The following is a 139535-nucleotide window of genomic DNA, read 5'->3' as shown; positions in this document are numbered from 1 at the left end:
CATTTCTGAGATACCATGTCCATTCTCATCATCTCAAACCCAGCTGTGGTCTGAGTCACTGAGTAAGGTCCAGGGGGCTGGGGGTTGTAACAAAGTATGGATACTGGACACCTACTTCAGCCGCACTTCAAACTCGACAGGGATGGGGCTCCAGAATTTGTGTTTTAACAAGCCTTGCCCTCTGAGTGCACATGGCCAGGGCGAGTCAGGGGTTTTCTTCCTTCCTTCCTTCCTTCCTTCCTTCCTTCCTTTCCTTCCTTCCTTCCTTCCTTCCTTCCTTCCTTCCTTTCCTTCCTTCCTTCCTTCCTTCCTTCCTTCCTTCCTTCCTTCCTTCCTTCCTTCCTTCCATTTTTCCGAAGTTAGAAGCGGGGAGGCAGACAGACAGACTCCCACATGTGCCCAACTGGGATCCACCCAGCATGCCCACCAGCGGATGATGCTCTGCCCATCTGGGGCGTTGCTCATGGCAACTGGAATCATTCTAGCGCCTGAGGCAGAGGCCATGGAGCCATCCTCAGCGCCCGGGCCAACTTTGCTCCAATGGAGCCTTGGCTGGGGGAGGGGAAGAGAGAGACAGAGAGGAAGGAGAGGGGGAAGGGTGGAGAAGCAGATGGGTGCTTCTCCTGTGTGCCCTAGCTGGGAATTGAACCCAGGACACCCACATACTGGGCCGACGCTCTACCACTGAGCCAACTGGCCAGGGCCAGGTCAGGGGTTTTCAAACTGGGTTCAGAGCACCCTAGGATCCACAGGGCACTGGGAGGGGGAGGTGCAGGCTCCCTCCTGCTTTTAGTCTGGCATCTAGTTTCCAACCTGTTCTATATATCAGGCCTCATGGGCAAGTGTCCCCCCCCCCCCCCATGTCAATGGGCTTGTCAACTTTCATATTCCGCACGTAAGAGTAAAATTAAGACAACCATTTTGGAAAGGAGTCTGGTAGCATTTACTGCCCAAGACATAGAGCCTGTGACTGAGCACGTTCACCCCCAGGTGTGAACCCAAAGGAAATGCAGACTCGTCCGTCAGAAGATGCACAGAGGGTTCTTGCAGCGTAATTCAAAGTAGCCCTACATTAAAGCAGACCCTCCAGAGGAGAAAGGATAAGCACCTCGTGTATGCTTCTCGTGTGTATTTGTGCAGTGGCTTCTCGTGTGTATTTGTGCAGTGGCTTCTCGTGTATATTTGTGCAGTGGCTTCTCGTGTGTATTTGTGCAGTGGCTTCTCGTGTGTATTTGTGCAGTGGCTTCTCGTGTGTATTTGTGCAGTGGCTTCTCGTGTACATTTGTGCAGTGGCTTCTCGTGTGTATTTGTGCAGTGGCTTCTCGTGTTTATTTGTGCAGTGGCTTCTCGTGTGTATTTGTGCAGTGGCTTCTCGTGTGTATTTGTGCAGTGGCTTCTCGTGTGTATTTGTGCAGTGGCTTCTCGTGTGTATTTGTGCGGTGGCTTCTCGTGTGTATTTGTGCGGTGGCTTCTCGTGTGTATTTGTGCAGTGGCTTCTCGTGTACATTTGTGCAGTGGCTTCTCGTGTGTATTTGTGCAGTGGCTTCTCGTGTTTATTTGTGCAGTGGCTTCTCGTGTGTATTTGTGCAGTGGCTTCTCGTGTGTATTTGTGCAGTGGCTTCTCGTGTGTATTTGTGCAGTGGCTTCTCGTGTGTATTTGTGCGGTGGCTTCTCGTGTGTATTTGTGCGGTGGCTTCTCGTGTTTATTTGTGCAGTGGCTTCTCGTGTGTATTTGTGCAGTGGCTTCTCGTGTGTATTTGTGCGGTGGCTTCTCATGTGTGGCTTCTCGTGTGTATTTGTGCAGTGGCTTCTCGTGTGTATTTGTGCGGTGGCTTCTCGTGTGTATTTGTGCGGTGGCTTCTTGTGTGTGGCTTCTCGTGTGTATTTGTGCAGTGGCTTCTCGTGTGTATTTGTGCAGTGGCTTCTCGTGTGTATTTGTGCAGTGGCTTCTCGTGTGTATTTGTGCGGTGGCTTCTCGTGTACATTTGTGCAGTGGCTTCTCGTGTACATTTGTGCAGTGGCTTCTCGTGTGTATTTGTGCAGTGGCTTCTCGTGTACATTTGTGCAGTGGCTTCTCGTGTGTATTTGTGCAGTGGCTTCTCGTGTGTATTTGTGCAGTGGCTTCTCGTGTACATTTGTGCGATGGCTTCTCGTGTGTATTTGTGCAGTGGCTTCTCGTGTTTATTTGTGCAGTGGCTTCTCGTGTACATTTGTGCGATGGCTTCTCGTGTGTATTTGTGCAGTGGCTTCTCGTGTGTATTTGTGCAGTGGCTTCTCGTGTACATTTGTGCAGTGGCTTCTCGTGTGTATTTGTGCAGTGGCTTCTCGTGTACATTTGTGCAGTGGCTTCTCGTGTGTATTTGTGCAGTGGCTTCTCGTGTGTATTTGTGCAGTGGCTTCTCGTGTACATTTGTGCAATGGATTCTCGTGTGTATTTGTGCACTGACTTCTCGTGTACATTTGTGCAATGGCTACAACACAGAGAACAAGAGGAAGAACAAGCTGCAGACACAGCCGCAGCGTGGGTGAACATGCCAGTACTGTCCTCAGCGAGGGAAGGCCTGGGCGAGAGGACAGACACCTACAGGACGAATCCACTGACGCAGAGCTCAAGGACAGGCCAAGTGATGCTCGGTGCTATTGGTTCAGGGATGCTGCCCGTGGAGGTGCAGGGCGGGCAGCGCTCCCTGGGTGAGCAGGGTGGTAGCCACATGGGTGCACACAGGTAAACAGGAATCGAGCTGTATTTAGGTTGCATTCAGGTTTATGCACTTTTTATAAGCTAAATCTTGGGGCAAGAGGTTGACAAAATGAATTCATTTAACAACCACCAGCGTCAAGGAAGATACCGCTAACCTCAGAGATTTTCAGATCTGGACTCAATCTTGACTTTGCCTTCCCCCGCATGTGGCTTTGGGCAAGTTCTGTCACCACTCTGCGCTCACACGATGACTCTGAACCACAGGAGGGGGTGGGAAGAAGACTTCCCCATTCTAAGGGCTACTGAGAGCAAGCTGTGACAGTCCAGCTGGGTGTTTGTAAAGGCCTGGATCTCCTTCTGACCCCACAAACACTGCAGGGCCAGGGCCAAATCAGCAGTTGGAAAGGAAGCATCAGGGTGGCCTCTGGCAGGCACACAGCCCCTGCTGCTACTCACGCAGTCTGCAACCATGCCGGGCCGCCCTGTCAGCCTGGACGTCCCAGTGGCCTGCTCTCTCCAGCCATCCTGGTCCCTCGCCATTCCTACAATAGCTTTGTACCTCACCACAGGTCCTTTGCATCTGCTCCTCTCCCAGCTCCCTCCATGGCTGGCTCCTTCTCACGATTCAAGTTGCGACTTTATGTCACCTCCTCTGAGAGGCTTCCTGTCCACTCAGCCGCAGGCTAGAGAAGCATCCCCTGCCCTCATTCCTCTGCATAAATGCATCTTAGCAGATCATGTGAAGTAGACAGTCTGCTCACAGTGGGGCCAGTGGATATGTATTGGATAAGTGAATAAATGAATGAATAGCCAAACTTAACTCACAGCCAGCGAGGTTAAAAATATACTCAGATGATGTTTCCATTGACTTTCCCTGAGTTATGGCTGCAGCTGCTGCCAGCTCTGCCTCCAGAGGCCTCAGAGGAGACTGTGCTGCTCTTCTGCATAGCCAGACCAGGTGCACCTCTCACTGTCCAGCCCGGTTTATTTGTTTGCTTTTTAGTGACAGAGAGAGAGACACACACACATTGACTTCCTGTTCCACTTATTCACACATTCATTGTTTAATTCTTGTATGTGCCCTGCCCAGGGATCAAACCTGTAACCTTCGCTTGTGGGATGATGTTCCAACCAACTGAGCTACCCAGCCAGGGCTATTTAAATTTAAATTAATTAAAATTGGCCCTGGCTGGTTGGTTCAGCGGTAGGGCATCATCGGCCCAGCGTGTGGAAGTCCCAGGCCCGATTCCTACCCGGCATGCCCACCAGGGCACACAGGAGAAGCGCCCATCTGCTTCTCCACCCCTCCCCCTCTCCTTCCTCTCTATCTCTCTCTTCTCCTCCCGCAGCCAAGGCTCCATTGGAGCAAAGTTGGCTGGGGCGCTGAGGACGGATCCATGGCCTCCACCTCAGGTGCTAAAATGACTCCAATTGCAATGCAGCAACGCCCCAGATGGACAGAGCATCATCCCCTGGTGGGCATGCCAGGTAGATCCCAGTCGGGCGCATGTGGGAGTCTGTCTGCCCCCTACCCCCGCTTCTCACTTCAGAAAAATACAGCCTGACCTGTGTTGGTGCAGTGGATAAAGTGTCGACCTGCAAATAATGAGGTTGCCGGTTCGAAACCCTGGGCTTGCCTGGTCAAGGCACATATGGGAGTTGATGCTTCCAGCTCCTCCCCCCCCCCCTCTGTCTCTCTCTCTCCCTCTCTCTCCTCTCTAAAATGAATTTAAAAAAAAAATTAAAAGGCCCTGGCCGGTTGGCTCAGTGGTAGAGTGTCGGCCTGGCGTGCAGAAGTCCCGGGTTCGATTCCCGGCCAGGGCACACAGGAGAGGCGCCCATTTGCTTCTCCACCCCTCCCCCTCTCCTTCCTCTCTGTTTCTCTCTTCCCCTCCCGCAGCCGAGGCTCCATTGGAGCAAAGATGGCCCGGGCGCTGGGGATGGCTCCTTGGCCTCTGCCCCAGGCACTAGAGTGGCTCTGGTTGCAACAGAGCGACGCCCCGGAGGGGCAGAGCATCGCCCCCTGGTGGGCGTGCCGGGTAGATCCTGGTTGGGCGCATGCGGGAATCTGTCTGACTGTCTCTCCCCGTTTCCAGCTTCAGAAAAATACAAAAAAAAAAAAAAAGAAAGAAAAGAAAAGAAAAATACAAAAAAAATTTAAATTAATAAATTAAAATTAAATTTAAAAAATCTAGTTCCTCAGTCTCATTAGCTACATAAAGCTCAAGTGTTCAACATCCACATGTGGCTAGCGGGTACCATATTGGACAGCACAGATGTAAACATTTCCATCATCACAAAAAGTTCTCTTAGCTCTAGAAGATGAATCCTGATTGATCTAAACTGGTCATGGAATTCCATTCTCCACTGCCCTTCTTCTGAATAGTGAGACATGAGGGAAGACTTGGAGAGGCGATGGCACCGTGGATAGTGCATCTGCCTGGGACACTGAAGACCCACGTTCGAAACCCCGAGGTCGCCAGCTTGAGCACGGGCTCTCTTCTGCTTGAGCCCACGGTTGCTGGCTTGATCTAGGGGTCACTGGCTGGGCTGGAGCCACCCCTCCCTCGAGGCACATATGAGAAAGCAATCAATGAACAACTAAGGTGACTCAACAAAGCATTGATACTTCTCATCTCTCTCCTTCCTGTCTCGCTCTCGCTCTCGCTCTCGCTAAAAAAAGAAAAAAGAATAAAAAAAAAGTGGATCAGGCCCTGGCCAGTGGCTCAGTGGATAGAGGGTTGGCCAGCGTCCCAGGTTTGATTCCAGATCAGGGCACACAGAGGAAGCAACCGTCTGCTTCTAACCCTTCCTCTCCTTCTTCCATGGATCCCCGTCCGGGGTATGAGGGAGTCTCCCTTAGTATCTCCCCTCCTCTCACTTAAAAAAAAAAAAAAAAAGAGCGGTGGATGGGACCTGCGGGGGCACAGCGGATACAGTGTGGACCTGGAGTGCTGTGATCCCCTGATCCAAATCCCAGGCTTGCCGGTCATGGCACATACGAGTCAATGTTTCCCGCTCCGCTCCCCTTTCTCTTCCTCTTTCTCCTCTCTCTAGAATCAATAAATAAAGTCTTAAATAAAGTGGCGGGTGGGGCCTGACCTGTGGTAGCACAGTAGATAAAGCGTCAACCTGGAAACGCTGAGGTTGCCGGTTCAAAATCCTGGGCTTGCCTGGTCAAGGCACATATGGGAGTTGATGCTTCCTGCTCCTCCCCCTTCTCTCTCTCTCTCTCTCTCTCTCCCCTCTCTATAATGAATAAAATAAAATCTAAAAATAAAAAATAAAATAAAGTGGCGGGTGGGGCGCACCAGGCAAGGCTGGGCAGGGATCTGGGACCACGGGGTCACAATCGGGGTTCTGCTGCCGCCTGGTGGCCACCGGGGGTACGACTGGGGCCCGCCTCTGCGACTCGGGTCGGGCCTGTCCGGAGCGCGGATGGGGAGGGACGTGCGCGCGCAACACCTGCACGCAGCCAATTCGCGCACGCGCACACATCAGCATGCACACTCCCACACAGGGCGTGGGGATTCATTCACTGCCTCCTGCTTTAGTTCATGTATTCATTCACTCGTGTTTTCATTCAGTAAAGGCTGACCGACTACATAGCGGCTGGTCACAGCTGCCTAGATGAAGCAGATAAAAATGAGCTAGACTGGCTTGACCAGGTTGGGACTGGCCTCACCGAGAGAGGGACATGGGAGACCAGGGTTGGGGGTAAGAGGGTTCCAGGCAGGGGGCACAGTCGGTGCAAATAAGCCTTAATCATGGAGGGAGTGTGGGCACAAAAGCGCTTGAAATTGTTAAATGCTGTGCCAGATAAGGGTAGACAGACAGAGGCCTGTCCCAGACTGAAGGCTATTTAGGGACAGACTGACCTAAGCATGGGAAAAGGTGGACTGAGGCAGAGAAGACACGAGCCCTGGGAAGATGTCCCCATTTCCCTTGGAGGACTAGGGAGGCCCTGCTCTCAGACCTTAAGATGTGGGCGGCCCGACTCGTGTTGGCTCCTCCTGTCTTGTGATTGGCTTGGGGAAGCGCACGCGACCCCTTCCCACCCAATCAGCCAGCCCTGGGGCTTCAGCCGGAGCTCCGGGCCCCTTTGCTAAACTGGTACGAGCCCTGGGGTTCTGTCTTGTCCCCACGAGGGGATTGCGGAACAGCGGAAACAGAGCTAAGGCGGACACAGAATATTAACCATGCTCCTGGATCCAACTGTGCCTGAAGACACATACAGTTCTGCTTACACAAGCAAAGATATTCCCTTCTGAAGACTGATGGAGGACAGTTTCTGCCCCAGCCCGGGGCTCCAGGCTCACAGAGCCAGACTGGACTCTGACAAAGAGGCCTTCCTTGAGCTGCCCCCACTTCCCTGAAAGCCCTCTCCAGGGGCCCACTACCAGTTTCCAACCTGTTTCTCCAGCTTACAACATGCGTGGCTTTGGGCAACTTACTTCGTTCTCTGGGCCTGTTGTCTGCAAACTACATAATAACCTCAGACAATAACGCTACACCCTCAATAAGGTGATAGTGTCAAGGGCTGGGCCCAGCCCCTGCCCATCACTCTGTGTATCGAGCAAAGCACTCTTCAATGACAGTGGCCCCACCTGTGTCTGTTTCTCTGCCCCGCATCCAACACAGGGCCTGGTACCTCATCACAGCCCTCTGAGAGCCTCGGAGTCCTCACGTGAAAATGCAGGACCCTGAGCCCTGGCCGATTGGCTCAGTGGTAGAGCGTCGGCCTGGCGTGCAAGGGGTCCCGGGTTCGATTCCCGGCCAGGGCACACAGGAGAAGCGCCCATCTGCTTCTCCACCCCTCCCCCTCTCCTTCCTCTGTCTCTCTCTTCCCCTCCAGCAGCCAAGGCTCCATTAGAGCAAAGATGGCCCGGGCGCTGGGGATGGCTCCTTGGCCTCTGTCCCAGGCGCTAGAGTGGCTCTGGTCGCGGCAGAGCAACACCTCGGAGGGGCAGAGCATCGCTCCCTGGTGGGCAGAGCGTCGCCCCCTGGTGGGCGTGCCGGGTGGATCCCGGTCGGGCGCATGCGGGAGTCTGTCTGACTGTCTCTCCCCGTTTCCAGCTTCAGAGAAAATACAAAAAACAACAACAAAACAACGCAGGACCCTGGCAGGTCAGGAGGCCCCCACACCCCGACACTGCCTCGGCCCTGTCCCAGGGGCAAGAGGTCCTAGGGGCCACAAGCCTTCACTGAGGACTGGACTTCACACTGTGACAGTCACACAACCTTCTGATCCTTTTTTTTTTTTTTTATTAAAACAGCAATCAGGTAACTTCCCCCAATTCATCAGGGGTAGGACTCAGGACAGGGAGTCCTTTTTTCAAAACAGAGAGAGAGAGAGAGAAGGTGAAAGAAAAGAGAAAAATATATACAATAAACAAACTAAAATAAAATCCACAACCTGTCAAGCCAGTCCCCAAGGCCAGAATCTCTAAGCAGAGACCCTGAGCCCGTCCTCTTGGACCCCAGCCTGAGCAGAGAGGGTGGTCTTGGCCTGCTGGTCCCCTGGGGGGGCGGCAGGAGATTTATCTGGCTCCAAACCATGCAAAAAACAATAAAAACAAACAAAAAACCCAGCCAAACCCACAAAGCAAAAAGAAAACCATAAAAAACCAAAGAGGATACATTTTTTAGAAAGTGAAGACACCGCAGAGGTGACAGGTGAGGCCACCTGGGTGCCCCTTTAGAGGCCCTGAGCCCTGTCTGCCAGTGCTGGGCGAAGGCCTCAGGGCGCTGGCATCTCCCTTGTGAGGGGCACAGAGAGAGTGTGGCTCATCCTCGTGTCCCCACTACAGATGCCAGGACAGAAATGTGGCCACCCTGTGTCAAAGTGCGCAAAGTCCATTCAGTCGAGAGATAAAAAAATATACAACTTGGGTGGCATCCAGGGTTGGGCCAAGGCAGCGGCTCCCTTCTCTGTGAGGGGCAGCAGTGTCCAGCAGGGGCATCCAGGCCCCCCAAGTGCAGCGTCTCGGGGGCTGAAGACTTGGGGTCCTCGGAGCAGCAGAACAGAGGCACTGGTGGGGCCCATGTGGGCCAGAGAGAAGCCCTGACAGTCTGGCTCTTTGGCACTTGGGACCAGCCCCCTTGATTCCTCCCAGAATGCCCGAGGCCAGGGTGACAGTAGCTTATGGGTGGTGGGCAAAGGGCTCTGGGCAGCTGGAGGGCCCTGCCCTCTATGAGTCCTCTCCCAGGATCTCCTTCACAAAAGCAGCGATGTCTGTCTTCTTGGTTTTGTGCAAGGTGAAGAAAGGGTGCTCCTGTGGGGGACAGAAGACATAAGGTAGAAGTGCCCCCCGTCTCCCCACACCAGCCCAGGCCTTGTGTACTCCTTCTGCCTGACAAACTCCTACTCACCCTCCTAGGACCTCTGCCCCTGTTAGAGACGCATCGATGGCTTCCTCCTCGGCCCTCACGTAGCCGTCCACCAGCCACACTAAACTCACTTTTCCCCACATCTGCTAGGCCTCTGCCCGCGATGGACATTTAGCTTGGAATGCCCTCCCATCAGCGGGTAAATCCGTATTTATCCTTCCAGGCTCAGTTCAAAAGTCACCTCCTCTATGAAGCCTTCCCTGATGCCTTCAGCTAAAACAGTCCACCTGCCTCCCCCACCCTCACCCCGTCCGCACCATCTGTCACAGCACTGCCTGTGTGCCCCTCCACAGCACCTGCTGTGGAGAAAGGAGGGAGCCAGGAAGTGACTAAGCACCTGAATGAAATCACGCAGGCGAGCAGAGCAGCTGCCCACCTCTGTGCATGCAGCCCCTCCCCGGGGAGCCAGCCCAGGGCTGCGCCCTCCTGCTTACCATCAGCTCCAGGTAGCTCATGCGCTCTGCGGGGTTCTTCCTCAGGCTAGGAGAGAAGAGGGCAGCTGGGGCCAGGCTGGCACGGAGAAGGCAAGTCCAGCCACTCCAGACCAGCCAAAGCAGCTGGGCTCACCCCTGACTGGGCAGTGAGGACACAGGTGCTCCTGGGGCTCAGGAAAGAAGTGGGACTACTCTGGGGGGCTCCCGTGGGTGAAGTAGGGGGTGTGGGTGCAAATTACAGAGACTTGGACCAAGTTCTTTGCTCTAGGGCAGGGGTCTCCAAACTTTTTACACAGGGGGCCAGTTCACTGTCTCTCAGACCATTGGAGGGCTGCCAAATACAGTGGTCCTCTCACTGACCACCAATGAAAGAGGTGCCCCTTGCAGAAGTGCAGTGGGGGCTGGATAAATGGCCTCAGGGGGCCGCATTGCGGCCCGCGGGGCCGTAGTTTGGGGACGCCTGCTAGGGTGTTAGTACTTTATCTCCATAGCAATCTAGGAAATTTCCAATGAACCTAATACTGAAACGCTAACCGTAACAATTGTATCCTTGGTATCCTTAATCATGTGGGGGAAATCCCTTATCACAGGGGCTGGGAGAGGGGGTTCTTAATGAAAAAAGAGTCAAGGTGACTGATGACTCTTTGCAAGGCTCTTTGTTTTCCATCTTTTTTATTTTCTAATAAAATAAACAAAGGTTACAAGTTTTCCTCTGAAAATCTCTTTACCTACAACACATAGATGTTGACATGTTATATTCTCACTCCTTTCTTTCCCTTCTGAATAGCTTGTAATTTTATTTTATCAAACCTCTTTCAAAACCCAAGAGTGAGTCGGAAGAATTCCATTTGAACATCCCTGTAACTTTTTCCTCTTTAGTTACGGACTTCTTGTTTTACTTAATTATGGGCCAAGAACCTGGCCCGTGTGACTCTGCCTGTTTTACTTTTTCCCTGTTTCCTTTGTAACCTCAAAAACAAAATTTTTTTTAAGTGAGCGGAGGGGAGATAGAGAGACAGACTCCCACATGTGCCCTGACCGGGATCCACCCAGCAACCCCCATCTTGGGCCGATGCTTGACTCAACTGAGCTAGCCTCAGTGCCCAGGGCCAATGCTCAAACCAATCAAGCCACTGGCTGCAGGAGGAGAAGAGGGAGAGAAGGGGGAGAGGGAGGGGGAAAAAAGCAGATGGTCACTTCTCTTGTGTGCCCTGACCAGGGATCGTACCCCGGACATCCGTATACTGGGTCGATACTCTATCCACTGAGCCAACCGGCCAGGGCCTCAAACACAATTTTTATAAGGTCACCACAGGCATTCTTTACCTTGGTACAAAGTTCCAAACATCAATAAAAGTCAATGTCTTTATGCCCTTCAAATCCTCTAAAAGCCTTGCTTTCTTTTTCGGTCTGCCTGGGTCTGTCCACTTTCAAAAGGATGGTATTAACATCTTCCCAAGAACCAGTCTGTCAGATTTTCCTTGTGCTCTACTTCTGCCTTACACGTTGTGATGCCAGGTTGTTTAAGGGGTTCTCTGCTAAAGCAGAAGACGGCCGGGCCCAGCGAGAAGCTGTGCTCTGGCCAGCAAAGGGCTGCAGACTCACCACTGCGCAGTGAAGTCCACAAACTCAGGAGAGAAACGGTCAGCCGGGAGCTGGGGGGACGGCTCCTCTACCACCTGCTTCAGCTGCTGGAAGGGGGTCCCCCAGGACTCGTACGGAAACCGGAGAATAGCCATCTCGATCTGTGGTGAGGACAGTGGCTCTGGGTGCAGGGCCCCCACACTCTGCACCCAGAACCCCCAGAAGCAGGGATGGATCGGAACCTGCCTGTCTGGGACCAGAGGCAGGTCGAGGGGCCAACACATGACATCAGACCAAAGATGAAAACCAAGGGGGACCAAGTACTTGGCTCTCCTGACCAATCAGCAAATCTTACACCTCATGGAGCAGATCCTGCCCTGGTTGTGCTGTTTGAACATCCTCTGACTTTCAAACAATCTGAATTCAGATCTTACATAGAAACCCAGGTTCCAGCTAACACGGACCCGTCGGAGGAGCTGGCGGCCCCGAGTCACCTCTCCACAGGGCAGCAGCTTCCTGTTCCTGCAGGCCGCCCCTGCCCCGCCCACCTCCACAGCCTCTGCTGACCCTGACCTGACCTGGGCAGCCCTTGTTACTCCAGAGGAGCCGAGTGGAAATGCAACGAGGCTCAGACGCCTTTCTCTCCCCGAGGTAGGAGGAGGGATGTCCGAGTGTGAGGCCCATCTTATCAGCACCCTCCCACTGCAGCTCCAGCCCCGTCAGGGACTGAAGTTTGCAGGGCCTCCTACTCCACAGTCCCCCACCACCTACCCAGTAACATCCTGTAAGGCCCACTTCCAATGCCTCCTCCAGGAAGCCTTCTCCTCCCTGTTCCTACCACTGACCTGCGGCTATGTCAGTGATAGGAACCGGGACCTGGACCTCCCTGCAGGCCCTGCAGCCACGCCAGGTAAGTGGGCCGTGCCTGGCCTGCTGTTAGCAGAAGTCATTTGTGGAAAGGACTGGCTAGCTTGTGATAAACCCTGAACTCCGGTTTGACCGCTGAAATGAAAAACACAAACCAGGTCAAGCCGAGACTTCTGACGACAGGTATAAGGACCGCAACGAACAGAAAAGACCTCAACTCAAACAAGTGCTTTGTGTCGGCAACTGGCCTGAACAGATCACTAACTACCGTGCTGAGAGCCTTCCCAGGAGACGCAGGCCCCTCCCCGGCCAGGACGTACACACACCGAGGCAGCGTGTACAGCGCCTGGGCGGGTGTGCGCGTCCACGCGGTTCCCCCGAGGCCAACAAGCAGAAGTGGGGGCCTTCCTTGTACAGGCTGCTGGAGAAGGACCCAGAGGCCTACCCGAGTTTGTCATCAGAAAAATGAAAACATGTCCAAACTCTTGACCTGGTAATCCTTCTCCCGGTCATTTTTCCTAAAAAGCTAAAAAAAAGGAAAACAAAACAAAAAATGCCTCGGGGCACAGTGCCCGCCCAGGACGGGGTCACCTACAACGGTGAATGGGGAGAACCCTACACGTCCAGCGCCAAAGACCAGCCTACCAGAGGGCAGCTGAGTCCCCATAGCAACTGGGAGGCGGGACACCCCAGACCAGCGCCCACTGACCAGCCTACCAGAGGGCAGCTGAGTCCCCATAGCAACTGGGAGGCGGGACACCCCAGACCAGCGCCCACTGACCAGCCTACCAGAGGGCAGCTGAGTCCCCATAGCAACTGGGAGGCGGGGCACCCCAGACCAGCGCCAAAGACCAGTCTACCAGAGGGCAGCTGAGTCCCCATAGCAACTGGGAGGCGGGACACCCCAGACCAGCGCCCACTGACCAGCCTACCAGAGGGCAGCTGAGTCCCCATAGCAACTGGGAGGCGGGACACCCCAGACCAGCGCCCACTGACCAGCACCTGGTTGACACCCACACAGCGAGGCCTACCCAGACCTCAGAGGCAGCCACGCCAGCTCAGCTAGGGGCTGGGTGCCTGTCCTCACCCCCCCCACGCCCCCACAGCCCCAGGCCTGAGTCCCCCTGCCCCATCCTACCACACCCAGGGAAATACACCTGGACCTACAGGCAACATACTTCTTGCTGTGAAAAAAATTCAAGATTTTACCATTTTGCTTTTAAAATTATTTGTGTACCAGGAGCTCACTTAATTTGGGATTGGTGGTGATTTCCTGACCAGCATCATGAACTCTGGAGAAAGCTGAACAGACAAGGCAGGGAGCCCAGCTGTCCAGAACTTTGGAAGGCACTAGGGAAGTGCATGTCACCTGGAGACATTACCTCCACCACACCGTAATTTGGGATGGCACATTTTCTTCTCAGATTGTGAAGCCATCACTTTTTTCAGGGGTCTAAACTATTTGATGGGTCCTTCAAAAGGCCCCAGACTGGGCATGCCCCCTGCCTGGCCCCACCAGACCAGCAGGGCTGAGCCCACCAGACCAGCCAGGGCTGAGCCCACCAGACCAGCCAGGGCTGAGCCCACCAGAGCAGCAGGGCTGAGCCCACCAGAGCAGCAGGGCTGAGCCCACCAGACCAGCAGGGCTGAGCCCACCAGACCAGCCAGGGCTGAGTCCACCAGAGCAGCAGGGCTGAGCCCACCAGACCAGCCAGGGCTGAGTCCACCAGACCAGCAGGGCTGAGCCCACCAGACCAGCCAGGGCTGAGCCCACCAGACCAGCCAGGGCTGAGCCCACCAGACCAGCCAGGGCTGAGCCCACCAGAGCAGCAGGGCTGAGCCCACCAGACCAGCAGGGCTGAGCCCACCAGACCAGCCAGGGCTGAGTCCACCAGAGCAGCAGGGCTGAGCCCACCAGACCAGCCAGGGCTGAGTCCACCAGACCAGCAGGGCTGAGCCCACCAGACCAGCCAGGGCTGAGCCCACCAGACCAGCCAGGGCTGAGCCCACCAGAGCAGCAGGGCTGAGCCCACCAGACCAGCAGGGCTGAGCCCACCAGACCAGCCAGGGCTGAGTCCACCAGAGCAGCAGGGCTGAGCCCACCAGACCAGCAGGGCTGAGCCCACCAGACCAGCCAGGGCTGAGTCCACCAGACCAGCCAGGGCTGAGTCCACCAGAGCAGCAGGGCTGAGCCCACCAGACCAGCAGGGCTGAGTCCACCAGACCAGCAGGGCTGAGCCCACCAGACCAGCCAGGGCTGAGTCCACCTGACCAGCAGGGCTGAGCCCACCAGACCAGCCAGGGCTGAGTCCACCAGAGCAGCAGGGCTGAGCCCACCAGACCAGCAGGGCTGAGCCCACCAGACCAGCCAGGGCTGAGTCCACCAGACCAGCCAGGGCTGAGTCCACCAGAGCAGCAGGGCTGAGCCCACCAGACCAGCAGGGCTGAGTCCACCAGACCAGCAGGGCTGAGCCCACCAGACCAGCCAGGGCTGAGTCCACCTGACCAGCAGGGCTGAGCCCACCAGACCAGCCAGGGCTGAGTCCACCAGAGCAGCAGGGCTGAGCCCACCAGACCAGCAGGGCTGAGTCCACCAGAGCAGCAGGGCTGAGCCCACCAGACCAGCAGGGCTGAGCCCACCAGACCAGCAGGGCTGAGCCCACCAGACCAGCCAGGGCTGAGCCCACCAGACCAGCCAGGGCTGAGCCCACCAGAGCAGCAGGGCTGAGCCCACCAGAGCAGCAGGGCTGAGCCCACCAGAGCAGCAGGGCTGAGTCCACCAGAGCAGCAGGGCTGAGCCCACCAGAGCAGCAGGGCTGAGCCCACCAGACCAGCAGGGCTGAGCCCACCAGACCAGCAGGGCTGAGCCCACCAGACCAGCCAGGGCTGAGTCCACCAGACCAGCCAGGGCTGAGCCCACCAGACCAGCCAGGGCTGAGCCCACCAGACCAGCCGGGCTGAGCCCACCAGAGCAGCCAGGGCTGAGCCCACCAGACCAGCAGGGCTGAGCCCACCAGACCAGCAGGGCTGAGCCCACCAGACCAGCCAGGGCTGAGCCCACCAGACCAGCAGGGCTGAGTCCACCAGACCAGCCAGGGCTGAGTCCACCAGAGCAGCAGGGCTGAGCCCACCAGAGCAGCAGGGCTGAGCCCACCAGACCAGCAGGGCTGAGCCCACCAGACCAGCAGGGCTGAGCCCACCAGACCAGCCAGGGCTGAGCCCACCAGACCAGCAGGGCTGAGCCCACCAGACCAGCCAGGGCTGAGTCCACCAGAGCAGCAGGGCTGAGCCCACCCCACCAGCCAGGGCTGAGCCCACCAGACCAGCCAGGGCTGAGCCCACCAGACCAGCCGGGCTGAGCCCACCAGACCAGCCGGGCTGAGCCCACCAGAGCAGCAGGGCTGAGCCCACCAGACCAGCCAGGGCTGAGCCCACCAGACCAGCCAGGGCTGAGCCCACCAGAGCAGCCAGGGCTGAGCCCACCAGACCAGCCAGGGCTGAGCCCACCAGACCAGCAGGGCTGAGCCCACCCCACCAGCAGGGCTGAGCCCAGCCCCAGGGGTTACCATGGTGATGCCGAGGCTCCAGACATCGGACTTAACGTTGTAGCCCTTCTGGTTCAGCTCCGGGTTGATTCTCTCGGGCTGTAAGAGGGACCGATGAGATATAAACACCCACTCCACAGAGAAGGGCTAGAACAGGGGCAACCCAAACCCCCCAGCTAGGTCTTGCCTCCCCCACCCCAAACTGAGGGGTCAGTGCTCATCCCTGCCCACCTCCCCGTGTGACAGATAAGGAAACTGAGGCAGGCAAGGGCCGGGGTCTCGTGGAAAAGCCCCAAACCTTGCCTCAAAGGTGCCCTTGACTAGGGTTGAGAAGGGCACCTTCAGAACACTGGGCGGGGGCGGGGGGGCCTGCACAGATCCCACAAGTTGCCTCCACCTGGGTGTCCATAAAACTTGTTATCCAATACAAATGGCCAACAGATATATGAAAAAATGCTCAGCTTCATTAGTTATTAGGGAAATGCAAATCAAAACTACAATGAGATACCACCTCACACCTGTTAGATTAGCTATGATCAACAAGACGGGTAATAGCAAATGTTGGAGAGGCTGTGGAGAAAAAGGAACCCTCATTCACTGTTGGTGGGACTGTAAGGTAGTACAACCATTATGGAGGAAAGTATGGTGGTTCCTCAAAAAACTGCAAATAGAAATACCTTATGACCCAGCAATCCCTCTACTGGGTATATACTCCCAAAACTCAGAAACATTGATACGTGAAGACACATGTAGCCCCATGTTCATTGCAGCACTGTTCACAGTGGCCAAGACATGGAAACAACCAAAAAGCCCTTCAATAGAAGACTGGATAAAGAAGATGTGGCACATATACACTATGGAATACTACTCAGCCATAAGAAACGATGACATCAGATCATTTACAGCAAAATGGTGGGATCTTGATAACATTATAAGGAGTGAAATAAGTAAATCAGAAAAAAACAAGAACTACATGATTCCATACATTGGTGGAACATAAAAATGAGACTAAGAGACATGGACAAGAGTGTGGTGGTTACCAGGGGTGGGGGGAGGGAGGAAAGGGGGAGAGTTAGGGGGAGGGGGAGGGGCACAGAGAACTAGATAGAGGGTGGCGAAGGACAATCTGACTTTGGGCGAGGGGTATGCAACATAATTTAATGACAAAATAACCTAGACATGTTTTCTTTGAATATATGTACCCTGATTTATTAATGTCATCCCATTACCATTAATAAAAATTTATTTAAAAAAAAAAAAAAAAAAAAAAAAACTTGTTATCCAAGTGGGCAATTCAGGGCATAATTAGCAATGGGTAAGAGGGCCGCCCAGGCAGGCTGGGCGGCAGAGGTCTGGGGGCGGCCCTGACCACGAGAGACAGGACACCTCATCTTCCAGGGACATCCTCGCCGGACCCATAGTCCAGAACTTGGGGGGCGGGGGGACGACTACTCACGGCCATGTACGGCTTGCAGCCGGCATCCATCGTCTTGGCCACGGAATCCACCAAGTAGCCGCTGATCCCAAAGTCACACATCTTCACATGTCCCTCCTTGTTGATGAGGACATTCGATGGTTTCACATCTGCCAAGGACAGAACAGGCCTTTCCAGTGGCTGGAGCCCTGGCTGGAGGGCAGCAGGCCACCCCCACGCCCCAACCAGCGGGGCAGATGCTGCCAGGGCCCAGGGAGTGGGTGAGGGACTGAGGCCCCAACAGGCACTGCCCGAGCCAGGGCCACATGCTGGTGATGACACAGTGAGGACGTGCTCTAGCCGCCAGCCCCACGTGGGGAGGGAAGTCAGGGCTTCACTGCTTCACCCAGGGTGGTGTCCCGGTGCCAACATTAGCACGCTGGCCACCAGGCCCAGAGGAGCAAGCCTGTCCTGGCTGTGCAGCCTCCTGGCTGGGCCTCGACTCCCACTTCCCCGCACAACCTCTAGCTCTGGGGTCTCCCCAGGCTGGGGTGCGGGGCTCATCACTGAGGGGCAAGACCCAGAAACCCCCTCGTGCCCATGCCGAGAGGTCAGCAGGTTCGAAGGGGAAGCAGAGGGCAGCAGCTAAAACACAGGAGGCAGGTCTGCATGAGGACACATGCCGTGACGTGAGACTGACACGGAGCAGGCTGCACCTCAGGGAACCTTCCAGCAAATGTGCACACACAACACACACCTCCATGTGCTTTCTAAGGGGACGTGCGCACAGCACAGAGAAGAACAGAAAAAGGTCTGGAAGTTTCCACACTGAACTGCCAACACTGGTCAGCTGGGTGTGGGGGCTGGGATGGCCACTGAGGGGTTCAGTCTCATTAGCTTCGTGAAAAGCAGTGTGTCAGGGTGAAAGGGCCACTAGGAATCACAGGAAGGAAGGCGCTGTGACTTCACAACCTGGGTGGGTCTCAGGGGCTGCAGGTAAGTCAAAGAGGCTGGGCAGGGCACGTGCAGGGGAGTCCCTCTATATGGAGTTCAAGAAGAAGAAGAACCAATCTGCCGTGGGGAACACCAGACGGGCAGTGTGGGGACGAGGGGTGCAGGCACCAGCCAGGATGGGCCGAGAGAACTTTCCAGGGCGGGGTGCAGGGTAGAAACACACTGCATCTTACTAGGGGCGGGGTTCCACGGGTGTGAACTCCGGACAGAGTCATCAAACAGTAACTACAGATCTGTGCAAACAACACAGAATCCGTCAGCCTTCCTGGGGAAAGGCCCAGACAGGCCTCTGAGTACCAAGGGGAGGTGGCCAGCGGGAGGGGTCTGGTTCTGGGCTAGCGGTCAAGGGAAATGGCTAGAAGTGGAGAGTGGCCTAGACTGGGAAGTAGGATCCACCCCTGACCCCACCAAGCACATCCCTGCCTATCACCTATCTGAGCCTCAGCTGGCTCATCCTGAAGAGGGACTGGGTGAGACCGTGCGCGTGAGCAGCCCGCAGGCCCCTCTCTGACGGCGGCAGCAGGCACTGACCTCTGTGGATCACAGACAGCTTGCTGTGCAGGTGCTCCAGCGCCCTCACGATCTGGCATGCAGGACAGAGAAACAGAACGGATGTCACTTCTGGCTGCATCAACAATGACAGAGCGGCAAGACCCGCCTCCACCTGTGTCCATCCGCCTTCTCGCCCACGTACATCCCGGACCCCTCATTAACCCCGCCCGGCTCCCGCCCACATCCCAGCCTCTGCGTCAGAGACCTGGCAACCTTGGTACAGACGTACCTGGCTTCTGCTTCTCTCCCACCCAGCCAAGTGGGCCAGGGTCTTGGGCTCACGTATTTACCAGGGAAACGATGTCCGGGAAGCCCCTGTAGAACCCTGGGCTGGGGACCCCTCGGGGGGCCGTCACCACCCCTACCAGGCTCTTGGGGAAAACCCAGCCCTCCTAGTCTCCCTGGCTCCTCGCTCCTCCCTCAGCAGAGATGGTGGACGGCGTGCTTGGACTATTCGCCTCAGGAAGACACGGCGGCAGCCTGGGCAATCAGCCCAATGGTTCTGACCCAATACCTAGGCGTGGGTATGTTTTAAATGGTCCCAGGTGCAGCCAGAATGAAAAATCGAGGGTTTACCCATCTTCTTCTTCCTCTGGCTGCTGGGATGTTGGAGCCCAGTGCTGCTGCCCTCCCAGAGCACATTCAACCTCAAAAAGCAAACTCTGGGGTGCTAACCTTTCCCCCAACTTAACTCACACCCCTCTGAGCTGCCTGCCTCGGGGCCTTCCAGCACGAGGAGTTGTATATACTAAGTCCTTTTCAAAACGGTCTGGGAAGCCCAGGAGTTGTGCACAAAGGCCTGGGGCCCCAGGAGCTGCCAGATCTGTGTGGCTCTGGAGGCCTGGGCCACAGGGTCTCTCAGCAAAAAGGCTCTGGTCCAGGGCTGAGGAGTTGGGCCCCTGGTGGGAAGTTGCCCCGGTTAAGGGCCACACTGGGGCCCAGCTCTGCCCACGATACCACCATCAGACTGGGCTTTGCGCCTGCGGGGGTCAGCTGGGGCCTCTGCTGTGCACCTAGAACTCCCAACCCCACCAGGCTTGAGACCACTTACAGACACAGCAATCTCCCCAAGAATGTCCTCTGGAATCGTCATGTTTTTATCAAGCACCTTCCGGTAGAACTTGTCCAGGGATGTGTCCATGAGCTCCATGCAGATCCACACATCTCCCTGTGGGCGGTGCCTGGAGGTCAGCTCGGGCCGCCTGGTGCTGCGGCCGTGCCAACAGCGTGCCCAGGGCCTGTCCCAGCCGGGCCTCTGGCAGACACACGCGCCTGCCCAGGGCCTGTCCCAGCCGGGCCTCTGGCAGACACACGTGCCTGCCCCTCCGCTCAGAGCTCTACTGAGCCCCCAGCTCCACCCCTCCTGCCTCCCAGTCCCAACCCACCTTCTCGACCTTCCAGGCTCACCTCCACTGCCAAGGCCCACGCCAGCCGCCCCCAGCCCTCACCTCGGTCTCCCCTACCTGACCCTTGCTTCCATGGTCATTTCCAGGGAGGAGTGACTCAAACACACACCTGACTGTCCCTAGAACAGGAACTTCTGGGATCTGACTACAGCTCAGCTCCACGACCCAGCTGGGCAGGGCTATCCTGCGTCAGCCCAACGGCCCCGAGGCCCCCACACAAGGCTCATCCCAACTCTGACCGTGGCAGACGGTGCTGGCCTCCCCCACCTGTCCCCCCAGCAACTCCTGTGTCCTTCAGGACAGCCTCATGAGAAGGCTGGGTGAGCATCTCCTTGGGGTACCCACAGGCCCCTGGGCCTCCCTGCCAGCTCTGACCCAGCATCCGAGGAGGCCTGGGTGTGTGTCTGTCCCTCCAGCAAGAAGAGGACAGACAACCTAAACCCGGCACACAGTGGGTGCTTAGCCGATCAGACGAGTAGACGTGAGATACGGACCCACCACTGGGTCTGGCACAACCAGCAAGCTCAGGGACCCACAGGTGCTCAGAGAGAGAAGCCAGGCAAGGAGAGGCCTGACCTCGCCCCTGGACTCCAGGTGGTGAATCACCTTCGCCAACCACCGGGGTCCTGGCCCCACTCACACCCCTCACCAGCCCTTCACACCGTCCAGCAGGGCCCCTCCTTCCAGCCTCACGGGCCCCACGCCCTTGGCTTCACCGATTCCTCTCCTCCATCCGATCCTTCCCATTGGCCCAGAACCACACCTCCACACACCTCCACACTGCCCCTGCCCGGAGCCCCACGCTACTGGCCAGGATGCAGTAAGGCAGGTGGTCACACAGCCTTGTGGCATCCTCACTGAGTGCCAGGCCCTGAGCCACATCATTCCATCTTCATGACAACCGTGGGAGGTGGGTACAATTACTGTTCCCATTTCATTGACAAGGAAACGGAGGCAGGAAGCAAATTAGCCAGGAAGCCTGGCTCCTGGGCCTGAGCTCTCCAGAGGCCCCTCTCACAAGTAGGCTGGGTCTGTGTCCTTCCTGTGCCCAGCACCTGGCACACAAGGGCACTCAATGAGTGTCTTCTGGGGGCCTGGAATGATCAAAAGTAGGCTGCAGGCTAGGTGGAGGGGCAGGTGTGCCGATGAAAGGTGAGGGCAGAGTGGTCTGAGCTCCCAGCCCCTCGTCCAGCACCCCCGCCCACCCTCCTGCCAAGGCCGCACCTCCCTGAAGAGGGCCCCGTAGAAGGTGACGGTGTAGAAGCAATCCACAGTGCGCATGTTGACATCCAAGTCCATGAGCAGACGCTTCTGCTCCTGTGAGTTCACGGTGGCCCGGATCCGCTGCAGGTGAGAGGGCGCAGTCAAGGGCCACGTGGCAGGCGGCGAGCACCCACCACCCCTCCCGCGAGGGCGAGGCAGGCTCAGCCCCTGGGCGTCCCGCCACCCCTCCCGCGAGGGTGAGGCAGGCTCAGCCCCTGGGTGTCCCGTGGCCCCGTGCTCCCCGACGGGGCAGGACCCGCGGCCCCGTGCTCCCCGGCGGGGCAGGACGCGTGGCCCCGTGCTCCCCGGCGGGGCAGGACCCGCTCACCTTAACAGCCATGATGGTGCCGCTCTGGGCGTGCCGCACCTTCTCCACCACCCCGTAGGCTCCACGCCCCAGCTCTGAGATGGTCACCAGGTCATCAGCCTCCACCTCAAAGTTCTCGAGGGACAGAAAAGAGAGAAGGTTGGTGGCCAGAAGTTAGGACAGCCCCTCACGTCATTCAGGGGAGACAGCAGGGGACAGCCAGCCAGTCGGACCTGAGCTCAAATCCTGCCCCACCGCTGCTCTGTGTGACCTGGCACGAGTCATGGACTTCTCTGAGCTTCACATCACCCCCCATAAAGCGGGCCCAGCACCAATACCCACAGCTGCTGCCAGGTGGACACCAGACAGTCAGTGAAATGCCCCAATGGGCACAGGGAGCTCAAGAGATGCCCTCTCCCTCCTGCCCCCCACTCAGGTGGGTAGACTGAGTCATCCGTTCAGTCAGTATCGACTGAGCCCGACTGGGTGAGTCCGTCTGGGGCACCACAGACAGAACAGAGCAAAGGCCTTGCCCTTGCAGTGAGAAGTGTGGCCCAGGGCCACCTGGTCTCCCTCGCCCGCTACTGTGAGAGGCAGACAGAAAAGGAATAAGCAAGTAGATGAACGGGACATCAAACAGTAACAGGTGTCGGGAAGGAAAAATAGGCCTGAGAGAGGCTGTCAGCCAAGGAGAGGCCTCCGGACTGAGCTCTGCCCGGAGCACTCAGCAGGTCTGGTGGATTCAGTGTGGTCCCTGAGACAGGTCTTCCGTCCCTGCTGCCCAGGCCACGGGGGGTGCATGTGGACTGCAGGCTCCCAGGCACGGCCCCGAGGGCAGGGCCAGGAGTCAGCATGCTCCACACTATTTCCACAGGTGAAGTGGAGACTGGCTCTGAGGTCAGGAAACTCCCCAGGGTCTGTGAAGCAGGCCACTGTCCCCGTTCCAGATGGAAAGATCAGACCAGGGGGCCCAGAGCCAAACAGCCAGCTCAGGGAGGGGAGCGAGGCTCATCTGCAAAGCCCAGGTCTGTCTGGCACCTACAGCCACCTCCTAGTGGCCCTACAGGGTGGGCTCAGGCCTAATGTCAGACGAAAGATGTGCAGCCAGCACCTACCCTGTCTCCAATGGTGATGAAGGTCCGAGAGTCGAGGTTCCTGGGGGGGCTGCCAGGGGGAAAACAGACCCTGTGAGCCCCTGAGAACCCCGCCCTGCCCGGGAGAGGGGCACACCAGCCTGGCTCCGGGCCAGAGGGACGTCCTGTCCCGGAAGGCGGCCCTCCTCACCGCAGTTGCCGAGCCTCTGCTGGGCCGTATGCAGGCGGCCTTGCCTTCCCACCCGAGACGGGGGTGGAAGAGGGGGACAGCCAGACACAAGGAGCCTGCGAGGCCCACGGCCACCGCCTGGCCCGCGCACAGGAAGCTCCGCCTGCAGCACAACGCCCCCACCCCACCCCACCCCACCCTGCCTGCTCCCATCCACGGGGCCCTCCAGGAAGCTCCGCCTGCAGCACAACGCCCCCACCCCACCCGGCCTGCTCCCATCCACGGGGCCCTCCAGGGAGCCCCTCCAGGCCAGGCCAGGGGAAAGACGAGGAGACTCACGTGGGGTTGGGCACGGGCGGCTTGGACACACAGGATATCCGTAAATCCTTCTTCCTCTTGGATTTTCCTAGAAGGGGGAGGTGGTAAGTTGCTATGAAAACCTCAGTCTGCAGGGCTTTGTTCTGACGACCCCGATACAGGCACCTCCCCACTGTGGAGCTAACCCTGGTGGGGGCGGACCTGCTCTCAGGGCCCAGCCCTGCTGCTCACCCTTTCTCTGAGCCTCAGTTTCCCCGTCGGTCACCTTAGATCATTAACGCCACCTCAGGGGTGGCCGGGGAACCTGCAGCAGACGCAGGCTGGGAGCAAGTTCAGTGCCTGCTTCTCTCCCACCCTCGCAGTTCTTGCCTTTGCTGCCCCCTCCCCTCATCAGGGGGCCGGGTGGGCCTGAGCCCCCAGGCAGCACCTCTCTCACCCTCACCCCTAAGGACGGGTGAGGGCTTGGCCCTCCTGAGCCCCAGCATGGCTGAGCTCCACGCCTCTCAAACTAGCTGAGTGTGGCTGGGTCCCCGGCCATTCTGGAGCCCTGGGCAGGGCTGGTCTGGCACGGCAGAGGGAGCTTTAATTAGAGCCATCCTTTGAAGGTGCAATGTCATATTACAGGCAGGAAAACAAGGTTCGGCAGGAGACATCAGGGAGCCCACTGGTGAGGAGCAAGGCTGACCTGAGTCCCCACCTCCTGCTCCCAGGCACCCAGATCTCAGGCTCCATTTTCCAGAGAGGGGCAGTGACTTGCCCAGGTCACTAAACTCGTGGGTGGCAGAGCTGGGACTCGACCATGGCTCTCTAAGACCACCTGGAGCAGAAGCAGAAGCCCCCGTGCCTGCTCCTGCAGGACAGTCCTTCCTGCTTCCCTGCCCGGCCCTGCCCCACTCTGCCCTCCATGCCCCCCCAGGACAGCACCCGGGCTGACGCTCCAGCCCCCGGGGACTGAGCAGCACAGGAGGCTCGGCCACCCCTCCCAGGGCTGTGCATGGGGTAGAGGGAGACCCCCCGAGGCCACCTCTCAGCCAGGTTCAAGTTCAGCCTCGGCCACGTCCGCTGTGCAGCCTCAGAGCCTCCCCTGTGGGCCTGGCACGGGGCCCCTGTGCTCAGGCCGCCTGGCACCACTGCTGAGTGGCGGGACGGGGTTGTCACTGCCACTGGGAAGACGAGGCCTGGGCCCAGCTGTCCTCAGAGCTTCTGAGCAGCCCCGGGAGGGATGGGGCCCAGTGTCTGCACTGGGGTAGGTGGGCAGAGCACAGCAGTCTCTCCAAAGGAGCCACCTCACGGGCCTCTGGGTGCCAGGCCAAAAGCATGTGCTCTCTCTACTCCAAGTTCAAATCCCACCTTTGCCCCTGGCAGGCTGGTGACCTCAGGAGCTCCCCAGCCTCTCTGAGACCCAGTGTCCTCCTCTGTGCAGTGTGGGGAGGAACCTTCTTTGCAGAGTGGCCGAGTAAAGCACTAGAGCAGCACTCACCATCAGCCCGCATCAGAGCTACTGCGCCCACCTGCCCGCGCCTGACCCCGCGGCCTCAGGAAACAACAGTTTCAACAAACAGTAACACCAACAGCAGCAGCTCCACTCACTGGGCACCACCATCCAGTCCCCTGGCTCTGGGGGCGCCTCAGTCCCCTAATCACGATCCTGCATGTGAGACGCCTTCACCCCGTTTTACAGAAGAGGCGATGTGGAGAGCTGGCAGGGGCTGGGGAGGTCTCACTCCGAAGTTTCTATCCATCCAAGCAGCAGCCTGCTGGTCACACATGTGCCCCACCACAGCCCTCAGGGAGGGGATCTTAGCCTCACTTGATTTGGGGAAACTGAGGCTCACAGGTGAAGTCACTGCACAGTGAGTCAGGTGTCTGGCTGGGAAGCACTCCTGGATTTGTTAACTCTGAGACCCCAACGGGCCAGGCCAGCGGCTCACCCTGTAGTATTCCGTCCTACAGGGTGCTTGCCAGAGGCCAGACCTGTCATGTCCCCAGCAGGAGGCACTGTGGCCCCCCATGCTGATCAGGAGCCCCGAGGCCCCCCACCCAGGTTTCCCTGCTCCACACAGCAGGAGGAACACAGAAAAGTGGAGGCACGCAGTACCATCAATTCCAGAGGCCACTGCCGTGCTGCCCCTGGACCCGAATGTCCCCACTGACTCCTGGGATAGGGACAAGGGCCCTGGGTTGCAAGCTTGTGGAGGCCGCTGCCAGGCCGGTGCTGCCAGTACTGCATTTGGCATGTGCGGCCGGAGGAAGTCAGCTCTGCACCCTGGCTGAGACCCAGCTGCACGCCCTCTCTCTGCACCACAGGCTCCGAATCTGCACAAGACCTCAGAGAAATGCCGAACCACCTGGTGGGCAAGGTCTCATCTGCAAGGCACTGGGCACAGGGCCTGGCACACAGTAGGTGGCCCTGTAATGGACCAGAAACGGTCACCATGGTCATTATCAGCCTTTGCACAGAGGTAGAAAATTTCATCCTAAGTAATGAGAATTATGGGTAACTTTTATTTTTGACTTGATACTTCTTGGAACTATAAAACGAAACCTTTTATGTTAAAAGTTAATAACCTGGCTGCTCCGCCCTTCTCCACTCTCGGCCGCATCCCGCCTTCGCCTTCCTCTGGCCCCAGCCTGCACACCCGTCTCCCGCTCTGGGACTGGAGGATGTGGTGAGGTGTCCTCCCCTCACCGAGCCTCATTCTCCCCGCCTGTCCAGGGAGCTGCCTCGCCTGCGGCCAGCTCAGGTGAGTGAGAACCACGGGAGGCACAGGCACTCAGGGACGGGGAGCTCCCCTCTGCTTGCCTCCTCGGCCTTGGCGGGGGGCAGAATGGTCCTGGCCTTCTCGCCCTCCTGCCCATCAGGGTCACCAGCCCAACATCTGGAGTGACAAGGTCTCCCACAGCCATGCCAGCTGTGGGAGGGAGTGGGTGAGGCTGCCATGGAGACAGCCCAGAAATAGGCCACAGGCCACCAGCTGCTGCCACTGTTTGCCACAGACGTCAGCATTGGGTCCGGAGAGCCAGGCAGCCCAGGCCGTCCAGGTGCGAGGCTCCTGTGACGACCGTCACCACAACAAACAAGAGTTCCACAGGCCACCACCACAAACCACAACAGGACTTCCAGTCTCAGCTTGCAGGGTCCCCAGCTCAGGCGGGCACGGTGCCAGGTGTCTACGTGTCCTTGGCCCACACTGGCCTCCCAGCAGTCCCACAGGCAGGGAACAGGAATCCAGCCACTGGCCTGCAATACACAGACAGTGAACACAGGCACCCTGGACTAAGACACAACTCACACCAGTTTGTCCACCCTGCCTTCATCTCTTCCCACTCGCCATTTCTGGAATAAGCCACCTTCTTTCTCACTGAGGGCCTTTGCATGTTCTGTTCCCTCTGCCTAGAATGCTCTTCCCTGCAGCTCTGTCCTAGCTGGTGTATGATCCTCACCTTTCACCTACAGGAGGGGCTTTCCTGATTGCTCCAGCTGCTGAGCCCTTGTTACTGGCTCTCCTTGCGTTTCAATGGCTTCTCTCCTGTCACTTCTCACAGGTCGCCATTCTGCACTGACTGAGGGGCACTAGCAAAATGAACTGATGCTGGAGCCGGGCAGCCTGTGTTCAAACTGTGTCTCAGCCACTTCCGAGCTGTGTGCCTGCGGGACAGTGACTCAGCCTCTCTGGGCAGCACGGCCTCCACTGTGACTGGGGATAACGGACCAAACTCCCAGGATCGTCAGGTGCGTCCCATGAAGTTATCAGTGCCACGCCTCAGCAGTGCCTGACACGCAGGCGATCAGAGCGAGCCATCTGGAAACCCACAGCACCCTGGGTGAGGCCGGGCCCTCGGCCCCAGGAGGGGACAGTACTCTCGGCAGCCCCAGGAGGGGAGTGTTCTCCGAGTCTGTTGTACCATGGGGCTCAGAGAGGAGGTGTGACTTGACCAGCGTCACACAGCGAGTGCCTGGTCGGAAGCAGAGGTGGAGACAGGTCGGTTGTCTCCAATGACCAAACATCAACAGGGGGCCTGAGAGGGCCCTTCCTGCCACCTGTAGCCACCCCGTCCCAGGACCTGGGGGAGACTCTAGACAAACTCGTCTGTGCCGCTCTCTCTCAGGGTTAATCACGAGGGTCGGCGGTGGGACCACTTCTCACCACGCACCCGGCCTGCTGGGCCTCCATCACAAGGGAGCCCCTACACCACGTCCCGTTCAGCCCCATCCCACGGTTTCCCATGACAAAAGCAACACTCCCTATTTATTCTTCTCACCCTCTTCTCTGGAATATTTAGAGAGCTTCTCACGGTTTCTGATTCCGTGGGAGAAGTCGCAGGCCTCAAATATTCAATCCCATCATGTAAGGACCTCAAGCTGTCTTTACAGACCTGGGAGACCAGATGTCCGGAGGCTCCCCACGCCTGCTCCCAGCCCCTACCCCGTCCAGCCAGTCACTTCTGTCCTAAGGAAGGGATCGACCAGGCCAACCCCACTCCCAGGACACTGCTGGGTGAAACGACACCCCCAGAAGAGGAGGGGCAGGCTTTTAGATCAGCAGCAGACCCCGCTTTACCTCCACTCTGCAGCCACCCCGCCAGGCCCACAGGGTGGGGTGCTCAGAGCCCCAGTGAGCCCCAGCAAACGAAGACCCCTGAAGCCAGAGCCCTGACGGGCAGCAGCACGGACAGGCACGCAGGCCCACGTCTGTCTGAGGCCGGAGTCCCTGCCCCGTGGCTTCTCTCCCTCCGAGAGGCCCCTCTGGAGCTACAGGGGCTGCTGCAGGCAGCAAGGACACACCTGTCTCCCCCAGGCAGAGGCCAGCTGGGCCCCCAGTGCTGCAGCCCCCTTCCCCTGAGGTCCTGGGAGAAGACAAGGACTCCCTCACTGACTGAGCACCTGCACACGCCAGGCCTCGCAGGCTGGGTGGTGGGGAGCGCTCAGCGCGCTGTGGCCCTGCCCGCTCACCTCCCAGCGGTGCGCTGACCAGGCGTGGGACTCCGAGGCCCTTGGAAGCCCCTTAGCCTACCGCCTCTCAGAGCCTCTCTCCTCTGCCAAGTCCACGGGGAGGGTTCCTGGTGCCTGCCCCCCTCAAGGGACTCATTCCCTCCGCAATGAGCAGACGGGCCCGGGACTCCCAGACGCTGCCCTAACCATGGACACGTGCCAGCCTCTGAGGACACTCTGACTGTCACAACCCGGCGATGCTCCTGGGCATCTGTGGGTACAGAGGCCAGAGATGCTGCTTCACACCCACAATGACCATCCAGGCTCCACAACCAAGAATAAATCCAGCCAAAAAAGAACAGCTGACCACAAGAGAATGAACTCACAAAGCCAGTGTACACAGTGTTTACGCAGAATTCCAAGCATGCTAAGTGCTCTGAAGAGAAAGGAAGTGGTGCCGGGGACCTCTGGGACCTCTGGGGACCTCGGGGACCTCTGGGGACCTCGGGGACCTCTGGGACCTCTGGGGACCTCTGGGGACCTCTGGGGACCTCAGGGACCTCTGGGGACCTCTGGGGAGCTCTCAGAGGTGAGGTCTGGTCTGAGGCTGGCGTGGGGAGGGGGGGACAAGTGTGCAGGGGTGTGGGCGGGGAGACGGGAAGGAAGGAGAAGCTGCACCCAGCCTGTGAGGCTCAGGGCAGCCTCCTTAGCACTAGTGGGTATGTGGGCCACCAGGGCCGCCGCTCTGCAGGGTGCCCCAGAAATCCCACCTCAAGGACCCCATCCCACCAGACAGAGAGAATAGAGAGCCACCGACATCGGGGAGCGCCCACTGTGCAGGGGGCCTGTGCTGCGCCCCGAATAACATTCCACTCGACGCCTTCAGCAGCCTCAAGTGGCAGGGACGACAGGGGTCCCCATGTTACAGATGAGGACACTGAGGCCCAGAGTTTTATAAAATCAAGACACTGGCACCGGGAATGGCAAGGGTCTGGTGGGGCCCCGAGCAGGACGGCGAGGCAAACTCTCTCTGTGCAGTGACGGGAGTCAAGTCCCAGGTCCAGGGGCACCGGAGGCCGGAGGAGACCAGCGGGTCTTGTGAGGGAGAGGACGCTGGTCTCTGCACAGAGCTGCCCAGGTCCAGGGGCGCTGGAGGCTGGAGGAGACCAGCGGGCCTCGTGAGGGAGAGGACGCTGGTCTCTGCACAGAGCTGCCCAGGTCCAGGGGCGCCGGAGGCTGGAGGAGACCAGCGGGCCTCATGAGGGAGAGGACGCTGGTCTCTGCACAGAGCTGCCCAGGTCCAGGGGCGCTGGAGGCTGGAGGAGACCAGCGGGCCTCGTGAGGGAGAGGACGCTGGTCTCTGCACAGAGCAGCCCAGGTCCAGGGGCGCTGGAGGCTGGAGGAGACCAGCGGGCCTCGTGAGGGAGAGGACGCTGGTCTCTGCACAGAGCTGCCCAGGTCCAGGGGCGCTGGAGGCTGGGGGAGACCAGCGGACCTCGTGAGGGAGAGGACGCTGGTCTCTGCACAGAGCTGCCCAGGTCCAGGGGCGCTGGAGGCTGGGGGAGACCAGCGGGCCTCGTGAGGGAGAGGACGCTGGTCTCTGCACAGAGCTGCCCAGGTCCAGGGGCGCTGGAGGCTGGAGGAGACCAGCGGGCCTCGTGAGGGAGAGGACGCTGGTCTCTGCACAGAGCTGCCCAGGTCCAGGGGCGCCGGAGGCCGGAGGAGACCAGCGGGCCTTGTGAGGGAGAGGACGCTGGTCTCTGCACAGAGCTGCCCAGGTCCAGGGGCGCCGGAGGCCGGAGGAGACCAGCGGGCCTTGTGAGGGAGAGGACGCTGGTCTCTGCACAGAGCAGTCCAGGGAAAGCAACAGGCCGCCTTTCAGTAGCCTTGAGATTCCTGACCACACGCAGTACCAGCTGCTGAACCGTAAGTAATTTAAGTAAAATGACAAAAAAGAAAGAAACTCCACGTAAACCCCCCGTCCTGGGGCTCAGCGTCCTCCCCCACCTAAAGGCAGCGGTGGGCTTACTGGAGTCCCTCTGCTCAGGACTGGACGGTGCCTCAGAGACTGGCCAGTGCAGATCCTGGACCAGAGGCCCGGGGCCTCACCCCTGTCACACACCAGGGCGGCAGCACAGTCAGGACTCGAACACAGGTCCCAGACTCCTGGACGAGTGGGTCTCCAGGGAGGCCCCAGATCCTAGCTCCCTACCCCTCAGCAGTGGGCGTGACAGCCTGCCCCAGGCCACGTGGCAGAGGCCCCAGAGCCTAGCTCCCTACCCCTCAGCGGTGGGCGCGACAGCCTGCCCCAAGCCACGTGGCAGAGGCCAGCAGAACGTGATTGAGGAAGAAGGGGCTTTGGCATCAGGAGACCTGAGCTGCTGTGTGACCATGGGCAAGCCTAACCCCTCTCTGAGCCTTGGTTTCCTCCCCACTCTGGAAAGAGCAACGGCCTTGATCTCCAAAAGAGAATGAGCCATGTTAGGGCTGTTAAGACAAAGCCAAGCTCCCGAGAGAGACCCATGTGACCTCAGGTAAGTCACTCTCCCACTCAAGGCCTATGTACTCATACAACTCAGTGATATCTGAAGAGGAAAAATACACCTGTTTCTGGGTAACCAGGAGGGTTGTATAAGATACTACATATAAAATGCTTGGCACTCCCTGCCCAGGCAGTGGTGCAGTGGATAGAGCATTGACCTGGGATGCCGAGGTCCCAGGTTCAAAACCCCAAGGTCACCAGCTTGAGCATAGGATTTTCATAAAGATCCCATGGTTGCTGGCTTGAGCCTAAAGGTAGCTGGCTTGAAGTCCAATGTTACTGGCGTGAGGCCAAAGGTTGTTGGCTTGAGCAATGGGGTCACTGGCTTGACCTGAACCCCCTGGTCAAGGCACATATGAGAAGCAATCAATGAACAACTAAAGAGTCACAACTACAAGTTGATGCTTCTTATTTCTCTCCCTTCCTACCTCTCTCTTTATCTCTATCTCACACAAAAAAAGGAAGCCCTGGCCGGTTTGCTCAGTGGTAGAGCGTCGGCCTGGCATGCAGGAGTCCCGGGTTCGATTCCCGGCCAGGGCACACAGGAGAAGCACCCATCTGCTTCTCCACCCCTCCCCCTTCTCCTTCCTCTCTGTCTCTCTCTTCCCCTCCCGCAGCCAAGGCTCCACTGGAGCAGAGAAGGCCCGGGCGCTGAGGATGGCTCTGTGGCCTCTGCCTCAGGCTCTAGAATGGCTCTGGTTGCGGCAGAGCGACGCCCCAGATGGGCAGAGCATCGCCCCCTGGTGGGCATGCCGGGTGGATCCCGGTCGGGCACACAGGGCAGTCTGTCTGTTTCCCCGCTTCTCACTTTGGAAAAATACAAAAAAAGAAAAAAGAAAAAAAAGAGAAGGAGGGAGGGAGGAAAAAGGAAGGAAGGGAGGGAGGGAGGGAGGGAGGAAAGACCAAATAGATAACCACCTCTTTTCAGAGCAAGCTCACAGGACACAAAGACTTTAAAAATCACTGACTGCCATGGGTTGATTTTGGTTTTTGGAAAAGACATCAAATAAAAGACATTCTCCAATCTCAGCGGAAGGGACCTTGTCAAGCACCCAACCACAAGTGGACATCTACCCCACCTCTGTCACTTGCCTTCGCCTACAACAGACATCAAAGGCCCCTGTAGGACAAGAAGCTGCTGACATCACAGATAGAGAATTATCCCAAGATAACAAGGTCGGTATACCTCTCTGGGTTGATACTGAACTCAGAGTTCATTTTGTTGGACTGTCTTGACCTGCCTGCTAATGATACCAGTCACAACAGTTACCCTTGTCCTTTCGGTTTGTACATACAGGGGGTCCTCGGGTTATGACAGTCCCGACATACAACGTTTCGCGCTTACGACGCTCACTCCCATAAAGACTTTTTAAAAAATGGAACATGAGTGCTTCCGCTTACTCAGTTCGCGCTGTGCGTACAAACCCCGTGGGTGCACTAGCTCGGCCGTGCACAGCAGAACACGCAGTCATGTGGAGGGTGAGGGAGGGAGGCGGCAGCCCTTGGTGAGCTCACCTGCACCATGACAGACGGTTAAACGCACAAGTGTTCTATTTGTGTTGCTTTGTTTGGTGACTTTTTGGTCCTTATCATGGCTCCTAAACAAAAGCCAGAACTCAAGAGGTTGACGACCAAGGGTTTGGCAGAAGGTTTTCCTACGGTGGAGGATGGGTTGGCAGAATTTCAGGCTGAGGACCCCAGCGATGACAGATCAGTCAGGTCAGCAGAGCTGTTGTGGATGCCTTACCCTGGAACAACTCTTTAAGAAGGCAGAGAGGTCTGCAGCAGATCCTGTACTCCTCGAGAGGAAACACCCGCCGTGCAGGTAGAATCATCCCCAGCCTCTCCTGCATGTTCCTTAGGCAACCCTGATTCACCTGACCCGGTAATTCCAGCACCTTCTGCAGGTTCTCCTGCCTCTCCAGCTTCCTCCTCCCAGTGGGTCCCTCTCTCCCCTCTTCCAGGGTGCAAGCCAACCACAGGAATGAAGGTAAGGAACTTTTTTTACACTCATTTTTTTTGGTCATTTTTTTTCTGTTACTACAGTGCAGTGTACAGTACAGTACATTTATGTCCTTTTCCTTCTTCTGGGCCTTAGTTGTGTTTTTATGTTCTAGATTATGATTTTACAACTGCGTTAGGAGAGGCAAGTGACTTAGGCTAGGGTGTGTTTCGATTTACACCAAAATTTGGGTTAGACCACTGTTACAGGGAAGGGACTATGTTGTAACCCGAGGACCCCCTGTAGCCAAACTGCTGATGATTATTAACTGTGTGTAAATGTGACACTGGATACCAGATAGATAGAGAAGGATGAGACCGAAGGCCACACTCAGATCAGGATGGTTCACAGGATAGAATGAGCCAGAGTTTCGGTGTTTTTGTTTTCTTTTGTCTTGTTTTTGTTTTTGCAGTGAAGGCCAGCAGACCCAGCTGCCTTCCATGTATCTGTCCTTCCCTTTTTGGGAAAGTTCAGTCTCAGCTCAGATCCCACGGTTACAGTAGCGCCCCATCCCCAGCGGGCAACAAGATGAGGTGGATACGGAGGCTCCCCAGGAATGAGCCGCCCTAGTGTGGGAGACCACAGACAGTACCCAACCAAAGGACTGGTCCTCAGTGCATCCTTCAGACTGATTTATGACCAAAGGAGGGATCTGTGGACCAAAATAAGGGGTTCTGCAGAAAGTAACCTCACAGGGTGATCTGAGCATGAATACACCTCAGACATACAACCTCTTCACTAAAAGGCTTATCTTTCCTTGAGCAAGCCCTGCCCACTGTTTGTGGGTATCTAGATGAACACACTTTTGAAATGCCCCCTTTCAGACTCCTCCTTCTAAAGCAGATCACCTTCAAGGGAGCACAAAATCTTCATTAGCCGGTGATGCAATCCCCACCTTGCTGTCTCCCACCCTCATGGATCTTCCTTACACACCCCCCCCCCCCACTTAATTTCAACTGCATACAAGAAGCTGCAAAATGCCATTCTTCAGAGCATCAGAGATCTTGTTCCCGGGCACATGTCATCAGTTTGGCTCAAATAAACTCTTATAAAATTTTCAAAAATAGGCCCTGGCCAGTTGGCTCAGCGATAGAGCGTCGGCCTGGGGTGCAGGAGTCCCAGGTTCGATTCCCGGCCAGGGCACACAAGAGAAGCGCCCACCTGCTTCTCCACCCCTCCCCCTCTCCTTCCTCTCTGTCTCTCTCTTCCCCTCCCGCAGCCGAGGCTCCACTGGAGCAAAGATGACCAGGGCGCTGAGGATGGCTCTGTGGCCTCTGCCTCAGGCGCTAGAATGGCTCTGGATGCAACAGAGCGATGCCCCAGATGGGCAGAGCGTCGCCCCCTGGTGGACATGCCGGGTGGATCCCGGTCAGGTGCATGCGGGAGTCTGTCTGACTGCCTCCCTGTTTCCAGCTTCGGAAAAATGAAAAAAAAATTTTTTTTTTCAAAAATACGTATAAATGATAAAAAATAATAGTAATAAAAAAGAAATGACTTGCCTCACCAGGCGGTGGCACAGTAGATATAGCATCAATCTGGAATGATGAGGACCCAGGTTCGAAACCCTGAGGTCGCCAGTGCCAGCCTGAGTGTGGAATCACAGACATGACCCCATGGTCACTGGCTTGAAGCCCAAGGTCGCTGGCTTGAGCAAGCGGTTGCTGGCTCAGCTGGAGCCCCCCGGGTCAAGGCACATATGAGAAGCAATCAATGAACAACTAAAGTGCTGCAACTATGAGTTGATGCTTCTCATCTCTCTCTCTTCTTGTCTGTCCCTGTTTGTCTCTCTCGTATGCGTTAAAATAAGGGAAAAAAATCATTAATACAAAAGGAGGACAGTTGTTAGGGACAGACTCTTCTGGGGAATCTTCAAGGGCATAGTGATGTTCAATTTCTTTGAGTACTGGACACACAGAATCAATTTTCCTTTTATTGTTTATAATATAGAGATACATTCTATATATTCTTTTGGTGTCTAAGATATAATTACAATTAAAAAGTTAAGAAGGAACAGTAGAAGGCCCCGCCTGCCAGGGTGTGTTAGCACAGCAAGGTGCAGGCCCCGCCCAGACACAGCGGGAGGATGGGTACAGGGCCACTGGGCACAGAGCAGCGCCCAGACACAGCAGGAGGATGGGTACAGGGCCACTGGGCGCAGAGCAGCGCCCAGACACAGCGGGAGGATGGGTACAGGGCCACTGGGCGCAGAGCAGCACCCAGACACAGCAGGAGGATGGGCACAGGGCCACTGGGCACAGAGCAGCGTCCAGACACAGCGGGAGGATGGGCACAGGCCCCGCCCAGACACAGCGGGAGGATAGGGTACAGGGCCACTGGGGGCAGAGCAGCGCCCAGACACAGCGGGAGGATGGGCACAGGCCCCGCCCAGACACAGCGGGAGGATGGCACAGGCCCCGCCCAGACACAGCGGGAGGATGGCACAGGCCCCGCCCAGACACAGCGGGAGGATGGGTACAGGGCCACTGGGCGCAGAGCAGCGTCCATACACAGCAGGAGGATGGGTACAGGGCCACTGGGCGCAGAGCAGCGCCCAGACACAGCGGGAGGATGGGCACAGGCCCCGCCCAGACACAGCGGGAGGATAGGGTACAGGGCCACTGGGGGCAGAGCAGCACCCAGACACAGCGGGAGGATGGGTACAGGGCCCCTGGGGGCAGAGCAGCACCCAGACACAGCGGGAGGATGGGTACAGGGCCACTGGGGGCAGAGCAGCGCCCAGACACAGCGGGAGGATGGGTACAGGGCCCCTGGGGGCAGAGCAGCGCCCAGACACAGCGGGAGGATGGGTACAGGGCCACTGGGGGCAGAGCAGCGCCCAGACACAGCGGGAGGATGGGTACAGGGCCCCTGGGGGCAGAGCAGCGCCCAGACACAGCAGGAGGATGGGTACAGGGCCCCTGGGGGCAGAGCAGCGCCCAGACACAGCAGGAGGATGGGTACAGGGCCACTGGGGGCAGAGCAGCGCCCAGACACAGCGGGAGGATAGGGTACAGGGCCACTGGGGGCAGAGCAGCGTCCATACACAGCGGGAGGATGGGTACAGGCCCCGCCCAGACACAGCGGGAGGATGGGTACAGGGCCACTGGGGGCAGAGCAGTGCCCAGACACAGCGGGAGGATGGGTACAGGGCCCCTGGGGGCAGAGCAGCGCCCAGACACAGCGGGAGGATGGGTACAGGGCCACTGGGGGCAGAGCAGCGCCCAGACACAGCGGGAGGATAGGGTACAGGGCCACTGGGCGCAGAGCAGCGCCCAGACACAGCGGGAGGATGGGTACAGGCCCCGCCCAGACACAGCGGGAGGATGGGCACAGGCCCCGCCCAGACACAGCGGGAGGATAGGGTACAGGGCCACTGGGCGCAGAGCAGCGCCCAGACACAGCGGGAGGATGGGCACAGGCCCCGCCCAGACACAGCGGGAGGATGGGTACAGGCCCCGCCCAGACACAGCGGGAGGATGGGTACAGGGCCACTGGGGGCAGAGCAGCCAGGGAGCTCCTGGAACGCTAGCTCAGTCCACGACCCTCCAGAGACCCTCCGGGCAGGAGCAGGGTGACAGACACCCGTGCCAGGGAGCGGGGTGCAGGGGAAGGAAAGCCGCATCAGGGTCAGTTTGGTGACCCCCTCCCAAGTTGGGTGTGGACCCAGACTAGGTGTTTGAGCTGCGAGGGGCCCACCAGACGGCCACCATCTACTCTGCATACTCAGTATACGGAGCTTTGGGGGTTTTCATGGTCATGGCTGGGAGAGGCATCTACTGAAGCAGCTGATCACACAGGCCCGACAGACGTGGGCGGTGCCCCAGGGCTGCAGGCCACACCGGAGCTGAGCACAGGGCAGGCTGCCTTATTGTCACGCCCGCCGGCCGGCCGGCGGGATGGGGCTCTCTGTGTGCTGTCCTCCGTGCAGTGTTCTTCCTCTTGGACCAGCTGGTGACGCAGCACCGTCCTGAGGCCAGTCTACCGTTGCTAAGGCCCTGCCCGCATCCCTCAGGTTGACCGCACGCCTGGCCTCGGGTCTGGATGCTCAGAACCCTCATTTCCTAGGCCTCCTTCCCCTCCCCAGGCAGAGCTCTTTAAGAGTCGGGGCGCTCCTCAGTCACCCCTGTATTTCCCAATGAAGTTTGCCGACTGAGGGGCTGGAAGCTCCCAGCCTCCTGACTCCCCACCCCACACCCCCCACGATGCTCTGGGAGAGGCAGACTGCAGTACTCAGTGCTCTCTGCTCCCCACGGGCCCTGCCCAGGAAGGTCTCAGCCCCAGCGTGGGGACTGGTGGGGGAAAGGCCAGTATATTCTGGCTGAAGCCAGAGAATCCTCACGTCCCAGAGCCTGCGAGTCCATCATCAGAAGTCCCAGTCCTGTCTCTTCCTCCACCCATGAACTAGTGCCATAAACACAGCAATAAGGACATAATGACAGATGCCACTCACTTGACAAACACAACCTGGAATCTTTACCACCACCCTGTCAGGGAGGAGTGTCGAACCCCACTTTACAGAAGAGGAGACCGAGGATCAGAGGGGGCATGTGAAGAAGTCGGGATTCGAATGCAGGCCCATTCACCCCTCCAGCTCAGGCTCTGCCCCGACTTCCTGTCTTGCCAGGTTGTTTGTGGGGAGAGGGCCATCTTACTGTTCCCGGTACCTGACACTAGGAGAGAGAAGTGAGTTTGTTTACATCCATCCTGTGGCTGCCAACCAGACAGGCAGGCGAGGGCTCATTCCCACTCTGCAGGTGAAGAAACCAAGACCTCTCATCAGAAAGGCAGGCTATGTCCCGGGGGCTGAAACCACTGACCGAGTGCAGTGACTGTACCAGACATGCCTTGTCTGTCACACAGCAGAAGGGGCTGGGCTGGGATCTGACTGCAGACAGGCTTCACCTCTCACCGCTCCTGTCTTCCTGAGCTCAGACCGACCCTGCAGCACCTTGGCTCCTCGGCCCCCAGGGCCCCCAGCAGTGCATCTGAGCCCAAGGAGCCCCTGGGCCAAAGGCAGTGAACACCCGTCAACACCTGCTCCAGCTCCATGAGCAAGAGGAAGCAGGGCCCTTGCTTAACAGAGGAAGTTCCTGGGCGGGGCTGGCACAGGGCCAAGAGGGCCTGTCCCAGGAAGGGGCAGTGGAGTGGGGGGGGGGGGGGTGTCCCAACACAGTCTGAGGTCCAAGAGTTAGGCAGCCTCCAGTGCCCAGCTCAGGGCCAAAGCTGACCTACAAGGCTGGGGCTCACAGTCTATTTCTCACCCACAAATAGGCAAGCCATCACCCCTGTGAGCAGCAACCAGCAGGATGCCATGCCCGGCGGGTGAGTCAGTGCCCAGTGCCCGCTGACTCACCCACCGGAAGCCTTCCGCTGCCCTGGCTCTGTCCCCACACAGGCAACTGAGAACTTTGCTCCCTTCAGACCCTGGGCTGATAGCTTCCTGTGCATCATGCCAGGGGTGGAGGAAGTCCCCAAGGTGCCACCCTCCAGTCTTTTCAACAACTGGAAAGGGACATGACAGGGGTGGAGGTGGAGCAGCAGCCACGGCAAGCAGGACAGGAGACAGACAGTACTCCCGGCAGCCTAACACGAGCGCCTGAGGGGTACACCGCCCTGCAGCATGGGGGAGGGAGAGGACAGGTGTGGTGCCCCCCAGGACGAACGTAGCTTGAGGCAGCAAAGCAGGACCACGGGGGCAAACACGCCCCTGCCCACTAGCCCCAGCACCATCTGCCTTTGGCTTGTGACCCCAACCACAGACGGCATGTGGGTGTGGAGGCCAGGGACAGCCAAAAGGGCTATAGGGCCCAGGGCCTTGTCCACTCATGGAAAACTCCACAGGCCGGTAGCATAAGGCAGGGCACCCACTGCAAGGCAGGAAACTCAGAGGTAAAGTTCCCGTGAGGTCAAGTGCCAACCACACCTTGCTTTGTTCAAATTCCTCTGAGGAGCCAGAGAGAAGCAGCACACTGGGGCCCTCTGCTCAGGGTGAGGAGGACACCCAGCTCAGCGGACCTGGTCCAGCCACACACACATACACCCCCCGCCCTCCGACCTCAGTCTTGCCATCTGTCAGTGGATGGGACTGCAGTGAGTATGGCATGTGCCCACTGTAGAGGGCTGTGCTCTGGCTTGGTCCACCCTCCAAGCGGGACATGCACCGGAGGTGATGCCTGCTGGCCACAGGTGTCACGGTGAGGGGAGTGTCCCCCCTGCTCCACTGAAGCATCCAGCACAGGGACAGAAGGACACTGAGGCACACAGACCTAGGGAGAACCCTAGCACCATCCATCACAGCTGCGTGAGCTCGGGCAAGGCACCGAACTTCTCTGCCCTTGTTTCCTCATCTGTAAATGGAGCTGTGAGCAATCAATGGAAGAGCTTATGGCACGCGGCAAAAAGCCTGATAACTGGGCGCTCTTGGGATGTTTGGGGGGGCAGTGTGGTTCCCTCACCACATCCTTTCACAAACCCCAGAAAGGCTGGGCTGACAGGGTCCCTGGGCCATGAGGAGGCCCTCCATCTAACCCACCCAACATCATCTGTTACCGGAACTCACAAACTGGAAATTCGTCCTGGTCCTCTCTCTGCAATATCAGGATGCCAGTCTCACAGCATAGGGGGATCAAGCAGTGTCTCCCCAAAGTGCTTTTTCCCTTCATACCCCTGCAACTTTAACTTTTACTTTGATGTGGTATTCCCTACCTGGAAGAGCGGAAAGGGCCTTCAACAACAAACACTGCTTCCGACCTCTTCCTCCCACCCATGAAAACACTGTCACAGAAAGCCTGAGGGACCTACCTGCCCTAAGTCCCACGGCACTGACCAAGCCAGGCCTAGACCCTGAGCTGGAGGAGAGTGATTTCCCAGTTCTCCAAAGCGGAGAAGCTGATGATTTCCTGGTTCCCAAGCTCCACAAGGTCTGTGCAGTGCAAGTCCTCCCTGGCCGCCACCCCCCTCAAGTGCCTCCTGAGTTACTCACAGTGGTTGGGCAATGGTCAGAGATCTGACATGCCACTTACGTAAGATGTAATTACCCTGCTCACCTCCGGCTGGGCTCTGGTTCACAGTCCCCAGGCCTCCACATACCCTCCCACTGCCTGGACCCTCCAAAGAAAAAAAGGTAGGGATGACCCCTAATTAGAAGCCCACTAAGTGCCAGCTGTTACCTTCCTTGCCCCACTCCAACTCTGCATCTGTAACCCAGCCGTGGCAAGGCCTCAACCACACTCGGCTGAGCCTTTTCTAACAACAACAAAAACTGGCAACAGGGCTGCATGTTAGATTCAGGGAGTACTGGGGCTGCCAAAGAGTGTGCACAGCAGCCATCCCTTACTAAGCACCTACTATGTGCCAGGCATCATGCTGAGGGCTTGTTCTCATCACCCACTCTTGCGTAAAACTTTTTAGTATTCACTGTCTCACATCAGAGTCCAGAGGTGGCAGGTGTGACTACTCCCATTTTATGGATAAGGAAACTGAGGCCCAGTAACATTCCTGCTGCTGGAGTGAGGCAGGCCATTCATTACAGCTAGGTCCAGTTTGGAAATCCCTCACACATCCCAGCCTGCTGACACACCGACATGCCAAAAACACCCTTTCCTCTTCCTGCAAAAAATCCCCCTTTCACCCTCCAAGTCTCATCCTCCCCCACTCCACCTGACAAATCCTGCTGCTACCGCAGCAGCCATCTCGCAAAAGTTTCCAGGAAGGTCGGTTACTTGGAGAAGACAAGAGCAAGCCCATTGCACAGCCAGCACCCTGGCTGGCCGGTGGCCCAGAGCCCACAGACAGCAGGGACAGGCCTGGTAGCCATCAACTCTGGAGACACTGGGGATGGGGCAGGGGTGGAGGCCTGGGGGGGGGGGGCTCCCCAGTGCAGAAATAAGCACGCAAATCATGACAAGGAGGAGCCGAGGGAGAGGGGATTGTGCATTAGGGAGGGGTGGGAAGTTCCCAGCAGACAGGGATGCAGGACAGGATGCAAGACGGCCAGAGACAGGGCCATGTGGGGCGAGAGTTAGACGGAGACAAGAGAGGTCTGGGCTGGAGGAGAGCCAGGGCAACCCACGGGCGTGGAGGGGCGGGGATGGCAGGTACAGTGAGATCCCCGCGCCCAAATGGCAAGTCAGTCAAATCACAGCCTGGGTCTAGTTTTGGGACCCAGGGGTGGAAAGGGGGCTGGGTGCAGGATCAGCGTGAATCCCACCTGGGTTCAGCTGAAGGACCCAGAATGGGAAAGTTCCTGTCCAGGGTGCAGTTCTAGCCTAAATGAGGTCAAAGGGAAGTCCCCGACGTGGAGAGGGGTGATCAGAAGGCGATCTGTGGGCCTGGGTGCAGAACCAAGGCCTAGATCGGGGGTGCAGGTGATGGTCCCAGGCTGGGACTGCGGCGGGCCGGGGAACCACCCGGGTCCGGGACCGGCTGGGGTGGGATCACACAGCGTTCGGGGCTCGCTGCCCGGGTCCGAATTGCGCACGGGAACCAAGCCGCGGGCCGGGCCGGCCGCTCCTACCTTTGGACTGGGGAATGCCAGCAGGTTGGCTCGAGGCAGGCGACTCCATGGTGCAGGTGGGTCCGGGGCGGCGGCGAGGACTAATCTAGAGGGCAGTGGGCTCGACCCCGGCGGAGCACGCTCATGGCTGCAGTCAAGAGGCCGGGGCGCGGCGCAGGAGCAGAGGCGGACGGAGCACAGGCAGCAGCGAAACAGACGCGTCGGAGACTGAAGGCGCGGGAGCCAAACTGCGCCCCGCCGCACCCGGGTCGGAAGACGCCGACGCAGGCCCCGCCCCCCGCACGCCGATTGGCTGACCAGTCTCCAGGGCCCGTCCCCTGCCTATCAAACGCCAGCCTGGCCTTGCCTGTCAAGCACAAGCCTCGCCCCTTGCTGGCCCAGAGTCCGGCTCCACCCACTGTCAAGCCGCCCGCCACCGGGAAACCCGGGTCCAGGGAGGCTCCGCCCCTCCCGGGCTAGACCCCGCCCCCCACTCTCCCGTCGAGACGCACGGCCGCCTCTGCTCCGCAGGAGTCCCGCCCCTTGTGTCCCGGGTCCGCTGCGCCTCTCCAGGGCGCTTTGAGCACCCGTCCCGGCCGCGTAGTCTGCAAAAAATCCCAGGTCGTCTAGGGTGGGCCGGCTGGGGCCCTGGGGAGCGGGAAGGCAGGCTGCTGCGGAGGGGCTCCAAGTACGTCCGCGGGGATCAGGTCCCAACTCGGCCACTTTCTAGCGGGGGTGACCTTGGCAAGTCAAGTGTCCCCTGAGCCCCAGTGTTCGCCTCTGTGGAAGAGTGACTCTGACAACCCTGCCTCCTGGCGCTGCTGCTGAGAGTGGCACCGGGCTTGGAGGGCACTCAGTAAATATCCGACCGAACCTTGTAAAAAGGGTTTTTAGCACAAGCCCGGCCCGCGCGCATTCACTCCTGCTTCAACAAACACCCGCCGAGCGCCCGCGCTGCATCAGGCGCTGTGAACCTAGTGGGACCTAGTGAGAAGCCAGTGGATGTAGCTCTAATGGTTGTGTCGCTGCTCTCCCGCGTTCTACACATGGGGAAACTGAGTCTCAGAGTAAGATGGCATTTCGATGCATTTTACTCCAGTGAGCAAGCCTTGACAAAGGGTCTCATCCTGGCTGTCTCCTGGGCCTCTGGTTCTCCCCCTTCTCCTCCTGGGACCTCAGTCTGCTCATCTGTACAACGGCCAGATGGGCCAACCCTCACTTCTGCTCCCACAAAGAGCCTTGGTAGATTAAAGAAGCCACCAGTCAATCTGTCAGGCGAATCTATTGAAAGCTACGGGCTAGTGAGGGCAGGAAGCACCTGGCAAAGGTCAAGGGGTCAGTCCTTAGCCTCAGGGCAGGCATGAGTCTCTGACCTGCCAGGGACCTCACGTGATGGAAGCAGATTCCACCACCTGCTTCAAATGCGTGGAGCAGGGGTGATGACCTCTGATTACCCATTTGTAAAACTGGGGTGATTCCAGCAGGGCCCCACCCATAGTGATGGGGAGAACCAGATGAGATAAGGGGGGGGGGGGAGACCTTATAATTATCATTATTCTCTCCTGCATCTCTTGCTTACCCTTTCCAGGCAGTGGGTGGAAAGTCATTAGCTATGGACTCAGACAGATGTAGGTTCGAATGTCAACTCTGCCACTTCCTAGAAGTCACTGAACAGCTCCATGCCTTTTTTCATGGGGACAGTGAGACCCCTCTGGAATCAGTTCATGAGCTCAGGCTTGGAAATGCCTGGCTCAAGGCCTGGCATTCACTAAATGCCCAGAAAAATGTTTGTAAACACACTGGGCCACCACCTACAGGAAGCCATGCTGACCTTACCACTCTTGGATGTCTGGAATGGCTCAAAGCTCTCTGTCCCTAATGAGCCTTATGACCCACCATTTCTCTTCAGGCAGGACCTGCTGCATATCCATCTGAAAACGGGCACCCAGCAGCAACTACCTCCCTGTCAGGACTGCAAGCTTGGCCGAATGGGTTTTCTGGTGCGGGCCCCTGCCAACGTTTGGACTTCCACCCCTCTCATATTTCCCCTTGCCCTTTCTGCTTCTTGCTATGTTATAGGATCTTAGTGCTGCCCCTGGAACATACCGATATGGGTCCTGCCTCGGGGCCTCTGCCCTTGCTCTTCCCTCTGCCTGGAACATCCTTCCTCCTACCTCCCCCCATAATTCCTGGGACTGGTTCTCTTTCATCCTATAGGCCTCCACTTAAATTAACTCTTCTACGAGGCCTTCCTGGTCATGCCTCCAATCGATCGGTTTTAACCTTCTGCACAGCACTCGTGCCGCCGGTGCCTCTCTTATTCACTGGGTTTAATCTGTCTCTCCCTCTAGACTGTCAGCCCCTCCTGGGCAGGAGTCTTGCCAACTCATCCTCTGCTGCATTCCTGATGCACAGCCCAGGGCGTAGCACACAGTAGGTATCTAATAAATATTTGAGGAATGAACAAAGGAAGGATGGAAAGCATGCCACAGACATCAATGAAACGCCTCTAGTCCCGTGCTGGCCTTCAGGCTCCCATGTGACTCAGAAAGGCCCTCCAGTTGGAGGAGTCGACAAGGTTAGTCAGGGAGCCTGACAGTGCAAGAATTAGAACACTCCATGTGGGGTGCTATAAATAGATGCATGAGCAAGAGTCCGAGGAAGGAGCCAGACTCCACCTGGGTGAGGTCAGGGAAGGCTCCTCAGAGGAGGTGACTTTGAGACTAAACTTTTAAGGATCGGTAGGAGCTTGTCAGAGAAGGAAGAAAGGGTCTCCCTGGAAAGGGTTGGAGGTACAAAAGGGGCCACACATGATAGCCAGTGGGGAACGCCACCATAGAACTTCTTTTTCTCTTCCAAGCTGGTGGCAGCAACATCTGGTGGCCTCCCTCTGCCTCTAAGTAGCACAGTGAGGCTGGGGAATTCCACGACCACTCAGAAAACCAGGGGGCATTTGACAGGGTGCCTTTTACCCTGAATCCTAGAAGAAAAGTCCCAAGCACCCCTCTCGGTAGACTCGGGGAAATGGAGGCACAGGTGAAAAGGGGCATGATCAAAATAATGATGTGAGTGTGAGCTGAGGTGGGCAAGACCTGAGGTCACACAAGGCTGGAGAGAGGGTGTTCTGTAACCAGGATCAGGGAAGCTCATTCATTCACTAATTCATGCAACAACTATTTATTGAGCACTTACTGTGTGCCTGGCATGGAGGGCACAACACTAAACACGGCAGACACAACTCTCTGCCCTCAGGAGGTGATGGTCTGGTGGGCGAGCCAGACAAGCAACATGCCTAAGTGAAATTACAAACGGTCCGAGGATGATAATTACTAAGGGGAAAAGGAGGGAAGGGGACATGGAGTATGTCTGGGGGTGGGGCTGTAACTTTAAAGAGGGAGGTCTGAAAAACCCTCACTGGAAGGTAACGGAAGGTAGACCTGAGGAAAGAGTCATGAGGATGTTGGGGCAAAGGACGTCAGGCAGAGGGAACAGCATGTGCAAAGGCTCTGAGGTGGATGGATGACTTGTGGAGGAGTAACAGCGGCTGGAATAGTGGGAATGCTGGGGCCCCTGTTCTCACCTACGTGCAATGTGGCCCCTTCCCGTGCCTTTGCCCCCGTATCAACCCCGCACAACTCCTTTTTAACCTGTGTAAGTCCACACACCCCAAATGCACATCACACACTCACGAACACAATGAGGTACATAATAAGCCTGACCAGACACGTGGAGTGGCCACACAGGCTCAGATACATCTACAGACAGAATCCACGTGCACAGCTGTGCTCGCACAACCCTGATACCAACAGAACCCTGATACCAACGGCCTGCCGACCCACAGCGCCTCCTGGTGGCCAGCCATGGCGTGGTGCTGGACATGAGCCCTGGGCAGCATCAGCCGCTCTCTCTGCCCCGCCTCCAGCCAGCTGTCTGTGCTTCCTGCCCCCAGTTTCTCCACACTGCAACCAGAGAGAGACTTTCAAAACACGGAGCTGGCCAAGCTCCAAAACCGGCAAGGCTAAGCGGGAAACAGTCTGGGAGTCACATCTCCCCAGTCTGGCCACTTCCAACCCACGCTCTCCTCCCTGGACCTTTCTTTGCAAAGGCTGTTCCCACATCCAGGAATGCCTTTCCTTGCCTTCTTCACCTGACTCATCCCTACCCTCTTCAACAAGGACCAGCTTTGAAACCCAAGGAGAGACTCCCTGGAACCACATCCCCGAGAGCCCCCCTAAGCCAGCCCCTCTCATCAAGAACCCCAGCTCTGCCAGGGGCCACATCCCCATCGGACCTGTGCTGCTCCAGAGCAGGGGCTGGGACTGGTTCCTTCTGGCCCAGAGTTGGGCTGGCGAGAGATGGCACTCGAGGGGCAGTAATAAGCTACCCTTGGAGAGCGGGAGGGAGGCAGCAGCCTCTCACTCAAGGTCAAGCTCTGAAGTTACAGCACACCACGGAGAAAGCGGTGAGAAAGGGCAGGGCTTACCTGCTCTATTTAAACTGTCACCATTCACAAGTGTCAAAGGGTGAATTCATACAAATTAGATGGCTCCACTCACCAAACAGCAAGTATCTAGTATGTTCTGATTCCTCACAGCACATCATCTCACAGACTCACTCCAATGCAAGCTGCGTGCGGGCACTGACTTGACTTTGGTCACTGAGTTTTCCCCAGCATACAGCAAGGTGCCCAGTGAGCAACTGTGGAATGGAGGAAGGCTCGCTTCACCCCAGCCACCTTGCTGGGAAACAGGTGGGAAAACAGAGGCTCAGAGAGGTGCCAGAGGCCGCTGGGAATGACAGAGGGAGACAGTTTCCCCTGCCCTTTCCTACGTCAGCTTCCATTCAGGTACGTGGTTTACAGCACCCTTCTTCTGAGCAAAAGATAGCTGCTTTCTGGAAAGATGTCAAGCTCTTTGCTTCTGACAGAGCCCTAGGTCTGTTCTGCCCCATATCCTACAGAATTCACAGGCACCCCAGGTCTCTGGGAATTCCAGAAGCCCCAGCTCAGAGCCTGCCTGGTCCTGTCCTCACATGTGGTGATTCCTGACCAAGAGGTGGCTACGGGCATTGATTGACACCTGTTGCCCTCCAAGCCTGAGACTTGACATGACCTGATGAGGCTCTGTGTGGTCAAACCTTCATCTCACAGATGAGGAAACTGAGGCCCAAGGTTTCCAGCAGCTTCCCTGGGTCCCACTGCCAGGAAGGAGGAAATCAGGCTTTTAACCCAGATCATCAGAACAGCCTACTACATATTGGGCATTTTACCAGAAGGCTCATGGAGGCCATGCTTGTTTTCTAGAATTAAAGACCTCAGGTTTGTTGGGGAGTCACAGTCTGGGGGAGAAGTACTTCAGATGCAGAGACAGGATGGTACGGCCAGGGAATGGCGAGGGAGAAATAAACGCATGTGGATCGGGCGGACACAGCAGCCAGGGTCCATCCCAGTATCTGGAAGGGGCTGTGTTTGAACGTGAGCGGAGTCCTGGCTTCCCCGGGAAGTAGCCAAGTGACCTCAAACCAAAACTTGTCTCAGCCAGGCCCTGGAGATGATCACATTCCTCTGTATCAGTGTTTCTGTTCCCCTTCTGCCACCACCAAGCCTGGGCTTACAGGCTTCCCACTGCAGCGTCTTCCATTCTCAGGAAACTCTGACCAGCTTCTTCCTAAGTTCAGTTAGAGATCCCAGGCTCAAATCCATCCAGCCATGCAACATAAATCCTTTCTTTTTTTAAAGATTTTTTTATTGATTTTACAGAGAGAGGAGGAGGAGGGAGTGAGAAGTACCAACTCTTACTGCCTTCACTTCAGTGTTCATTGCTTGCCTGTTGCTTGTTGTATGTGCCTTGACTGGGAAGCCCAGGGGTTTTGTTTTGTTTTGTTTTGTTTTTTGTATTTTTCTGAATTTGGAAACGGGGAGGCAGTCAGACAGACTCCCGCATGTGCCCGACCGGGGTCCACCCGGCATGCCCACCAGGGGCGATGCTCTACCCATCTGGGGCGTCGCTCTGTTGCAACCAGGGCCATTCTAGCACCTGAGGCGGAGGCCATGGAGCCATCCTCAGCACCCTGGCCAACTTTGCTCCAATGGAGCCTTGGCTGCGGGAAGGGAAAAGAGAGACAGAGAGGAAGGAGAGGGAGAAGGGTGGAGAAGCAGATGGGCACTTCTCCTGTGTGCCCTGGCCGGGAATCGAACCCGGGACTCCTGCACGCCAGGCCGATGCTCTACCACTGAGCCAACCGGCCAGGGCTAAGCCCAGGGTTTTGAATCTGTGACCTCAGCATTCCAGGTCGATGCTCCATCCACTGTGCCACTGTGCCACCACAGGCCAGGCTCAATATAAATTCTTGAGCATCTGTCTTTGCCTGACACTGTGTTAGATGCTGAGGGGACAGCAAAGAACAAGACATACAAGGTCCATGCCTTTGTGGAACAAACCACCTGGGGAGATCAAGAAAAAGGCAAATATATCAATGAAAGTAAACATATAAAATAACGTCAAGTAGTGATAAGAGTTCAAACAAAAGTCAAGCAGGGTGATGGGGCAGAGAGGCACTGGGGTGGCTCCATGAGGCAGGGCGGTCAAAGAAGCCTTCCTGGAAGAAGTGTCCTCTCAGCTCAGACTTGGGTGACAAAAAAGCCACATAAAACTGGGGGGTAAGGACTGACTTAAAATATTCATGACACAAAGAAGGGACTCATAGGCCCTGGCTGGTTGGTTCAGTGGTAGAGCGTCGGCCTAGCGTGCAGAAGTCCCGGGTTCGATTCCCGGCCAGGGCACACAGGAGAAGCGCCCATCTGCTTCTCCACCCCTCCCCCTCCTTCCTCTCTGTCTCTCTCTTCCCCTCCCGCAGCCGAGGCTCCATTGGAGCAAAGATGGCCCGGGCGCTGGGGATGGCTCCTTGGCCTCTGCCCCAGGTGCTAGAGTGGCTCTGGTCGCAGCAGAGCGACGCCCCGGAGGGGCAGAGCATCGCCCCCTGGTGGGCAGAGCGTGGCCCCCTGGTGGGCGTGCCGGGTAGATTCCCGTCAGGCGCATGCGGGAGTCTGTCTGACTGTCTATCCCCGTTTCCAGCTTCAGAAAAATAAAAAAATAAAAAAATAAAAAAGAAGAAGGGACTCAGAGAGAAGGTGAGGGGGGACTTCTAGTGAACCATGAATTGAACAGCAACATTTTTTTTTCCCTTCCCTCCCAAAACCTGACTAAAATGACAGGAAATGTTTTAAACATTAAGGCAAAAACTCACCAAGGCAAAAAAGAACAGGAAAGTCAATGACAGGGACAAGAGGAATCTACACAATTTTCAAAGCTGGAAAATAAATATATATAGTAGAAAAAATGGGAACCACCTGAGCAGAGGAAGGTGAAATCAAAGTGTGCAGGAGAGAGAGCCGAAGTCACAGCACAGACCCGGACTCAACCCGAGAAGCACCGGGCTCCTCAGGAGGCCGGGGAGCAGGTGAGAATGGAAACAAAGTGAATTGAGAGGTTGTGAAAGGAGGAGTGATGCCAGAGGCCCCGCCCGGGGTTGAAGGGTCCCTGGAGCGCCCAGCTTGATGCCGGAAGAAAACAAAGCAGTTATTCACTCCTGGAGAAACAGCACAAAACAGCAAATGTAGTTAAAAAGTACCACACAGCTCAGCAGGGACACAATATTGACATAATCACAATACCGTAAACACCAAATGCTGAAATATCCAAAAATTGTGATGAAGTGAGAGTGGGCACTTGGGGGAGGAGGCGTGGAGAGACCCACATGGGTGAGAACTGAACCCTCACAGCTTCCGCAGAAGGAAGCCCTCAGAGGCTGTCCACAGTTGAAAAGAGAGGAAAAGAAGTAGCAATATATAAGTACATGGTTGAGAAATAAGGAAGGACCAGCTGAAGGCACTGGGGGCTGACACGAGAGTATCAGCAGTGGGCAGGTAGGAAGTTGGGGGGGTTTGGGTCCCGGCTGTACTTCCCAGCCTGGCACACAGACGTTCAGTTTCTGTTCTTTTGTTCGTATAAGCCTTGTAGTGCCGTTTGACTTTAAACAGCATGTGCATGCATTACTTCAATACAAATAAAAAGTAAACGTTAAGGAAAAGTAAAAGGCCAGTGTGCCTAGAGTACAGCGCAAGCAGGCGGGGCAGAGAGGGGGAGGGGAAGAACAGCAGGTTAGGAGGTCGTCAGGCCCACGTTGAGGAAAGCCAAAAATGGAACATTTTTCAGTCTGTTGAGTCAGACGAGGACTCTCTGGCCTGCCAGCCACACGCTCAAGAAAAAAAACAAACAAACAGCACAAGTCACTTCCCAGAACCGTGTGGACGGCTGCCACTGCCAGGCTGGGCACCGCGGCCACGCCCACCGCCGAGGAGCCCCGGTGCCCCGCCCCTGCTTTCCTCGGGAGCCCCGGGTGACCCTACTGGCACCGTCTGGTCACGTGGCACGCTACCGGACAGGCAGAGGGCGACGTGCCCACCCGCAGGGGACTCCAGTGTCTAGCTGCCCGCGGAGGCCTTGGCTGGGACGCAGCCTCCAGGCCAGGAGCCTCTGAGGGGTGTGCCAGGGAGATGCAGGTTAAGCCCCAGATCGCCCCCGATGGTAAATACTTTTTAGCAGAAACAATATTAATTTTTTTAAAATTTTACTTTCTAATTACACTCTACATTCAATGTTATTTTGTGTTCATTTCAGGTGTGCAGCATAGCGGTTAGACAATCATCTCCTTTATAAAGCGGTTCTCCAGGATACATCTAGCACCCACCTGGCACGTGGAGTTATTCCAATAGTGTTGCCTGTCTTGCCCGTGGGGCACTTGACATCCCCTGACTGTTCTGTAAGCCCCAGTCTGTCTTCTCAAGCCCCTCCCCTTTTCCACCCGGTTCACATCCCGCTCCCCGTTCTTTAACCATCAGTTTGTTCTCTGTGTCTGTGTTTCTATTTTGTTTGTTTGTTTGTTTTGTTCTTTAAATTCCACATATAAGTGAGATCATATGGTATTTGTCTCTCTCTCTGTCTGACTTCTTTCACATCGCATGGTATTCTCTAGGTCCAATACTGCGGACAAAATGAAGAGGGGGTTTTCATGAGGACTGGGAAGCATTCCTTTCTCTGCACTTTTCTGCACTCACAGAAATGGTGTTCACTCCCTGGGGCCCCTCCATCCATATTGTCACAAATGATAAGATTTCATTCTTGGCCCTGGCCGGTTGGCTCAGTGGTAGAGCGTCGGCCTGGCGTGCAGGGGACCCGGGTTCGATTCCCGGCCAGGGCACATAGGAGAAGCGCCCATTTGCTTCTCCACACCCCCCCCCCCCTTCCTCTCTGTTTCTCTCTTCCCCTACCGCAGCCAAGGCTCCATTGGAGCAAAGATGGCCCGGGCGCTGGGGATGGCTCCTTGGCCTCTGCCCCAGGCGCTAGAGTGGCTCTGGTCGCGGCAGAGCATCACCCCCTGGTGGGCAGAGCTTCGCCCCTGGTGGGCGTGCCGGGTGGATCCCAGTCTGGCGCATGCGGGAGTCTGTCTGACTGTCTCTCCCCGTTTCCAGCTTCAGAAAAATAAAAAATAAAAAAAAAAGATTTCATTCTTTTTTATCCACTCATCTACTGAGGGACACTAACATCTTGGCTTTTGTAAATAATGCTGCAATGAACATAGGGGTGTGTGTGTGTCTGTATATATATATATATATTAGTGTTTGGGTTTCTACAGACGAATACCCAGAAGTGGAATCACTGGGTCATAAGGCAGCTCTATTTTTAATTTTTTGATGAGCCTCCATACTATTTTCCACTGTGGCTGCACCAGTCTGCATTCCCACCAACGGAGCACGCATGTTCCCTTTTCTCCACATCCTTGTCAACACTTGTTTATATTGATTTTTTTTTCTGCTATTGTTTCCCATCTCCCTGTGCAGAGAAAGAGACTGCGTCTCCTCCTCCAAAGGAAACTCCTTGAGATGGGCTGGGCAGGGCGCCGCATGCAGCCCAGTGCTGGAGAAGCTCCAGCTCATGAAATGCCCTTGGCTGCCCCCACGCCTGCCCCACAATGGCTTAGTCATCCCATCCTCCCCAATGGGAGGTGCCCTTTCAGGTGCTCAAGAGAAACTGCAAACATTCTTGGGTGGAAAGAAGAATGTGTCCTCCAGGGTAAAGCGGGCTACTGGGGAACACTTGAGGCCACCAGTGAAGGAATTCATTTCCTCCCCTGGTGTCCCAATAGCCAGACTGATCATGACATCTGTTGGGTAGGTGGTCAGGGTGTCCCAGCCTTGCTTAGACAAGGAGCTTCCTTTGCCCTCCTAAGCATCGATTTCCAATAATATAAACAGAGCCACTTCAAATGCCAGAGGAACTGCCTTTCACGACTAAAGCCTCAAACCTTGGAAGGTTAAAAAAAAAGGAGGGGAGGAATAACCTTTGGACTGAGCCTAGGGAAATATTGTGTCATAAAGAACTGTTTGCAAAGATAACCAAAAAAAGCAGTTATGATTACCACCAGACTGAAAATTAAAAACATTGTTCAGAATTAGTATCACTATGTTATCTGCACCAGTAGAAACGTCTTCCTTCTACTGATGTCATGGTTCTTCCCTTTCTCATAAACACCCATTGCCTTTGTCTCCTAAGCAGAACAATGTTTGAGATTCTGCCTGACTCAGACCATCCCTGGTAGCTATTCTTATTGATCTCAGTCAGTGCTTATTGCCTCTCACTGTGAAAGGCCCTTTTATTTTTAAGTCAGCAGAGGTCATTGTTTGCGCTGGAGGATTAGTGAGCCAAGAAGTGGCAGGGAAGATGTCATGTTGGATCTTCTACCCTCTCTATAGGGTTGTTCTGTGAATGACTTAGGACTTGGACCAGAACTGGGGGAATTGCTGTGACAACCTGGTCTTCAGAGGCTATGCAGGGAACCAGAAGGACGGCACCTAGCCAGCCCCCGCCTGGGGGGCCACATGCCCCAAACATGACCTCATCTGCAACCAGTGGGAACTCTTCTTTCTGCCATCTGGTCTCTGTCTTGAACCATCAGGAAAGTTTGCTAAGAGTTGTTGTAACCTGGTCCAAGTTACAGAGTAGAAATGTAGGAAATACTCCAACAAGTCAGCAATGTGATTTCTAGGCATTGATAGTACAGGAAATGTGTTTGTCTTCTTTATGCTTTCTCTGTCAAAAATTTCTGCAAGATCCATGTGTTACTTTTATTTATTTGTTTAATTTAAATTTTTTTTTTTTTCCTGAAGCTAGAAACTGGGAAAGACAGTCAGACAGACTCCCGCATGCACCCGACTGGGATCCACCCGGCACACCCACCAGGGGGCGATGCTCTGCCCCTCCGGGGCGTCGCTCTGTCACAACCAGAGCCACTCTAGCGCCTAGGGCAGAGGCCAAGGAGCCATCCCCAGCGCCCAGGCCATCTTTGCTCCAATGGAGCCTTGGCAGGGGGAAGAGAGAGACAGAGAGGAAGGAGAGGGGGAGGGGTGGAGAAGCAGATGGGCGCTTCTCCTGTGTGCCCTGGCCGGGAATCGAACCCGGGACCCCTGCACGCCAGGCCAACGCTCTACCACTGAGCCAACCGGCCAGGGCCCCATGTGTTACTTTTTTTTTTTTTTTTTTTTGCATTTTTTCTGAAGCTGGAAACAGGGAGAGATAGTCAGACAGACTCCCGCATGCGCCCGACCGGGATCCACCCGGCACGCCCACCATGGGGCGACGCTCTGCCCACCAGGGGGCGATGCTCTGCCCCTCCGGGGCGTCGCCATGTTGCGACCAGAGCCACTCTAGTGCCTGGGGCGGAGGCCACAGAGCCATCCCCAGCGCCCGGGCCATCTTTGCTCCAATGGAGCCTTGGCTGCGGGAGGGGAAGAGAGAGACAGAGAGGAAGGCGCGGCGGAGGGGTGGAGAAGCAAATGGGCGCTTCTCCTGTGTGCCCTGGCCGGGAATCGAACCATGTGTTACTTTTAATATATATTAAATATATAGTATTTTAAGATGTTAATAAAGTCCATTAATACAATTAAGGTTAATTTAATATTTAAATGTAAACAAATGCCATGGGTACTTTTAGTTCTGCCTGTTCTTTACAACTCAAATCCTGCCTCTTACATGCAGCCTTCCTGGATTACCCAAACTGAGATCCTCGTGACACTTGACACCATCTAGTGACACATCTAGCTGCAGCGGTGTCAGGGGCTGGGTGAGTGTAGTGGTTTGGAGGAAGCAGCGGGTCACAGGAGAGCAGTAAACAGTGGCTCTAGGGTTTGACTCTGGGTCAGGTTCCAAGCCAGCCCCTCAAAAGTTACAGCACGCCCTGGCCGGTTGGCTCAGCGGTAGAGCGTCGGCCTAGCGTGCGGAGGACCCGGGTACGATTCCCGGCCAGGGCACACAGGAGAAGCGCCCATTTGCTTCTCCACCCCTCCGCTGCGCTTTCCTCTCTGTCTCTCTCTTCCCCTCTGGCAGCCAAGGCTCCATTGGAGCAAAGATGGCCCGGGCGCTGGGGATGGCTCTGTGGCTTCTGCCTCAGGCGCTAGAGTGGCTCTGGTCGCAACATGGCGACGCCCAGGATGGGCAGAGCATCGCCCCCTGGTGGGCAGAGCTTCGCCCCTGGTGGGCGTGCCGGGTGGATCCCGGTTGGGCGCATGCGGGAGTCTGTCTGACTGTCTCTCCCTGTTTCCAGCTTCAGAAAAATGAAAAAAAAAAAAAGTTACAGCACATATGTGTTGAGAAAGGAAAGATGCTCATAGATGGGTAAAGTCACAAAATCTCCCATCTGCTTTTCTCCTGATGAACTACAACCCCTTCTCCCAAACTTAGTGCTCAGGGTATACGCAGGGGTGGCCTGCCTCTGTCTCATGATGTCTGGGGCCTCAGACGGATTCACCTGGGGGCCCCTTCACTTCCAGGTTGGCACCTGGGCTGGGAGGACTCCAAGGCTGGACCCAGTTGGGGCTGGGGGCTGGAGCACCGAGATGTAGCCTCTGCATCTGGCCAGGGCTTCCTCACAGCATGGCAGATGGACACCAACCCCAAGTGACCTAAGAGAACCAGGCAGAAGCTGGCTGGCCCTTTCCGATAGATAGAATGTCAGAAGTCACACTTTGTCACTCTGCCTTCCTCTGTTGGTTGAAGCAGCTCACCCAGTTTAAAGAGCAGTGGACATAGAGACCATCTCTCAACGGGAGGAATGACAGAGAACAGGCAGCCATGATTTAAAACCTCCACACCCTTTCTGCAGTTTATCGTGGACAGTGACCATTCACAGAGCCACCAACTACATTGTCCATGTTGGCAGCCTGTCCCCTAGGGCAGAGACCCTGGCAGGAACCTCCTGCTCTGGTGAGAAAGGCTGGAGCAAGTCTGGACAGGCCAGGTGTGCAGGTCGAAGTGGGGACCGGGTCCAAAAAAGATTCAGAGGCCTTAATGTGTGTCCCTCCCCCTGAGCTCAGATGGTGAATCAGAGATGGCTTCCCAGAAGAGGGAGAAATTTCAGTTCAAATTCAAAACGTGGCAAGGGGTAGAGTGAAAAGCGTCTCTGCCTCTATCCCCCTGCCTCCGGGTGCCCTCCCAGGACGCAGCCCCTGATGTGTCCTTGCAGGAACAAAGCAACGTCTGTTCTTGTCTCACCATCCTGCACGTCTCTGCAGCCTAACATCCCCCTCAGAACCAGAGTGCTCCCGTTCCAGCTCATGAGCAGCCTCCCCTCTGCTGCTTCCACAGAGCACCCCCCACCTCACTTCCACAGAGCACAGAGCACCCCCCGCCTCGCTTCCACAGAGCACAGAGCACCCCCCGCCTCGCTTCCACAGAGCACCCACCACCTCACTTCCACAGAGCACAGAGCACCCCCCACCTCACTTCCACAGAGCACAGAGCACCCCCCGCCTCGCTTCCACAGAGCACAGAGCACCCCCCGCCTCGCTTCCACAGAGCACCCCCCACCTCACTTCCACAGAGCACAGAGCACCCCCCACCTCACTTCCACAGAGCACAGAGCACCCACCACCTCACTTCCACAGAGCACAGAGCACCCCCCACCTCACTTCCACAGAGCACAGAGCACCCCCCACCTCACTTCCACAGAGCACAGAGCACCCCCCACCTCACTTCCACAGAGCACAGAGCACCCCCCACCTCACTTCCACAGAGCACAGAGCACCCCCCACCTCACTTCCACAGAGCACAGAGCACCCCCCGCCTCGCTTCCACAGAGCACCCACCACCTCACTTCCACAGAGCACCCACCACCTCACTTCCACAGAGCACCCCCCACCTCACTTCCACAGAGCACAGAGCACCCACCACCTCACTTCCACAGAGCACAGAGCACCCCCCACCTCACTTCCACAGAGCACAGAGCACCCCCCACCTCACTTCCACAGAGCACAGAGCACCCCCCGCCTCGCTTCCACAGAGCACCCCCCACCTCACTTCCACAGAGCACCCCCCACCTCACTTCCACAGAGCACCCCCCGCCTCACTTCCACAGAGCACAGAGCACCCACTGCCTCACTTCCACAGAGCACCCCCCACCTCCCTTCCACAGAGCACAGAGCACCCCCCGCCTCACTTCCACAGAGCACAGAGCACCCCCCGCCTCACTTCCACAGTGCACCCCCCGCCTCACTTCCACAGAGCACCCACCGCCTCGCTTCCACAGTGCCCTCAGCGAGTCCCCTGCTCATCGGCCCTCCAGCTTTCGCATTTGCAATGCCCCTCTCCGTGCAAACATCATCCCCCACACGCGCCAGTATATCTGAGGAAGACAGGCTCAGGAGGGCAAAGGGCATCTGAATGCAAACAAATCTTGCCGTGTCACCCTCCACACAGGGAGCCCTAGTAGACGGAGTCGGCCCGTTTCCACTGGGAATGTTTTAAAGACCAGGTGACACTGGGGTGGGGAGAATGGTGCAAGGAGTGGTGCTTCGTCACGGATAAGGGTGCAGAGATGGGGAGCCACGATGACCCCGACAGAAGAGGGGGAAGGGGGTTGAGACTGGAACAACACGGCCGACCTCCGAGGGCTGTGGCGCTGGTCAGCGAGGATGCCCACGGAAGGGACAGAGACCACGAGTTTGGCCCAGCAGTCAAGTACTCAGTTCTGACAGGGCAGTACAGCTAGTTTACATCTTGTTCTGCCACTAATGTATTGAGTAAGTCACTCGGTCTCTCCAAGCCTCAGTTTCCTCATCTGTAAAATGAGATGTATGATCAGTGAGATCATTCATGCAGAGAGCCCAGTGCTTGGCACCTGCCAGGTGCTCAATCAAAGTCCCTGTTTGCCTCCAGCTGTCTTCCACTCAGCCTGGCAATCTGCGTGAACGGAGTGGATGTTTGCTGAGTGAGGACGGAAGCAGATGACAATGTCCATGCAAGAAAGCCTGTGCCACCCCTTCTGGGCTGTGGGACTTTGGGTGGCCACATCTCCTTTGCAAGCTCAGTTGTCTCATTGGACAAATGGGAATCGGGCACTGGGTGTGTGGTAAGGCTTGAGTGAGGGGTCCTGTCTGTGTACACCCAGCATCAGGAGCCCTGATGTGGGCCAGGAGATGGGCAGGGATGTGACTGTCCTGTGGGCGGGGCAGGGAGGGGGAGGCCATCTCCAAAGCCTCCTCTGGGCCCAGCCCAGCAGCTGAGGCCAGCTGGTTGGTTTTGATAAGTGATAGTTATAAACAACAAACAACACAGAGATGTCCTGGGCTCCAGTGGGGTTTGAGTCTTCCTCAGGAAATTCCAACAGAGGGCACCTGAGTGGTGGGTTTTAGGCACTGAGGGGCCTCAGTTGGCAGGTGCCACGGGGGGTCTCTGGGCTGAGAGGCATGAGCTCTTTTTCTCGCCACATGAAACAACAGAGTCATAAAACATCAGTAGGCATGAGAGTCATAATGATAACAGCACCCACTCAGTGAGTGTTTCGTATGCTACTTAATCCTCCAAACAACCCAGAGAGGGAAATACTTGCAAAACGCATCTGTGATAAAGGGCTTATACCCAGAAATACAAAGAGTTCATACAGCTCAATCATAAGAAAACAAATGATCCAATTAAAAAATGCGCAAAAGAGCTCAACAGACACCTCACCAAAGAAGATATCTGGATGGCAAATCAGCTTGGTATCGATAGTCATTAGCAGGATGCAAACTGGCACCGCAGTGAGATTCCCCTGCACGCCTGTGAGAATGAGCTAAAATGTAAAAGACTGACAATTCCAAGCATTGGACAGGACGTACAAAAACTGGGAGTCTCATAAATTGCCGGTGGGAATGCAACATGGCACAACCCCTCTGGTAAGCAGCTTGGGAGTCCCTTATAAAATTAAATATATACCTACCTACAACCAGCCCTTCCACTCCTCAGAGAAATAAAGACCTACACTGAGGACAGCGCAGTTGATTTAAGCATCAGTCCCAGGTGGGGGTTGCTGGGTGGAACACAGTCGGGGCGCATGAGGGAGTCTGTCTGTCTCCCCTCCTCTCACTTAAAAAAGCGGGGGGGGGGGAGCTAGAGGAGGGACCAGAGCAGGTCTCCAACCCGAAACAGTCAGCTGGAGTGGGCAGCAGCTGCCCCTGTGGACAGGCAGGCAGTCTGCTCTGCTCCCTTCTATATGACACCTGCCTGTCTCCTTCAGTCACGTCCGGCCTGGGCCCCGCAGGTCCAACCCTCGACCCTCTCCAGATGACCTCCAAAGGCCTCCAGGTCTTCTAAGGAGGATGCCATCCCATCCCTTCAGGAGGCTCCTGTCCAGTCCATCATGGGGGCTAGTCCTCCACCCCGATTTCAGACTCTGGACTTAGCTGCCCCGGGGTTGGAATTCCGGCTTCATTATCCACCACCCACGAGATCTTTGGACAGTTCTTAGCCTCTCCAAAGCCCAGTCCCCTCACGGGTGTGATCACTGTTTCTCACGGTGGGTGTGAGGATTAGGGAGGTCATGAACCTGGAGCAATCCCACAGCCCCGGTGTGGAAGGAGCATTCAGTAGATGTTGCTGCTTGTATGACATAAGTTTTCTCAGAAGATAATCACACAGGTAGGCAAAAACATATGTATGAACATAATCTCAGGCAGTGAAAAATTGAAAATTGACTTAAATGCTCAACAACAATGAACTGGTTCCCCAGTAGTGGTGGAGGTGGAGGTTGGCCTTTAGAATTCGGAGATCAAGCATGACTGTCTCCCTGAAGTCAGTGGCCCCTGGCCCCCTCAGTCGGGGTCAGAACATCTTCAAATGTCTGTAGAGCCCCTCAGGGCACCCGACAGAGACTGTTGCACTCTTGGGCACAAAGCAGGAAGGTGCTGGGTTTGAATCTGACTCCGCAACTTGCCAGCTGTGTGACCCGACCCAAGGAAGTTACTTAATCTCATCTGTAAAATGAGGATGCCTGACCTGTGGTGGCGCAGTGGGTAAAGCGTCGACCTGGAAATGCTGAGGTCGCCGGTTCAAAACCCTGGGCTTGCCTGGTCAAGGCACATATGGGAGTTGATGCTTCCTGCTCCTCCCCCCCTTCTCTCTCTGTCTCTCTCTCTCCCTCTCTCTCCTTTCTAAAGTGAATGAATGAATAAATAAATAAATAAAGTGAGGCTGACAACAGCCCCTGTCCGCGTAGCATCTCTGTGAGAACCTCGGAGCTTGGGACGATAGGCATTGACCACTGTTGTCTGTCACTGCTTCTCTGGACTAGTGCAGGCATCCCCTGCCTCTCACTTTCCTCTCCATGGTCCCCTCCCCATGGGGCAGGCAGAGGGGTGGATCTCCGAAACCTAGGCTGATCTGCCATTCCATGGGGCAGATTGATGACCTGCTTGGCACCCCGTGCCAATCCCAAAGGCATCACATCAACTAAAGGAAGCAGACACAGAGGGCCACATGCTGCCTGATTCCATTTACATGACAGATGAGAAAAGGCAAAACTGTAGGGACATAAAACAAGCTAGGGACGGTTAAACGGGCAGGGAGGCACAGAGGGTGGTAGCTGCTTTATCACTAGGCTGCGGTGGTAGCTATTGATACATGAGGGGACACACTTGTCAAAACTATACTCCACAAAGTGTAATGTTTACTGTTTGTTTTTTGTTTTGTTTTTCATTTTTCTGAAGCTGGAAACAGGGAGAGACAGTCAGACAGACTCCCACATGCACCCGACCGGGATCCACCCGGCACGCCCACCATGGGGCGAGGCTCTGCCCACCAGGGGGTGATGCTCTGCCCATCCTGGGCGTCGCCATGTTGCGACCAGAGCCACTCTAGCGCCTGGGGCAGAGGCCAAGGAGCCATCCCCAGCGCCCGGGCAATCTTTGCTCCAATGGAGCCTTGGCTGCGGGAGGGGAAGAGAGAGACAGAGAGGAAGGGGGGGGGGGTGGAGAAGCAAATGGGTGCTTCCCCTATGTGCCCTGGCCGGGAATCGAACCCTGGTCCCCCACACACCAGGCCGATGCTCTACCGCTGAGCCAACCGGCCAGGGCCTATTTCATTTATTTTTATTTTAGTGAGAAGAAAGGAGGCAGAGACAGACATGTGCCCTGACCAGTATCCACCAGGCAAGCCCACTAGGGGGTGATGCTCTGCCCACCTGGGGCCCTTGCAACTGGAGCTATTTTTTTTAGCGCCTAAGGAGGCCATGGAACCATACTCACTCTAATGGGCCAACTCTCTCTAATCGAGCCTTGGCTGCAGGAGAGGAGGAGAGGGAGAGGGAGAGTGAGAGAGAGAAGCGAGAGGGGCAAGGTTGGAGAAGCAAATGGGTGCTTCTTCTATGTGCCCTGACTGAGAATCGAACCTGGGACATCCACATGCCGAGCCGATGCTCTACCACTGAGCCCACTGGCCAGGGCCTGGTATCTTAATTTTTTAAAGAAAAATAAAACACACACAAACACCTGAGCCGTGATACATATGCTGGGCTTCATTTTATTGCTCTACTTATATATATGTCTAAAATTTCCCAATATTAAACAAGCAGAACAAACAAGCTAAGATCCTGTCCCGGATCTGCTCAAGACTGTCCCAAGGCTCCCCCTCCAGGCTAGAGTAAAAGCTGAAGGCCTCGCTGTGGCCCGTGAAGACCCTCAGTCTGCCCTCAGGCCCCTTGGCCTCACCCTCTCGTCTCTGGCTCCCTCTTCCCAGGCTCCCTGGTCTCAGTGTATTCTTTAAACACACTCCAGGGCCTTTGCAAGGGCTGTTCTCTCTGCCTGGACCGCTCATCCCCCAACACCTCGACTCACTCTCTCACTGACTTAAGTCTTTCCTAAAAAGAGCCCAATCAGTTGAGGTCAGTCCTGGCCACCCTGTCTCAAACCTCCAAAAGTCCATCATACACCTTTCCCAGCTGAATCTCTCTCTGGTGCACTTGAGAAGAAACCATGTATCTATTTACTTCTTTTCTCATTGTTTCTCCCTCTTCTAGAATGTAGCTTCTGAAGGACAAGGAATTTGGTCTATTTTGTTCACCATTGTGTCCATTTAGAATAGTGACTGGCACACAGTAGGCACTCAATAAATATTTACTAAATGAATTATTGATCGACAATAAATGATATCCTATGTACAATATGACGTGGTCTCCATGTGTCATTGCCAGGCCCCAGCCAGGGGGGCTTTCAGCACCTGGGGTCCATCTATCCCCAAGACTGTTGGGATTCAGCTTTGCTTTCTAACATCCAGGGTGATACATTCAATCAGCAACCCCTCCCCAAGATCTCCTCTGTGACCAATGAGCTTTGGAGTTGAAAGATAGAGCAAATCCATTCAAACTTAGCAAACATTACATGCTTGCTCTATTCTTTCATTGATACACTGTCTTGTTCCACAAAGGATTTCTGAAAGGTTCGAAGACCCCAATAAGTTAATAGACATTGAAAAATAGGAGAGAAAGAAGGAAGCCGGAAACAGGGCGGGTCTTGGGTGATTGGGCTGAGCCTCGCTGGCACTGTGCCCTGCCAGGGACTTAGTGAGGACGAACCACCTCTGGACCCAGGCTGGCTGAGGGACATCGATGAGGGCTTCCCGAAGGAAGTGATATTTGTGCAACAGCACAGGGAAGGCTCAGAGTGGGAAACGGCGGAGCCCACTCATGGAATTTCCAGACACTTGTTTTGGCCTCCCCCCCCCCCCCCCCACACTCAAGTTCTTTGGAAACAGAGAAGTCACCTGACACACATACGATCACATCTCGCTTGCTCAGGATTACAGCCAGTCCTCACTCGACTGAGGTCAAGCCATTCCCCTGCCCCTCTCCCCCGCCCCAACTCTGACCCCAGCAACCTTTCTGTCTCTTTGTCTGTAATGACTCACGGCTCAGATTTGTTTTGTTGCCAAACTACGTGATACAACACCCAGTTACAAAAAATAAAAAAAAACTGGGATTTTTTTTCTCAATAAATATATCTGACAAAGGATACATAACCAAACCATAAAAAGAACTCCAATAACTCTAAAAGAAAAATGAATAGGCAAAAGACTTAACAGGCATTCCTAGTGGCCAAGGCGCATATGAAAAACAGACTCCACACCACCAGTCACTAGACAAATGTAAATTAAAGCCAGTGACAGGCAGCTTCAAACTCATCAGAATGGCTAAAATTAAAAAGATTGAAAAGATTGACAACACCAAACTCTCAAAATTGTCAGGAGGGCCCTGGCCGGTTGGCTCAGCGGTAGAGCGTCGGCCTGGCGTGCAGGGGGACCCGGGTTCGATTCTCGGCTGGGGCACATAGGAGAAGCGCCCATTTGCTTCTCCAACCCCCCCTCCTTCCTCTCTGTCTCTCCCTTCCCCTCCCGCAGCCAAGGCTCCATTGGAGCAAAGATGGCCCAGGTGCTGGGGATGGCTCCTTGGCCTCTGCCCCAGGCGCTAGAGTGGCTCTGGTCACGGCAGAGCGACACCCCCGGAGGGGCAGAGCATCGCCCCCTGGTGGGCAGAGCATCGCCCCCGGTGGGCGTTCCGGGTGGATCCCAGTCGGGCGCACGCGGGAGTCTGTCTGACTGTCTCTCCCCGTTTCCAGCTTCAGAAAAATACAAAAAAAAAAAATTATCAGGAGTGTAAAATAATACAACCACTTTGTAAAAAAGTCTAATGATTTCTTGTGAAACTCAAGATGCAACTCTTGTAAGACCCATCAATCCATTCCAGGTGGCCACCCAACAGGAGCGCTACAATGAGAACACCAAAACAGGTGGTAAAGAATGTCCACGGCAGGTTTATTTATAACAGGCAAAACCCCAAAATAGCCCAAATGCTCATCACGGGTGGATAAATAAATTGTGGTAAATGCCCACAATGTAATACTAGTCAGTGATGAAAAAGATACCTGCACCAACACGGATGAATCTCACAGATAAAATGAACACGAAAAACTAGATGTCAAACAGTATACACACTACTCACAAAAATTAGGGGATTAGGGAACTCCAGTACATTCAGCTTTTTGTATAGTGCATTTTCACCAATGAAATAAAATTGGTTTTGCATCTCATTTGTATAATCCTCATTTGTATAATCAAACAACTTTCTTTGACTTGTCATTTGCTTTTGTGTTCTTGATTAATAAAAAAGAATCAAATGTTTTTTTTATTGCTTTATATTCATTTTGAAATATTCCCTAATTTTTGTGAGCAGTATACTATGCGATTCGTTTATATGAAGTTTTGGGAAAAGCCAATCCGTCAATCATGCTAGGCGTCAAAGTAGTAGTTACTTCAAGTGGTGGGGTACTGATTGGAAGGGGGCAATGGCAACACTAGTGTTACCATCTTGATGGAGTGGTGGTCACGTGGGAGTGAACAGTTAGTTTACACTTGAATTAGCAAACTAGTAAAAAGTAACCTATGTCACGTGATCCCGTGTTACAGCTCTGGGCGGAGGGAACACTTCCGATTTGAGCAAGTCCTGGGGCGGTGGGGGGGGGGGGGGGGAGCTGATCAAGTTCTCTTTCAAAAATGAAATCTAGACCCTAGAGCAGGGGTCCCCAAACTTTTTACACAGGGGGCCAGTTCACTGTCCCTCAGACCCCGTTGGAGGGACGGACTATAAAAAAAAACTATGAACAAATCCCTATGCACACTGCACATATCTTATTTTAAAGTAAAAAAAACAAAACGGGAACAAATACAATATTTAAAATAAAGGACAAGTAAATTTAAGTCAACAAACTGACCACCAATGGGAACTATGCTCCTCTCACTGACCACCAATGAAAGAGGTGCCCCTTCCGGAAGTGCAGCGAGGGGCCGGATAACTGGTCTCAGGGGGCTGCATGCGGCCTGCAGGGCCCTAGTTTGGGGAACCCTGCCCTAGAGAGTACTGTGTCTCCAATCAAGTCCCTAGTCCTCTTGAGACTCAGTTTCCCCATCTCTGGCTTGAATCCAGGGATCTCCAAGACCTCTTCCTGCAATTCCGCCTACTTTTGAGAAGTGGCATTTCGCTCCTCAAACTGAGCTTCTCACTGGAATGGGATCCGCAGCGCCGACCCTCCCAGGGCTCCCGGCCGGCCGTGTGTGACCTCACAAAGGTCTTCCCCTGCCCTCGGCTTCTACTTCCTGGTCGGTCAAATAGTCATCTGTTTTCTCAGGCTTACTTAAGGAGGGCACGTCAACTGAGCAACTGAGCGCACCGAGTCCTTCTCCAGCGCTCCCTGTAGCTTAGTAGGGTTCTGCTGTGCCAAGGCCGTGCACACAGCAAGTGCTTAATAAACGGTGGCTGCGGGGAAATCATTGGAATCTTCCTACAGGTCTTTATACCTTTTTGAGGAGGGGTCCGTGTGGGGCCCCCAAAGTTGCCTGTGGGCCGATCGCAACAAGGAAGAGTGGCCCGAGGCGGACGCGGCGCGCGTTTTGTTTGCAGCCACAAGTGGAACGCGGGAGGCAGGCCCTCGGCTCCTTTAAGAGTCGGATGGAATGTATCAAAACAAAAAGGGCCCGCGCCCACTGGCTGCGCGCCGCACGTGACCTCACAGCTGATTTCCTGCCCCCCCTCCTTTTTGTTGCGGCCGCTGCCGAGTGTCAGTTTCGGCGCCGCCGCCGCCCGCGGTCTTCCCGGGCACGAGTTCCCGGCCTCCAGGGTCCCGCGGCCTCCGGCCTACCGCGCTCGCGCCCCTCCCCGCGGGCCCGCGCCCCTGTCCGCGCGCCTCTCGGGCCGGGCCGGGCGGCCCCTGCCCGCGCCCATGGCGCACTCGCCGGCCGCCGTGCCGCTGGGCGCGCTGGAGCAGGGCTGCCCCATCCGCGTGGAGCACGACCGTCGGCGTCGCCAGTTCACCGTCAGGCTCAACGGTAACGCAGCGCCCGGCCCGCCCCCGCCTTGTGTGCGCGGGGACCGGGACCCGCGGAAGCCGCCCCCACCCCACCTGGGCGCGCGCCCCGGTGGCCCCCTGGGGGCGGAGATTCCGCCCAGCGCCCCGGGCGCGGGCCAGGCTGCAGCTCCGGGTCAGGTGGGGGCGCGACCGACTCGCGGGCGGGGGAGGGGCAGGTGGCCGGGGAGGGGCGCGCCCGCGCGGGACGGCCAGCGGGGCGGGGCGCCAGCCCCTTCCTCAGCCACTGGGAACTCGCACCTGCTCTGGCCCGGCTGTTTTCCGGTGTTTGCTGACGGCTGTTGTTTGAGATTCTGGAGAGGGGGTCAGCCAGGACCGCCCCCTTCCCTGGGTGTTCAGTCGCTGCTGCTGCCCCTGGAACTCTTAGCTTCTCTGCACCGAGGAGCGTTGGAAGAATCCTCTGAGCAGATTTAGGGCTGAGGGAGAGCTGGGCTGCTTCTGCCCAGCAGCAGTGTAGTGGGGGGTGTGGTGTCACCATTATACCCCAGCCACTTTGAGACTTTGGCCAAGTTGCCTGCACTGCACGCGCTCCAGTTCCTCCACCCCTACTACGGGAACAACACCAGTGTTTACCTCCCGGCTGGTTGTAAGGATGAAATTCTGTAATAGGAGCAAAGGCTTAGAACCTGCATAGAGTAAGGGCTAATCAACATGGACTGATCATTATTTTTTTAAACCGGAAAGCAAAGTCAAGCCTTTATTTCCTGTAAAGAAAAGTTTCTCCACTCAATAGCCCAGGAATCTTGGAAAATAAGATAAATGAACAAACTGCCTGCATCCCAACCCTACTGCTTTAATAACGTTTTCTTCCTTCTTAGCTAGGCCCCCTGTGGCAGTGTCCAAGCTGAAAGGGCCTTTAGGGGCCTCTGTGCCCGTCTGTGAGAAGGGAAGGCACAGAGAGGCCCAGAACAGGGAGAAGCTTGCCTGAGGTCGGGCCGTGAATCGGGGCAGAGCTGGAAGAGGGCTCTATCTAGTCTGACTGCTGGAACTGCGTTCCTCCAGCCTGCCCTTGGACACATCAGGAAGGGCTGGGAGCGGGGGCATGACATTTCTGAGACATCCCCCTCCCCCTTGGGTTGTGCTGGGCATTTAACCAGGCCCTAGCACATCGTTAGGATGTGAGGATCACCCACCCCACCTTAGCAATCAATAAACTGAGGCTCAGACCACAGGGCAGGCATAACTTGCGCAGTATCTTGAAGTATCAGAGCCAGAACTGAAAACACACTGTTCTGTCCATATGGAAGCAAGTCTTTCTTCTGCTACAGTTGCCAGCTGTGGTCCAGCTGACCATGACCCCCAGGGCCTTGGCTGCTGTTGTGGGAAGTTGTTACCAAACTTGCTGCTTGGGGTGTTCCATTCTCACAAGTTAGTTTTATTTACTTTCAGCAAGTAAAAGAGATAGGGTCCATGCCTCCGCTAAGAGGGGCTTAGCCTTTAGTTATGTGCACTGGTTGGTCAATTACATGTTGATTTCTCCTTTGCAATGGGTTACTTTTGTGTTTATGAGGTTGAGTTACTGTCCAGCTCCTCCTGTTTACAGCTCATCTTCAAAATACTGTGGTACATTTTAACATTTAGCAAGAATAGCCCTTAATAAGAATGGCCCACATCTTGAGACCCTTGTCCTATCTAACAGGGGCCTCTGGCTTTTCCAACTTTATTTTCCGAGGTTCTAGAGGGGCCTCTGGTTCCCTTGGGACTCAGGTGGTCTTACACATTCACAGAGACAGAAGAAAAAAGAGATGTTTGGGGTTTTCCTTCTCTGCCTTCCATCCAAAGGATACCCCACCTAGAGCTGTGGTCAGGGCTGGACGTGCCCAGCCATTTTCCTAAACTAGCCCACTTCTGGAAACTACTGCCCAGATGGCTAACTGTGAAGTGTTCCAGGAAGCAGCCCTCTTGGCACAGCGAGCGAGCGGCACGTCATTGTCATCAAGTGTCCTGGGGATTCCCCAGCCAAGCCGGGGGAGCCGTGTCAAGCTGCCTGTCTCTCTCCAGCCTGCACACCAGGCTCTGCAGCCCAGCCTGGTCTGGTCTGGCAGTGTGTCTGAGGGGTCGGAGGGGTGAGAACAGGATCGTCTGTGGCTGGGCTGGGCCCCCCACCCTGCCTCAGGCGGGAAGGGGAGCCGCTTCTCTGAGAGGCAGAATAGCCTAGTGCTCCGAGTGTGGGGTCGTCCTCACGACAGAGCGGGGCTGATGAGCTTCCGGCAAGCTCTGGTTCTGGGGGAGGGAAGGGGTTTGAGCAGCTGGACAGGACACTAAGTCCTGGACAGATTTTAGGTTGCAGGCAGGCCTCATGCACATAGTCACTCACCTCGACCTCATAGCACGGCTGGGTGGATTGAGGGGAAACTACTCTTCCATTTTATTGATGAGGAGACTGAGGCACGGGTCAGTGACTGGCTCGCCCGGGAGCACCCTGGAGGCAGAAGAGTTTGTATGTTTACCTTGAGTGGCTGATGTGTGCTAAGCACTGTTCTGGGTGTTGAGGACTCGTGGGACTAACAGCCCGGAGGGTGGTGGACAATAATTCAAGTATAAGATGTCCGAGAAGACAGGCCTTGTGGGAAATGGAATCAGGGCAGGGGAGGGCGTGTTGGGAAGAGCCGCTGTTCAGAATCAGGTGTCCAGGAGGCTTCCTGGGAAGGTGCCGTGTAAGTGAAGACCTAGCAAAAGCAGGGAAGGAAGCTCCAGTGGTAGGAGTGCTCCAAGTGGAAGCGGCCACCTGCAGCGTGGAGCCCTGTGGTGCCTGGTGCCTGGCGGGAGCCGGGAGCTGCAGGGGTGGAGGGACAAAGAGGAGGATCGGAGCCCAGGATGTTAGGAGGTTACGGGGGCAGATGGGCTGGAGCCTTGGAAGGCGTTGTGAGGACTTGGCTTTGACTCTGAGTGAGGTGCTTGCGTGGGACGGTCCTGAGCAGAGAGTGGGTGGGTGATATTCCAGGGTCCCTCTGGTCCGAGGGAAACAGACTGTGGAGCAGGGGGGAGCAAGCAGGTGGCTACTTGGAGGTGGCTACTGCACTAGTTCAGGCCGTGTGGGCAGAGTTGGGGAGAGGGCCAGCTCGTTGGCAGATGTTAAGGGAGCCAGCTGAGGTCGTGCTGACATGGGGTGTGAGAGAATGCTGGCGCTCAGGCTTGTCTGCCCGCCGTGACCAGGTTCTAAAACGCGAGCTTGTATGTCACCATTTCACAGGTGGGAGAACAGGGCACACAGCCGGTGAGCAGCTAAGGTGGCCCTTTCTTTGGCCTTCCCTGTCCCCTCTCAGCCAGGGCTTCAAGAAGAACGATCTTGCTCTGGGATCCACAGAGTCTGGCAGCAACGACCCCAGCACTGATGGGGGACAGGGCTGTGGATGTCCGCAGCACCAGCTGGAGCGTCACCATGGGCCGTGACCCTGGAAGGCCACTGCGGCTCAAGCACCTGCTAGACCCACTATCCATGGAAAAGGCGGTCGAGACCAGGCCCTCCTCGAGACAGTATCCACCTGCCACCCTTCTTCAGTTGCTTTGGGGTCCCCAGTGTTTATGCCCATCAAGGCGGACATAAGCGGCAACGTCACGAAAATCAAAGCTGTGTCTAATACTGACCCAACCAAGTTCCGGACCAGACAGGACATCCTGGAGGCGGAGAAGGAAATGCCCAGAGCAGAGGGGCCCAGCGTAGGGCCATGCTGGCACTGACGTGGCTGAGAAGAGGCCACCGCATTCTCGAGGTCTTCCTGGGAAGCGTCTGTGACGGGGAGTGGGACAAGCACCACCCAACTCCATCCGCATCAGTGCACCAGGGCCGGCTCGGTGGCCCCTCAAAGCACCACAGCTGGATCGTGCGGGCTTTCCCGGCAGCGTGGCACTCAGCGCCCTCTAAGCCCGACGTCCAAGGGCCAGAGCAGACCTGGCAGAGCAGGAGTGCCTGGGGAAGGCCCACCTCCTCCTGGTCAGCTACACGGCCACCACTGACCTCAGCTGCGAGGTGTCCGCCAGAATGAACACCGAGCTCAGCTACCAGGTGTAGCCACCAGGTGTAGGTACAGCCAGCGCACCTGGGCCGCTTGCAGAAGCAGACAACCCCGCGTCACTGTGAGTCGAGCCCGCAGGCCGCCCCTAGCCCGTGTTCCCCGGAGCAACCCAGAGTCTGGTCAGGGTCTTCAGGGATTCCCCGGAGTGGCCCAGAGTCTGGTCCGGGTCCTCAGAGATTCCCCAGAGCGGCCCAGAGTCTGGTCAGGGTCCTCGGGGATTCCCCAGAGTGGCCCAGAGTCTGGTCCGGGTCCTCAGAGATTCCCCAGAGCGGCCCAGAGTCTGGTCAGAGTCTTCAGGGATTCCCCAGAGCGGCCCAGAGTCTGGTCAGGGTCCTCGGGGATTCCCCAGAGTGGCCCAGAGTCTGGTCCGGGTCCTCAGAGATTCCCCAGAGCGGCCCAGAGTCTGGTCCGGGTCCTCAGGGGACGACCTTTTTTTTTTTAAATCATTTTGTGGGTCTATCCTAATTGAGCAATAAATAACGATCCTGCTTCCGGATTGCCTTTGAACTTCACAACAGCACAAACTTCACTTCATGTGCTAAAAATCAATTAACATTGCTAATAAACCAAGTCCTGGGTGTTTTGGGGTTTTCCTGTATGTAGAGCATGGCTGCAGGGGATCCGTGTCACACACCTCTCTCTAAAAACAAGCACATGTCCTTGTGATGATGTGTTGGGTATCTAAGGGACCATGAGGCGTTTGAGTTGAAATTATACGGGACCCGTGTTGTGGGAGTTTGTTAGTTTGTTTTGAACAAACTGGTGTGTGTTACGTGATTGCATGGTTCAGCCTCAGAGCAGCTCTTACAGACCCTGCTCTTTCTTACTGTCTTTTTTCAGACAGTTTGTTTTAATGGCCAAAAAACAACCAGCGAGCCTTTGATAACCAGGACCAAACGGGGCTTTATTTTAAAGCGATTTGGCACAAATAATTGACCGGAGACGACTACTGTATTAGCATTCCTCTGCATAGTTTTTTTCGTCAGGGACAGATTCTTCCACCCAAGAAAATACCTACACATGTACCCTCTCCAGGGAGGGACAGCGAGCCCTGCAGATGCTGAGACCCCAGGCCACGGCTGCACCATCACTGTCCTTCCAGGCACTCAAAAGAGCTGGATTTTTGCAAGTGTTAAGGTGATTCGAGCAACCTCCAAAGAACTGACGTGTATTAAAAACCTACCGAGGGAACGATTGCTGATTATCATACAGAAACTAAATAATTCTTAATATATGAATCTCTACTTCGGAGTCAGAAGAAGAGGAGGAAGAGGGGTCATTGCGGGTCCTGGAATCCTGGTGCTTTCCACAGCCTCCCCACCCCCCGTCTTATAGACTGGAAGCCTGAGGTTCCAGAGAGCCCGCAGCTGCTGCTGGCCCCCCTCAGCACCCCGAGCAGCAGGGGCTGGAAGGGTGGCATCAGCTCTTGTGGCTTTGGGATCTCTGAAGATGAGGCCCCTGCGTGTGAATCCATGTTGCTGCCCCAGGCCCCCTGGCATCCGGTGACGGCTGCCGACAGTCATGTCCCTGAGAAGGGAGGACAGGAGGGATTCCGTGGATGGCCCGGGGACCAGCTGGATCTGTGGGTGGGCTTTCCTGAGTGACCCCAAAGTCTGCCATCACACGCTTCCTGGCTGTGCTGACTGGTCCCCTTCAACTTCCCCGAACCACAGCCCCTCTATGTAACCTACCTCTGAGCCACCAGCTTGTGGCCCCTCAAACCAGGCTCTGTGTGTGGAGACGCCCAAAATGCCAGCCAGGTGCTTCTGGGCCTGCTCCCTGCGCCTGTACCCACTGTTTTCTGCTTGGCTTCCTCAGTTCCCAGAGGAGGCAGAAGGCCCCTGCCTGGCTCTGTTCACCTATACAACGGGCATTTTACCTCGCTAGCTCCCTCAGAGCTGGTGTGGCCGAGTGTAGAGGGTGGCAGTCCCAGACCCTGCATCTCTCACCTAGAGCCCCTGCTCTTCCCTACCTGCCAGGGAAGACGATTTCTCAGTGACCACCTCCCCCGGTCACTTCCTGGGACCTTCAGTCCTGGGGTTGGGGCCAGCGGACAGTACTTGGGTAGAGACCCAGGGGTAGGGTCTCCCATTGCCTGAATAGATTTAACTTTTCTCAAAACTACTTCAGTCTGTGATCTCAGCGTCCTTGTCAGGCTTCAGAAGGAGGCAGCAGTTGTCTCCGGACAGGTGAGATCTTGGGTATGAGCTGTCGGAACTGGTCTGGTCAGCTGGCAGAGCTAGGACTGGAACCCAGGGCCCTGCCCAGCCTTGGGCTTGTTCCTGTGACCCCCCAAGAGGGGCACTCCTTTGCTAGTCAAGAGTCTTGGTAGCTCACAGAACCCAGCCTAAGAAGATACTGGGCCCAGCCAGCCATGGCCTGGAGCTCTGCCCATCATTCTGGGAGCAAAGATAACGGTATCTATGGGCCCAGACACTGACGACAGATGGCATGGTGCTCGGGGCAAGAGGGTGACTACATAGCACTGCCCTTACCCACTCTACCCCCACCTTTTTTCCTATTTTTCTGAAGTAAGCAGGGAGGCAGTCAGACAGACTCCCGCATGCGCCTGACTGGGATCCACCCGGCATGCTCACCAGGGAGTGATGCTCTGCCCATCTGAGGCGTTGCTCTGTTGCAACCAGAGCCATTCTAGCGCCTGAGGTAGAGGCCACAGAGCTATCCTCAGCACCCGGGCCAACTTTGCTCCAATGGAGCCTTGGCTGCGGGAGGGGAAGAGAGAGACAGAGAGGAAGGAGAGGGGGAGGGGTGGAGAAGCAGATGGGCGCTTCTGTATGCCCTGGCGGGAATTGAACCTGGGACTCCTGCACGCCAGGCCGACGCTCTACCACTGAGCCAACGGGCCAGGGCCTTTCCCCCCTTTTTTAAGTGAGAAGGGAGATAGATTCCTACATGCTTCTCGACCGACCGGGACTCATCTGGCAACCCCCCACCTGGGGCTGATGCTCAAATCAGCCCAGCCATCCTCAGTGCCCGGGGCCAGTGCTTGAACCAATGGAGCCACTGGCTGTGGGAGGAGAAGAGGGAGAGAAGGGGGAGAGTGAGGGGAAGAAAAGCAGACGGTCACTTCTTACATGTGCCCTGACTGGGGCTCGAACCCAGGGCGTCCTCACACGGGGCTGATGCTGTATCCACGGAGCCAGCTGGCCACTCCCTCCTCTCCCTGTCTTCTCGCTGCCCAACACTCCGCTGCCCCTCCACCCAGCCTGCTCCTTGGTTCTGTCTCTTCTAGTGAGTTCCAAGAGAGCAGGCTCTTGACTGGCTTTCGCTCATTGCTGTGTGCACCTGAAACAGGGCCTGGCTCAGTGGACGTTGGTGAAAGGGGACTGTTGAGTCGTCGTGTGGGTGGATGGATGGACAGAGAAGCGGAGAGATGGGAAACTCAAGACTGTGGTTGGGGAAGTCCCAGTTAAATGTTTTCCAGCAGGACTTTGGGATAGACTGGTGGGCTCCAGTCTGGGCAGGCCTGACAGGGCACACAAGGCCCGTCTGTCCTGTTTATGTGCCCTGTGTCACCTTCCTGTGGACACAGGGGCCACACCTTCTGACCTTCCATGGGCCTGGTGGGTAGTCTGGACACAGCTCTTGGCCTGCTCTCTTGTGTCTCGGGGTTTGGTTGGCCGGGGGCTTGCTGAGTCCTGCTGTGCACCCAGGGCTGGGCCTGGGACCCCAAACCGGGAGGAGCTCAGTGGGGATGCGGAGAGCCGGGCTCTGGGGGGATGTTGGGGCTCCCGGGATGCTGAGACTGAGACTGATCGGAAAGACTCACGGTGCCCTAGAGTGTTCTGGGTGCTCAGAGATTCCCTCGTTTAATTCTCCCAACAACCCTGTGATGAGTATCTATATGTCCCCACTTCATGGATGGGGAAACTGAGGCACAGAGCGGTTCCTCAGGACCCCGCGGCAGCACCCTAGCCCCAGATGCCTGTCCCTCTGCCCCAGCTCCCAGAGTCTCCAGGTCAGGCCCCAGAGTCCCCATGGCCTCATGCGTGTACCGCCCTCCCCTGCAGGGTGTCACGACCGGGCCGTCCTGCTGTACGAGTACGTGGGCAAGCGGATCGTGGACCTGCAGCACACCGAGGTCCCTGACGCTTACCGCGGGCGTGGCATCGCCAAGCACCTCGCCAAGGTAGGGAGGCGAGGGTAGGGAGGGGAACGCTCTTCCTCGGAGGAAACCATGGCCCTGGGGGCCAACCTCGGCCTGTTTCTTGGCCAAAATGAAGACAGGTGCCCATCTGGCCACCAGGTTGCAGCCGGGAGCCGGCAGTTGTCAGGCAACGCAGTGGCCGTGGTTCTGGGCCCAGACCCCACGTTCTGCGGTTAAGCCTCAAGGGCCACTGCCACCTGCTGTGTGTCAGGAGCTCATTGGCCAGGACCCCAGCATGCAGTGTCCCCTGGGTGCTCAGTAAATGTTGTCAGGACAAGTGCGTGATGCCTGTACAGTGAATCTGCTCGTGCCCCATTCCCTGCCCTCACCCTCTCATCCCCAGAACACCTCAGGTTTCAGGCTACGTGGAGAGCAGGTTTGGACATCGTGAGGGGAATTGTGGTCTGGAGCAGAGAACAGCCTTCAGTTTCCCTGCGGACTGCTCCTGGGGGCAGGTTCCTCCCTCTGCCTGCTCATCCCACCCTCTGCCCCCCCCCACCTAGGTTCTCTTCCTCCTCCGCCCTCCATGTGGCCAGTGAGGAAGCTGAGGTTACTGACCTGGGGACAGGGTGTCGGGCCTCACCCTCACCCTGGGGAGCCCTCCTGCCCAGGAGACCAGGGCACACACCCTGTGGCTCTTACTTCGGCACCTTCTTCTTCTTTTTTTTCCCCAGAGACAGAGAGTCAGAGAGAGGGATAGACAGGGACAGACAGACAGGAACAGAGAGATGAGAAGCATCAGTCATTTTCGTTGCGTGTTGCGACACCTTAGTTGTTCATTGATTGCTTTCTCATATGTGCCTTGACTGTGGGCCTTCAGCAGACCGAGTGGTCCCTTGCTCGAGCCAGTGTCCTTGGGTCTAAGCTGGTGAGCTTTGCTCAAACCAGATGAGCCCGCGCCCAAGATGACGACCTCGGGGTCTCGAACCTGGGTCTTCTGCATCCCAGTCCGACGCTCTTTCTACTGCGCCACTGCCCGGTCAGGCTTTCTTTCTTTTTTTTTTGAGAGAGAGAGAGGCAGGGAGAGAGGGACAGGAACATCAAGCTGCTCCTGTATGTACCCTGACCAGGGAATCAAACCAGGAACCTCTGTGCTCTGGGACAATGCTCCAACCAACTGAGCTGTCCAGCCAGGGCTTAACATTTTATTTTGTTGTTCTGTTTTTTTAAGAGACAGGGAGGAAGGGAGAAAGAAGAGGGGGGAAGGGTAGCATTTGCTGTGCCACTCAGTCGTGCATTTTTTTGGCTGCTTCCCGTGTGTGTCCTGACCGGGGATTGAACCTGCAACCTGTATTTTAAAACAGTGCTCTTAACCGACTGAGCTAACCAGCCAGGGACACTTGAGCATTTTCTTGGGCTTTCAGTTTCTTTATCTGCAAATGGGAAAAGAGACTGGATTCCTGTCACTAGAGGGTCTCAGGTTTAAACCTTGGGATCAGGTGTGGACCCTACAGTGAGGTGCACAAAGGCCAGATCAGGGTGTTGGAAGGTCAAATGGGCCGACTGTGTAAGCACCAGGTGCCTGGTGGGCATTCAGTAAATGCTGCTTCCTTTTTTGTCAGACTACCAAGCTGATCTCACTTTGTTTCAGCTCCTTTTAAAAAAAAAAAAAAAATTTAGGGCCTGACCTGTGGTGGTGCAGTGGATAAAGCATCAACCTGGAATGCTGAGGTCGCTGGTTCAAAACTCCGGGCTTGCCTGGTCAAGGCACATGTGGGAGTTGATGCTTCCTGCTCCTCCCTCCTTCTCTCTCTCCACTCTCTCTAAAAATGAATAAATAAAAAAAAATTTTTAAATAAAAAAATTTTTAAAAAAATTTTAGAGAGAGAGAAAGACAAGAAGGGAGAGAGATGAGAAGCATCAATTCTTCGTTGCGGCTCCTTAGTTGTTCATTGATTGATTTCTCATATGTGCCTTGACCCGGGGGCTCCAGCCGAGCCAGGGACTCCTTGGGCTCAAGGCGGTGACCTCGGGGTTTCCAACCTGGGTCTTCAGCGTCCCAGGTTGACACTCGATGCACCGTGCCCCCACCAGTCAGGCTGCTTCAGCACTTTTTTAAACACCAGCTGTGTGCCAGGCACGGGGGCAGAGAGGTGCGTCAGACACGCCCCTGCTCCGCTTCTCCTGAGCGCTCCGGAGACAGTAAAGCAGCCACAGATGAAGGACACAGACCAGCCCCGAGTGCTGCCCCCACATGGCCTTGGGGAGCCTGTAACAACTTAAGTGTGACCTTTGCTGGGTACAGGAAGCCTGGGGCTAGGAGAGCTGGGGAGGGCCAGGAGGAGGCCACAAGTGAGCTGTCACGTGCAGAACAAGTGGAGAGCTGAGGCTAGGCAGGCACCGGCGGGCATCTAGGCCCGGAGATTGGAAAGGGCAGGCTGTGGACATAGGCCTCGGGGTAGGTGGGGGACAGCCGAGCTAGGCAAGTCCAGCCCCTGCCCAGGTCACCACTTACTTGGCTGTGAGCCACCTTGTGCAGAGGCCGCCGCTTCTGGCCAGTTTGGGGGCAGGTGCTCAGCCCGCAGTCCTGCCTCACTCCCTCCCGTGACGTGTGCTTCAGGCAGTTTACCAGCGCTTTCTACCTCAGTTTCCCCAAATGAAATGCTGGGTGGGGAGGACAACATCCCCAGCTCCGTTGCATGCTGGGTAGAAGGGGTGGTTATGGGCAGCCAGCTCCCGGGCTCAGAGGAAACCAGGTGGGAGGGGCGGGGGTGGGGCCGCCGTGAGCCCGGGGGTGGGGCCTCCGTGAGCCCGGGGGTGGGGCTGAAGTGAGCCGGGGGTGGGGCTGCCGTGAGCCCGGGGGTGGGGCCGAAGTGAGGGGGTGGGGCCTCCGTGAGCCCGGGGGTGGGGCCTCCGTGAGCCCGGGGGTGGGGCCGCGTGAGCCCGGGGGTGGGGCCTCCGTGAGCCGGGGGTGGGCTGCAGGCCCTGACCGCCCTCCCTCTGCCCGCTGCAGGCTGCCCTGGACTTCGTGGTGGAGGAGGACCTGAAGGCCCATCTCACGTGCTGGTACATCCAGAAGTATGTCAAGGAGAACCCGCTGCCTCAGTACCTGGAGCGACTGCAGCCGTGACCCCGGCTGTGGGGCGGGCGCGCTCCTGCCGGACCCCTGCTCACAGCCTCCGCCCTGGCTCTCCGCCTGCTCTCAGGAAACCTGGATCCCACAGGGGACGACTCAGATGTTTTTGTAAGGACGCTCATCTGTGGCCCCTGGATGTGGCTGGCCAAGGATGGGCAGCGGTCCAGCGACTGTGGCCACCGGAGGGCCAGGCAGCTGCAGTTCGGGCAGCTCCTGCCCTGTAGACCGTGGCCAGCTTCTCAGAAGGCCACTCGGCCTGTTGTGGACAGGACTGTGAGGGCCTGTGACCGGGACATGGATGGGGCGTCCCTCTGGCCGGTCTGAGTCCCATCTGGGTTCTCTGCTCTGTGATCGGCAGGTGGGCTGTCCCCCCCCACCACCACCATCACTGCCTCTCAGTCCTCTTCGCAGATGAGGGTGTCCCCGAGCTCAGAGGGGTTACTAAGGAACTCTGTGCCAACTTTGGAGCGGCCGCACCAAACTGGCTGCCGTTCGAGCTGCCCTTTCTCTCCTTCCAGCCCTGTGCCCTGGCAGGGGGTGCCGTGTGCGGCTGGGGGCGGGTGGACTGGGCGTGGCCGGGCTCGACAGCACACGCACAGCACACAGGCATGTACACACGGAACACGGAGTGCCAGGCTGCGCGTCGGGGGAGAGGCTGGGGGGGCGCTGGCTGTTCTCTGCTGCGTACTCGTTCCGTCTCCCGTCCCCCCCCCGCCCCCCCCCCCGGCTGTCAGCTCTGCAGGAGACCAGGTCCCCGTCCCCTGTGGCCGACGGCCTCCCCCGTATGCCTGTCTGCAGGGCCTGCTCAGGTGCAGCCAAGCACCACAGGGGCCACTGCCCGTTGCTGGCCCCTTGGCTGTCTGGTGGGTGGGCTTTCTCAGAATGGACTCTTTGGAGCTGAGGTGAGAGGGAGGCTCAGTGTCCTCAGAAGTCATCCTCACCTCCCAAAAGGAGGAAGGGCTACTGCAGAAGGATTTCCTGTGAGGCTTCTTTCTCATGGCGAGCTTGTGGCTGGGCATGGTTTAATCTGTCTGGGGTCCCAGACTCCTGGTAACGGCCTGCAAGACACACGCCAGCACCCTTTGTTCAGCCTTTCCGTGAGCTTCCTTTTAGGGACTGGTTAGGACTCAGTGTCCTGATCTCCTGTCCCCACTCCTCACTTACCTGCTGCTCTGGGGGGCTGGGGGGAGGGGCATCCAGGAGTCACAGTCTCTCTGGGGCTGAGACATACGCTAGCAAGTCTCTGAGAGTAAGAATGTCGCCTCTGGGCCTCTGGCTGCGGGCGGGGGACTCCGGCAGATGTGGGTGCTGATGGTGCTGGTGAGTCCTTGCTCTGTTGGACTCGCTGCAGCAGGCCTTAGCCTGTGGGGGCCCTTTCCCCTCACCTCTCCATCCCCTGTCTCAGTACCCAGCCCCCCCCCACACACACACACACCAGCCAGGGGGCCCTTTCTCCTCACCTCTCCATCCCCTGTCTCAGTACCCAGCCCCCCCCCCCCACACACACACACACCAGCCCTCACCTCTCCATCCCCTGTCTCAGGACCCAGCCCCCCACACACACACACACACACCAGCCGGGGGGCCCTTTCCCCTCACCTCTCCATCCCCTGTCTCAGCACCCAGCCCCCCCACACACACACACACCAGCCGGGGGGCCCTTTCCCCTCACCTCTCCATCCCCTGTCTCAGCACCCAGCCCCCCCACACACACACACACCAGCCGGGGGGCCCTTTCCCCTCACCTCTCCATCCCCTGTCTCAGTACCCAGCCCCCCCCACACACACACACCAGCCGGGGTCCCTGCAGACATTTGCACACAGACTGCTTCCCGCCTGAGATCAGGAGCATCTCCGTCTGCACAGGCACGCTCTGGCCTCCGGGAATTCCCTGGAAGGACAAGGGCACCTACTTCCCCCTTTGTTCCCCAGCAGTGTGCTATCTGAGGGCCAGGGCGGCCCCTGGCCCCTCACTGTGCTGGGAGTCGTGGGCTAAGAAGAAATTGCTGGCAGGAGACTCATCTGCTGGGCCTCTTCCTAGACTGGGGGTGTCCCGTTCCTGACACAGCGTAAGAAAAGAGTGTAGGCCCGGGAATGGACTGACAGGCCCACCCAGCGTCAGGGTCTCTCTCCCTCCCTCCCCTCCTCCCTCCCTCAGGCCACCCTTCCTCAATCACACACTTTTCCCAGGTTTAAGCACAGATTCTCATGAAAACTCCAGTGGCTCAGTGGGCTGGTGCTGTCTCCCTCTACAGCCTGTGGGGCGAGGTGACCCAGTTCTGGGCGGGTGCCCTAAACACAGGATTCCAGGGCAAACAGGGTGTTGAGTAGGGGGCACCAGATGGACTTGTTTTAGTCCCCACTGTGTACAGCCTGAACCTGTCTTCCAACAGCAGGTGACTCACCACGCACCAGCCAACATGCAAACAAAACGTGTTAATTGAACAAGGAGCTACTGGGGGGAGGGGGTTAGGGGGGGGCTTGTGTAACCTTGGACCCAGGGACAGCTTGTTCCCAGTTCCTACAGGTGTGACCTGGCCTCGTATCTCTGCTGCCTTAAAGTGCTTCTGCCCCAGGACAGTGGGTCTGGGCCGTGGCTAGCCGGCCCAGGGTTCCAGCAGAGCCTTGCGACGGCCAGGCTGGGGACGCTGCAGACCCTGGGCGGGAGACCTTGGGCGACACGGCCCGTTTTGCCCCGGCTGGCCTGCCTCTGGTGCTGCCCCACGTGTCTGGCAGGCCAGCCGCGCCCCCACCTCTGCCAGGAGCCTTGGCTCTGGAGGCAGGGAGCCCTCCCCAGCCCCCTCCCAGCAGGCCGCTCAGAGGCCCCGTGCTCCGCTGTCACATCTCGCTGCGTGGGTTTCTCCTACTTGCCCAATCAAAAGGTGTAACTCCCGTGCCTTTCCTACTCAGGACCTGCTCTGGGTGAGGTCTGGGCCAAGGCTCCGGGCCTCCCTTTGTTACAGAACAGATCACACGATGGACGTTTCGGTAGAAGCCGTGGCCGGTGTGCAGCTCCAGGACCGCTGTCCCCACTCCAACTTGTTCTGTCCCCATGGCAATCTGATTCTTGGCCCCACTTAACGATGGGTAAACTGAGGCACAGCAAGGTTTGGAAGCCCAGAGGGTGTGAGGAAGGAGAGGTGGAGGCAGGCTTTCTCCGTTTCCATACCTGCTGCTCGTCATGGGCAGCACAGCCTGGTGTGGGTAGGGAAAGCCAGGCTCTGAGAGGCACCAGAGTTGTCCTGGCAAGACAGTGGTGGCATCAGAATCGGGGGACTTACGCATCCGTGCCTTCTACATCCTTTATTTACCACCAGCCAGGGCCCTGCCTTGGCTCCGCTTGCACCTGAGTAAAGGCCACTCTGAAGCCGTAGTCACTGTGGATTCCCTTCACCTGCAGAGCAGCTGGAAGAGGCTTCATGTCCTGTCACCTCATGTCAGCTGCTGGTGTTAGACATGTTCTCCCTGGAAAAAGCCTCTTGGGGCCTCTGGTTTAGGGCAGGGAGCTGGGGTGCCCATGCAAGCCAGTGGAAGAAAGTGAGAAATGGCCTCAAAACAGGGCTGAGGGAGAGACCTGCATCTGGCCCAGGGCCGTCTCTTACCCCACCCCCCACCCCAGGAGGGAGAGGCTCCTTCTCGTTCCCAGCCTGGGACTTCAGGAAGCTAACTCCAGCCACGAGGAAGAGGAGGGCGCTGCCATCGCCAGGGCTGTCAAAGCGTTGTCCAGCGGTGTCGGAGCAGGTCTGTCTGCTAGACGAGGAAGCAGGCTCAGTGTGGTCGGTAGGCAGTAGGTGGCCGGCAGGCAAGGGGTCCAGGATCTAGGCCCTGTGCCTGCCCTCTCTGAAATGATGAGCCCTTCTGTGTCATGAGCTCTTATGTCCACTTAGGTAACAGGTAAGAGTTCCTGCAATTTCCCTGATCGTTTGGAAGGCTGGGTTGGGTTCTATCTTGAGCTAGAAGGTACATGACTAGTTAGGGAAGCATGGCAGACAACGAAAAGATGACTGTGCACAGCTGGGTTGTGATGGGACAGGAATGTCGATGGAGCATCCCACCGTACACTCGTTTGCAGTTCAGGAACCTGATTTGCTGAAGTCGACCCCCATGCCCCCCTACTGTTCGCAGTTCAGGAACCTGATTTGCTGAAGTCGACCCCCATGCCCCCCCCCCCCCCCACTATTCTCAGTTCAGGAACCTGATTTGCTGAAGTCGACCCCCATGCCCCCCCCACTGTTCTCAGTTCAGGAACCTGATTTGCTGAAGTCGACCCCCATGCCCCCCCTACTGTTCTCAGTTCAGGAACCTGATTTGCTGAAGTCGACCCCCATGCCCCCCCCCCCCACTATTCTCAGTTCAGGAACCTGATTTGCTGAAGTCGACCCCCATGCCCCCTCTACTGTTCTCAGGGTCCCATTTCTTCCAAATCAACACCCTAAGTTTTCTACGAGAGTGCGTGTAACTGCAGCCTGCAGGATCAAACATGAGGTTATGTTTTCAGTTGTATCGTTCTTATGGCAACAGGATATTAAAGAACTCTTTTTCTGGCTGTCAACGATGCTGTCTCGTTTTGTACCTGCGCCTTGAGCTGAATCTATAGTTTCATTTCTTCTGCTGACTCCAGTGTGGTCCCAGCTGCCAGCCTGCCCCAGAGACTTGTAGCTAGATTGTCCCTGCCACAGTGACTAGGGCAACAGCCAATCAGTCTCCCAGCTCTGTGTAAAGCCAGAAGCCACGGCCAGGGCCACCATCAGAGCAGCTCGGCCCATGCAGGTTCGCATTGTATTCGGACAGTCGGTAAAGAAACAACGGAGCCAAAAACTGATGGGCTGTCATCTTTAATTCTAGCTTGCAACCGGCGGGCAAGTAAAAATACACACTGGGCTCCAAAACCCAATCACATTCAGCGCTCACAAAGCTACTGATTTATCTGAGTTTCCTAGAATCAAAGGTTTCTAGCTCACCAGACTTATTCTCCTCTGTTCCCCATCTCCTTCCTTATCCCAGATACAAACTCTACACAAACTGGCATCTCACTCAGCACTCTGCCATCTTGGCTGCTTTTCCTGGCCTCCTCCATGTGGCCTCCTTCCGCTGCTGGCTCTACTCTCTCTGCTCTCTCATGCTAACCTCAGGAACCAAGAGCACAAACTCCCGTTCCGCCCCCACTTTATACTGTAGCTTCACAACCTCTAATCCAATATACAAAGTAGGGAAGTCCCTAATACAAAGTCACTTCTCTGAGGCATGATTGGATTGTACCACCCCACATCAAAAAGGGTGGGAAAGGCTTAATCCCAAAATCAAGCCTCAGGCTACAAGGATTCTCGACACACATTAATATCACCTGGGTGATGGCCTCCTCGTGGGCAGCGTAATCTTTAACAAAGTGAGCATAATACATTTTATCTGCCCAACACTCTGCCTTCAAGAAGTACCTCACCCCAGACTCTTGAAATAGGTAAGATGTTTTTCATCTTGCGGTTGGCCTGGTGGAAGAGGGCCCTGGTATTGAAGTGACCTGTGTATACACATGGCTCCCAGATTCCATATCCAGGCTGCCGGACCAGGCCGGGGCCCATCACCTCCGATCCCTCGCCTGACCTGCTGGTCTCCTGACTGCTCTTGCTCCCTGTGAAGGGCTCTCCACATAGGAGCCAAAAAGGTCTTCCTAAAATCTTGATCCCGTTTTACTCCCCCGCTCCTAACTATCCAGCCCCCGCCCCCGCCCTGAGGGTGGAACCTGAGTGACGGGGCCCCGCCCCCGCCCTGACGAAGACCTGAGTGACGGGAGGCCCCGCCCCCGCCCTGAAGGTGGAACCTGAGTGACTGGGGTCCCGCCCCCGCCCTGACGATGACCTGAGTGACGGGGGCCCCGCCCCCGCCCTGAGGGTGGAACCTGAGTGACGGGGGCCCCGCCCCCGCCCTGAAGGTGGAACCTGAGTGACGGGGGCCCCGCCCCCGCCCTGACGAAGACCTGAGTGACCGGGGCGCTCTGCTCACCTGTGCCCTGCGGTTCATCACACCTCAGCCGCACTGACTGTTCTCCAGACGTCTAAGCTGCTCTTGTCTCAGGGCCTTTTCACCCGCTGTTCACCTTCCTGACATGTTATTCCTCAAGCTATTACCCATCTCCTGTCTTAATTCTGACCCTGGATCACTACTTGGGAGTTTTACTTGTTTCCTCATTTGTTGACCACATCCTGCCACTGTAGCGAAGGCTCCACCGGGGCAGGACCACACCTCTGTTCATTGCTAACCCCCCAGCCAGCCCAGCACAGTATCTGGCACATAGGAAATGCTCAACAAATATTTGTTGAGTGAGGCCCTGGCCGGTTGGCTAAGTGGTAGAGCGTCGGCCTGGTGTGTAGAAGTCCCGGGTTCGATTCCCGGCCAGGGCACACAGGAGAAGCGCCCATCTGCTTCTCCACCCCTCCCCCTCTCCTTCCTCTCTGTCTCTCTCTTCCCCTCCCGCAGCCGAGGCTCCATTGGAGCAAAGATGGCCTGGGCGCTGGGGATGGCTCCTTGGCCTCTGCCCCAGGCGCTAGAGTGGCTCTGGTCGCAACAGAGCGACGCCCCGGAGGGGCAGAGCATCGCCCCCTGGTGGGCGTGCCGGGTGGATCCCGGTCGGGCGCATGTGGGAGTCTGTCTGACTGTCTCTCCCCGTTTCCAGCTTCAGAGAAATTCAAAATAAATAAATAAATAAATAAATTGTTGAGTGATTGAATAGTCCCCTAGCTGGCTGGGTGCCAGAGTCAGGACTCAAACCCAGACCTTTGCCATCACAGCCTAGACCTCTCCCAGTGTCCCCAGGCCTCCACGGGCTGCCCTGTGCCACAAGCAGCAGCCAACCCCGCTGCAGGTTCTCAGCACAGGAACAAGGAGCCTGTTTCATTCCCTGGGATCTGTGGGGTGCTCCTGAAGCAATATCTCCCCAGTGAGGGACAACCATCCCTTGTGTCCTCTTAGCCAGAGAGACAGACAGATACAGAAGCATCCATTCTTAGCTGCGGCACCGTAGTGGCACCTTGACAGACACTAAGGTGAGGGGGAGCAGCTCCAGCTGAGCCCTTGGGCTTGAAGCCAGCGGGGTCACGTCTATGATCCCACGCTCAAGCCAGCGACGTTGGGGTTTCGAACTTGGGTCCTCTGCATCGCAGGCCAACACTATCCAGGTAGTTCCTTAACACTTTCTTCATCCCCAAAGAAACGTGGTCAGTACCCATCTGCCTCTCCCCTGCCACGGGCGACCCCTAATCTATTTCTATGGACTTGCCTGTTGTGGACGGTCACAAACTGTACATAGAGCCACACACTGTTTTTGTATTTGTGAATGGCTTCTTTCACTCAGCATAATACGGGGGGCGGGGGGGGGGGGGGGGGGAGTAGGTTTGCAGCTGTGAGTATGTGAAGCTCAGAGTTTATTCTTGTTATTGTTTATTAATTATTGTGCTATTATTTATACAGACAACTGTCACCTACTTGGGACCCATCCTGTATCCTCAAGGTTTATTCACAGAGTAACATCTGTCAGTACCTGGTTCTTTTTTACTCCAGTTTTGCGGATGCGTCATCCACGGACGGAGGTTAGGCTTGTTCCGCCTCTGGGTGGTCATGAGGAGTGCTGCTGAGGGTGGGGAATATGAGCGTCCTTCTGAGCGTGAGGCTTCATGGTCGCTTCTGGGACTTCTGCAGGGGCCCCACCGTAGGCACTTCTGCTACTGCTGCCGTGATGCTTAGCCTGCCAGTTCTCCTTTCAACCCCTAGGAACCTGGTGGCCCATCTTCCTCATGAGGTCCCCTTCTCCCTCAATGTCCCCTAGGGCAGGACGGAATTTAAAGTAGTGTCAGTAGTACCAATATGCCAAGGTTGCAGGTTTGACTCCTGGTCAGGGTATACACAACAATCAACTAATGAATCCATAAATAAGTGGAACAACAAATCCATGTCTCTTTCTCTCTCAAATCAATAAATGCCAAATAAATAAATGAATAAGTAAAATAGTTGTCAGATTCTTACTCCCATCTCCTGCTCAGTTGGGGAACGTAATCTGCTGTGTCACAGACCCGACCCTCTCTCTGACTAGTACAGTTAAAATTACTCTCATTTTACAGCTGAGAAAACTGAACAGAGAGAGGAAATGGCCTGACAGGAGGGCAAGCCCAGTACCTCTCCTCCTTCACTTGTTCCAGCCACCCTGCTCCCATTCCTGGAATACATCAGCCCACTGGCCCTCCAGAGCCTCACACCTATTCTCTCTGTGCAAGACATTCTATCTTCAGCTCTTCACATCCACATTCTTTTTTAATTTTTTTTATTATTCATTTTTAGAGAGGAGAGGGAGAGACAGAGAGAGAGAAGGGGGGAGGAGCTGGAAGCATCAACTCCCATATGTGCCTTGACCAGGCAAGCCCAGGGTTTCAAACTGGCGACCTCAGCATTTCCAGGTCGAGGCTAACATCCACACTCTTTCTCTTCATTCAGATTGCATGCAAATGTTACCTCTTCAAAGAGACCTTCTGTAGCCCACCCATGATCTCCAAGTCCCTAAACATCATCCTGTTTAATTTTGTTTAATATATTTATTTGCTTAGTTGTTTAGCCTACCGGACTGCAAAGTCCATGAGACCAGGAACAGTGTTTGTCTTACGAACTGCGGTGTCTCTTGTGCCGAACAGTACCTGGCATCCATCGAGTGTGCACTCAACAGTTATTTGCTAGATGAATGAATCAATGAGCCCTGGCCAGATAGCTCAGTTAGTTAGAGCTTCCTCCCAAAGCGCAGAGGTTGCTGGATTGATACCCAGTCAGAGAACATCAAGGAACACATTGATGTTCCTCTCTTTCTCTCTCCTTTCCTCTTTCTCCAAAACCAGTAGATAAAAAAAAATAGATTTTTACAAAGAATGAATGAAGAGAGCAGTAAGAGAAGTGACAGGTTGTGGCGAAGATCAAGAGTTAAATCACATGAAGTATTTAGAACAGGGCTTGGCACTGGCACGTTTTTGTTAGCTTATGTGCTATTCTAAGTTCCATACATGTAACATCTTATGTAATACAGCAATCCTCTGAGAGAGGTCCAGATGTCAACCCCATGTTACAAACCAGGACACTGAGAAACAGGTTATATATAAGCAGCCCCAGATCAGAGTGTGGAGCCAGGCTTCAAACCCAGCTGTTATAGAATCCCTAGAAAAACTTTACTTAATCACCACACTGGTCCAGAAAAAAAACAGACCTATCTGTAGAGAGTGACATGGCCACAGGGGTAATTGTTCAGGTGTCTAGTCTAACACACCCTACAGGAAGAGTAGGTCTGTACTTCTGAAGGATCAGACAGGCCCAAGGTCTAGCTCAGTGATTTTCAACCTTTTTCATCTCATGGCACACATAAACTAAAATTCTGCAGCACACCCACCAAAAATTTTATTTTTGCTGATCTGGCAGAAAAAAATTGGTATAATTTTGATTCACCAAAAGAAGGTGCCTATACTTTTATATGATTTCAGCATTAACCAATCAGATGCAACTCTATTGTAGGACCTATGTATCTATGGTTCAAGAGGGGCATTCACACAGAGGGCTATTGTTGCGTTGGCTGTTGTCATTTTTTGTTGTTGTTTTTTTAAAGATTTTATTTATTGATTTTACAGAGAAGAGAGGGGAGCGAAAAGTATCAACTCATAGTTGCTTCACTTTCGTTCATTGATTGCTTCTCCATGTGCCTTGATCAGGCCAGCCTCGAGTTTTGAGCTGGGGATTCCAGGTCGAGGCTGTATTGACGGCGCCACCACAGGGCAGGCTGTTGTTGTTATTTGACAATCTAGGAAGAGAGGTCAGTGCTCCTGCCTAGTCAGGTACTGCGTGTTTTAAAAAAAAAAAAACCTTTGCGGCACACTGGTGAAAATCGCTGGTCTAGAAGCACAGTTGACGGGGAGAGAAAGGCATTTAAGGCAAAGCATGGAGCCCCTGGAGAGCTGCAAACCCTTCCATTTGCTGGCCTGGCCAGTGCCCGGCGGGAGAGGTAGGCAACCTCCCAACCATGGAGGAGCCAGTCTCCCGATGGAGCTGACATTTCGTCTCGCAGGTAATTGAGCGGGTTCCGCGCACTCAGAAGCGTTGTGGAATGTGAGCTGGAAGGAAACCCTGAGGGGTCCTCAACGGCGAGTCGTGTCGCGACCTGTCACCCCTCCTGCCCGGACCCGCGGGGCTCCCCGCTCGGGCGCCGAGAGGAGGCGTCACGCTTCGGACTCGGTCTGAATCTGGAGCAGATTTAGGGATGAGCTGCTCAAGTATTTATGCAACCAACGCGAACCTAGCAAGATCGCCCGTGGAAAGCAGACACGGGACTCGAAGTTCAAAACCGACCAAGGATCCTCCCAAGTGAGCCCAGAGGGCTCGAGAGCTCTCGGAACCACTGGGCTCGTTCGGTCCCATCCTGACTCGGCTCCACACTGTCCGGGGAGGAACACGCCAGGTCCTGGGCAGGGCTCCACGGGAGACACCGAGCCACGCGTGCAGGCTCAGCGGCCGCGGGCGGTCCGGAGCGGGGTGTGCGCCGGGGGCTGCAGAGGCTCGCGGGCCCTGCCTCTCGCAGAGCCCGTTTCTCCCACAGCACCGACCGCATGTTGTGGTTCTTTCTTTGCTTTCACACTCCCGACCCGGCGCCGGCGGGGGTCTCCGTGCGGCGGGGACCCCGGAGTTCAGGGCGGGCCGTGGGGATGCAGCGGGCAAAGGTCGCCGGCGAGGCAGGGAGGGCAGGCCCGCGGCAGGCGGTGCGGCCCAGCCCGGGGGATGGCGCGGCGGGAGGAGCAGCCCCGTCCCGCCGCTGTCGGGGCGCCAGGCTCAGAGACCCCAGGACGTGCAGCGCGCCCGGGAGCGAGCGCGCTTTCTTGGGACGCAGCGCCGGCGCGGTGCACTGTGGGCGCTGTAGTCCCGGCCAGGCCCGCGCGCGCGACCCCGGCTGCAGGCGGGACTACATCTCCCGGCAGCCCTCGCGCCCGCCGGGGCCGCCTGGGCGCGCGGCGTCCGCCCGCCGAGAGTCTCCAAGATGGCCGCGTGGGGAAGGAGGCGTCTGGGCCCGGGCGGCGGCGGCGGCGGCGGCGCCCGAGAGAGGTGAGGCCGGGCGCGGCTGTCCTCGCGGGGCTCGGGGCTGGCCGCCTGGGGGCCGCCAGCGGCCGCGCATGCCCGCCGCGGCCCCGCTCCTCCTTCCCGCCCGCCTCCTCCGCCTCTCCGCGGGCACGCGGGGCCCTCGGGCCGCTCTGGGGGCCGGGTGGGAGCCGGCGCCCGCCGAACCCGGGCCGGGGCGGCCTCCGCGGCGGGTTCGGGCCGAGACGGCCGGCCGGTCAGCGGGCCGCGCCGCGCAGGCCCGAGGAACCCGCCTCGTCGCCCGCGGGCCGAGCGGCGCCCGGGGCTCGCGTCCCGCCCGGCCCCGCGCGGGCCCCCGCGGCCGCGGCCCCTACGTGGCGAGGACGGGCCCGGGGCGGAGAGGCGGAGGAGAGCCCTCGCCGGGCGGGCGGGCGGACGGGCGGCCGCGGGGAGGGGACGGCGGGCCGCGGCCCCGGAGCCTCCGCCTCCCCCGCGTGTCTCGGCCCCGAGGGGCTCGGCCCGCCCCGGGAGGGCTCTCTGCAGGCGCCCCCGCCGTGCAAGTCCTTTGCAGTGACCTTCCCCAATGAATGGTGGGGCGGGGAGCTCGCGCCCTGCAGGGCGGACCTCCGCTGGGGGGACGGGTTTCTGGAAGAGGAGTTGGTGGTAGTTTCGTGTCGAACTTGCTAGTTTTTGCTGCCGGGACGCAGGTTCAGCAGGAGAAGCCGCGAGAAGCCGCTCAGCCCCTGGAAGTTTGGGGAAGGATTGCTGTGCATTGTTGGGGTCACCTGGATTAAACCGTCCTGTCGATTCTTGCCACCGGGTCAGCAAGAAAGAAAAGTTTTATGTGGGGTGTTTTTTTTTTTCTTTGCTACTTTTGTCTTTTTGGTGAAGATTGTTAAAACAGAAAAGTTCTCTTTTCTCGCCCTCCCCCTTTCCCTCCACGACTCTATTCTCATCATCCCTTTTCTTTGCGTGATTCCATCAAGTACTCGTTGCTGTTGCCTGCAGACGTTTCCCCGCCCAGATGACTCCTGTGTGTAGCGCAGACAGACCCTGGTAGCCTTGCGTTTTATCCTTCAGCTCAGTTATCCAGCATTGGCCGTTCTGCACTTCCTGTTCCTTGGGGAAAAGCAGTAAATGGCAAGCAGGTATTTTTGGTTTTTTCAACTCCCACATTGTATTTCTTAGGTCAGACCATGGAAGACATTAGAAAACTGACCTTGATGATTTCCCAATGTTCTTTAAAACAGAAACATTTTTAAGGTCTTTAATGCAAACATTAATTCTTTAGTAATAAGAAATAACCTGTTTAGAAAAGTTAAGAGTATCAAAGAGAAAGGCATTCCTTCTCACTGAATAGAAACAACTGCAAGGGCCCTGTTGGGATGCCCCAGACATCATACAGGGGCCCTTAAGCTTTCACTGATATAATAAGTTAGGTAGTGGGGTTTTTTCCCTTCTTGATTCCAGACAATCATGAATTCAAAACTGACTTTGCAAACCAGCAGCCCATAGACTGAATCCAGTCCTTGAAGATGGACCCTCAGTTTTATTTATTTTTTTTAAGTGCAGTTTTATTTTTTTAGAGACAGACAGTCAGAGAGAGGGATAGACAGGGACAGACAGACAGGAACAGAGAGATGAGAAGCATCAGTCATCAGGTTTTCGTTGCACATTGCAACACCATAGTTGTTCATTGATTGCTTTCTCATATGTGTCTTAACTGCAGGCCTTCAGACCGAGTAACCCCCTTGCTCGAGCCAGCGACCTTGGGTCCAAGCTGGTGAGCCTTGCTCAAACCAGATGAACCTGTGCTCAAACTGGCGACCTCGAGGTCTTGAACCTGGGTCCTCTGCATCCCAGTCCAATGCTTGATCCACTGCACCACCACCTGGTCAGGCTGGACCCTCAGTTTTAAAGAATTTAAATTAGCTGCCAGCATTTATAAGTTGAAAGATTTCACTGACACACAAACACAAGTCCACTTGAATAGCTGAGCAGTGGCCGACTTCTGGGTCAGGTCGAGTGCTTTCTAGTCCCTCGTTCCCCCGGACAGCCTGACTCACTGCTCTTACCTGCTGGTCTCAGGTGTCAGGTTGCAACCTTTGGCCTGGAACCGAAGGCTCTGCTCACACTCGCAGATGTGTAGTGTTAGCCAGGAATGGGCACCTGGTTTTGTGGTTTGGGTGACACCATCTCTCCTTCTACATAATGCACGGTTGAGGGGGGTACTCCACTGTTTGCACCATCTGTCTCTCTTCCAGGTGATGCGGCATGTTGGAGACTGGGGTCTGGGGGACACAGGGGGACTATTTGCCTTTGCTGTAAGGCCCTAACCAGAGGAGCCTGGTTTCCCTAAGAGCCTCCCATGCTGAGCAGGGAATGGAAACATAATCCTCCCACCCCCCACCCCACCCCTGCCAGCTAGCTAACTTCTGGGCACACCTCCATTTCTGCTCTGTGGGTGGGAAGACTGGGTGGGGCAGGCTGGATTAATTGATTGGCAAGCGCCATTAGGAGGCCGAGCATATTATTGGCTCTTACAACTGAAATGTGACTGTTTACGGCTCTCCTAAATGACTTTGTTCCATGTCAGATTTGTGCTGACCCAGATTTCAGCTCTCCTTGTAAGACCACTCTCCCGAGTTGCTGCAGGAACCTGGCTGGCTGCTCTGCTCTGTGCTGCAAGGGGAGGCAGGGAGCGCTGGCTTGGGACAGGGCTGGGGCAGAGCAGAGCTTTGGGCAGACTCTCCGGGTCTGCGGTGTCTGCAGACTCCTGAGCAAGCCTTGCACTTAGAGGCGCCGGCGCCAGATTGTCCCCCAGAATTACTGCCGTCAGCTGTGTGTTGACGGTCAAGTTTAGAATACAGGGTGTGTGGATTCTTGCTTTACCTGGTTCTTGAGTCTAGGGCTGTGTTAACTTAGTAGCTACTGGTCACATGTGGCAGTTAAATTTAAATTAAATAAAATGAAAACTTCAGCTCTTCATCCCACTAGCCACATTTCAGGTGCTTGGTAGCCACTTGCAGCTGGACTGCCGTCTGGATGGCACAGACAGAGAACGTGCCCCTGCAGAAAGTTCTGTTGGTTATCGGGACAGTGCTCTAGACCAGGGGTCCCCAAACTCTTTACACAGGGGGCCAGTTCACTGTCCCTCAGACCATTGGAGGGCCGGACTATAAAAAAAAACTATAAACAAATCCCTATGCACACTGCACATATCTTATTTTAAAGTAAAAAAACAAAACGGGAACAAATACAATATTTAAAATAAAGAACAAGTAAATTTAAATCAACAAACTGACCAGTATTTCAATGGGAACTATGCTCCTCTCACTGACCACCAATGAAAGAGGTGCCCCTTCCAGAAGTGCAGCGGGGGCCGCATGTGGCCCGCGGGCCGTAGTTTGGGGACCCCTGCTCTAGACAAACTAGGAGAGGGTGAAAGTAGTGAAATGAAAGCTGCTTCATGTTGGCTTTTCTTTCCACTCCATTAAATCTAGGAAATCAACAGTGTTTGTAATGAAGAACATCAGACTCTGAGCTGTAACCTGAGTTCTTGTCCAAAATTCAGCCCACTGGCAGCAAGCACTTGAAACAGATTGCCACCGGGCCTGTCGGCGTCCCGAGGCACACACTTGCCCCTCGAGGAAGGCACAGTGCAGGTGTCTGTGTGCTCTGCCACTGGGGAGCCAGCCCAGATCAGCTCACAGAGGGTCCGCCTGTCCCGCGGCTGCTCGCCTTCCTCTTGGCCCCGTTGCAGCCCTGCGTGCTCTGAGAGCGGAGAGGGAGTGCGGCTGTCTGCCTCGCTCCTGCTCCTCATTGGGGACGGTGCCCTGATCTGACTCGGAGCATGGCTGGAGGCCTGGGGGGTCCAGAGGGCCGGGCACGCCTGACTAGACGCTCAGGTTTTAGGGTGAAATCACTTTTTGTGGCCTGACCCTCCCCTGCTTGTGCAGCCATCTGCTCCAACATTTCATTTTATTTTTTAGATTTTATGTATTGATTTTAGAGGGAAGAGCAAGAGAGAAAGGCAAGGGAGCAGGAGAAGCGGGAAGCACCCACTTGCAGTTGGCTCTCACATGTGCCTTGCCTGGGCAAGCCAGGGGTCTCCAACTGGCAGCCTCAGCATTCCACGTCGATGCCGTACGCACTGCGCCCACCATGGGTCAGGCTGCTCCAGGTTCAGGCAGCCTGCTCTCGGGGATCCCTTGCACGTCTTCCTGGAGTGTACTTTATTCCTTGGTACTTGGTCCTTTGACAGCTCTGTGCTAGTCTGTAAATCAGACAGATGTGGTCCCTAATGGCCATTCGAGGGTTAAGTTCCCAGTCCAGCTGAACAGTGAGCTGTGTGGGCAGGGGGTACACATTCCCCACATTCAGAGCTGATCCTCCTGTTAGAGCTGAGGAGCTTAGGGATGTGGGGGTCTTATTTCTCTTGAGAGGCTCCCCGTTAGGCTCTCGTGTGTGGTGGAAATGTCTGTTCCTTCCTGGGCTGGAGGAGCCCCACGGACACAGCACCCGCGCCCCTATCGGTCCCTGTGCGTCCTGCAGGTGGTGGGTCCCACGGTGGCTGCGGAGGGGGCGCGCATTCAGGTCCCACAAGTTGTAGGTCAGAATCTGCTGGGGTTCATCCTCTTGGGCATAAATTTGATTTCCTTGATTGACTCGAGCAATCTGGATTCAAACTGCAGTAACTTGTGCGCTGGTTTAGTCTTTGAGGCTGCATTCCAGTTCAGGCCTAACTTCCTAAAGAGGAGGAAGGCGCTTCTGTCCAGGGAGGTGAGCAGGAGGCTGAAGCCAAGCTTGAGTTCTGCTTCCCTGCCCCGGGCGGGCGGGCGGTCTGGGAGCGGGCAGAGTGCTCTGCAGAGTGAGCACCCACGGGAAGTGCCCAGCCACCCTGTGCTCTGCCCCTGCCCCGGGCGGGCGGGCGTCGGTCGGTCTGGGAGCGGGCGGGCGGGCATCGGTCTGGGAGCGGGCAGAGTGCTCTGCAGAGTGAGCACACCGGAAGCCCCAGCCACCCTGTGCTCTGCCCCTGCCGCCAGGAGCACCTGTGGGCCACCGAGTTCTGGGAAAGCCAGTAATCACTTAGTATCTGCAACACCTCTCTAGCTCAAGGCTGTTCGTTAGGATAGCCCTTAGTTACTTGTGATTCTCAAGCATTTGAAATGTGGCTCATGTCTCTGAGGAACTGAATGTTTTTTGTTGTTTTGTATTTTTCTGAAGCTGGAAATGGGGAGGCAGTCAGACAGACTCCCACATGTGCTCGACCGGGATCCACCCGGCACGCCCACCAGGGGGCGATGCTCTGCCCATCTGGGGCGTCACTCTGCCGCAATCAGAGCCATTCTAGTACCTGAGGCAGAGGCCATGGAGCCATCCTCAGCGCCCGGGCCAACTTTGCTCCAATGGAGCCTTGGCTGTGGGAGGGGAAGAGAGAGACAGAGAGGAAGGAGAGGGGGAGGGGTGGAGAAGCAGATGGGCACCTCTCCTGTGTGCCCTAGCCGGGAATCGAACCCGGGACTTCCGCACGCCAGGCCGACGCTCTACCACTGAGCCAACTGGCCAGGGCCGGAACTGAATGTTTTAATTTTACTTAATTTAAACAGCTGCATGGACCTTAAACTGGGTGGTGCTTCACAGCTGTGGCTTTGGTTTGCGCATCCAGCCCCCCTCCCACCTGTACTGAGGCACCTGGGAGAGCCAGGCCTTGGCCCCATTTGACACCAGGGAGGTGGGCTCAGAGGAGCCAGGGGGTGTGCCCTTGGACACAAAGCCAGGGGGTGACTGAGAGGGGACTCAAATCCAGGCCTCTCGACTCCCACACTCAGTGCTGTGTTCTTGTTCCCGGGCAGAGAGCTGCTGGGTCACGGAGCGGAGGAGGAGAGGGTTCTCTTGCATGTGCTAGGTGAAATGTCCCGTGCCCTGTGAAGGAAGTTCCTTGACCTATTTGGAAGTGTCCTCAATATTTGGGGCTATGTGCCTGTGCCTTTTTTTCCCATCTGGACTTTAAGTCCAGCACAGAATTTCACTGCTTTGTTTGGCTCTGGGGAAAACAGTTTGTGCCTAGCCGAAAGTGGGTTTTCCTAGACCTGGGGAGCAGGGTCCAGCACCTCACGTGTCATAGGTGATCACGTCGTCATATGCTTATTAAGTGGAAAGCAACACGACATATGGACCTAGTTTAATTTTCCAGCCACCCACTGTCTTAATTACTGTAATTGTCTGTCTTTTGTCACACATTTTCTTTTTTTTACAGGGACAGAGAGAGAGAGAGAGAGGAATAGAGAGGGACAGACAGACAGGAAGGGAGAGAGATGAGAAGCATCAATTATCAGTTTTTCGTTGAGACACCTTAGTTCATTGATTTCCCTCTCATATGTGCCTTGACTGTGGGCCTTCAGCAGACCAAGTGACCCCTTGCTGGAGCCAGCGACCTTGGGTCCAAGCCTGATGAGCTTTTGTTCAAGCCAGATGAGCCTGCGCTCAAGCTGGTGACCTCGGGGTCTCGAACCTGGGTCCTCTGTGTCCCAGTCCGATGCTCTATCCACTGCGCCACCGCCTGGTCAGGCTGTCACACATTCCAAGCGTACTTCCAACAGCCTGTAACATTCAAGCCCCGTGCTGGAGACAGGGATGAAAACAGCTCTGCTTTCAGGGAGCTCAGACTGGGTGCCCTCTTACATTCCAGATGGGAGACCCCACTTGAGCCCTGCCTGTGAGCCATGGGCCCACTCCAGGAAATGGGCCTAAAGCAAGTGCTTCCACTGTGGTTCTGTTTGGTTCTGGTTCCGGCGTGACCAGAAAAGGATGGTGGCTGGCAGGACGGCGTGGCCAGTGCTGGCTTGAGCAGCAGGACAAGGAGTGCCCCTCGTCCTCGCTGGCAGGACCGTGTAGGTGAGACCAGAGTGGCACCTGGGCCAGGAGGAGCAGCCAGCGCTCAGACGCGCCCACGTACCCACACGCCGGGCTTCTGCCCGCTTGGCACGCCGCTCCGCAGGCACCCACAGGCCGCAGGCGGGTCTGCCTCCTGTCCCCTCTGTCTGGAGGGCCCGTGGCACTTCACCCCAAGGGGTAGAGGGCTGTTGTTGAACATTTTTTCCCCCAGAAAAGGTTTATAATTACTGTTCCCATTATAAAAGAAGCATATGTTTCTTTTTTTAATATATAATAATTCTAAGGATGAAAAACTATAAGATTTAAGTCAGCTGCTAGGCCATTGTCCAGAGAAATACCATTATTGACCGTTTTTATGTATAGCAATACCTGCTCCTCTCATCCCCCCACCATAGTTTGTCCTGCATTTTTACAAACTATGTTAAACACATCGGAAGTATATTTCTGACAAGTCATTAACTTAGTGTCATCGGTGTTACCCTTGAAAGCGTGCTGAACGAAAGAAGCCAGTACAAGAGTCGGGGTGGGGCGTGCCTGCTTGTAAGCAAAGTGTCTAGACTAGGCAACCCCTGAATCAGGAGGCAGGCTGGCGGTTGCCCGGGGCTAGAAGGTTGGGGGGAAACGGGGTTGACAGGGCTCCTTTCTGGGGTGCTGCAGTGTTCTAAAATTGATTGTGGTGTGCTGCTGGGTGAGTGCTGAGCCACTGGCTTGTACACTGTTACTTTTTTATATACTTTATTTATTGATTTTTGGAGAGAAGGGAGAGAGAGAAAAAGAGGGAGAAGCAGGAAGCATCTACTTGTAGTAGTTGCTTCCTGGATGTGCCTTGACCGGGCAAGCCCAGGAACCGAACCGGCGACCTCAGCGTTCCAGGTCCACACTTGATCCACTGCGCCACCACAGGCCAGGCGTGTTGTACCCTTTAAATGGATGAATTCTATCTCAATAAAGCTGTTGTTTAAAAAGTACAAATCAAATCCCCAATGAGGTGCCAGCTTACCCCATCAGGATGGCTGCTGTTAACAGCAGGACCGCAGCCTGGCCTGGGGTGCGCGGGCTCCAAGGATTCCAGTGAGCTTTCTCTTCAGTCTGCTCTTGCGTGTTGGGGTTCACGCTGGGAGTGGACGGTGAGGCTCGGACATGGTTCAGGGCAGCCTTCTCATTGGGTTCTTTCCTTAGTTGGGCTACATTTGAGCAGAAACAAGCAGGTGTGGGTGGCGCGGGGGCAGCTGGGTGGCTGTAGACGTGGCTTCCCCGGGCATCCTCTGACACCAGGTCTCTGAAGCGCCAGTGCCGTGAGCCGTGCAGAACCGAGTCTGGTGGGCCGGGCAGGGGCAGACAAGTCGCAGCAGCAAGCCCAGGGGAAGGGGGAGGTGCTGGCTGCGTGGTGGGTGGCCTCTGGCGAAGGGGCTTCCTGTGCATCATGTTTGCTGTGAACCTTGCCGTTTCCTTCCTTGCACATCACAGGGAGCCCTAAAAGTCTGGGCTAGACTTCGGGTTTCATCCTTTCCTGAATTGGGTACAAGGGCTTTGGCTTCACACCAGGAACTGGTGAGTCTCAGGCTGGCGTGCAGGGCACTGCGGCTGGCTGCCCAAGCGACCTTGTCTGAAGGATCTGGGACGTTGCCGCAGTGCAAGTGTGCTCTTGTCTTCACACTGTGGGGAGCTGGTTTATGAGGATGGGCAGGAGTGGGGGACCCGCCCACAGTGAGACGCAGGGCTCCAGGAAACAGGCATGCTCTGGCAGGCTCGGGGGACGTGTCCTAGGGGAGCGTGCCGTGTGAGCACGTGCTTCTCAGAGCTGGGGTGGTCGTGACTGCCTGCAGGCGGAGGCTGGTGACCAGCTGCCGGTGCGCTTGCTGTCGCTCCCGTGCTGTTGGGGGACACTGGGTGCACCGACAGTAGAGGGCCCCAGCCTCTTGCGCACGTCCAGGCTTGATGGCACCCGTGGACACACACTGACCTGTCTTCAGGAATGACAGAAAGTGGCCTTGCCTGCCACGCCGACCTGAGAAGCTGAGGGAGGCCACAGCTGGGCACTGGGAACTGTCCTGGGTGGATGTGGGTGCCGGTGGCTGCAGAGCCAGGGGCAGCGTGGGGCTGGGGGTGGGGTGAGGTGGGATCTGCCCACTGGTGTTTCTGAGATGGAGTCATCTGTTCCAGGTGCTGCAGTTCCACCTGGCATTTTCATATTGGGCCTCACAGGACTCTGAGTTTTCCAGAGGACCCAGCGGATAGAAATCTGAGACCCCAGCAGCCAGGCACTGTCCCCTGGTCTCCCTGGGACAGTTAGCAGGACACCACTGACCTGCAGTGCCTCTCCAGGTCACAGGTCGGGATGACTGGGCCCCTCCCTTTCCCTTGTTCTCCTCTCTCCTCTCTGCCTCTCTCCGCGGATGGACTTGAGAACACACAGGCATCTGGGCCAGGGCGCTCCTGCCTGGAGCCCATCTGCGGTGCCTGCTCACTAGGGGCTGCAGCCTGCTCCAGTAGCTGCTCACGTCTCGTGAGACTTCCCTGTGGGTGTGCTCTTCGCCACCTCTAGGCTTCCAGTGCCGAGTCCTGCTGGGGAGTCATAACTGAAAGGACTTCCCTTTTATCTCTTGACCAAAATCAAATGGAAAAACTCCCCACAGGCCTTCAGAGGGAAAACCCAACTTTTCCTGTTTCATAAACTTCCGGTGGGTTCTTACAGAAATGGCTCATGAACTCGCCCGGAAAGGCAGCCCTGACCAGGGGCACACGTAGCAGCTGCTCTGCAACGTCCCACGTTGGGGACGCTTCTCGTTCGACTCCCGGGGAACGACCTTTCCTCAGTGCACACACTTTAATTAGGGTTTGTGATTTAATTAGGAGGCTTCCCTGAGCCTCGCTGAACCAGATGCTCAAGTCCCCTCCGCCTGAGCCCCAGCCAGGGTGTTTTGTCCAGGTGGCTCCTCCTGGGAGTGGAGGCCCTGCCCGGGGCGTGCTCCTCACAGCACTGGGCTCTGGCCGCATCAGTCACTCCTCCAGCTGGAGGGGAACCTTGCCTCTCGATTTGCTGATCTGTTTGCTACAAGTAGCTCTCACCGCGGCGTCCTGCCTGGGAGCAGGGTCTGGTGGTCTGTCTGCAGTCTCGCTCTTGGAGTCCAGCCCCCCTTAGCATGTAATTGCTTGCGTCTTTGAAGGGGGGCCCGGACTGGTTAATGCTGCACTTAGAGGTTCTAGAGGTGACCTTGCTTTGAAAGACTTCCCTGGACCCTACTGTGCATGCTCAGTGACCAGGAAGCTCTGGGCCTCCTGCCCTGTGGCTTCCCTCTGAATGGCCATGTGGCGTGCACATGCCGGACCCTCTGAACTGCTGGGCCTGCTGTCTGAGCAGTTAGAGCTGTGCTTGTTGGGTGACCGGAGCTCAGGTGGGTGGGCCACGTTCGCTGGTGTGGCCCAGTACATGGATCGAGGGCCCCAGTGGAGGGGTGTGGGTTTAGCTGGGGAGCTGTGATCACCAGGAGTCAGATATGGGGTCCTTGGGCCTCATCTCTGTGACGGTCTGACCAGGCTAGGGACTGGGGGCTGCTGAAGGGACTGCTTTTCACTGAGGCGTGTGACAGGATGGCCCTGCACCGCCTGGTGACAATACGGCCTCAAGCTGGGCCCTCTCGGCAACAGGGCTAAAGGCAGCTTTAATCAGAGGAACAGATCACACAAAGTGGATACACCATGCTGGGCAGCAGTGTGGAGACCCAGGAAGGTCTGCAACGAGCCCCAGGAAATGACAAGGCGTGTGGTCTGGACTGAGGCTTGCCCACCGGGTGTGAGGACTCGGCTCTGGGTGGGAAGTGTGCACAGAGAGGCCTCAGACTGAGGATCCTGAAACTGCCTGAAGTGCCCTTGGGCCCGTGGTCACTGCTGCTGTTGGGCCTTCATGTAGAGCTGAGCCTTGTGCAGGACCCACTGAGGCCCTCACTCCCCCGAGGGGGGCGGTCAGATCCACTCAGCCCCGTGAAGTCTTCGTGAGCCGTGTGTCATGTGAGAGAGAGAAGCATTTACTGACGGTTCTGGGCCTACAGTCAGAATGGGGGGGTCACACCTGGGGGCCCTTGTGGGATCCTCTGTCCACGAAATGTCAGTCATTACTGTTCTTGAGATGTTGTCTTGTTCCCTAATTAAATCAAAGGTGTTTGGATGAGCAGCGTGCTGGGGGGGCTGGGGGGGAGGGCCTGTGGGTTCTACAGCTGGTCCTCCCACGGGGTCAGAGGGGTTTAGTTCTCCGTCACCCAAAGCAAAAGCAACCCTTTTCCCTTGTGTTCTGCAGGCCAGGGACGACTGCTTTTCTTTTTTTTTTTTAATTTATTCATTTTTAGAGAGGGGGGGGAGGAGAGAGAGGAGAGAGAGACAGAGAGAAGGGGGGAGGAGCTGGAAGCATCAACTCCCATATGTGCCTTGACCAGGCAGGCCCAGGGTTTTGAACCGGCGACCTCAGCGTTTCCAGGTCGACGCTTTATCCACTGCGCCACCACAGGTCAGGCCCGACAACTGCTTTTGAACCAGGCAAAGGGCGGGGTGCCCGGCATTGTGACCCATGGGTCTGTTGGAGTCCGTGGAAGTTCCCTGCAATTGCCCTGGTGAACCAAGAGCAGGTGCCATTCTGCTCACCTCGGGCTCCGTTCTGGGTGTCAGCGGGACTTGGGGCTCCCCTGCCAGCTCATAGTGCGGTCAGCACTATCTTAGACTGACCGCCAGACCCAGCGCCCACAGGCTGTCCTCTTCTTAGAGATCAGGGGCTCCTCTTCCTGCATCTTTATATTTCATTATTTTATTCTTTCAGAAAAGCAGTTCTTAGTGACTATCCTGACTGTGGGTGTGAAGGGGGTGAAAACTAAGTGAGAGGTGGTACCGCTGAGCCTGAGGCCCAGACTCCACCTAGCGGCCTTCCCCTCAGTGTCTCAGCCGAGAAGGGAGTACGTGCTTCCGTCTAACTCTGGCCTCTCTCCCGCCCCTCCACCCCAAGGGTGAGCTTGTCGGCCACGGACTGTTACATCGTGCACGAGATCTACAACGGGGAGAACGCCCAGGACCAGTTTGAGTACGAGCTGGAGCAGGCCCTGGAAGCCCAGTACAAGTACATCGTGATCGAGCCCACCCGCATCGGCGACGAGACTGCGCGCTGGATCACCGTGGGCAACTGTCTGCATAAGACCGCCGTGCTGGCGGGCACCGCCTGCCTCTTCACCCCACTGGCACTGCCTCTGGATTACTCCCACTACATCTCCCTGCCCGCTGGCGTGCTGAGCCTGGCCTGCTGCACCCTCTACGGCATCTCCTGGCAGTTTGACCCTTGCTGCAAATACCAGGTGGAGTACGACGCCTACAAACTGTCCCGCCTGCCCCTGCACACACTCACCTCCTCCAGCCCCGTGGTGCTGGTCCGCAAGGACGACTTGCACAGAAAGAGACTGCACAACACGATAGCGCTCGCCGCCCTGGTGTACTGTGTAAAGAAGATCTACGAACTCTACGCCGTATGACTTCAGCAGGACGCGAGAGAGGCACGCAGCCCGCCCACGGGAGACGGCAGAGGACTGGATTGCACAGTAACATTGCTTTGCTCTGTGAGGCGACGGAGCCTGGGAACGTGTTTGGTTTAATGGTTATTTAAAAAAAAAAGAACAGATCACAAATGTACCAAGGGTTTTCAACTCATCACACTAAGATGTGGATCTCCACAGCCCACAGCGAGCCCGCGTCTGTGGGCGTCTGATGGGCGGTGCAGTGTGGACGTCCGCGGAAGGGGTGAATGTGCTTGGGGTGGGGTCTCGAAGTACATTGTTCAACTGTACCATCCAGAGCCAGCCAGAAGCTATTGACCATTAAAATGATGAGAATTTCAACCCCAGGTGTCTTTTCTTTCCATGATGCCCGCAGCCTGTGTCGCTGCAGCAAGACCAGCCTTGGAGCCGGGCAGGCTCAGACCTGCGGTCCTGGGCGCACCCCGCCCAGAGCTGTCTCAGGTTGTTGCCAAGGCTGGACTGCTAAATGCTGTTCAGGGGATGGCAGGATAGGGTGACAAGGCCTGGAGGCCACTGGGTCCCTATTTGGGTTCCTGTGGAGAACGAGCCTGCGACCTCTTGTCCAGGCTGTTTCAGGAGGACAGAAACTAACACCTGCCTGTTAGCACTGGAGCTGTCCCCGACGTCTGCCCTGAATCCACCCACTGCCCTTGGCTGCGGGGAACCCTCCGAGCCCCTGCAGCACCCCCGCCCCATGCAGCACCCCCCGCCCCCTGCCTGGTGCCCCATCCCACAGCAGCCCAGCCACCTGCCTGGTGCCCCATCCCACTGCCCTTGGCTGCGGGGAGCCCCCCGAGCCCCTGCAGCACCCCCGCCCCCTGCCTGGTGCCCCATCCCACTGCCCTTGGCTGCGGGGAGCCCCCCGAGCCTCTGCAGCACCCCCGCCCCATGCAGCACCCCCGCCCCTGCCTGGTGCCCCATCCCACTGCCCTTGGCTGCGGGGAGCCCCCCGAGCCCCTGCAGCACCCCCCGCCCCCTGCCTGGTGCCCCATCCCACAGCAGCCGAGCCGCTTCTCCCTCACACCAAACGGCACATCATGCATCTCCTTCCACATTCCCTCTTAGGCTTCTGGTAAATGGAGTATCCCATCCAGAGCTGGGCCCCTGGCTTAACTGCGGCTTTCTTAAGACCCCTGCGCCCAGCCACCTGTGAGGAGCTCTGTGTAGCTATCTCGCACTTTCTTCCGAAGGGCCCAGCTTTCACGGCAGCCAGGCTGGTTTTCAACTACTTTTCAAGGCCCCATCGGGAAGATCACGCCAGAGAATAACGGAGAGGGAGACCCAGAGCTTTAAAAAGATTTCACAAGGCCCATGGCCCACCAAGGTGGAGAAGCTGATTAAATTCCAGGGCCCTAGAGATACTATATACTTAGCTCAGTCAAGTGTTTGGGGCCAAAATGGTGTTGGGTAAGCACTGCTGGCCGTCTGGAACAATGGTAAGTGGGTAGTGACTCCAGACAACAGACCTCGTCTGGACTGGGCAGGGCCGTGGCTCCTTGGGTGTCTGACTGCCGGCTCCCGAGCCCACTAGCCGGGAATGTCAGGTGTTTCTGTAACAGCCCAGATTTGGAAAAGGCGCCCCAAGTCCTGCCGCAAATCAGATCTCATGGGGGAGGTGGCGAGAAGCAGACAAGCGGTGGCCCTCTCAGGTCAGCTGAGCAGAAGCCCTCACCAGAAACAGAAGACAGGTCACTGAACAAAGTGGTTCTTGTTGGGTGGACTAGCCCAGATTCTGAAATGCCACCTAAGTGACACATCCCGATCCAGAGGTGAGGACGTGGCGCCCGGCGGGGGCCACGGGGCAGGGGTTTTGTGTTCCAGGCCTCCACTTGAGCAGGGCCCCAGCCAGCAGGGACGGGAGCAGCAGAGCCACACCGCCCGGGTCTGCGCGGCCTGCCCTTACGTTGGTGCCGACGGATGTGTTCTGCCACCTACAACCTGGACGCCACTGACAAGTGAGTAGTGCCCGCGGGTAACATGCCACAGTGCTCTTAAACACGGGATAGCTGCCAACGGGGAGAAAGCAGAGGCCGCCTCTGCCAGGTCTGTGTCCCACGTGTGCTGCTTCCCGCCGTCCACCTGGCAGCTGGGTCTTGTTTAACCGCCGCCTTGCTCCAGTTCAGAGAAGAGCAAAGTGCCTTCAAGGCCAACTCGGAAAACGGGGAGGAGCAGAGGTGGCAAACGCACTGTGTCTCCTTCCTACAACCCGTCGGCTCCTTCCAAAGCTGTCTTCCCAGCTGGCTCAGCAGCTGCCAGCCGAGGACGACGGGAAGGCCAGCGCCTCCTCGGTGCCTGCGGGGACCAGGCAGTCTGCCCAGGTGGCTGTCACTCAGGACGTCCAGGCACGTGCGAGCTGCTGTCACTCAGCACCGCACATCTGGAGAACTCACTCGGCTTTGTTTTCCAGACTCTGATTTTGGCATGAAGCACCAGACAGCTTCCTTCTGCCCTCGGACCAGTGACACCAGGAATCTTAGAGAAAAGTGGAAGTGCCTTTGAACTTGATCTGAAGGCAGAACTAACAGAATTGTGCTTTTCAAACCAACCCAGCAGAACTCAAGGGTAGAGGAGATGGGGACCCCCCAGAGGACAGAGAGGGGCCCGCGGCACCACTGCTCCTGGCGGCAGAGGGTCACCTTCAGACGCGGTTGGGGACTCCAGGAGCCAAAGGCCAGAGCCAGTCCTGGCCCCGCTGCCACCTCTGGGTGCTGCTGTGTGGGGAGCACTCACCTTCAGGGAAGAGTGGTCATCCACGTCAACAACTGCAGCAGGCTCGCGGCCCACCTTCCCCCCCATGGTGCTCTCCCGGAAGGGGCGTGCGAGGCACCGAGATGGCTTCAGGGTTAACGTGGCCACCGGAGGACCACTGGCCCTTTCCGGCCTCTCCCTCGTGTCTGAGGCCACCCACCAAGAGCACCTGTGTGAGGACAGCACATCTCTAACGCCTCTGATACTACCAACCCGCTCGGGCAGCTGGGCCTCAGTCGGCCTCTGGCAGTGAGTGGGTCTAGCTAGATTTCAATGGTTCTGTTTGTGTTACGTTATTTTCTATTTATGTGGTAGAAGACAAAGTTTCTAAAGTAAGTTTCAGAAAGTGAGTTGAGCATTTAAAAGACGTTAGGTAAGTAAACACTCAGGGTATTTGAGGATGACCACGTACCATGTCTAGGTTGAGACTGTCTGTTTGCCCCAAGCTCCGTCTCCCGGCCCACACCTGGGGGTGGGGGCTCAGCAGGCACCGTCCCAGCCTCCTCAGTAACACAGCTGATGCTGTCTCAACCAAGTGTGCGCTTACTAGCTCTGCATTCCCGCAGAGCACACCAGTCTCCTGCTGCTGACCACTTGATTTAATGGAGGAAAGGACAGCACCTGGACACGGGCCCTTTGAAAGGACAGCTCACGAGCGTCCAGGGAGAGATGTGCTGTCCTTCCCGTGGACAGACACGCTGCCTCTGCTCCTGCCTCCTACTGAGGAAGTGCCGTGCGCCCGGACGTCACAGGGGTCAGGCTCAGGCCCGGCCTCAGCGTGGCTACCACTGGACCTGACCCGGGCCCAGCTCCTCTGTGACATGAACGTAGGGGCCCCTTCTCCTCCATGTCAGGAGGGAGGTAAGTGGTTTCTGAGGAAAGTGAAAAGCCACCCATCACATCTGTGCATTTCAGCCATGGGCTCCAGGAGGGTTCGGCCATGTTGGGAGCCGGACAGGTCAGCAGGTCTAGTCCACGCTTCGTTCTCTTACTTCCAGGAAACGAGAGCCTGAACACCCAAACCACACGCTGGCTTTGGCCATTTTTATTTTAGGAGTAACTATTTAAAACACCAAGCTCCATAGGTGCATAATTAGGACGTCGTGTAAGATAACAGTATTAATGTGCTACGAGATTTTTATTCCAGTTTGGGGAAACCTATGTGATGGGCCCCACTTTCCACTGTCAGCTTCAATAATGGGAGAGCTTTTATCCTAAACTTGAGGTAAGGAGTTGACTTATTCAGCGAACCTCCACCATGTGTTTTTAGTAAGTCAGGAAGGGGGGACAGGCACCCCTCATGGCTGCAGTCGTCACCACCAGGGAGCCCCAGCTGAGGGTCACAGTACTGTGGAGGTCACCCTGTCCCCTGGGCTGCAGTCGCCTTAGTAAGTTCATCTGCCTGGAGTGTGCCTGGTCCTACAGGACTGTGGGTGGAGACAACAGAGAAACTGGGGAATTCCTTTTTGGTAATAAAGCTGGTGTCACTGAGATACGTCTAATGACCAACCATGTGTTAGCCCATCTGCTGTGTTGAAGATCTCGCAGGACCCTGGGAATGGATATGAATAATGACATCTTCAACTGTAGCTTTCCCCCTTTAGCACTGCACGTGGACGCTACCAAAACAATTAGGAAGTGGCTGTGCGTAAGTCAAACGTGAAAACAACTGGGTCATGGTGCTGTCAGGATGTCTTCCGGTTTCAAGACCGAAACACTTCCCAGGAGCTGGCAGAGACTAAAATTCAAATGAGGCTGTTCATTTATTTCAGATTCCTAGCACTAAAACCCAGATCCCCGGTTATTCCTAAAGTTCACCCTCACCACTGGGAAGATGCCTGCTGCCAGCAGGGGCCTCCCAGGGACCCATGGGGGAAGTCTCTCCATCCTTCCCGCCTGAGACAGACCAGGAACACCAGCTCTGTGGCACTAGGAGTCCTTGGACTTCTGCTCCTTTCTGGCCCGGGAGGCCATGAGGCTGAAGAAGAGCCCAGGAGCCAGAGTCCGCAGATAAATGGCCAAAGACGGCAGCAGGTCAGCCAGGATCACATCTTCCCTTTTCTTCCCCACAGCGTCCAGAACATCTCGGGCCACCTCTGCGGGACTTCGGCCCTGGGCCGTGGTCTTGTCCATAACTAGGTGAACAAAAGGAACGTGAAACTGGAAGCAGAAGCCCCTCGAGCTGAGCTGCTGTGGCCCGTCTCCCGGGGGGCGTGCCCACCGTCCTGTCACCATCCCCGGCTCCCTGCACTGCAGTCCATGAGGACCATGCTGTGGCCCGTCTCCCGGGGGGCGTGCCCACCGTCCTGTCACCATCCCCGGCTCCCTGCACTGCAGTCCATGAGGACCATTCTGTGGCCCGTCTCCCGGGGGGCGAGCCCACCATCCTGTCACCATCCCCAGCTCCCTGCACTGCAGTCCATGAGGACCCGTTCTGTGGCTCAGTGGGGGTAAGGGGGGTGAGAGAGGAGGGGTGGACATGGGAATAGGTAGACGGGGCTCCAGCCAGTGCTCAGAGCTGGTCTACAACAGAGGATGCAGACCAGCCCGGATGGGGGTCTCAGATTACCCCTCACACCACAGCCGAGGAGGAACTCCCTGACCTTAGGGGGCTTTGCCTTTTTTTTTTTTAATACCCAGTTGTTTTTTTGTTTGTTTTGTTTTGTTTTGTATTTTTCTGAAGCTGGAAACAGGGAGGCAGACAGACTCCCGCATGCGCCCGACCGGGATCCACCCGGCACGCCCACCAGGGGGCGGGTAGCTTTGCCTTTTGCAACAGCCAGTGACTCAGGACATGAGACCATCATGCTCAGCTCGGGTGGCCGGCTCGAGATCTGCCAGGTGGGTGCAGGAAGACCGTGACCCGTCTGCACGACAAGCTACTAAAGCGCAGAGAAGTGGGGTCCGGGAGCCGCCCCCGTTCCCTACGTCGCGCTAACTGGACGTGAAGCAGGAGGAAGTCTTGGTTTGTTAGGTGTTAGGGAGCTCAGGGGGGTGATGCACAGCTGACGCTCCTTCCTCCCTGGTGATCTGACAAGCTTGCCGACAGCCGGACCCATCGTCAGGCACAGAGGGGCCCCTGTCACAGGCCCGTAGAAACCATTCGTGAGTTGTCTAAACGGACTCAGCTTTCTGCCAGCATCTATATTCTCATCGTGTTTTTGTTAACACAGAAGAGGACGTTTCTGATTGTTGCTTATTTTTAAATGCCGCAGACAGACTTTAGAAAAGGTTCTTCTGTGTGTGATACACACGTGCATCTTCCTGGAGCTCTGCCTCTGTCTGGTTTCCACTGACTTGCTGAGTGAGAGCAGCAGCCACCCAGGGCCTAGGCAGTCTGGGTTCAGGTCTGGCTGGAGGGGGTGCAAGACCAGGAGGCCTCAGGTGATCACCCCAGCACAGGCCCAAGAGGTCACATCCCAGGAGTCAGGACATGGAGGACAGGACTCAAGGGCCCTGTTCAAGCCTGGGAAAGCAAAGCCGGCTTCCATAGCAACAGCACCCCCAGGCCGACCTACCTGGGGGGCTTCTGCTTGGCCTGAGCCTGCCTCCTTGTCCAGCAAGGGGGCTCACCAGGACTGACTGCAGGTCAGCTTGGCATTCTCTGTGGGTGAAGCAGGAGGGAGACTGAGACTAGCAAACTCAGCCTCACCCCAGCAGACCAGGCTCGTTGCTTTGAGTACCCCGAAACCAGTGATTTCTCAAGCGTAGTGGGTGGGTAACCTCTGGGTCAAGCAACCCATAGACTCCATGGTTTATTCAATTTAACTTCCCTTAATTCAATGAGAACGGGTTCACTGGACATCTGGCAGCATTTCAGCTCGGGGACTTCCAGCCCTCCAAGGCGCCTGATCTGACAGCTGCGATGGATGGTTCGTGCTAAGAGGATTATGCGGCAGTATTTATATCCAATGCCTATATGTAAGTGTTTTCATTTAAAAAATTATATTCAGGCCGTGGCCGGTTGGCTCAGCAGTAGAGCGTCGGCCTGGTGTGCAGGAGTCCCGGGTTTGATTCCCAGCCAGGGCACATAGGAGAAGCGCCCATTTGCTTCTCCACCCCCCCCTCCTTCCTCTCTGTCTCTCTCTTCCCCTCCTGCAGCCGAGGCTCCATTGGAGCAAAGTTGGCCCGGGCGCTGGGGATGGCTCTGGGCCTCTGCTTCAGGCGCTAGAATGGCTCTGGTTGCAACAGAGCGACGCCCCAGATGGGCAGAGCATCGCCCCCTGGTGGGCATGCCAGGTGGATCCCGGTCGGGCGCATGCGGGAGTCTGACTGCCTCCCTGTTTCCAGCTTCGGAAAAATGAAAAAATATATATATATATATTCAAACGAATGAGCAAAGAATCATCAGATAAGAGCAGAGTATCTCACAGTGGCCAACCCATAGCTTTTTATGCAAGAAAAGAGAAACTGGTCCTCACCTCCGTATCTGGAGCCATCGGCAGTGACGGCATTTAGAGACAGGTTGGTGTGGATGTAGCCGGGGCTGATTACGGTCACCTTGATCTGATACTGTTCCATCTCGGCACGCAGACAGTCAAAGAATGCCTGGGTTGCGTGTTTAGAGGCTGCGTCTGCAAAGGATGGAAGAGGAGGGAGTAAGCTGGTGAGGGGTGGGGCTGGGTAAGACCACACACTCATTCCCATCCACTCTCTCTCTTAGAACACTGGTTTTATAATATAAGATTATGAAATTATAGTATTACAGCAATGTTCATCGCCTTATTTAGACAAGTACATTGTATCCTTGTTTTTAGGAAACACCCTGAAGCATTCAGGAGGAAAAGAGCAAAATGTCTCTAACTTTCTTCAAATAGCTCAGGAAAGAAAAATTATCAAGTTAATATACACATATGTGCACGTACACACACACACACAAAATACAATGAAGCAAACATGATAAAATGTTAACTGGGGAATGTTCTGGAGGGTACAATGGGAATTCTTTGTACTGTTCCTGCAACTTTTTTTTTTTTTTTTTTGTACTTTTCCGAAGCTGGAAACGGGGAGAGACAGTCAGACAGACTCCCGCATGCGCCCGACCGGGATCCACCTGGCATGCCCACCAGGGGGCGTCGCTCTGCCCACCAGGGGGCGATGCTCTGCCCCTCCGGGGCGTCGCTCTGCCACAACCAGAGCCACTCTAGCGCCTGGGGCAGAGGCCAAGGAGCCATCCCCAGCGCCCGGGCCATCTTTGCTCCAATGGAGCCTTGGCTGCGGGAGGGGAAGAGAGAGACAGAGAGGAAGGAGGGGGGGGTGGAGAAGCAAATGGGCGCTTCTCCTATGTGCCCTGGCCGGGAATCGAACCCGGGTCCCCCGCACGCCAGGCCGACGCTCTACCGCTGAGCCAACCGGCCAGGGCCTCCTGCGACTTTTATTTTATTTTATTTTATTTATTTTTTATTTATTCATTTTTAGAGAGGAGAGAGAGAGAGAGACAGAGAGGGAGAGAGAAGAGAGAGAGAGAGAGAAGGGGGGAGGAGCTGGAAGCATCAACTCCCATATATGCCTTGACCAGGCAAGCCCAGGGTTTCGAACCAGCAACCTCAGCATTTCCAGGTTGACGCTTTATCTACTGCGCCACCACAGGTCAGGCCTCCTGCAACTTTTAAGTCAGAAATTATTCAACTTTAAAAGAACCCCCCCAACCAAAAAGCAACATAATGCCTAATGGATAAAATATTCAAATAGTACAGAGGCTATAAAGTAAAAAAGGAAAACTGCCTTCCACTTCCAGTCTCAGAGGCAACCAGTGCTGACGGTTTCAGGCTTTATTTTTCATATTAGGTACATATATGTGACTTTACATATAAAGTAATTTTTTTGGCCCTGGCCGGTTGGCTCAGCAGTAGAGCGTTGGCCTGGCGTGCGAAAGTCCCGGGTTCGATTCCCGGCCAGGGCACATAGGAGAGGCACCTATCTGCCTCTCCACCCCTCCCCCTCTCCTTCCTCTCTGTCTCTCTCTTCCCCTCCCGCAGCCGAGGCTCCAATGGAGCAAAAGATGGCCCAGGCACTGGGGATGGCTCTGTGGCCTCTGCCCCAGGCACTAGAGTGGCTCTGGTAGCGACAGAGCGACGCCCGGATGGGCAGAGCATTGCCCCCTGGTGGGCGTGCTGGGTGGATCCCGGTCGGGCACATGCGGGAGTCTGTCTGACTGTGTCCCCGTTTCTAGCTTCAGAAAAATACAAAAAATAAAAATAAATAAGTAAGTAATAAAGTAATTTTTTTAACAGAAATGAGCTTATACTGTTCCCATTATTCCTGCAAGCGGCCTTCCTCACCTGGTGACAACAGCCCAGGCACGCCAGCCATGCAGACCTGGGGCCTCACCGACCACAGCCCCAGCCCAGCAGTGGACCCCAACGGGTGTTTCCAGGTGTGGTGGTCACAGCTGTGCTGCAGGGAGCACCCTGCCTGCCCGGGAGTGTGTGTGCACAAAACCCGAGACGGACAGGAAGTGGACTTTCACCGGGAGGAGCTGCGGAGCTGGCCCTGCATCCAGGTCTTGGACGTTGGCTCCACAACACGAGGCCAGGCGCTCTGACCGCAGGCAACGCCCCTCCACGTGGCCTTCTCGAGGAAATCACAGCATCTCCACTAGAAACAGGTCTTTCCAGTTCAAGTCCTAAATGTTCTGGCCTTAGGAAAGGGGGATCCATTCGCCAATAACGCAGGGAGGGAGGAGCTCAGAACTGTCACAGCAAGTCACACGAGAAGCTTGAGTGTCTGACCTCGCTACAGAGCCTTGTGGGGCCAGCCTCTCTGGTTTAGGCCAGGTCGCTGTGGCTGGAGGGCTAGTTCAGGGGTAGATGGGTGGACAGAGCTGCTCCTGTCACCTGTGACTCGGGGAGTGCTGCCCAGGCCCCACACCCGAGAAGAGGAACTCATCCTGGGGTCCCCAGAATAGAAGGCTGCACTCTGACACCGTCTCCCCGAGTTCTCAGGCTGCAGGCTGTCAGCGAGACTGTGCTGACCTAGTCATCACCCGAGGTTCCCGGTCTCCGCCCTGGTCTCCACAGTCACCTGTGTGGCTCTCGTGACAGCAGTGTGAGGGAGAGACTTACAGCTGAGAAGACTGCTGCCTGTCGGGCTGGCCATGTGCCCAGGAGACCCCCCATCCAGTCTGCTCATTATCCAGTGCCCAGACCAGCCACATGTGACCTTCAGTCACAGGCCAATTGGAGAACAGAACTCAGAATAAATCAAAGTTTCTAAATAATTTCGTACCAAGAACATGGTCAATTTCTGTATTCTGACTCACCTATTATTAACAGTTTACCTCATTTGCTCTATCATTTGTGATTCTGTGTGTGTGTGCCACACCATTTGAGCAGCCTTCAATGGCTGTCCTATACTCTTGGAGTAGAAACAGAAATACCAGCCATGCAAACAAACATGGATACAGTGCTTCACAATTCACAAAGGACTTTCGATCTCCATGTGTTTCATTTCATCTCTAAAACAGTTCTGTGAAGCAGGCCAGGTGGCTGTCTCGTTTTGTAAGAAAGGAAACCGAGGGTCAGAGGAGTCAAGACTTGCCAGAGGATCCACAATGGAACCAAAGGCAGAGCAGGGCTCAGAAAGAGTGAGGGAGTTTCTGTGGCGCCCCAGCCCAGACAGCTGGCCCCACCGTGCCTGCAGCTGCACAGCTGTCCCTGTCCTTAAGTGCTGCGGCCTCTGCTCGCCTGCCTCGCCCACGCCGGCGGGGCTGAGTCAGCGTTTAGAGGCGGTGAGAGCAGATCAGTGGTTATAAGTATTTACCTCTAGAGGGTGGAGCAAAGAAAGGAATTGAACTGTTTGTGAAATTACCTTTGAAGTCTTTTAATTTTTTTTAAGATTTTATTTACTCATTTTAGAGCCGCGGTTCTCAACCTGTGGATTGCGACTCCGGTGGGGGTCAAGACCCACAGGTTGAGAACCACTGTTTTAGAGAGAGAGGAGAGAGAGAAAAAAAAGGGGGAGAAGCAGGAAGCATCAACTCCCATAGGTGCCTTGACCAGGCAAACTCAGGGTTTTGAACCAGTGACCTCAGCATTCCAGATCAATGCTTCATCCACTGCGCCACCACCTGACAGGTCAGGAAATCTTTCAATTTAAGGAAACTGGATTCTGTTTGCTTGCTGGTACTACATGATGGCAGAAATCATATCTCAAAATTTTGTCTTAGCCACTTGCTTACAGGGAGGTGTAGGTATGAACTGGAAGTCCATTCAGCAGTTATTTGGTCCTATCTTTTTCCACTTTGGGGAATTTATCCTACTGAAACCCTCCCATGAGTGCCTAGAGATATAAATATTTAGGGATGTTCTATGTAGTGCATCATTGTTAATGGTTAAAAACTAAGGGGAAAAAATCCTCAAGTGTCCAGGAAAATGACTATGTCATGTATCCACTTAAAAGGATTACACAGGCCCTGGCCAGTTGGCTCAGTGGTAGAGCGTCGGCCTGGCGTGCGGAAGTCCCAGGTTCGATTCCCGGCCAGGGCACACAGGAGAAGCGCCCATCTGCTTCTCCACCCCTCCCCCTCTCCTTCCTCTCTGTCTCTCTCTTCCCCTCCCGCAGCCAAGGCTCCATTGGAGCAAAGATGGCCCGGGCGCTGGGGATGGCTCTGTGGCCTCTGCCTCAGGCGCTAAAGTGGCTCTGGTCGCAACATGGCGACGCCCAGGATGGGCAGAGCGTCGCCCCATGGTGGGCGTGCCGGGTGGATCCCGGTCGGGCGCATGCGGGAGTCTGTTTGACTGTCTCTGTTTCCAGCTTCAGAAAAAAGAAAGAAAAAAAAAAGATACATTGTCAAGTGAAACAAGCAAACCACAAAACATTATGCATAATGTGATCCCACTTTTTTTTTTTTTTTTTTTTCATTTTTCTGAAGCTGGAAACAGGGAGAGACAGTCAGACAGACTCCCGCATGCGCCCGACCGGGATCCACCCGGCACGCCCACCATGGGGCTACGCTCTGCCCACCAGGGGGCGATGCTCTGCCCATCCTGGGTGTCGCCATGTTGCGACCAGAGCCACTCTAGCGCCTGAGGCAGAGGCCACAGAGCCATCCCCAGCGCCCGGGCCATCTTTGCTCCAATGGAGCCTTGGCTGCGGGAGGGGAAGAGAGAGACAGAGAGGAAAGCGCGGCGGAGGGGTGGAGAAGCAAATGGGCGCTTCTCGTGTGTGCACTGGCCGGGAATCAAACCCGGGTCCTCCGCACGCTAGGCCGACGCTCTACCGCTGAGCCAACCGGCCAGGGCGTGATCCCACTTTTGTTGGTTTGGTCACAGGTAGAAAGGTTTGGAGGCATGTGCCTGTGCCACAAGGTATGAAGTGATGACACCCAAGGAGACATGGTGACCAATGACTGCCACTGACAGCACAGTGCTCACCCTGACCAAGCTCCAGGCACTTACTAAACGGAGCTCAGAGGTGAACTGTCTTTCTCGTGGCCTCCAAGGGTGGGGCTGCCTGTCTCCATCTGGCAGGTGCGGACTGGGGCACAGGGGGTGGGACCTCGCACAAGGCCACACAGAGAAGGAGCGCTGGGGTCTGGACCCAGACGTCCCGCCAGGAGACACATTCTGATGAAGTTCCTTCATATTCTGTGTCGAGTACTTCTCTACTGTCTGAATTCTGGATAATGTGGTATTTCTGTAATCAGGAAAACACAGAGAGAAAACCACCGGGGGGAGGGGGCAGGAAACTCACATGCGGACCGGAAAGGAATGCTGATTTTTCCCTGGATGCTGCTGATGGCCACTACGTGACCGCGCCGTCTCTGGATCATGGAGGGCAGGAGTGCTGAGGAGGAAAGAGGCCAGACTCAGAAGGGGACTTTCCTTCTGGTCACTGCAGCACGCTGAGCAGAGGCGACCTCATTCCGAGGTCATCGGAACAAGGGGTGCACAGTGACACCCTCAGTGGGGAGAACGTCCTGTGCTGAGCAGACTTCCAGCGGCCAGCAGGCAGCAGCCTCTTCACCCCCAGCCAGCTCAGCTCCCTCCCTGGGGAGGGCCTCTCCCCTAGAGCAGGATCCGTGCCTAGCACGAGTGCGTCTACTTTACAGGGTTTATAAACACCACTCGGGAAACGGAGGCCATGCTCTACCAACAAAGCTGGCCTTGAGGAGAACGTCTTGATTCAAGTCTAGAAAGTAGATACAGAAAATGCAAATAACAGTTTGGACATAGCCAGCACCCAAGCTATAAATGACAGCGCCTGTTCCAGGTAAAACAGAGAGTGAGGACAGGCAACGTCAACAAGGAACCAACTAAAGTGAAAAAAGAAAAAGAAAATCCCAATGTATCCGTGTTCTCTCGAAGTCGGCTACCTTTTGTTAGAGCTACTGGACCAAAGTAGTTTGTCTCCATGACTTTCTTGTCCACGTCCACGGTGGTGTCCAAGATGGCGCCGCGGTAGCTGATCCCAGCATTGTTGATGAGCACATCCACGTAGCCAAAGCACTGCAGGATCTCAGCTGTTGCTGCAAGTATGGCCCCAGAGTCCGCGAGGTCGAAGGCCACCACGTAAGGCCTGTGTGTCTCTACCTGGTCATATACGACAGAAACCAAATGCACCTTGAGTGAGAGGCCATGTGAGCCATGTGTCCCCGCTATTCGGAGCCCTGGAAGGACCCACTGGACATGAAATGACAAGGATGTAGCATCTCTCTTCTAAGAAGTCTCATAAACAAGAACTTGCAGTCTGACCAGGCCGTGGCACAGTGGATAGAGCATTGGACTGGGATGTGGAGGACCCAAGTTTGAGACCCCAAGGTTGCCAGCTTGAGCGCAGCTCATCTGGTTTGAGCAAAGCTCACCAGCTTGGACCCAAGGTCACTGGCTCCAGCAAAGGGTTACTAGGTCTGCTGAAGGCCGACGGTCAAGGCACATATGAGAAAGCAATCAATGAACTAATGATTGATGCTTCTCATCTCTCTCCATTTCTGTCTGTGCCTGTCTATCCCTCTCTCTGACTCTCTCTGTCTCTGTTAAAAAAAAAAAAAAAAACTTGCAGAAGCCACACCGAGACTGACAGACACAAAACAGGCTGGCCCACTCCCACGGGTATTGGCTGAGGTTCCGGAGGGACATCTCAGCTGTGGGTATTCTCCCCTAGAAGTGCGGGGGTCTCAACCCCAAGCCTGGCTCCCCAGCTCAGAGCACCAGAGCCTGGAAGAGGCGCACACGTCACATCTGGCTGTGCAAGTCCGTGGGGGTTCTGTCTGTAAGGGAGACAGGAGTCTGCTAGAAACACAGGTACCTCTGAAAGGACCGATGCACAAAACTTTGTTGGTGGCCACTCACCCTGGGCTCTGGTGGAGGAAAAGTGGACTGAACTAGAGTCACCTGAGGAGAGCTTGGGGTTTGTGGCTCTGGTGACAGAGCTGAAGGGACAGCCATGGGATCCCTGAGCTGAGTTCCCCTCCCATACTGCAGACAAGCTTTCTGGGGTGGAGCACTCCCCTTGGTGTGGCATCAGCGTGGGAGAGAGCAATAGCTCCACCCTCTAGACTCCCTTTCACCCCACCCTGCTGAGGAGTCGGCTGCCTTGGCCGGCATGTAGAACTCTTGGCAGACTCGGGGTGTCAGTGGTTGAGTTGTGTGGCTTTGGAGCAGAGCCATTGCCCCCACTTTCCTGAGAACCTGACTGGCATTTCCCCCTCATGGGAGATCTGCTGACCCCACCCTTGGGGCTCCTGGTGGCTCCCCCCTGCTGAGGGCTGGGCAGTACCTGGGATAGACTGAATTGTGTGGCTCTGGGACAGGACCACACCCCCCATCTTCATGAAGCCTGACCAGCACCTCCAGCTCACGGGAGACCCATTAGTCCCGTCCTCCTGACTCCTGGAGCCCCGCCCTGCTGAGCTCAGGCTCCGCCCAGCAGGAGCTAGGACAGACTGAGTTATGTGGCTCGAGGACAGGGGCCACTTTTCCCTTGCACACCTGAGTAGAGTAAGCCTTCCTTTCATAGGGCCTTTTTCTTTTTTCACTTTGTCTCCTTGGGCTCTATTAATTCTGCTTTCCTCACCCTGACGACTCCCTAAGACTCCACTCCCCACAAAGACGTACAAGTACCCAGCAGGTGGCAGTTAGACTTGGTACAACTGGGGACTTTTGCTGAGTGGCCTCAGACCCAGCACTGGCACTGTGTTTGAATCTGTATCAATCTGGTGAACTGACCTGCCCCTACCTGGTGGGGCAGACAAGAACCTACCTCACGCAACTCAAGCACTGCCCTGGAACTTCTGATGACCTGCGTCCAGACCCAGAACTGGCCATAGCCAGCCTTGCTGTGCAGCTTGGTCCTTCCTGTGCACACCCAGGCCCAGCAGAAGCAGCCACGAACTGTGGATGGCTTTGTAGCTCCAGAGAGGTTGCCCAGGGCCAATCCCAGGCAGAGTCTAACACTGGCCTACACCAGAGCCCCTCCCAGAGGCCCAGAACCAACACACCCCGTGGCCAGCTTCAGACAGCATCAGAGCAGGACCCAATAAGCTTCACAAGTGGCACGTCCAAAGGGAGAGCTCGCAGTCACCAGACCCTGGGCTGTGTGGTCAGTGCCTGCAGAGCAGCTCACATGCTGCCACTGGGATTGGGCCTCACAGAGAAACCACCAGCCTGAGCTGAGGGTCAATCCCACATGTAAAAGGGGCCGACAGCAATCAAGACTCAGTCATAACAGAAGGGCCCCAAAACCCACTCAAGGGACACTCCTGGAGCACCCAGGTCAGGTGATCAATGACACTGCACCACTGGACCCAACAGGACACCTACTACAGACAGAGGGCCACCTGCTAAGACTGGGAGTCACAGCAGATCTACCCGATACCCAGGAGGGAACACACAGGGGCAGCCAACATGGGGGACAAAGAAACAGGCCCCGAATTGAAAGAACAGGAAACATCTCCAGAAAAAGACCTAAATAAAATGGGGAGGCAAGTTATCAGATAGAGTTAGGAAAAATGGTTATAAGGATGCTCAAGGAACTTAGTGATACTATAAGGTACTCAGCACTACAGAAGCATAAGAAAGGACATATAAACCATAAAAACAAACCAGTCAGGAATGAAGAATACACTGGAAGAAGAGCAGGTTGGATGAAGTACAGTGTTAATCAGTGATTTGGAAGTCAAGGTAAAAACACCCCACCCAACCAGGTAAGTGGAAGGAAAAGAGAATGAGCCTGACCAGGTGGTGGCGCAGGGCACACAGCATTGACCTGGGATGCCGAGGACCCAGGTTTGAAACCCCACGGTCATCAGCTTGAGCCCTGGCTCACCTGGGTAGAGTGAGAGCTCTCCAACTTGAGCATGGGGTCATCGACATGACCCCGTAGTCGCTGGCTTGAGCCCAAGGTCACTGGCTTGGCTGGAGCCACCAAGTCAAGGCACATGTGAGAAAGCAATCAGTGAACAACTAAAGTGATGCAACTATAAGTTGATACTTCTCATTTCTCTCCCTTCCTGTCTGTCTGTCTCTGGCTCTCACAATTCTCTCTCTCACTAAAATAATAAAAAATAAATAAATAAAAGAATGATACAAAATAGGATACTTTAAGGGACCTTTAGAACATGAAGTATATAACATCCACATCACAGGTGAACCGGAAGGAGAAAAGAGAGAACAAGGGACCGAGGACCTATCAGGAAATAATGACTGACCCTAGTAAGGAAAAATGACAAGTTCAGGAAGCACAGAGAGCCCACACCAGGACATAGTATAATTAAGATGACAAAGGTTCAAGACTTAGAGAGAAGCTTAAAAGCAGCAAGGATTTGGGTATATAGACAATGGTGATAATTACAGACACTGTGAGTACATTTAGCGCCGCTTATAATGGGTAAAATGATAAACATGTCAATTTTTCCACAGTTAAACTCAACACCAACCTGCCCTTTCCACTCCCCCAACGAAAAACAGATGAGTGGGTTTCAGCAAGGTGAAGGGGGACTGGTAAGGGGTGGGTCGGAACTTGGAATGTAGGACATTCTTCCTGAGGCCGAGGAGACCTGCTGCTTCCCTGTACAGTGTGACCATGTGCCCGCCCTGCGGGTCCAGAACCCGGGAGTGGGCCCCTGTCTCAGCAGAGGACAGACTGCGCCCCTCCCCCACAGGAAACACGCCCCTGGGCTCACCTGGGTGGCCCGAGAAGCAGCGAGTTCTTCGGCGAGCTCCTCCAGGGCCTCCCTGTTCCGGCCGCAGAGCACCAGCTTAGCGCCCGCAGCGCAGAAGGCTTTGGCGCAATCTAGAGGCAGGAGAGAGAACCTTGATGGCTGAGGAAATCCAGTCTTTCTTCCCCGGCACAGTTCAGACTCACCCGGTGCTTCAGAATACGTCTTGTTTCTACACACACTGAACATGTGAGCCTTTGCCCCAGCTACAGACCAGGCACGGAGCGCCACATTCAGGCCCAGGGACAAAGGAGCTGCCGCCTTGGAGCTCAAGCTCAGTGGTGACAGACACCCACAGGGCGAGAGAGAGGCAGGAGCTGGTGGGCAGATTTGTTAAGAACTATGCTCGGAACTTTCCATAATCATCTTTAGCTCATCTTTAGCTCTGAGTAACCCTGTGCACATCATCCCCATTTCCACAACTGCGGAAGCTGAGCAAGTTCAAGCGGTACGTCCAGTGACCAGGCAGCGTGAGCACCGTGCCGCGTGTCTGCCGAGGCCCGAGTCCTACACAGCACAACCCAGGCTGCACTTAGATTCTGAGGAAACACAGGACTCCGCTGGGAAGGGGTGGGGAGGCCCGAGGGGCTGTTTTCCATGGAGTGCCGGGCAGAGCTACAAGCCAGAGGGGCACGGACAGATGCAGCTGAACAGGTAACAGAAAGTAGTTTATCAGCCTTGTGAGGCTGGAAGTGACATACGGGAGAGGGAAGAGCTCAAGTGTGCCGAGTGCCCACAACAGCGAAAGACAATAAAAAGTGGCTGCGTTTTTTGTACATGTGTGTGTGTGTGTGTGTGTGTGTGTGAGAGAGAGAGAGAGAGAGAGAGAGAGAGAGAGAGAAAGAGATAGGGAGAGGGACAGATAGGGACAGACAGGAAGGGAGGGAGATGAGAAGCATCAATTTTTTGTTGTAGCTCCTTAGTTGTTCACTGATTGCTTTCTCGTATGTGCCTTGACCGGGGGGCTACAGCAGACCGAGTGACCCCTTGCTCAAGCCAGCGACCTTGGGTTCTAGTCAGCGACCTTGAGCTTCAAGCCAGTCACCTTTGGGCTCAAGCCAGTGAGCCTGCACTTAAGCCGGATGAGTCCAGGCTCAAGCCGGGGACCTCAGGGTTTTGAAACCTGGGTCCTTAGTGTCCCAGTCTGATACTCAATCTACTGTGCCACCGCCTGGTCAGGAAAAAAAGTGGCTGCATTTTAAAAGGCTCCCTCCTGCTGGGTGGGAAGGAGAGAGACTTGGAAGAGGCCAGGCTCTGTTGAGCCCACTACTGCATTCCAGGTGACAGTGATGCAGACCCAACTAAGACTCGGTGAGGAGGAGTCCAGAAGTATTCAGGCACCTGTTAGTCCATATTCTTTTGGTGGCAAGAGAAGAGACTCAACTCACACTGCAGCAAAGCAGGAAGAGGATCTGTCAGGATTCTAGAATAGCTCAAGGATTAGGAGAAAAAGCCGAAAGGCCAAGACGTGGGAAGGGCCTCTGGCAGCAGGAACCAAGCTCTCGCAAGGCTGCTCCTCCCCAGTCTGGTTTCTGCGCTGGACGGAGTGGGGCCACAGCAGCTCTGTGCTCAGTGACACAGCTGCCCCGCCAAACAGGAGGGCCTTGGACTCGTCTCCTCCAAGCTCTGCTGTCAGAATCTCAGTGGGGCTGTGACCACTGGGGTGAGGCACCATCTCTAGGACTAGCAAGGGTTCCACGCAGCTCCCCTGAGGTCGGAGAGAAAGACCACCAGGACCCGGGGGGCTAACCCTGAGGGGGAGAGGGAGGAAGCAGAGGGTGAGGCCCTCAAGTTTCTTGCTTGTTTGGCCCCCAACATGTCCTAACTAAATGTTCAGTCCCTGAAATCTTACAACTTATGAAAACCAGGACAGCCAGTGGCCAAGAGAGTGGACTAGACTTCCTGTGTTCAACTCTGACTTGCAACATTCACTGGTTCTGTGATCTTGAGTTAAGTTGTAACCTGTTTCTCTTTCCTGTAATGTAGGGTACAGATAAAGACAGCGTGGGATTGACTGAGTTACAGTAGATACAGCAGGGGACACAAAGACTAGAACAAAAGTACCGCAGAAGAGGGGCTTCTGTATTTCTAAGCTGCCTTTTTAAAACGTTCTACAAACTGTTGGGGAAAACTGAGGCGTGAGGGTTTAAAGAAGCACTGCCCGTCTCCTGCCACCGCCCACCGGCCGGTCTGCACAGGCCACGGCAGCCTCCAGCTGACCTCTGGGCCCAGACTGAGTCTCGGGAGCCAAGCCGGTCAAATGGCGTCTTAGTGCCCATGGCTCACAGAGGGACAGGCCTGTCCCGGGAGCTGCCCAAGAGGGTGAGGGGTCAAGGCTGTTACTTCCTCTCTGGGGGGGAAGGAGGTCGTAGGGTCCCAGGCAGGGTGCCTGGTCTGACAGCCCTTTCCCCCCAAAAGAGTCAAAATTCCTTAAAGCGAACATGAGAGAAGAAATTCCAGGATCCTCTGAGAAAGAAAGCTGAGCCCTGGGTTGTCTGTGGCACAAGCCTCTTGCTCTCACTCGGTTCTCCGTCAGCCTCTCCCACAGCATGGCCTCTGCCCGCCCAGGCCAGCCCCCCACTGCCCGCCCAGGCCAGCCCCCACCACCACCACAGCCCAGGCCAGCCCCCCACCACCACCACAGCCCAGGCACATTTCCAAAGGAGGTGCTAAGTGTGCTAAATCAGTGCATTTTCAGGGGTGCTGTGTCGTCTCTGAAGATCTGCTTGGCTTGTTCACTGGCTCATCCTGACAACGTGCACAAGTCTGGACACAGCGCAGCCCCTGTCCTGCCTGTCCCTGGGTGGTCTGGTCAGCCACAGCCCCTGTCCTGCCTGTCCCTGGGTGGTCTGGTCAGCCACAGCCCCTGTCCTGCCTGTCCCTGGGTGGTCTGGTCAGCCACAGCCCCTGTCCTGCCTGTCCTGATCTTCTCCACGGAGCAGCAGAGGCCTCAAGGGCTGGTGGGGTCAGGTGGGCTGCATTCCTGAGGCCAGACCTGCTCACCCGCATTCCTCAAAATTAGGGATTTCCAGCTCTGTTGGCTTCCTCACCACATTTTGTCCTGTCCTGACCCCCCCAAAATGGACATTCTGTGAGGTCTGCACTAAAGGGTGCAGACACACAGAACCAAAGGGGGGGGGCACGGTGGTATAACAAGGGTCTGGAGAATGGCCGCCTGCGTTCTGCTTAAGCTCGGCCTCCTAGCAGAGCCGAAGGGGAAGAAACTAGCTGTGCAGGAGCAACAGAAATGGAAACAGCAGACGGACAGCTTCCCCAGGGAGGCAGGCGGTCGAGGGAGAAAGGACGTCTCAGGTGCTCTTTACCTAGGGCAGCCAGGTGACCTCCGGGGCTGCCCGCTCTGCCTGCTGTGAAGCCACGTAACTGTTCACAGCTCGGGGCTCGGGCTGGCTAACGAGGGCGTCCAGACCTCCTGACCTAACTCGAATACGAGCGAGGAGAACGGAAAGGGGTCTGATGACACAGAACATCCGACCTAACTCGAATATACGAGCGAGGAGGAGAGCGGAAAGGGTGCTGACTCCTCACCTAACCCCAGCCTCCTGAGCACCAGGCAGCGCGGGGCCTTCCTCCGCACAGAAGCTGAGGGCAGCACACCCATGACGGGCAGCACAGGGGCGCTGGCACTTGAGATGGCTGTGAAACAACCTGTTCCTATTGTATCTGGTTGGCGGGAAAGAGCCATGTGGAGTGCTGTCCCTAAAATGTGAATCAAGGCAGAATACAAGCAGAGTGATTGGAATTCACGAAATGGCTGACATTGTAACTATCTAAATATACGCATGGGGGTTTTTTCCAATTCTATTTTGTGCTGCCCTCACAGTTTTGCTGTCTGGAGGAGGACATGTGGAATGAGAAGAGAACAATGCTGGTCTCGAATGTCCTCAAACATCCCTATATTGGAGCACCTGCAACTCCACACCTTCCACGTCAGCCAACTTTTACGTACGCCTCAAGGACTCTGAATAAATGCTTCTGCAATTAAGAAAAGCAGCTGCTGACCATGCTATATATAGTATCTGAGTAAGGTCAGAGGACCAACTGTGGCAAAGGGCCTGGAGGCAGCTGTCCCCATGTAGGCGTGGATATCTAATGACAGACCCAGGGCTCACCCTCGGAGACCTCACCGAAACATCACAGCGACTTACAAATGAGTCCACACCCCTGAAAGCCTTCCCAGGACCCCTGGCCAGCTGCAAGGCTCTGACTGCAGAGAAGGCCCTCCCTGCTCCTTTGTGTTCCGGCGACACCCCGAGTGCTCACTAGCCCCTGCACCCCTGCTGCTCCCAGCATCAGGCGTGTTGTGAAGTCCCGCCCTGCCCACTCACACTGCCTCTCCCTTGGCCACATCCGCCTCCGGGAGACAGGACTGGGTTCTGGAGTCAGAGATGTGAGTTCAGATCTTGCTTCATGCCTCGGCCAGTCAGCTCGGTCAGTTCAAGTGTCATCCCGCAACACCAGGTCGCAGGTCTCCCCCGGGTCAGGGCACACACGCGAACGACCGGGGAGTGCACACTAAGTGGAGCGACAAACGAATGCTTCCCGCACTTCCTCTCTCTAAAAAGCAGTCCACACAAAATAAACCTTGGCTTCACACTGTCTGGCTAGACGTCTTCGGCAAGTCATACCTTTCCTGAATCTCAGTCGCAAGGACCCAGGGCACCCTCCTGCCTCCACTGCGGACCGGGCAGTGCCCTGAGGGAAGACCCCGCCTCTCTCTCTTCCTCTGTGAACTCCTTGAGGGACAGGACCCTGTCTTCTGTCCGTCTGTCCCAGCACTTGGCCCCCAGTGCTGGCTGTGCTGTCACCCACGAAAGGATGCAGCCAAGGTGGGCACACGCAACCCGGGGCGCCCTGGCCTCTCTACGGAGTGGAGCTGATGTGGATGAGACACTGGTGTGATGCACGCTGTGTGCGGAGGCCAAGGAGGAGCGGAGGCTCCACGTCACGTGCCTCAGTTTGCCCTTTGTACCCCGTTTCCCTTCTAAGGCCTGTGGCTGGTCTAATAATTAAGTTGATAGAAGACAGATTAACAGGAGGAAAAATTTTAATTTTCTATGTACAGAGCCCCCCCAAAATTATGAGGCTCTAAGAAGTGACCAAAGTAGGCAGCTTTCATACCTTTTAGACAAAAAAAATAAAAAAGAAACCCAGTAAATTTGTGAAGAACTGACAGGATCCAGAGGTTCGAGCTCTGGGGAGTGAATTCGTGCAGAATTAACAGGGTTGTTTTACAGCCTTCTGGCCTCGCGGTCACCATCTTTGGTGGTGAGGACCCTTCTACCTCCTGGTACAGGGAGAGTACGTTTTAAAATAAGTTTTCAATTACAGTTCACATTAAATATTACAGTATCTTATGTTCATTTCAGGTGTACGTAGTGGTTAGACAACCATATACTGTAAGAGTATATTTCCCCATTATTTCCAAATCCCCCTCACCCCAACCACAGTTACTACACCGCTGACTCTGTCAGGGAGGGCACACACTTTCACGTGGCAGATTCATTTCCTGCTTCCAAGGGAGCAAAACAGGGTCCGAGTGTCCTGTCCTTGCACTGACTTTCTTAAATAACTTTACTTCACAATTATCAATATGGCAAAGGGACATATTTTGGGGTGAGCCACGGCCCCCCTTCATTACTGGTCCATGTGCACGTTTGGCAGGGAGCTGAGGACGGCACCACAAACTCCTCTGTGTTGGGAGGAGGGGCGGCGACTGGCCCCAGACCCGTGTCCTGGCACGCACCTCCCGGGGCCGACGCTCAGCCTGCTCCCCGAGCCCGAGGGGGGTCAGCTGGAGAAGCCAGGCCGCTGAGGGCTCACCTGCTCCACTCCCAGCCCTGCAGAGCTGTGCCCAGGGCAGAAAGGTGACCCAAGGCCTGTCCTGAAGAAGGGGTGCTGCTCCACTCCCAGCCCTGCAGAGCTGTGCCCAGGGCAGAAAGGTGACCCCTGCAGAGCTGTGCCCAGAGCTGTGCCCAGGGCAGAAAGGTGACCCCTGCAGAGCTGTGCCCAGAGCTGTGCCCAGGGCAGAAAGGTGACCCGAGGCCTGTCCTGAAGAAGGGGTGCTGGTGGAACCAGGAACAGGCGTGCTCTGTGTGGCCCTCAGAGAGGCCATCAGTTGTCTACATTTGAAGACTGGGCCTATCTGAAAACCAGCTGGAGCTGAGTGAGGCGGCCCCCGGGATGGACGTGCCGTCTCCAGGTGGCCATGGTTTTCCTCACTGGCCTCTGCCTCCCAACACTGGTGCTGAGTCTCACTGCACTGAAGCTCTTGCTTTTACCAGCTGGACCACGAACAGCACCATGCTCGTTCCTGAGTCACCCAGCGGCTTCGCTGACCTGTGCCTGTGCAGCTGGGCGGCTCCTTGAGCCCGGCCGCCTTCCCTGCCCCCCACAGCAGAGCCTCAGGACCCACCTCGCCCCAGCCCCGACGTGGCGCCTGTAATGACCACAACCGCGCCCTGGAGGTAGGCCTTCGTCCGCATGCACTGCAGCAACTTGAAGAGGCCTAAGAGTCCCACGCAGCCGAGCAGCAGGGGCAGGATGGCCGTGGAGGGCGTGAAGTCCATGGCCCTCACCACCAGCCAACTCTTCCTGGAAGAACCAAAACCAAACAGACCAGTGATGAAACATGGAGAACTCAAGAAGCTTGCCAACCCCTCCCCCCCAGTCTGCCACGGAGTCGGTGTCTCCGGTGAGGACTTCAGCTCTGAGTCCAGCACACACCTTCCCAGGCCTGAGCACGTCTGCTGCCCAGCGTCACGGAGTCTGTCTCTCACCTGCACTGACGAGAGCAGACAGCACAGCCACAGACCCCGCACTGCCTCTCAGAGCTGGGCAGTGACCTGGCCCAGCCGGGAGAGTCACTTAGCTCAGGACCTGTCACCTGGGGAGTGTTCAGAAGGCACTAGCCTATCAGCACCCACCGACTCTCCTTCTGAAACCCTGCTTTGGAAAACTTAATATCCATTATCATTTTTCCCCATTATCATTTTTAAATTCCTGGGTATTTGTGAAACTAGAATTAAAAACAAACAAAGAAAACCATATCAATCTTTACTCTCCTACTTGAGAAGATGGATGTTCCTGGCTGGAGCTGCCCCTGGACGGATCTGTGATGGCCGCACACGTACTGCTGGCCACAGGCCTCATGGACACCCAGAGGGAATTCACAGTGGAGCTGTTCTCTGCCAAGCATGGGCACCGACTTGGGCAATCACAGGTCCTTATGCCAGGCAGGCCCCGACTTGAACCACCCTGCCTGACCCAGAGTCACCTGGAACCAGCTGCTGCCTAGGATGACCGGGGTGGGGTGGGGGACACTGTTCACAAAAGGACATCATGGTGTGGCCTCTGGCTGGGAACCAGGTGGAAAGGACCCTGCTCTCTGCCCCAGACCGACCCTGGTGGCTGAGCCAGAACCACCACTGAAGAGAGAGAGAGAGAGAGAGAGAGAGAGAGAGGGAGAGTGTGTGTGTGTGTGTGTGTGTGTAACACCAATACTTAGCCTGTGGCCTCCCGAGATTCAGAGGTTATTGAGACCCCTGGGAAACGCAGACTAACTACAGCTAGGTGACGGCAGTGCAGGGGTTACAAGGATGAACCCTCAAACAAGCCTGTCTGGACCCACATCCTGGCTCAGGGGAAGGGACGTCACAGCTTTGAGCGTCCAGGACCCTCGTCTGTACGATGAGGGTGCGCGAGTGACCCCCTCGGGGGTTGTGACGAGGCCAGATGCATGAGCGCACGGATCAGTGTGCTCAGTGGAGGCAGCTGCTGTCAGCATCATCACAACCCAACCAGCTGACACCTTCTGGTCTGGGACGTAGCTTCACAGCATGCAGGTTTCCAAGGCTGTCTGAAAAGTCTCCATTTATGAGAACTGGTTTCTCCCAAATAAAGAAATATACACTCCTCTTTAATTTTAAATTTTCATGCCTTCCTACTTTTAATTAAATTAACAAACAGGAAAAAACTTTTGGCAAAGTTGGGATCCCACGTCCCAAGGTCTGTATCAGACAATGTGGCTACCATAACCGTCATCGAGGCCACCGCAACAAGGAGAGAGCAGAGTTCTGAAAAGTTCCTTCTACCGCTGGCCACACCCAGGGAAGAGCAAGATGAAAACAAACGCACCAGCAAGGCTCCCACAGGAGGACAAGTGCAGCTTCTAACAAACTGCACTTTCACGGACCTGGTCAGAATCCAAGCCAACAGTCTAGGACAGGGGTCCCCAAACTATAGCCCCCGCCACACTTCCGGAAGGGGCACCTCTTTCATTGGTGGTCAGTGAGAGGTGTACATAGCGTCGCTCACGTACAGTATTACTTCCAGTGATGCTGGACACACACATCACGACTCCGGAAGCGCGTCATATCACTTGTTACGGCTAGCAGTCACAAATATGGAACCGGACATTGACCATCTCATTAGCCAAAAGCAGGCCCATAGTTCCCATTGAAATACTGGTCAGTTTGTTGATTTAAATTTACTTGTTCTTTATTTTAAATATTGTATTTGTTCCCGTTTTGTTTTTTTACTTTAAAATAAGATATGTGCAGTGTGCATAGGGATTTGTTCATAGTTTTTTTTATAGTCCAGCCCTCCAACAGTCTGAGGGACAGCGAACTGGCCCCCTGTGTTAAAAGTTTGGGGACCCCTGGTCTAGGACATGAAGGAGAGAGAAAACTACACATCGTCTTGGACACTTCCAGGATTCCTTGAGCACCTGACAACCCTGCATGCCAGCCATGATCTCCTGGCCCTCGGGACCACTGTCCAGGGAAAATATGGCACAAGGTTAATGGGATCCATCCTCAGCCCACAGGCCAGCTTTCTACCTGGGACTCTGTATCTTTCTATTTCAGAGGTCAACCTATTATATATCTCAGGGTTTGTGTCCAACGCCTCAAACAAGTAGAGGTTCCATCTTTTGCAGGTAGATCTGTGTGTGTTATGAAAAGCAGAAAGTCCAGGCTATTTTCAAGTTTTCTTCAGCTTTTACTTTGAGTCAGGCCCCCTATACCTCCTCTGTATGCGTTCCGTCCTCCAGGGATGTCGACGGGTGGGACTTCTCTGGTCAGGTATGCAGCCCCCAGTCACCCGCGACCTGTGGGAGTCCACCCAGCCTGTCCACCGCTGTCTTCCTCACAGGATCTCTTAAATCTGCAGCCTGTGGGAGTCCACCCAGCCTGTCCACCGCTGTCTTCCTCACAGGATCTCTTAAATCTGCAGCCTGTGGGAGTCCACCCAGCCTGTCCACCGCTGTCTTACTCACAGGATCTCTTAAATCTGCAGCCTGTGGGAGTCCACCCAGCCTGTCCACCGCTGTCTTACTCACAGGATCTCTTAAATCTGCAGCCAGTCCATTGGTCCACTGCTTGCCCAATGAGGGCCACAACCTTAGACTAGCAAAGCTGCCACCCTTTGCTGACACAGCAGCTGGGCATGTTTTGTTTTGTTTTCTTTCTGCCTCCAACAGGGAGACGGCTTGTTCCACAGCCTGCCCTGCTTGGTTAGAGACCGCATCAACTCGTGAGCTGCAGGTCCGGATGCAGTCAACCCTTTGTAAGGCTAGTTTCTCACTGGTCTTACCTGATGCTCAGTGGTTTTTCATGAATCAATGCTTCCCAAATTGTTGTCTTTGATTAATTTTCAGAACTCTGATACGGTTGTTTTTGACAATTTTGTCCTGTTTTAAAGTTTTTTGTTGTTGTTTTGAGATTTGCCAACTTCCTCACTCTCCCATACCAGAAGTCTTCTCCTGATCCCAAGGACTTTTTAATAGAACTTTTTCATTCTTTTCTTTTCTTTTCTTTTCTTTCTTTTTTTTTTTTTTTTTTTTTTTGGTGAGAGGAAGGGAGATAGTGAGGCAGACTCCTGCATGCACCCCGACGGGGATCCACTCGGCCACCCCATCAGGGGTTGAAGCAGAGCTACTTTTACTGCCTGAGGCTGACACATTCAGACGAACCAAGCTACCCTCAGCGCGAAGGGCCACGCTCAAACCAATCTAGCCACTGGTTGCAGGAGGGGAAGAGGGAGAGAGGGGGGAGGGAAGCAGATGGTCACTTATCCTGTGTGCCCTGAGTGGGAATCGAACCTATGACGTCCATACGCTGGGGCAACACTCTATCCACTGAGCCATCAGCCAGGTTAATTTTTTCTACTGCTATAAATTAAAACTCTGACAATAACACAAAACTAATAAAGAGAAATGTGTCTCTCAAATATTCCTATCTGAATGTCTTACCTATAAAATACTGCATCTCATTTAGGGTCTTTCAAGAGCTGCCTTGTAAAATCTTATCTGTGCAAAGTTACATTAAAAAAGCAATTATCTGGCCCTGGCCAGTTGGCTCAGTGGTAGAGCGTTGGCCTGGCGTGCAGAAGTCCCGGGTTCGATTCCCGGCCAGGGCACACAGGAGAAGCGCCCATCTGCTTCTCCACCCCCCACTCCCCCTCTCCTTCCTCTCTGTCTCTCTCTTCCCCTCCCGCAGCCAAGGCTCCATTGGAGCAAAGATGGCCCGGGCGCTGGGGATGGCTCCTTGGCCTCTGCCTCAGGTGCTAGAGTGGCTCTGCAATGCCCCAGAGAGGCAGAGCATCGCCCCCTGGTGGGCAGAGCGTAGCCCCCGGTGGGCGTGCTGGGTGGATCCCGGTCGGGCGCATGCGGGAGTCTGTCTGACTGTCTCTCCCTGTTTCCGGCTTCAGAAAAATACAGAAAAAAGAAAAAAAAAAAGCAATTATCCTTGATTTAAAGTTGGGAGGGAGATACTAATCATTACAACATTTCCTTCTTGTTGTATACATTCATATTCCCACTTTATCCAGTTCCCCTGGCTCGGTGTCAGTTGCTACAGTAGTCCAACCACACCTTCCGATACAATACAAAACCAAATTTTGCTTCTTACAATTCATTGTCATCCCCCCCAACTAAGTAGTATCTTTTTATTTTTCTTTCTTTCTTTTTTTTTTTTTTTTCATTTTTCTGAAGCTGGAAACAGGGAGAGACAGTCAGACAGACTCCCGCATGCGCCCGACTGGGATCCACCCGGCACGCCCACCAGGGGCAACGCTCTGCCCACCAGGGGGCGATGCTCTGCCCATCCTGGGCGTCGCCATGTTGCGACCAGAGCCACTCTAGCGCCTGAGGCAGAGGTCACAGAGCCATGCCCAGCGCCCGGGCCATCTTTGCTCCAATGGAGCCTCGGCTGCGGGAGGGGAAGAGAGAGACAGAGAGGAAGGAGGGGGGGGGTGGAGAAGCAGATGGGCGCTTCTCCTGTGTGCCCTGGCCGGGAATCGAACCCGGGTCCTCCGCACGCTAGGCCGACGCTCTACCGCTGAGCCAACCGGCCAGGGCAGTAGTATCTTTTTAAATTTAAGTTTGTCTTGCTTTTTCACTAAGATCAAGTTGTCAGCTACCATTTTTCTAGTGATTATAAATGAGAGATGTGAAAAATAATTTGAATTGTTTATTGAAGAAGTAAACTGTTTTTGGAACCAGGCAAACCTTGGTTGGAATGCCAATAATCAGGCTAAGTGAGTGTCTTTGGACAAGTTATTTAACATTTCAACCAGTTTCCTCACCTGCAAAATATGTCTACTATCTGCTTTACACAGTTGCAGGAAGGATAACTATATATACTAAGAATCTTCTATATTTCCCAGATAAATGACAGCAATTATCACTACAATTGCTGAATTATCTATCTAGAAAGATGGTAGGGATGTCAAAGTAAAGAGAAAGAATAAAGAAAAGGAATTCACCAGTCTTCCTCCCTGCTGTGTGCAGCACTAATGGATGGCCAGACTAGTTTAGATTCTTTAGCTCTGCCTATCTAACAATAAACAATCAGATGATCTTCTCTTTTTCATTCCCTCTTTTCATTAATTGAGATCCTCTACATCAGGGGTCCCCAAACTTTTTACACAGGGAGCCAGTTCACTGTCCCTCAGACGGTTGGAGGGCCGGACTATAAAAAAAACTATGAACAAATCCCTATGCACACTGCACATATCTTATTTTAAAGTAAAAAAACAAAATGGGAACAAATACAATATTTAAAATAAAAAACAAGTAAATTTAAATCAACAAGCTGACCAGTATTTCAATGGGAACTATGGGCCTGCTTTTGGCTAATGAGATGGTCAATGTGCTCCTCTCACTGACCACCAATGAAAGAGGTTCCCCTTCCGGAAGTGCAGCGGGGGCCGGATAAATGGCCTCAGGGGGCCGCATGTGGCCCGCGGGCCGTAGTTTGGGGACCCCTGCTCTACACAGTGCAATATTCTATCACAAGATCGAGGAGGACGTCCAGAACTGTCCAGCGCCTCCTGCCACTACTCTAGGAAATTTGGCCCTGACTGGGTTGCTCAATTGTTTATAGCACTGTCCTGACATGCCAAGGTTACAGGTTGGAATCCCAGTCAGGACACATATACAAATTACCCAATGAATGCATAAATAAGTGAAACAAATCAATGTTTCTCTATCTCTCTCAAAGCAATAAATAAAATATTTTTAAAAAGAAAAGATTTTGGCCCTAGCCGGTTGGCTCAGTGGTAGAGCATCGGCCTAGCGTGCAGGAGTCCCGGATTCGATTCCCGGCCAGGGCACACAGGAGAAGTGTCCATCTGCTTCTCCACCCCTCCCCCTCTCCTTCCTCTCTGTCTCTCTCTTCCCCTCCCACAGCCAAGGCTCCACTGGAGCAAAGTTGGCCTGGGCGCTGAGGATGGCTCCATGGCCTCTGCCTCAGGCGCCAGAATGGCTCTGGTTGCAACAGAGCGATGCCCCAGATGGGCAGAGCATCACCCCCTGGTAGGCGTGCTGGGTGGATCCCGGTCGGGTGCATGTGGGAGTATGTCTGACTGCCTCCCCGTTTCCAACTTTGGAAAAATACACACACACAAAAAAAGACAAAAATGTTGAGCCTAACCAGTGGTGGCGCAGTGAATAGAGCACAGACCTGGGATGCTGAGGACCCAGGTTCAAAACCCCAAAATCGCTGGCTTGAGCAAGGGGTCACTGGCTTGGCTGGAGCCCCTGGTCAAGGCATGTATGAGAAGCAATCAATGAACAACTAAAGTGAAGCAACTACAAGTTGATGCTTCTTATCTCTCTCACTCCTTGTCTGTCTAGCACGTGCACACACACATGCAAAAAAACAAAAAACAAAAAACCCCCAAAACTAAATTATGCATTGTATAAGAGTGTCTTTATAAATGAATGTTTGTATCCTAGGTGGGTAACATAGGGCTTGGACCCTAGTGGGACTAAACAGTGTTTATTAAATCATTTTGCAAACCAGAGACATATATGATGAAATACAATATTGGCACTCTGTGTCTATTAGCTTTGCAGTGCAAATTATCAAAGCCGATTAAGTCTCATATTTAGCTATTTTTCTCTCCTCTAATTCCCAATTCCCATCCTGTCGGAAACCAAAGGTCTAAACCACGTTTGAAGAAGGAGACTCGGCTCCAAGACCCAGCTGGAAAACAGATGCTTTGTGGAGGGGATGATATGCTCTGAGAAGCAAATAGACCAAGATTGGGGAGCAGTGTTCTTGCAGGACAAGATCCCTACCTCTATTTTGTGTCTGACTTCCCGACATTCTCCACCCTTTGGCCACACAGATCTTTCAGTTACACAAGATATAAGCCCTCCCCCCCTTTATTATTCATCTCATACATGGTAACTATTCTGTCTCTACCAGTTGCTTAATCAATCTACAACCCTGAAAAAGATCAGGACAAAGACATTTTCCAAAAGCACAATGTTTTTGTCAGAGACTCTGTTTTCTAGAATAAAAGAACCCCAAACTACCCTATTAGCCAAGATAGATACTGTATTAAAATACATGATCCCACCAAAGAAATTAAAAATGTTGCAACGGAAAATAATTTAACAAATTAGTTGTCTCTGTTTTCTAAAAAACAAAAAACAAACCAAATTAGTTGTCTCTGTTTTCTAAGAAACAAAAACAAACAAACAAAAAAAACCCCAGTAATTCAGCGAAACACAGTTTACGTATATCCATATTTATAACGCCTCCTTTAAAGCAAGCCTGATGACGAGGACTACAGAAATTTCAGTCCGCTGTGAATCTGGAAGCCTCGCCGCCTTCCCAGACAGTCCAGCCTGCGCGATCGATCTCACTGACGCTGGATAACCTCAGGAGTGGGCGTGTTATTTCCAGAGATCAAGCCGAAGACACAAGCGGTAAGAGTTGAAGACAGGCGTCCCCAAGTCGCCAGAAAGCGGCAGAGGAAGCAGGGCCCCGAGCGAGGCGTCGACCACAGCCATTCCCAGGATGAGTGCCCAGGACTCAGCACTCTCTCCTGCCTGCTGAAAAACGGGGTCTCCCGCCTCACCCCAACTCTCTTAGCACCAAGCTCAGACGCAGCCCGAGTCCGGCGCCTGACCCCAGTCTCGCCCCTCGCTCCTCGGTGCAGAAACGACCAGCACGAGCCGGGAGCACCGGCTGGTCGGGGCCGGGGCCGGGGCCGGGGCCGGGGCGGACGGGCCCGCTGCCTCCACGCACCCACTTCCAGCCGCGATCCCCCGGGACGCCGGAGCCCGGCCCCACGGGGAGAGCGCGACACGAGCGAGCGCGGAGGCCGCGGGAAGCGGGGAGGCCTGCGCGGAGCAGGCACCCGAGCGGCCCCAGCCTGCCTCTCCGCCCGGCCTGTCCCCTCGCCCGGCCAGGAATGCGGTCGCGTCGGAATCCGCCCACGTGCCCTCAGCCCTGGGCGGGACCCCACGCCCCTCGCCGCCCAGGTTCCTGCCTCCCCGCTCCCTACCTGCTCGCCGCCGAGACCATGGGGCCATCAGCCGCAGCGTCCGCCTCGGAAGCGACGTTAACCGCCTTCGCCACGCTGCGCCCAATGACAGCCTTTGGGCTGCGCACGCGCGTTGGACATGCGGCCCTCAAGGCGCCGATAGGAGGCGCAGCACGTAACGGCGTCCTTCCCATCTTCCGGAGGAAAATGGGGAAGGTGTTGGTTTGGGTTCCGTGAAACCTGGGGGGGGGGGGGGGGGGGGGGTAAAGGGCGACAAAGTTGGACAGTGTGTCTGTCCTACACGTATCAAGACTTCTTAGAAAGCCATACGAATTGAAACAGTATGCCATTGGTGCAAAGATAGACCAAGAGAAGCAGTGGTGTGCAAAAATAATGCAAGCAGTAAATACAAAGATCTGATTGGTTTTATTAAGTGATTAAGGAATGGGGTAGCATCCCACCCAGAAAATAGGAGCTCCAAAGGGCTCCAGAAAAGGAAAGGTTGTTCTGTTTAAAAATTACAGTTGACGTGCATTATTAGTTTCAGGTGTACACTCCAGTGATTAGACATCACATAACTTAGTGATCGTCTTGATGACTTTGCATCCGTCTGAGAGCATGCATAGTCATTGGAATATTGCTGACCATATGCCCTATGCTATATTTACATCCCTGCAACTATACTATAACTGCCAATTTGTACTACTTAATCCCTTCACATTTTTTCACTTATTTTCCCAAACCCCCTCCCATCTGGCAACTGTCCAACTGTTCTCTGTATCCATGAATTTGTTTCTGTTATGCTTGTTCATTTGTTTTGTTTTTTAGATTCAATTGTTGATAGATATGTATTTATTGCCATTTTATTGTTCATATTTTGATGTTTTTCCCCTTGTTTTAAAAATATTTATTTTTCATTGATTTGAAAGAGAGAGATGAAGGAGAAGAGAGAGGAGCATCATCTCATTGTTTCACTTAGCTGTGCATTCATTAGTTGCTTCTCATATGTCCCCTAAATGGGGATCGAACCTGGAACCTCAGCATACCTGGATAACACTCTGTCCTCTGAGTCACCAGGCCAGGGCCTCCTCTTCTTAAAGGAGACCCTTTAATATTTCTTGTAATACTGGTTTGGTAGTGATGAATTTATTTAGCTTTTTCTTGTCTGGGAAGTTCTTTATCTGTCCTTTGATGCTGAATGATAGCTGTGCTGGGTAGCTTAGTCTTGATTGTAAGTCCTTGCTTTATATCACATTGAATATTTCTTGCCTATCTCTTCTGGCCTGCAAGGTTTCTGTTGAGAAGTCAGCTGACAGTCTTATGGGAGCTCCTTTCTGGTAACTGTCTTTTTCTTGCTGCTTTTAAGATTCTCTCTCTGTTTTAAAACATTTTGCATTTTAATAACAGTGTGTCTTGGTGTGGGCCTCTTTGGATTCACCTTTGGAATTCCCCGTGCTTCCTGGACTTGTGTGTCTTTTTTTCTTCACCAGGTTAGGAAGTTTTTAGTTATTATTTCTTTTCTTTTTTAAGACTTTATTCATTTTATAGAGGAGAAAGAGAAAGAGAGAAGAGGGGGGAGGAACAGGAAGCATGAACTCCTCAAAAGTGCCTTGACTGGGCAAGCGCAGGGTTTTGAACCAACGGCCTCAGCATTCCAGGTCAATGCTTTATCCACTGCGCCACCACAGGTCAGGCCAATTCTTTATTTTCTTACTGATGCTCTGAGTGGCCCTTTTCTGCTACCTTGTCTTCTAATCACTGACTCAATCCTCTGCTTCATTATGCCTGCTACTGATTTTTTCTAGTGTATTTTTCAGTTCAGATATTGTATCCTTTATTTCTGACTAAATCTTTTTATGGTTTTTATGTCCTTTCTGATGTTTACTATTTCTTTACGTTTTCACAGAGTTAATCCATTCTTCCCCTAAATTTCTTGAAGATCCTTATAACCATTGTTTTGAACTCTTTATCTGGTGGCTTGCTTGCCTAGTTTTCATTTAGTTCTTTTTCTGAGGATTTCTCCTATTCTTTCATTTGGGGCATTTCCTTTGTCTCCTCATTTTGGCTGCCTCTCTGTAATTGTTTCTGTGTATTAGGTATATCTGTATGTCTCCCAATCTTGGAATGATGGTCTTATGAAGTAGATGTCTTGTGGGGCACAGTGGCACAATCCTCCTTGATCACCTGAGCTAGGTACTCCAGGAATGTTCCTTGTGTGTGTTATGTGAGCCCCCCACATTGTAGCCGAGTCTTGATTGCTGTTGGCTCATCTGTGGGTGGGGTTGACCCTCAGGCTGGCTGACTATGAGGATTGACCTTATCCACAACATATACGTTGCTGTGAGGAGCTGACCCCATGAAGCTGACTTGGCCCCAGCAGTCTGATACCTATCACGATCTCACTTTCAGTGTGGTTCACTAGGACTCAGGACTAAAACCAAAAACAAACTGGTATGCTCATGGTTACAGTTTATTACAGTGAAAAGATGCAGGTTAGCCTGACCAGGTGGTGGCGCAGTGGATAGAGCATAGGACTGGGATGCGGAAGGACCCAGGTTCGAGCATGGGCTCATAGGGCTTGAACGAAAAAGCTCACTAGCATGGACCCAAGGTCACTGGCTCGAGCGGGGGGGGGGGGGGGGGGTTGCTCGGTCTGCTGAAGGCTGGAGGTCATGGCACATATGAGAAAGCAATCAATGAACAACTACGGTGTCGCAACGAAAAACTGAAAACTGATGATTGATGCTTCTCATCTCTCTCCGTTCCTGTCTGTCTGTCCCTATCTATCCCTCTATCTGACTCTCTCTCTATCCCTGTAAAAAAAAAAAAAAAAAAAAAAAAAAAAAAAAAGATGCAGGTTAAAACAAACAATGGAAAAAAAAAAACTGCAAGAGGACCGAGTCCAGGAGAATCTGGGGGTGAGCTTCCAGCTATTTTCTTCCTGTAGAATCACATGGACAGTGTGTGACAACATACACAAAGTGTTATCAATCAGGAGAGATCACCCGAATCTTGATGTCCAGGGTTTTTGTTGTTGTTGTTGTTGTTTGTATTTTTCCAAAGTTGGAAACAGGAAGGCAGTCAGACTCCCGCATGCGCCCGACCAGGATCCACTTGGCATGCCCACCAGGAGGCGATGCTCTGCCCATCTGGGGCGTTGCTCTGCCGCAATCAGAGCCATCTAGCTCCTGAGGCAGAGGCCACAGAGCCATCCTCAGAGCCCTGGCAAACTTTGCTCCAATGGAGCCTTGGCTGCGGGAGGGGAAGAGAGAGACAGAGAGGAAGGAGAGGGGGAGGGGTGGAGAAGCAGATGGGCGCTTCTCCTGTGTGCCCTGGCTGAGAATTGAACCCAGGACTCCTGCACGTCAGGCCGACGCTCTACCACTGAGCCAACCAGCCAGGGGATGTCCAGGGTTTTTATTGTCAGTCACATAGGTATGGAGTGTTCACATAACTAACATTAGCTTCTCATTCTCCAGTTCCAACTCAGCCAGAGGTCAAACTAATACAGCATGGTCCAGGACTCCCAGCAAGTAAGAGCAGGCCTTCACCATAAATCACATTGTTAGCAGAAATCATGTGCCTGGCTAAGTCTTAGATAAACAATGAGAGTCTTATTGAGCAGGATAGCCAAGAACTCAGATGTTATCTCCCAGGAACTAATCAAGGGCCAGTTCTTTCTTTGGAATGTGCAGGCCTGGCTGGTTGGCTCGGTGGTAGAGCGTTGGCCTGGTGTGTGGATGTTCTGGGTTTGATTCCTGGGGTCAGGGCACACAGGAGAAGCTCCCATCTGCTTCTCTACCCTTCCTCCTCTCACTTCTCTCTCTTTCTCTCTCTTCCTTCCCCTCCTACAGCCAGGGCTTGATTGAAGCGAGTTGGCCCTGGGCACTGAGGTGGCCGACTGAGGATGGCTCCATGGCTTTCATCTCAGATGCTAAGAAGAGCCCGGTTGCTGAGCAATGAAGCAATGCCTCAGATGGGCAGAGCATAAGCCCCCTACTGGGCATGCCAGGTGGATCCTAGTCAGGGCACATGCAGGAGTCTGTCTCTGTCTTCTTTCCTCTCACTGAATTTAAAAAAGGGTGTGTGTGTGTACAGAATTTGAGTAACCCAAACCAGCTAAGATACCCACTCTTTTACTTCCCATATCTATTCCTTGACACGTAGTATTCTTTGAGGAAGGAGGGGATTTCAACTCCACTTCTGAAAATGGAGATTTGTAGGGAAGACACATACCTCAAGGCAGGCCGACTAACTTATCTGACTGATGAATCTGAGAGACAAGATTGAGCTTGTCTTATTTGTGCTTCCTGGGTCCACTCTTGCAGCTCCGCCTGCTTGCTCTCCCCCATCTTGTTTCTCAAACATGCCAGACCCCATTCGGCTGGATGGACTCTGTCCTTGCTGCTCTGCTGCCAAGAATGTTCCTCTCCCGTGTATCTCCACGGCTTCCTCGCTCGCTTCATTTGAGCTTTACAAAACTTGGCAGGGGCTAGTGTACGTTTCCATTATTATTCACAGCAGCACTCATTTCAGTTGAGACGAACTGAAAGGCCATTTTCTGACCACATCTGGGATTGTAGTCACTGGTTGTTTGTGTCTAAGAGAAAAACTGAACTCAGCAACCTGACTGAAGGGCAGCTGACAGCCTTGAGTCAGAAAAAAATGCCTCTTTTCTCAACAACCTGGCTCTCACTGGCCGGTTAGAGAACCACTATTTCCTGGCCCATTTGTAGCTTTTGCTGTTGTGTTTCCCCCACCACAAAAAAAAATATGTATAACCCCTAACCTCCAGTACTTATGAATATGACCTTATTTGGGGATAGAGACTTTGTAGATGTAATTAAGATGAGGTCACACTGGATTAGAGCCCTAATTTAATGACTAGTGTCCTTTTAAGAATAGAAAACAGAGACACAGACACACAGAAGAGAGAATACTAGAAGAAGATGGAGGCAGAGATTGGAGTGATGCATCTACAGGCCAAAGATCATGTCAACCACTAGAAGTTGGTAAGGGGCATGGAAGAGATTTTCTCCGAGAGTATCCAGTAAAAAACAGTCCTGCCGACACCTGGATTTCAGACTTCTAGCTTCAGAACTGTGAGAGAATACATTAATGTTACAGTAATTTTGAAATGCATGGTAGAAATAGATTGTCTTGAAGACTGTTGATAGAAATATGCACGGTAAAGCTGACCCTGGTGAGAGCTCAGAGGGAACAAGAAGAGCTGTAGAGAAAGCTTCTGTCATTCTAGAGAGTCCACATTGTCATGAATGGGCTGTTAGTATAGCAGCCTGGCATGGGAAAGTCGAAGGTGCATAGCGTGAGACCTTAGCAAGAATTAATGAACATGTTATTGGACACTGGAGGAGAAAGACAACCCTTGTTAAAAGTGACAAAATGTAGATCGAATTGTTTTATGCTGTTGGGTGGAAAGTAGACCTTCTAAGGGGCAAACTTGGTTACTTAAGTGGGGATATTTCCAAAGTGTTAAAGGTGCAACCTGATTTCTCCTTCCGGCTCGTAGGAAAATGCAAGAGGAAAGAGAAAAATGGAGGAATGAATTTTTTTTTTTTTTGTATTTTTCTGAAGCTGGAAACGGGGAGAGACAGTCAGACAGACTCCCACATGTGCCTGACCGGGATCCACCCGGCATGCCCACCAGGGGCTACACTCTGCCCACCAGGGGGCGATGCTCTGCCCCTCCGGGGCATCGCTCTGTTGCGACCAGAGCCACTCTAACACCTGGGGCAGAGGCCAAGGAGCCATCCCCAGCGCCCGGGCCATCTTTGCTGCAATGGAGCCTCGGCTGCAGGAGGGGAAGAGAGAGACAGAGAGGAAGGAGAGGGGGAGGGGTGGAGAAGCAGATGGGTGCTTCTCCTGTGTGCCCTGGCTGGGAATCGAACCCGGGACCTCTGCACGCCAGGCCGACGCTCTACCACTGAGCCAGCCAGCCAGGGCCGAGGAATAAATTTTTAAGCAAAAAGGAGGTTCTCAGAGTAGCCATTACAAAAGGTGCTAAGGCATGCTCTGGATGGAACACCACAGGTGTGGCTAGACAATCCACTGTTAAGATTACACATAATGGCTAATGGATCCATTCATGCATCAGCAGAAGCCAGGAATAGAGATGAGATGATTCAGAAAGGACCTGTGTAGCATTTTCATGTTATGGTGTGGATCCTTTTGATAAACATAGGAGACCCACAATGATTTTCAAAAATTTTGAGAATGGTATAGCATCAAAAGCAGTTACAACTTGGACTGAAGAGGACAGAGAAAGGAAGAAATTTAAAAAGGCTGTTAGACTTCTGGGATTCTGAGTGCAGAAAAATGGCTGACAGAATTACTTAACTGAGAGTATGTTATTACCTTCAAGAAAAAGGTAATAATGACTCCAGTGGGTCAGAGAGGCTAACACGATGTGGGTCCAGAAGCAGGGGTCGATAGGACTGCAGGCACTGAGGGTGGAGCACAAACCCTAGAAGATTCCTCTCAGGACTTGAACTGTCATAAGTCTTGCCCTGCTGAGTTTTGGTTTATTTAGACCCATGGCCCCTTTATTCCTTCCAAGCTATCTCTTTGGGAATAGAAATGGTGATCCTATCATTGTAGTCTAGAATCAGACAACTTATTTTTACAGCTCTGTAGTAGGAAAGGAATTTTCCTCAGGATGAAGCATGCACAGAGACTTGTCCATGCCTGATTTTATTCATTTTTAAATACTTTTTGTTGAATTTATTGGGGTTATGTTAGTTAATAAAATTATATGTTTCAAGTATACAATTCTATAATTCATCATCTGTATATTGTATTATGTGTTCACCATCACCCAAAGTTTAAAAGTTGAGATTTAGGACTTTTTGAGTTGCTGGTATTTAGATGACTATTATAAATGCTGCAATGAAGATACAGGTGCATATATATTTTTTGAGTTAATGTTTCAGGTTTTTTTCTGATATAATCACTGGGTCATAAGGCCATTCCCTCTATAATTTTTAAAGGAAACTCCATATTGTTTTCCACAGTGGCTGCACCAACTGGCATTCCCACCAACAGTGACCAATGGTTTCCTTTACCCCATATCCTCTCTAGCACTGGTTGTTTGTTGATTCATTGATGATAGCCATTCTGACAGGTGTGTGGTGATACCTCATTGTGGTTTTAATTTGCATCTCTCTGATGATTAGTGACATTGAGATCTTTTCATATGTCTATCGACCATCTGTATGACCTTTGTTTTTTTTTGTTTTTTTTCTTAAGTGAGAAGCAGGGAGGCAGAGAGACTGACTCCTGCATATGCCCCGACTCAGATCCACCCGGTAAGCCCCCTATGGGGTGATGCTCTGCCCAGCTGAGGCTGTTGCTCCATTGCTTGGCAACCAAGCTATTTTAGCTGTATGACCTCTTAGGAGAATTGTTTATTCAGGTCTTTTGCCCAGGGACAGACAGGAAGGGAGAGAGATGAAAAGCATCAACTCATAGTCGTGACACCTTAGCTTAGTTCTTCATTGATTGCTTTCTCACATGTGCCTTGACCAGGGGGCTCCAGCCGAGCCAGTGACCCCTTGCTCAAGCCAGCATAGTATTTATTCCCTGGAATGGCTATTCCATAGTTTATTCAACCATTCTCCTATTAATTACCATTAAAGGGGTTACTCACTCCTCCCCTCCAGCAAAAAAGGCTGTACTAACCAGCATTGTCCATGCCTCTTTTGGAAATTGCTTCTGAAGAATACATTTTGTTTTAATTTACCTATGTGTAAGGCTATTATTATTACAGAGCATTTTATTTTTATTTTTATTTTTGTATTTTTCTGAAGTTGGAAACGGGGAGGCAGTCAGACAGACTCCCGCATGCACCCCCCCCCCCCCGGCATGCCCACCAGGGGATGATGCTCCGCCCATTTGGGCCTTTGCTCTGTTGCGACCAGAGCCATTCTAGCACCTGGGGCAGAGGCCATGGAGCCATCCTCAGCACCCGGGCCAACTTTGCTCCCATGGAGCCTTGGCTGCAGGAGGGGAAGAGAGAGACAGAGAGGAAGGAGAGGGGGAGGGGTGGAGAAGCAGATGGGTGCTTCTCCTGTGTGCCCTGGCTGGGAATGGAACCCAGGACTCCTGCACGCCAGGCCGACGCTCTACCACTGAGCCAACCGGCCAGGGCCCAGAGCATTTTAAATCATTATTTATAACTCAAGTAGAGCACATAGGAATTCTTCCATCGTTAAATGACATAGTGATGAAAATGTTACTACAATATAAATATTGGGGGCTTAAATTCTAAGTACACATTCTTGAAACCAAATCATATTTGTAAGCCCAGTAATTTTGGAATATTCCTTATATATAATTATAGAGATGACTCAGGTATGATTTGTAATTCCTAGCTTATTGACTATTTGTGACTTCACATTTTAATAAACTGATATTCCTTTATCTAACATATCCATAGGGTGGCTGTCTTAACCGGTGTTTTATGCTGAGAATGATCTTAAAAGTTTGTTTCGGTTAATTCATTCCACAGGTGAGAACCTGCATCTAGCGGTACTACTGTGGGCATGAGGGGATATAGAAGCAAACAGAACACAGAAAATCATGACCCGTGTTACCCTTATGGAGTTTTATGCTTCAGAGGGAATCAATAATAAAGAATAAACAAGTAAATTATTTTGCAAAAAATAAAGCAGGGTAAAGGGATGGAGAATTTGGGGAGGAGGTTATAATTTCCAGTA

General features: G+C 55.0%; 4 protein-coding genes and 1 long non-coding RNA gene across 7 annotated transcripts; 2 read left to right on the top strand and 3 right to left on the bottom strand.

Moving 5' to 3' along the window:
• Positions 1 to 8047: 8047 nt before the first annotated feature.
• On the bottom strand, positions 8048 to 41296 carry MAP2K3 (mitogen-activated protein kinase kinase 3). Its single transcript, XM_066365098.1, has 12 exons — positions 41051 to 41296; positions 23080 to 23146; positions 22593 to 22641; positions 21499 to 21612; positions 21132 to 21251; positions 19553 to 19669; positions 18481 to 18532; positions 16978 to 17105; positions 15543 to 15620; positions 11131 to 11270; positions 9526 to 9571; positions 8048 to 8976 (listed from the first exon to the last, which is right to left on the bottom strand). Exons 1-12 carry the CDS (start codon positions 41097 to 41099, stop codon positions 8893 to 8895), a joined length of 1044 nt encoding a protein of 347 aa, XP_066221195.1. The 5' UTR covers positions 41100 to 41296; the 3' UTR covers positions 8048 to 8892.
• A 22656-nt stretch (positions 41297 to 63952) lies between these two features.
• On the top strand, positions 63953 to 76647 carry NATD1 (N-acetyltransferase domain containing 1). 2 transcript variants are annotated; one of them, XR_010748964.1, is made up of 3 exons: positions 63953 to 64266; positions 67571 to 68412; positions 68454 to 68525. XR_010748964.1 is itself a non-coding variant. In XM_066365097.1 (3 exons), the coding sequence occupies exons 1-3, from the start codon at positions 64161 to 64163 to the stop codon at positions 75556 to 75558; spliced, it is 342 nt and encodes a 113-aa protein (XP_066221194.1). In that variant the 5' UTR covers positions 63966 to 64160; the 3' UTR covers positions 75559 to 76647. The 2 variants fall into 2 exon arrangements, 1 of the variants encoding a protein (XP_066221194.1); XM_066365097.1 differs by lacking the exons at positions 67571 to 68412; positions 68454 to 68525 and adding exons at positions 72352 to 72470; positions 75442 to 76647 and having other exon boundaries at positions 63966 to 64266.
• A 9-nt stretch (positions 76648 to 76656) lies between these two features.
• LOC136392676 (uncharacterized) lies at positions 76657 to 80110 on the bottom strand. 2 transcript variants are annotated; one of them, XR_010748966.1, is made up of 3 exons: positions 77310 to 80110; positions 77025 to 77087; positions 76657 to 76949 (listed from the first exon to the last, which is right to left on the bottom strand). It is a non-coding gene; the product is annotated as an uncharacterized lncRNA (long non-coding RNA). The 2 variants fall into 2 exon arrangements; XR_010748965.1 differs by lacking the exon at positions 77025 to 77087.
• A 6076-nt stretch (positions 80111 to 86186) lies between these two features.
• TMEM11 (transmembrane protein 11) lies at positions 86187 to 99416 on the top strand. The gene is made up of 3 exons (XM_066364585.1): positions 86187 to 86336; positions 86495 to 86676; positions 98537 to 99416. Exons 1-3 carry the CDS (start codon positions 86187 to 86189, stop codon positions 99051 to 99053), a joined length of 849 nt encoding a protein of 282 aa, XP_066220682.1. The 3' UTR covers positions 99054 to 99416.
• A 3457-nt stretch (positions 99417 to 102873) lies between these two features.
• Positions 102874 to 130908, bottom strand: DHRS7B (dehydrogenase/reductase 7B). Its single transcript, XM_066365093.1, has 7 exons — positions 130822 to 130908; positions 122435 to 122613; positions 115966 to 116075; positions 112159 to 112375; positions 111537 to 111629; positions 106265 to 106417; positions 102874 to 103978 (listed from the first exon to the last, which is right to left on the bottom strand). The coding sequence occupies exons 1-7, from the start codon at positions 130839 to 130841 to the stop codon at positions 103773 to 103775; spliced, it is 978 nt and encodes a 325-aa protein (XP_066221190.1). The 5' UTR covers positions 130842 to 130908; the 3' UTR covers positions 102874 to 103772.
• Between the last annotated feature and the right edge of the window lie 8627 nt (positions 130909 to 139535).

The sequence above is a fragment of the Saccopteryx leptura genome, chromosome 2 (genome assembly GCF_036850995.1).
Source record: "Saccopteryx leptura isolate mSacLep1 chromosome 2, mSacLep1_pri_phased_curated, whole genome shotgun sequence".
NCBI lineage: Eukaryota > Metazoa > Chordata > Mammalia > Chiroptera > Emballonuridae > Saccopteryx > Saccopteryx leptura.
The sequence above is the reverse complement of the archived record's forward strand: the minus strand, read 5'-3'. Positions and strand labels throughout refer to the sequence as shown.

Bases quoted from the DNA above. Each gene is read 5' to 3' on its own strand.
- NATD1 (XM_066365097.1), top strand. From the start codon at position 64,161: ATGGCGCACTCGCCGGCCGCCGTGCCGCTGGGCGCGCTGGAGCAGGGC. The intron at 64,267-72,351 runs GTAACGCAGCGC...CCTCCCCTGCAG, and splicing joins GTTCACCGTCAGGCTCAACG to GGTGTCACGACCGGGCCGTC. The intron at 72,471-75,441 runs GTAGGGAGGCGA...TGCCCGCTGCAG, and splicing joins TCGCCAAGCACCTCGCCAAG to GCTGCCCTGGACTTCGTGGT.
- DHRS7B (XM_066365093.1), bottom strand. From the start codon at position 130,841: ATGGTCTCGGCGGCGAGCAG. The intron at 116,076-122,434 runs GTGGGTCCTGAG...TCCTGCCTCTAG, and splicing joins CACGTCGGGGCTGGGGCGAG to ATTGCGCCAAAGCCTTCTGC. The intron at 106,418-111,536 runs GTGAGTTTCCTG...CATCCTTTGCAG, and splicing joins CATTCCTTTCCGGTCCGCAT to ACGCAGCCTCTAAACACGCA.
- MAP2K3 (XM_066365098.1), bottom strand. From the start codon at position 41,099: ATGGAGTCGCCTGCCTCGAGCCAACCTGCTGGCATTCCCCAGTCCAAA. The intron at 22,642-23,079 runs GTGAGTCTCCTC...TCCCCCTGGCAG, and splicing joins CCGCCCGTGCCCAACCCCAC to CCCCCCCAGGAACCTCGACT. The intron at 8,977-9,525 runs GTAAGCAGGAGG...TGTCCCCCACAG, and splicing joins TGAGCTACCTGGAGCTGATG to GAGCACCCTTTCTTCACCTT.
- TMEM11 (XM_066364585.1), top strand. From the start codon at position 86,187: ATGTTGTGGTTCTTTCTTTGCTTTCACACTCCCGACCCGGCGCCGGCG. The intron at 86,337-86,494 runs GTGCGGCCCAGC...TGGGCGCTGTAG, and splicing joins GGGCAGGCCCGCGGCAGGCG to TCCCGGCCAGGCCCGCGCGC. The intron at 86,677-98,536 runs GTGAGGCCGGGC...CTCCACCCCAAG, and splicing joins GGCGGCGGCGCCCGAGAGAG to GGTGAGCTTGTCGGCCACGG.